The sequence below is a fragment of the Diplotaxodon limnothrissa genome, linkage group LG14, assembly GCF_057381915.1.
Source record: "Diplotaxodon limnothrissa isolate DT_005_m linkage group LG14, D_limnothrissa_male_GT1.1, whole genome shotgun sequence".
NCBI classification, from domain to species: Eukaryota; Metazoa; Chordata; class Actinopteri; order Cichliformes; family Cichlidae; genus Diplotaxodon; species Diplotaxodon limnothrissa.
In genome coordinates this window covers 6214385-6330098 of record NC_140609.1, presented here as the reverse complement: position 1 = coordinate 6330098, position 115714 = coordinate 6214385, and the positions used below count along the sequence as shown (strand labels likewise).

The following is a 115714-nucleotide window of genomic DNA, read 5'->3' as shown; positions in this document are numbered from 1 at the left end:
ATATCAAATACAATAAATATTAAAAATATTAATTAACATGAAAAAAGCATAAGCATTAAAAAAAAGTTCCTAAAGAAAAAAAGAGTCCTGATACCAAAGCCCCAAAACATATTCCATACTGTTTTATTGAATCCTGTTGGACTGTAACCAACTCCTCCTGTGATTCCAGAAAGCCAGTGTGGAAAAAGCAGACAATCCACACTTTCTATATCATCTTCACAGAATACTCAGGTGGTCATATCCAAGTAAAACCAACTAAAGCCTGAATGATTATTTTGTTGGTAAATTCATTTACAATTTTGAATTTCTCTTCTTTCCCTTTGGGAGGAAGAGGAAGTGAAATATGCTTACTCCTTGTTACATGAACCTCCTCAGCCTCAAATTCCTTCAAAATAAAAGAAGATTAGACTTTCTGCAACTGAATGCTTCTAAAAACCTTTTGTACATTTATCATCACAAAAGTCAATTGCTGCTATGCAGAGCTGTCTGAGTCCAGGAGAAGTCTCAGAGTACACAATGTCTTCTTTATCCATCCATCTTGAAGGCAGTGGGATAAGTTTTTATCTCATCTCAGAAGGATGGTTTGTCCAGTTTAACCTATGCAGCATTCTCTTTTCCAATGTCTCAAAGTGATTTAAGATATAGATAATGCAATTTTAATTTAGTAAACAAATTTTGTTATACAAAGAAAATAAATGTGGTTAAAAATGTTGATGCATTTGGTATAAATGCAACTGAATTTGGAGTTTATGGATTGCGTGTTCAAGCTTCTTTCCAAATCCAAAGTAGTGCAAAGTTTTCATTTGAAAAAGATGTCTGACATCATCAAATGCACTACAAAAATATAAGAATACAATATATCCATGCTCTTGAATTAAATAGGCTTCCATCAGTACAATCTGACATCAGTCCAGTGTTATTACAACTGACCATCTGTTCTAAAATAGCTGTGAGCTGGTATGTCCCTGTATATTTCTTTGAAGCCATCATCAGGATCACTGAATTCAGATCCTCAGTTTTCAGCTCTGATTCACATAATCTTTGAAAGAGTCCTGAGTATACAGGATAACATCCTGAATCCAAAAGAGTAATCTGTGGAGCATAAACTGTAATAAAAAGTAACTACTTATTTGTTAGTACTTCAGAAAACTATTTGCCAACAGACTTGTGATTGACTTACATTGGATGTCTCAATCACTGATATCTAAATTAATAAAACATGACGAACTCTTCATACCTGATAAAAAAGAAGCCATCAAACTTTTGCCCTTTTGCAAACTAAAAAAAGAGCCTCTCTTAAAAAGCCCTGAAATTTAATGACCCAAACAAAACTGTAATGTTTACCATGAATTTTAACAAAGAAAAATAAAATAAAATACAACACTTGTTCAAGTCAACCAGTTCACTAGCTGGTAACCCATCATTTTAAGCAGAGTTGTAATGCACTGCCTCACTGTCACACATGGAATGCAGGAGTTCACCAGCCCTCAGTCCGTCGATGTATCTGTGAAGACTCTGAAGGAAGACTCGTTTAGCAGCTCACCTCTCTTATTCAGTCTGTGGCCACAACCTCTTCCTTTCTTCCTTTCAATTCAATTCCATTTTATTTGTACAACACCAAAACAACAGTCATCTCAAGGTGCTTGCCATTCCCTTTTTTGTTTTTTGTTTTTATATCACCTTACCTGCACCAACTTTCTCCACACTGTGGAGGGAAAAAAAACAATAATTACTTTAAAGAACTTCAGCATCTCACATGTGATACAACAAGTCCCAAAAGAGCTGGGACAGTGTATGAAATCTGAATAAAAGCAGAATATAATGCTTTACACATCTCATGATCCCATATCTTATTCACAAACATTGAAAACATATCAAATGTTAAAACTGATAAAATGGAAAATTTAAAGAAACACAAATAATTCATTTTGATTTTAATGGCTTATTTATTGTGAGGGTCCCAGGGGGCTGGAGTCTGTCACACCTACTGCAAGGTGAGAGGCGGGGTACACCCCGGACAGGCTGCCTGTCTGTCACAGGGCTAACACAGAGAGACATACAACCTTTCATGGGTAATTTAGAATTACCACTTAACTCAACCCCAATAACTGTATGTCTTTGGACTGAGGATAGGCTCCAGATACCCTGCAACCCTGATAAGGATAAATGTAAGAGAATGGGTGGACGGAATTTGATGGCAGTAACTCTATGGTGTAGAGCTGTGTATTGAGTGTATCAAACCCAAATGCAGAAATCAGGATTCGGGAGTGAACTGATAAGGCTGGGACATAAAGGAAAAAAAAATAAAAAAAATCAGGAATGATGACACCACAGGCTTTAAACCATACACAAGCACAGGAGACAAACAACGCCTAACATACAACATGAAGTACCTAAACATGGAATTACAAAGAGGAAAGGAACACAACCTAATAACCCAGAACAGAGCCCAGAGAAGTAAAACTAAGGCCTCAAACTAGAAACACTACACAATTATCAGTAAACTAACACAAGGAGCAAGTGCCACAATACCGAAATGAGATTAGGTCTGATACAAGAACACAACAGAGGCAGGAACACATAACAAACTAAATGGATACAAAATAGACTAAAAACCCAGAAGGGAACTAGATCAGAAAAACAACTTTCCCCCCCATTAAACCTGTCCTGCCTCGCAGCTTTTGTAATCCGAATTATTAGCTGACTCCCATGTTGTGCCAAACATATTTCGCTTTTCCAAGATGAGCGCCATAAAATCTCTATATGCTCCTCCATTTTGTGTGTTTCTGTATTCGTTTATGTATTCATTTCTATTAGTGTTATTTCAGTTATTACAGTGTAATATGACCATTTCTAAGCTAACAGGCAGGAGAAAAAAAAAGCAAGTGGGAGAAAATAGGAGAAAATATCAAAGATAAAAGGATAGAGCACAAATAGAAAAGCACCACCTGCTGCACCTGTAGTCCCAGAACTGCCTGGAAGGTGGCAACTCCATAAACACTAATGCACCTCTAATCTATCAGAGATGCAGGCTTTTGAACTTCCCTGATAACAAGTCTGGGAACTTGTTTTTTCCAAAAAGAATTTCTCTGTCATGGTCAATGGGAACACTAGCCAGGGAGCGTTCAGGTTGCCTCGGTGGCCACGCCCTTGGGTTGGGCCATCAGTATCGCACCTGTTTTCCATCCCTGGCAATTACTCCAAAACTATTTCACTTACCGTGGATGGCTGCTCCACGCCAGTCCTTTATTCACTCTTAGTTAACTTGGCTCTCTTAACCTCTGTGTTTATTCAAGTATTGAATATTGACTCTGATTGTAACCCACAGCATTCTTAATCTGGTTTAGTTTTAACTCTCTGTTTTCCTGCACACAAGTAATTGTTCCCTTTCTGTTGCAGCTTCCCACAGTCCCCATCACGGATTCTCAGGGCATTTCAGTTCCCGGTTTCCTCGACTTGAGTTATATTCTCGTTCCCCTGGTTGTTCCTGATCATTTATGTTAAAGAAATAAATCTGTACATAGTTCCTGTGAATTTTGTATCAAGTCTGCCTTTAGGTCCCTACTGAGTGTGAACCTTGGTTCATGACTTTCTCATTTTGATTCATCTGACCACAGAACATCTTTTTTCCTTTAGCTTCAGTCCATTTTTCATAAGCTTTGGTTAACACAGTGGTTCCCAAACTTTTTTTGCTAGGCCCCCCTTTGTTTTACAAGACAAATGTTGCCCTCCCATCCCCGCCATCCTCCAACCACACACACCCATATTTTGTTCCATTGCGGTTTATTTCACACCTCAAACATTTAGTAAACAATTAAGGAAATAAAAGTAATCTGCAATAAATTACAGGTAGTAATAAAATAAACGACTAACTCCTTTACGATACGTCCACACCTACACGGGTATTTTTGAAAACGCAGCTGTTTCGTCCACACATAAACGGCGTTCAAGTCACCGAAAACTGAGATTTTTTAAAACTCCTTTTTTGCGTTTACGTGTGGACGAGGAATACAGAGTTCGTCACGCAACGTCAAAGGTATGTGCCTAATTTCACGTCACGCTGTGTGCCACGTTATTGTTTACATGAGATGAATTGCAGAATCGCAGATAGAGACAAAATACTGTTAATCTGACTATCTTCAGTTTTTACACGCTGACATATACACACACACAGTTACTGTCCCTCCATTTAGAAAGGCAGAGGCGTCACGGTGTGATTATTTTACGTGTAGTTGTTTTTTTCCTGTGTAATAATATTCAACATTGCTATCAATACATTTTTCAAAAAATGCCTCTCTGTGCAAAATGGGTTCAAAAACATAAACAGCTGTAGGATACTGTTTGTCCGCGATTTGAACCGGGGGAACAAATCGTGGCAGGATGAGCCTGATATTATTTTTATCCCGCTGTAACTTTACTGTATAAAGGGCTAACATCTCCGAAATGTCAGGAGTAGTTAGTCATTACAATAAGTGTTTGTGAACTAAAACTCAAGAATGTGGGATACTGTTTGTCCGTGATTTGGAGAGCCCAGCGCTGCTCCCGACAAAGGGAAAACCAATTATGCAGGGGAGACCAACCTCGGCACTTGTGCAGGTGAAACCAAAGGGAAAATATGCTTCACCATATTTTCTAGTCTTTGGCTTAGAATGAAGTTGGTTTGGAAATATATTCAGCAATGCGATGCTTCATCTCCTGCTTTGCGTTTGTGTGGGCGCCCTGTGCTAGCAGTTTCCAAGTGTTTTGGGTTTTATTTTCCCCTTTTCATATTTCATATTTCCCCCCCTTGCAATGGCTCCGCTTCCCTCTAGGGGGCGGGCCCCACACTTTGGGAAGCTCTGGGTTAACAGAAGTTCATATTTAGATTCTTCTTTGTGTGACAGAGCTTCAACCTGCATTTGTGGATGTGACCTGTATTCACAGACACTCACTTGTAGAGGCGTTCGTGAGCTTTGCATTGATTTCCATGACAGAATCCCTGTTTTTAAAGCATGGCCCAATTCTGATTGGATATTCTGCCTTGTCTATCGTCTGTTGCCTTTCATTTGCCAGGTGGCATATTATTTGATTAACTATCAAATTTAATGCTTCAATGCAACTATTTAAAAAAGAAATTGACCTTGTCCCTTAGACACATTCTCTGAACCTTTTGATGATATTATGTACAGGAAACTATGACATATTTAAAGTTTGCAATTTTATGGAACATTATTCTGAAATTGTCAAACAATTCTTAGACACTTCTGGGAAGCTCTGCCCCTCTGAGATGCTCTTTTTATACCCAGTCATGTTACTGACTCCAAAAATGTTTCTCCCGCTTTTTTTCAGTACTGCAGACTTTTCCAGACTTTTCTTGCCCAGCACCAACATTTTTTTCTGATATGTTGCTGTCATCAAATTCAATAGTCTAGTATTTTTCTCCGTAAATTTTGTCACTTTAGTCTTTTTACATGTTTTCCATTTTCTTTTAAATTCCAAATCATCGATTCTGTTTATTTATCTATATTAATAACTATTTTCTGTAGAATAAATATCATTTTCTCTAATATATGTTATTTATATTATTTTCTTTACATTTTACACACAACTTTGCAACTTTTTTAAAATTGGGGTTGAACATGCTTTATATGTCAGTTGATCCCAAACAGCAAGCACATGCTCCTCAGGTGTGATTTAGCTGGAATTCTGTATCACTCACCTGAGTGCAGGTAGCGCCGCTTCACATACAACAGCAGGATCACAACAGAGCCCACAACGAGGTACAAAATCCAGTTTGTTGGCTCTGAAACAGAACACACATCAGGCTCTGCTCCTCCCAGCTGCTAGCTCCTAGTACTATACTATACTCATAACTTTTGCACTGTCCACTTCCTGCTGTGACAAAACAAATTTCCCACGTGTGGGACTAATAAAGGTTATCTTATCTTATCTTATCTTATACTGACACTCACCTTCCACAATCAGGGTGAAACTTTTTGTTATGGGCACTTTCAGGGACTGATGGGAGACGCTGCATGTGAACTTTTTCCCAGAGTCCCTGAGCGCAGCCTGGAGGTAGAAGACACCTGACAGCAAGAAGGTCATGTCCCCATTTACTTTGTGGCTGAACAGAACACTATGGTTTAGTGGCTTGGGATGTGGAGTGCCTGGATCCTCCTCGTACCAAATTATCTCCACATCCCGAGGGTAGTAGCCATTTGCCTCACACTTAACCATCAAGTCCTTGCCCTCCTGCAATAACAGGGTGGTTGCAACATTGAGGGAGACATGGGGAGACTCTGAGGAAAGGAGAGAGAAAAATAAATAATAATAGTAATTTCAATACCTAACAGCAGACATTTATTATAGTAACTGGGCTGTTTTATTTAATTCACTCGTTTTAATTTAATATTCTTTCAGGTCAAAACTGGTGACATTTAAAAGTTGAGATTTGGTCTGAGTTCCAGAATTCTAGGAAGTCAAATTTGGTAAGATGCATTTCAGGTTACACACTTAACAGAATAATTTTTTAAAAAAAAGTTTCTGACCACACTTAGTGGAGTGTAGTGGAGTAACAATCCAACAAATGGATTTAACAGTTCATTAAAACTGAGATTCTTAAAAGGGTGCTGTATATTGACAACATATAAAAAGTACCATATAAAGATTTCAAATATCATGTCACATTTGACCTCTTACATTTCCTTCAAGGTCAATAGATTGATCTGAAGGTCAAAGTAATAAAATGCTATAAAGAGCTATTTAAAAATAGGTTTCTTACTCTCATTGTTTGTACTGACAACATATACAGTACCAGTCAAAGGTTTGGACACAGCTTCTTATGGCAAGCACAACAGTCAATCATTACTTTAACAACTGAAGATCAGTCAGTCTGGAAAACTGCTAAAATTTTGAATGTATCCCCAAGTGCAGTCCCAAAAACCATCAAGCACTACGATGAAACTGGCTCACATGAGGACTGCCCCACAAAAGGAAGACGAAGAGTCACCTCTGCTGCTAAGGATAAATTCATCTGAGTCACCAGCCTCAGAAATCACAAGCTAACAGCACCTCAGATTAGAGCCCAGATAAATGCCACACAGATTTTCCAGTAGCAGACATCTCTACATGAACTGTTCAGTGAAGACTGTGAGAATGAGGCCTTTGTGGTCAAATAGCTGCTAAGAAAGCACCACTAAGGAAAAGCAGGCGAGGAGGTGTGATGGTGTGGGGGTGCTTTGCTGGTGACATGTTGGGGATTTATTCAAAATGGAAGGCACACTGAACCAGCATGGCTCCCACAGCATCCTGTAGCAACATGCCATCCCATCCGGTTTTCTATTAGTTGGACCATCATTTATTTTTCAACAGGACAATGACACCAAACACACCTCCAGGCTGTGTAAGGGCTATTTGACTGAGAAGGAGAGTGAGGAGTGCTGTGCCTGATGGCCTGGCCTCCACAGTCACCTGACCTAAACCCAACTGAGCTGGGTTGGGATGAGATGGACCACAGAGTGAAGGCAAAAGGGCCAAGGAGTGCTCAGCATCTCTGGAAATTCCTTCAAGACTGTTGGAAAACCATTTCAGGTGACTGCCTCATGAAGCTTATGGAGAGAATGCCATGAGTGTGCAAAGCAGTAAGCAAAGCAAAGGGTGGCTATTTTAAAGAATCTAAAGTATATAAAATGTTTTGAGTTATTTCACGCTTTTTTGTTTACTGCATAATTCTATATGTGTTCATTCATAATTTTGATTCCTTCAGTGAGAATCTACAATGTAAATAGTCATGAAAATAAACAAAAACCATTAAATGAGAAGGTGTGTCCAAACTTTTGACTGGTAGTATAGACATTTAGGGAATGATCCAATCCTATGTACCTTCAATCTGCAGATATATATCCACCTTGGTGAACAGTGGATACACGGACACTGAACAAATGTAGGTCCCTTCACTGATCATTGTGGTGGAGGCGAGGGTGTAAGAGGCATCTCCAGCCGCAAGGGCACGTAGTCCGACACCGCTCCCCTCAGTCTGTCCTGTGTGCCTGTTGTAACTGAAGAGCTTGGTCCTCTCACCAGGGCGGTGCCTATGCCACTCTACAGTGACCTTTGCACCCTTGTGGTCAACATCAAACTGGCAGTGGAGCTTTTGCTGGGACTTCAGGCGTGCTTTAACTGAGGGAGTCTGTGTTTTGATGACCATGGCGACTGTGGAAAAAGTGTGACAAACAACACAAGTGTCCTTTACTCAAACAGGTGACAACCACTTCCTGTATCTATGACATGACAATTATTTGGCCATCCACCATTCCAAGTCAATATAACTATAACTGTCTCTCTATTTCTACTCTAATCTCCAAGATACAAACACAGTTTCTTTTCAGCACTCTGTCCTTGAACTTCTGCCACTGCAACAGGCAGGCAATTAACAAACCCCTAGGAGATGGTCTGTATGGCTCAAAAGAAAAAAACTGAATCCTCATATGTGAGTTTACCTGCGGTGGTGAGTACCTCTTTGTCAGCGATGACAGACCAGTTGTGGTAGTCTGGCTGCCCTGGGGGAGGCTGGTCAGAGGGGTGTCTAAGGGTGCCAGCGACTGTGAAGCGGCCCCTGCTGTGTCTGAGGATGCAGGTAAACCAGTGGTTGTACTCCCGGGCACCGAGGACAGGCCAGCGGACGTAACCGCCCTCTGTGCTGTATCTGTGCAGCTCACACTTCAGCTGCTCTGCCTCCACCCCCTCCACATACTGCAGCAGATCCAACTTTGATCCTAGAAGACAATAAAATAAACACTAACACACTGTAGTTGTTTTTTCAGCCTTCTCCTCATGCAGGCTGCAGTAACTCACTGATGACCAGGAAAGTGATGGCGTTTGGGTTAACAGGAGCATCTCCTTTCTGACCAAACTGAAGTATAGCCTCTCTGGGGATGACCCGAGTCTCAGTGTGGTTGTCCTTGTTCAAATATAAACGCTCATCAATGAAGTAACAAGGCAGCCACTGGATCTGATGGACACTCCACACACCTGAATGACACGAATACATCAGTCAGACAGCATAGCCGTTGGAATTCATGCGGTAGACTAGAATATCTATAGTCACTGTTGACCTAACACGCACAAACTGACCTAAGCTAATCTGTGACAACGTGTTGCACTATAACTCACCTGCACTTAGATACAAATAAACAAAAATCCTCAAGATTAAAACCCTCATTCTTCTCCACTGTCGAACTCCTTGTTGTCCGATGTCCACACAAAGTTTCTCTTGACACTTTCACTTTCATTTCAAAGGAAAAAGAAAAAAGGAGTGCGATTTCTGGCGTGATGAGCAGCTCGAAAACATAACCTTTAAAAAAACATTAATCATAATCAAAAAAGTTAATAAAATCGAGAATATATGCTAGGAAGTTGCAAATAAATAAATAAATAAATCAGGATACAATGTCCTAGTTCTTTTTACAGCGTTCCTGTTTTAATGTTAGACGTAACATTATTGTAGCTGCAGCCTATCCCAGCCGCCACGTGGCCAGAGGTCTGTCTGGTAGGTGCATATTTTACTTTATCCATTACCACACAAACGGACTCTAAACTGTGAGCGGTACCCGGTGTACTTGGAGTCACGGGGCAAATGTACTCCATATTTGATTCGAACTCAGGATTGCTGTAATGTGACTATGTGAACCACCGCACCACATAGTTTAATAAATAGTTCACAGGAGTTCATGAGGAGTCAACAGCTTGCAACAGGTGCTTTTGCTTTTGACTTTATATAAAACTCGTAGTATTGACTTTGCCCTGAGATGTCGCTGTGAGGGCATGACGACAGCAGCCTTACTAGTCTTTCCGGCACCAGAGCTGATGGACGAGAGTCATGTCACTTCCTGTTAATCTCGTTTCACTATTTAGTTCGCCTGAAAGTCCTCAAATAATAGCTGTGAATGTAGCGAAAGCACTCAAATAATTATTTCTCCATGCCCGATTTTAGGTCTAATAATCTACATCATACGTTATTTAGATATTGGGAGCGTAGTTAAACCACAACAAAACCTATCATGCATATGAGAACACGCTGCTTGTGGTGGTCGAAGGTTTTTGGTTTTTTTTTTGTTTTTTTTCGTACTTTAATTAAATTTATGCACATATTACAATCTCTCGTTGGGAGACAACATTAGTGCAACAACATCTTGAAAAGGTTGAATAAGAAACCAAACGAAATAGGAAAAAAAAAAAGTGGTGGTCGAAGGTGATCACTGTCAGGAAGTTACTGTCAGACGTTTTCCGCGGCTGTGTGTTTCATGCCTGAAAGTAAAGTAGTCGATGCATTATGCGGCTCTTGGTGCTGTTTGTATTACACCGAAATGTTGGAAACCATAAAAATGTGAAAATGAAGCTACATCTATTAACTATTAAGGAAAATATTTAAAAACAAAACAAAAAACAATAACCAAAATTGTTTACCCAACAAAAATGACATTCTGGGGCTGAATAGAGCTCTATTCATTCTGCCATATGCTTAGAGCGCCCTCTATGAAACCGGAAATCCACAGAGTGGGAGTTCTTGATCATGAATACTCTCTGGTTGCACACGCTGACGCTAACAGCGGAAGCGCTTTATACGAAGTTTGTGTCACTCTGATAGAAACCTTTGCTGGGAGGTAGTATCGTGTTTGCTCTCTACTTCATTATACTCTGATGTAAAGTATTAGAGCTGTGGTACAGCTTATAGTTGGAACTAAAATTAGCAAACTAGCTTCTCAGCATCCAGGTCCACTCTGCAGCTTTGGCACTAATAATGAACAAAGGTAACCGTTACACTCCTCACGTTCCCATACAGAAAACACGAGTCACAATTTCTGTTTTGCTACAGTTAATGTTGCATGTGCAGAGATTTTTCGCCATAATCAACCCCCACAAAATTAAACAGTATCAGCTTTAGCAGTTTAAGAGGTAATGCTGTTCTCTAACCGCTCTGCTGTATGTGTGTGAGAATGACAGAGCAGCGACATTTTTTTCTATATATATTTATATAGCTTGTATTCATTCTGTGTGGAACTGAAAAATAGACACCAATACCTTATTCTACAGAGTGTGGATGTTCATATACAAGATCACGATTTAAAATAATGAGATATAAGTAACCTCTCTGAGCTCAGGCTTCAGACCATGTTCCTTCCACTGTCAACTTAAGATGAACCAGAGTTGAACTTCAGCTTATCTCCAGTCAAAAGCCATTTTCAAAGTGGCATTTTTTGGTCTTAAGATCAACTGTGTTGTTTTTTGCGCAGCTTTGCCATTTTAGGCTAATTTAAGGAGCCGAGAGGACAGTTAAAAATTTTGAAAAAAATCCATTTCCTCTGGCAAATTTGAGTTTTGATGCCTTTTCTCTTGTTCTTTCAGACTCGACAGTGCTTCAGGGAGCGTTCCTCCTGGCTGATAAGCTGTGTTCCCCCTCATCTCTGTCCACCATTCAGAAAGCAGACTGGAGCCGGGTGGGACATGTGATCCTGGAAGCACTCAAAGAAATCTGCAGACAGGATGAAGTCAGTGACTGTCCCAACCCAGCAGCTGAGAGCTGGAAAAAGAGGATGGTTTGTGTTGTGTGGCTGAAGCTGCTGTGCAGAGAGGCTGAGGAGAACGTTGAGTTTGCTTGGAGGGAGAACCCTTTCTTCTCTCTCCAAAACAGCCTCCCTGAGGTCAGCCGTGTCGTCCTGCTGGAGCTGGTGAAGTCAGCAGCAGCTGCGGGTGTTTTTGCCAGTTTCCTCCTGCATCTTCCTCACGCTCAAATCTGTGCTGAGCTGGAAAGGCTGGTGGAACATGTGAGGAGCGATCCCATAGGGGAAGACGATGTCCGACTCCTTCTGGAGGTTTGGTGGGAGCTGTGGAAAGGCAGAGTGGAAGAGGAGGTTGGAGAAGAAGAGAGCATAGAGAAGATGTTTGCCAGCCAGCTTGCTCGCCTCTCCTCTGAGTCCTCCAGTCTGTCCCCTCAGGCTGCAAAGAGGTTAAAGTTAGACACGCCAAATTCAGCAGATATTCTGCACATTCTTCTTTACGCACTCAAAGACATGAAAGGTCACATATCCTCACCTGACCTCTGCTTTCAGGCCTTATCCATTTCCCTCGATGCTCTTTACACAACTTTCCTGATAGACCAAAACGTGGCGCTTCCAGCTAAAGAGAAGTTGGACTGTTTGTGTAAAATCCTCCGAGCCAGGGAGGAGAACATGGAGAAGCTGAGTCCTGAAATGATTCAGGAAGCTCTGAAAGACTTGCGTGCTTCTCACACACCTTCTCAGTTTAATCTGCGGCAGATGAAGCTGAGTGAAGCCCTGAGGATTATCACAGAGCTTGCACAGTTTTGGCAAAGCGGTGTTCTCAGTCAGTGTGACCACTCCAGCCCTAGTTACTCTGCTTTCCAGCTAGAACAAAGCATCCAGAGGGTCCTGGCTTCTCTAGAGGAAGCACCCGGAGCTGGTAGTGACGACTTTGAAGGAGAGAATGATACACTCAGAGGTGTGCTGAAGTCACTGTCCCTCCCTGCCGCAGAGAGCAGCCCTGAAGTGAGCGCAGAGGTTGCTGCTGTCATCATCACCCATCACCTGGAAGACTGTGAGGACTTTGCAGCGTTGTTTGCCAGCGAGCCATTATGGGCAGAACGTGCGGATCGCTGGCTCGACTGCCTGGAAAAAAACCAGGGGGCATTCCGGCAGCACAGCACCCTCATGAGCCTCGCCTCCACCCTAATGAGCAGACTCCATAGTGAGAGCGCTAATGTGAGGCAGTGTCACAAACTGCTGAAAATCACTTCAGGTATTTTCTCCACACTCACATTAGAAGACCAGAACAAAGCGTTGGCTGCCATGCTGAGATTATCCAGCAGGGGGTTCTTTGAGTGCTCTGTACCTGCTGCTCTAGCTGATGGGTTTGAACAGGAGCTCAACATGGCCTTCAACTGCATCATTCAGGGGGCGGGCGGAGCTTCAGTGGGAGCTTCACAGGGCAATCTGACTACGGCAGCCTCTCTAGTTGCAAGAGTGGCCTTTCAGAACCCCAAAGCCACTTTGAGGTCCTGCTGTCATTCGGCTGTTTTCAACAAAGGAGCTTTCTCTCTAATGGCTAAGATCCTGGAACAGCTGCCAGGACTCAGAGAGCAGAGGGGAAGAAGAGATGGAGGGAGGAAAAATGTGGTGTGCAGTTTACTTTGCAAGTGTTTACAGGACATGATCCAGACCAAGTCACTGTTAGCAACTGAAAAAGAACAGTTCCTCAAGTTTCTGGGTCTGCTCATGGAGCCCGTCACTTCAGCTGAGGGAGAAGGAAAGAGGGAAAGCGTTCTGTCACCTCAGGAAGTCGTGAAAACCTTTGTCCTGCCTAACCTCTCAGCTACAGGTGAATATCACATGTTTATGTTTACCACAACCTACATTAGCTATTTTATTAGCATTTTACAGTTGTGATCAAAAGTTTAGATCCACTCGTCATGGATATGAATGTCATGGTAAACGTGGTGCTTCCATCACGTCTGGGCTTTTAACATTTCCAGGGTGGAATGATTGTACAGCATACATGTGTGATGACTTTGAAAAAACCCAAACAAGAATTGGATTCACAGGTTTTAATTTATTTTCACTGATCCTGACAGGGTCAAAATTCTAAATGTTAAATGAAAAGGTTAAGTGTACCGTAGCATGTTGCATCTTCATCAGACACTTTTAGTAGTTACCAATAAGCATCTGGCATAATTCTTGGCAGAATTGATAGGTTATTCAAAATTATTGGTTTCCAGGCATAGACCACTAGAGTTGAGGTCTGGGCTTTAGGAAGGGAATTCCAGAAGGTTACGGTAACGTCAGCCTTCTTTATCCACGTTTCAACCATCTGACTGTTGATTTGAGCCACAGAGCATGATGCTACCACGACCATGCTTGACAGCAGGTACAGCATTCTTAGGTTTGAAAGCCTCTGCAGCTGCAAGTGTCAGTTAAGTGTGAAGATGTCGATTTTGGAACAGGGGCTTCTATATCGGCACCTTCTTGGTCCATGGCGATGTAAAAAAAAAAAAAAACAACTCTTCACTGTGGACAGTGATGCTGCTGTTCCAGAAGTTTCCAGTTAAAGGCAGGCTTGATGGTCCCTGGGTTGTCCCTGAACCACTTTCATCTTATCTGAGATTGACTGTTTGTCTTTTCCAGAAATTGGAACAGCGGTTCAATTACAGTGTACTTGTTCTTACATACAGTTGTTTGAACTGGTGATCACAGAGTCTAGCTGCTGAAAGCTGGCTCCATTAAGTATCTGGAATGACCTTCCTAAAGTTCTGAACTGAACCCTGTTTAAAAGTTGTGCACTATGACCAACCAATTTAAATGAAATGTGTTTAAATTAAATACCAATTCTGCCAATAAGAGTGTTTAAATAGCAGCCAGAGTTAAGGCAGATGACTACTAAAAGCATCTGGTTAAAGTGTGGTTAAAGGCACATTTAATCAAATATTAGTAAGGTGCATGTATATATGAGAGCCTGTATGTTAAATCTTGGCCCTGTGTGCATCAAAGAAAATCTAAAATAAATTCAAACTTGCATTCAGACATGCACCCTATTTTTTTCTTTTTTTAAAGTCATTACAGATGGATGCTATACAAGCATTCCAGCCTAGAAAAGAAACAGGTTAAGGAAATCATGAAAAGTCACCCAAATCAACCTGACATGAGTGGATGGAAACCTCTGACCACAGCTGTAGATTCATTTTAAGTTACATTTGGCTAATCTACCTATAACCCAAGGCTGTCACATAAATGCATTGGGATGTAAAGTAAATTATTTGTCACTGATAGTTATTCTGTGGTTCTGCCAGCTCACTGTTCTGTGGATGCAGAGCTGAGTATCCAGCTTCTTCAGACTGCTTTGTCTGTGGACGTGCAGGAAGCAGCCACCACTCCTCACTGGGTGTTCGACTGCTCTCCTTTCCCCCTCCTCTACATGCTGGCCCAGCTACACAACCAGACTCTCAGGTTTGTATCATAAGTAAAGCTTTCCACTTTTTTATTTCTGAGCTGTTAAACCTTTATAGCGTTTAACATCATTTGATTTCAACTTAAACCCACCTGATCCCTCCTAGATGTTGGGAGCAACCACCAGACCACCACATCTGGTCCATGGATATGAAGGAGCTGCTGTTGTCAGTGCTGACCACTCTGGGGCAGGTGGTGGGTGCGGAGGTGGCAGCGGCCCCCAGCAGCTGGTCCCGAGCGCTGTTCTGGCTCCACAACAAGATGGAAGAGCTGGACTGGACGGTTCAGTTCCTGCTGAACCCTGTGTGGGGGGAGCACTTTAAAAATGAAGTGCCCTCCTCTCTACTTGCTGTGTGTGATCTACCTGAACAGGTATGTCCTACTGCGGAACCCGCCTACTCTTGAATTTCTTTGAAGAACAGTGTCAAGTATCAACATCCAATCTGTGAAAATGCAAACCCAGGTCTGGGTAAAACATAAATAAAACAGAATGAATTTATTTGCAAACATCTTAAACCCTCATTTTATTCAAAGTACAACACTCAACGTGTCAAATGTTTAAACTGAGAAAATGTACCTTTTTTTAAAAAAAAAAAAAAAAAGAAGAAGAAGAAAAAAAATCTCCTTTTCAATTTGGAGGCAGAACTTTAAGACAAGGCCTTAAAAGACTGGAAAAGTCAGTGTTACTAAAACAAGTGGCTGATAACTAATTGGGTTAACTGGAAGCAAGTCAGTAACAATACAGAGTACAAAGAGCATCTTTGAGAGGCAGTGTTTCTCAGAAGTAAAAGATGGGCAGAGATATACCAGTCTGCAAAGAAATGTAATCGCAAAGATTTTGAGTATCTCATCATCTCTGGTACATAACTTCAAAAAAGTTCAAAGCATCTGGAGAAATCTCTGTGGCAGAGGACAGGCCCTCAGAAAGCAATGGATTAAAAAAAAAACAGCCATGATTCCATCATAGAAATCAGGAACGCTTCCAGAAATCACTGTTTGTGAATATGATCCAGAAACACTGCCGTCTTCTCTGAGGCAAAGCTCATAAATGGATCGATAGATCCAAACTGTTCTGTGATCAGATAAATCAAAACTCGAAAGCCCTGAAAGGTCAAATTAACTGAAACTTTTTTTTAAAAAACAGAAAATAGAAAAACGCGTAAAAGCACACAAACCACAACTGAAGTGTTAATCAGGACACAATAATGTGATGGACCGGCTAGAGAAGTGACCAGAACCAAAACATGCACACGATCACACTGAGACATGCTTAAAAGAAGAGGACTCGTCAGAGAAGACGATGCAGGATAACACAAGATTCATATAAAACTGTAGATACTGTACATGTTTGCTATTAGCTGTTAAACAGCCATCTGTTATTATGTCCACAAAAACACTTCCATTTTTTTAATGATTTTTCTATTTGCTGGTGTTCTTTGACCTCTGCGGGCCACCGTAATGTACAAGTTTTAGGCTTTCAATCAGCAGATGCTGCTCAGCCTGTAGACCTTTAAGCCATTTTTGTAGCAGGCTGTAAACCAAATTTTTAATGCTGTAAATTTGGGCATTTTAACATTGAAATCTGGCTCACAGGCTCACTTTTTGAGAAAAAAAATATGTGATACTGTTATTTGTGTGGTTTCTCTAGAGCTGATTGTTTTTGCTCTCAGTTTGCATTGAACACTATGTCTGTCCTGTAGGAATGGTTGGGTGTGGACCTTCCCTCGTACGGTTTGGGCACAGGTCTTTTAGCCTGGATGGAGTGTTGCTCCATATCTGACTCTCTGCAGAGCACCATGCTGTCCTGTCTCACTCTGGACCAGCACAAACCTGACCACGTCAGCATGTTCAGCAAAGGCCTGCTAGTGGCTCTGACTCAGATGCTGCCCTGGTGCTCCGTCTCCCAGTGGAGCAGGCTGCTGAGAGGCCTCCGTGAGCTGATCACATCCAGCCGCCTTCACGTGCCTTTCTCTCTGGAGTACGTGGACTTTCTGCCCCTACTGGACCTGAGGAAGTTTTCATGTGAACTCCGCCTGTCAGTCCTCCTGCTTCGAGTCCTGCAGCTACTCTGCGGCTCCAGCTGCTCTGACTGGCTGTCGGCGAATGGCTGGGCACACGTAGGCAGGTTATACGCCCACGCTGTGAGGGACATGATGAATTCACTACGAGCCAAACTGCCTCTTCCTTCATCTGGTGCTTTTACTGCTTCTGCTTCAACTCCTCCTAAAACGCCAGCAACCACAGACTCAAATCCAACTCTCATATGTCCAAAGTCCAAAGAAGCCAGAGACACTCCTCTGATATCAAAGGATTCACAGAAGGAGACTGCTCCAAGCCAGGAAGTTCTTTTTGTTCTGAGCCAGCTCTTCTGCCATGTTCAGCACGTCCAGGTACGACTTCTTTACACCATTCTGTCTCTGATTGGCTAATTTTTTCCTCTTATAACCAAGCAGCATGTTTGCTCAAATTTAGTAATGCACTTGGATCAGCATGTGTTATATGCCATTGTATTTGACTGCTACAAAGTTCTCTCGGTGTGTTCTTTTCCTGAGTCAGGACTACAGGCTCACTGGTGAAATGTGTCTTCCCTTCAGGTGATGATGCCAGGAGGCCAATGTGAGCCTCTGTTCCTCTCTAGTCTGGAGATCCTCAGTCAGTACGAGGCCATTATGGCCGCCTTCCCAAACAGCTGCACCCCACTGGAGTGCGACAACACCCGCCACTTCTTCTCTACCATCTCAGACAACTTGGAGAACCTGGAGATGAAGGCTGTGCTGCAGCAGAAAATTGCTCAGCTCGTGTCCTCAGCAGCATTATGCACACACTGATCTATCTGCTGTTTCCCACTGAGCACTTTGAGTTTGCAAAAACTCAATCCTGAATATGCCTGCTGATTAACAACAGTGTAATGTTAAGGTCATGTTTAATATGAGCACCTCTCTAATAATCCGCTAATGATGTCAGTGTATGTACAAGTTATCCCTGTGAGCCAGAAGCTCAGGCTGGAGACGACTCTAAATAGTTTTCTTTATTTTTTTATTCTTGGCTCTATGTGATGTCATAGAAAAGATATTTTTAATATAATGAGACACGGACCTGCTGTATGTGAGGGCAGGACACAAAACTACTCATGTAGGGTGCAAGAATGAAAGCATGGAGATGGAAATAAGGAGGAAATCTGTCACACTGAACTCAAGTTAAGAAGTAACAAGCTTGAACTCTCTGTGAATTAAAAACCAAACTTAAAATCATATTTTGCAACACGTTGAGCAGTTATTCTTATTTGCATTAACATTGTAGACAGCATGAAAACGTAAGCTAAATGTGTGTACTGTACACCAGGGGCACTCAGTCATCATCAGTGTGTTATTATTTCATCCTATATTCATTAAAGTGACTTTAATTTATACAAACAGATTCTGTGTAGTTGGGTAACATTGTTGAGGCTCTAACATATAAAAGCTGAACAGACAAAAGGAAAACAGCACTGCTGACAGACTATGTGATAGAGTCACAGTTAAACAACTCTCTCCTGTTAAATCTGACTTAAGTTTATTATGAAAATAATAAACTTATTTTTTCATTAACTGTAGCAATAATCTGAGGGTTTTGTGTTGTTTTTTTTTTTTGAAAATCATGGAGTCTTCAGTCTTTGCGGGCCGGCCCCTTCCTCTGCCTCAGGTACAGTCTGTTGGCTTTCCTCAACAGAAGTATAAACCAGTAGATCTGTGGAGCCAGGAGCACTAGGTTACCCACGTTGCATTGCAGTGGCAGGTGAAAGACCACTCTGTGCAGAGGAATCCCAAATTGCCGGCCATACATCCAATACATGAAGGGGAAGAGCAGGATCCGACATGTGAAGAAGCTGAGCAAGACAATGATGCCGTTGATCCTGTGGAGTCTGGTGTTGTCGAGACCCAGCTGGATATGAAACACAGAAAGATGGTGAGGGGACTTCCCTAATACATCCATGTGTGTAACACAAAACACTTTTATGCAAACATGATAAGAATTTATGCCATTTGTCGTACTACAACACAATCTTTTGTACATGACCATTATAAACCCTGCACACGGTCCCACAATAAAAACACAGGACCAGGTAGGTTCATCATTAAAAACTGCATTTTGTATTTAAATAAATTATCTTTCTCTAACAGTAAATTTGCTTGATGATCTGAAATTGTTAGTGTGACAGATTTTCACACCCATATGTTTTGGCTAGTCTCTGGTGTCTTTGTACAGTCTGCCACTCTGGTCCTGTCAGCTGTGGGAGACTCCTCGATCTATGGATCGGGAGCTTAGGTCCTGTTCCTGTGCTGCCAAGATCGAAGCCTCTGTGCTGTCCTTTAAGCAGACCTTTTCTTGCCACTAGTGGGATTTCTTGATGTCAGCCTTCCTCTAAAGGTAAATCCCATGCATTACCTGGATGAGAATCTTTCCAATGGAGACAAAAGGAGTGCTGAACTCTGTGATGAACAGGCAGCCGATGAAGAAGTCCCCCAGTCCTCTTCTGAAGAACTGCAAATCAAACATTTAGTGGCAAGTCAGCCTGAACACACAAAGCGGAAGAGACTCCTCAGTGTTCTCACCAGAGTGATGGGCATGAAAATGAGAAGCAAGGCCATATGATGAAGAACCAACATGGAGTCCTTGATGAGAAAAGCCTTCACTGTCTGAAGAGAGTGGCCGCTGTATGAGCTGGAATGACCTTTGAGCTTCTGAGTATGGTAGTGGCTCAGATACATGGCATAGATGTCAAAGACCATGTAGGGCACTCCAAACAATACAAACGCGTTCACCAGCCAGTGACTGTGAAGAGAGACAGGAAACACTTTCACTGAACTAACAAACTGACAATCTAATGATAACTCATGTCTTCATGTGCAACAAACTATGAAACACTAACCTGTCAGCCATGACGTCCCTGCAGGATGTCATGACTGTGACTCCAGCTGCAGTAGCCAGAGAAGCATGTATGGCAGAAACCAGCCTAAAGTAAGCAAAGCAACGGTTTGGGTAGACAGAACTGCACTGGAATACATGCACGTTTATTTGTTGTCTGGCTTTTTAATAGTCCCCACTGCACACGCAATGAATATTCAAACCCTCACAGGCGTGTAATGTGGTGCCTTCGGCACATATCCTACAAACACATAACCAAATTATTATGTCAAATTCTAAAATCTAAGTCAAGCTTATATTTAACGGGAATCAGAGGATTCCTTACGTCAAAAACGCCTCTATGGTTTGTTATATATGTGCCGAATTTAGCTGCTCTTTCCTGTTAGTAATGTGACAAAGGAAGCAAATCTCCGCAGTGTGTGTAACGAGACAGATAAACAACACAACATTAAACTGGCGTTTGTGTTAACGTAGTCTGATGAGGTGACCCGTGTGGATGCTGACCTCTCACTGACACAAACCACGTCAGCGTCGCTCCACTGTGTGAAAGTGGATTTAAGGACTTTTCTGGAGCTGCAGAAAAGTCCAGGGAACACCAGAGCGCCACAGACCAGAGCAGAAAGCATTATGTTAGCCGGCCTCCTCCTGGTCCCCGTAACCGTTTTAACACAGTCTACATACCAACACCTGCCGTAGGGACACCATCGTATTTCAGTAAGCTAACGGCAACTAGCTTCTCTGATGGTTTGTTGAACTTCCGTCAACCTTTATTTAGAGGGCTATGATTGGCTGTAGGAGAAGAGCTTTAAACCAATAGAAATCCTTGACTTTAAACTACCTTTGAATTTCTCAGTCTACTTTATTCGAATCTGTTTCAATACGTTTCTTCTCTTCTTTGGTGATTGAAATATGTATAATATTTAAAAGCTAATGATATTTAAAATTATTAAAAAATACTACCCATCTGTACTTGTATTATTATTTTTATAATGTCCTTTTCACATTTTTCATTGAAAAAGAAATGCACGTGGGAAGGTAATGGTGATTCAGTACTACAGGATTATATTATGTATTTATTTTTTAAAGAGAAAGTTTTAGGAAATTCTATGTTTTAATAAAATTATAAGAAAATGTCGTAATGACAGTGACTTACCAATAACAGGACATGTCAGTCCAGTCTAAGATAAGTCTTCGTTTAACAATATTATGGATTCATGTCCATTTAGATTAAATTACTCATTGAAAAATTACAAATGAAATAAAACACAGGGGCTTAAACAGTTTCCAGTATGCAGTCTGCGATACCAACATATAGTAGAACCAGCGTGTCATATATTTACAGGCAGCAAGCAGGAAAGTGTGCTTGGTTCTCACAGAGCAGGAATGCAAGGCGGCTCCAGCCTTTCTCCAGAGGCATTATAACAGAGAGAGACATGGTACTGAAAGGACCCTGGACTGGAACCTACAGTACAGAAGAATCCTGTACCAGCAAAGATGCTGACAGAAATATAACTTCCAAGGGAAGAAAAGCTTATTTAAAACCATATTTTAATGAAAAGTCAGCAAAATTCTGAGTATTAATTTAACAGATTTGACAGAAGATTCAGTTAATGATCTTCTTGATTTCCTCTTGCCAATTAAAATGAAAGCATGTAGCTAATGAAAGCTACATACTTCAAATTAAGTGCCCAATAAGTGCCCAGAGAACTGCTGCAACAATGGTTTGGAGTTTCTTTGTGACCTCGGGGCAGCAGTCTTTGACCTAAAGCTTAGAAATAGTGCAAACTGGCAACTTGCTAATCTCCTACATCAAGCATTATTTCCAGTTGTGTTGATTATGTTTGACCGCGTGGCCGCAGAGCCTTCAGTTTTCAGGCCCCTCTTCTGTGGAACCAGCTTCCAGTTTGGATTCAGGAGACAGACACTATCTCTACTTTTAAGATTAGGCTTAAAACTTTCCTTTTTGCTAAAGCATATAGTTTGGGCTGGATCAGGTGACTCTGAATCCTCCCTTAGTTATGCTGCAATAGGCATAGGCTGCTGGGGGATTCCCATGATGCATTGAGTATTTCTTCTTCAGTCATCTATCTCACTCACTATGTTTTAATAGTTGTACAAAGTTTTAAAACTTTTTAGTAATCTCTGGCTCTCATCCATAGCATGTCTTCTATTCTGTGTTCCTCCTCTCACCCCAACCGTTCACGGCAGATGGCCGCCCCTCCCTGAGCCTGGTTCTCCCAGAGGTTTCTTTCTGTTGAAAGGGAGTTTTTCCTTTCCACTTTCGCCAAAGTGTTTGCTCATACCCCTTATGATTGTTGGGTTTTTCTCTGTATGTATTATAAAGCGCCTTGAAGTGACTGTTATTGTGATTTGGCACTGTATAGATAAACTAGACTAAACTCTCAGCAGTTGGAGGATACTCAACTGCAGAACCAGACTGTGACTGTGACCTATAATACAATGCCATTTTTGAAATCAAATGTATTTCTTTAGAATATTGCAGCACTTTCACAGGAACGCCTCACAGTTGCCTGTTTAAATAAATACACTTGAGTGTTTAATTTGACTGTTGGATTTGTACTTCAGTGCTAGTTGTACTTTATCATACATGTGAACTTTATGAGACCATCTTCTTCTTTCAGCGTCATTTTAAGGGTTGACACAGCAGATCGTCTGATTCCATCTCACTATATCCTGGCATCCTCCTCTGTCACACCAACCCTCTGCATGTCCTCCTTCACTACACACTCTACTGCCCTAGTCGCCTGTCTCAACTTCTCTCTGAACTCTGTGTGCTACATTCTTCCTATTATTAGACCACATTAAACTTTGCAAAGGCTCACAGTTTGGAATTTCATTGACAGGCTTCCTGACAGTGTCGATGCAGCTGTCTGCTTGGCTTCAGCTCTGCTTTTTGCAGTTGGTGAATTGGATTTCTCAATGTGTTTGCCCTATCAGTTGTTTCACAAAGTAGAATTAGATAAGTTATAACAGAACAGTATGGAAATCTATCAATCTGAATGGTTACTTTCAGGTAGAAGATACACGGTTCCACATTTTACATTTAAAAGATATAGATTCACTTAATGCTGCAGTGTGCAGGTCACACGATCAGTGATTTGTTGTGCTTTTATGTACTGCAGGTAAAATAAGTATTGAACATGCTTACCGAATGTATTTAATACTCCATACAAAAGCCTTTGGTTTCTCCATACAGTAGGCATCTTGAAGCTGGCATCACCAACAGTCACATGCATTTCTAAATGTGATTCTGTCTTCAAATCCTGTAGGTTCCTGGATTTCTGATTCTCATCATTTTCACTCTGTCTGAAATCTGGTGTGGGGAGCACCTAGTTGTGGATGTTTTTTCCACTTCTAGATTATGGCCACAACACTGCTCACCGGAACCTTCAGTAGTTTAGAAATACTTCTGGAACCGATGCCATCTGTATGTTTTGCAAGAATAATGTGGTGAAGGTCTTGAAGGAGCTCGCTGGTTTTACCCATCATGAGATGGTGCTTGTGTGACACCGTTTTGTAATGGATCAGCTGGGACTGAACTAGCTGATATTAATTTCCACTAAGTGGCAGCGTTGCTTTCTAATTACTGATAGATTTCAGCAGCTGTCATGACTTTCTGCACTTCCCTTTCTTCCCATGCTCAGTCCTTTTTCCCTGTTCCCATTTCTCATTACTACACATAATTTATGGACATCTACGGTTTGTTTTCTCTGCATGTGTGGATTGGATGGGTTGTTACCAACATCTGGTGAGAATTTCATGCCAGTAGCACCTTTAGAAATATATTTACTTAGAAAACGTATTTTACCCGTTGAATGTGCTGGTTATAAAGGTTGTACTGGTAGTGACTAGAACAAATGTTCTCTTTGGGAACAACAAACATTATTGTAGCTATCTCTGTCTTAACTATAAGACCAGATTCAGGCAGCTGCAGACTCTCTAGCAGAGACCAAAAAAATACAAAGACAGAAAGTAAAAGCACTGTTGCGCTCACTTTTATTCATGTGTATATATATATATATATATATATATATATATATATATATATATATATATATATATATATATATATATATATATATATATATATATGCATATATGCATATATGCATATATATATATATATATATATATATATATATATATATATATATATATATATATGCATATATATATATATATATATATATATATATATATATATATATATATATGCATATATATATATTTATATAGTCATGTGTTTGACTGCCACAGTTAAAAAGTATGACTCATCACATTATCACCTGTAAGCATAAATAATGACTTTTTTTTCTCTCTTGAAACCTGGTAAATAAACCAACTGAAAACAGTTACGGGTCATTTTCAGCACCATTGAATAGTACATTCTCTATATTGCATCAGGATATAAAAATATACAGATATAGTGTTTTTTAAAACATTCTTTCCATGTTGTTCAATGGCATGAAACAAGAGAGGAAGAAAAGACCCCATACTGACAATGAGGATTATTACCGTTATCATCTGTATTATTAATCTGTAGCCGACCCTTAGCGGACCGTGCGCTCATCCGTTCACAGCACTTTAAAAACATCAGTAGCAGCCACACGTGGGAGAAACAAATAAAATAAAACACGAGTTAGAGGCAGACTTCTTCTCTGGAACATTTCACGCTCACAGTGCCACCGACCCTCCCAACCACTTTTAGAGAACAAAAGAAAAACAGGAGAGTGATGGAGATGCTAATAGGGACCTGGGAGTGCTGGAGGGTTGTGGGAGGGAAAACCAAGCAGGCCGGTGGGCTGCAAGCTTCTCGTATCCATGACCAGTCCAGTTATAGACACGGTCTAAACACTGTACATCCACAGTCCAGGATGGTAACGATGCTAGGGGCCTCTATTAACCCCTACCCCACCCCAAAAACTATCAATGGAAAACCCTCAACATGAATTCAAAGCAGAAAAACGTGAAGAAAGAAAGCAAGAAGAAAAATAATAAACTGGGTCGTCTCAGTTTTAATGGTTTGAGGCAAACAAGAAGATCACAAAGAGAAGACGAAGAAGAAGGAAAGGCGTGGTCAGGACCAGAGTTCAGTTTGCAGTGCATAGAGAGGGGCTTCTGAGATGGAGACTGAGTCACCTGGTTGGTTCACTCAGATGGGATTATTGCCCTCTGTCAACCTCACACACACACACACACACACACACACACACACACACACACACACACACACACACACACACACACAGTAAACGCACGTCCACCCGCAACCAGCAACATGTGGGAGTACAAACGGAGAGCAGAATTAAAAAAGCCAGTGGTTTCCAGCCTGTCCCCCCATCCAGCAGTTTCTGTGGAGTGATGTGTATGTGTGTGTGTGTGTGTGTTTGTGTGAGCCATGTAATGTATGTCCAAGTAAAATTTCCAAACAGGCCAGGCTCCAACAGCACTTTCATGTGTTGCGTGTCCATCCGTCCAGTGTCTGTCTGTGAGTCAGAGTGGTGCTGTGGCCTGCCCTCCTCTACGACGCTTCACATCCGCGAGGAGCAAGCCAGCTCGTAGAACAAGACGTAGGCGTCGCTGCTGCGCACTTGGCTGGAGGACATTGGCGTTACTCTGAAAGTATATAAATAAAATAAAATTAAACTTAAGCCTTTGAACACTTGATTATAATGTATCATTTATATATTTTATTCAAGCAAAAATTATCTCATGATCCTCTGAGTGAGCTATAGGGTGTCTTTATAGATATTAACTGTAGACATAATCACAGTCTGTTTGAGCAGTTAGTATGCAGTAGGATGCCATATAGTGTAACTCCTATCTTACTCTAATAGAAATTACAACATGATAAATGGGATAAAAAGTCAAACTGAAAGTTAGTGCACGAAGGGAATGAAGCTGTCAGGCACTATAGTTGCTACTTCAGTCACACACTGCTGTCTAAAACAACCTGCCCAGACTTTGAATGTAATGACTAATTGAGTTAGCTGAAAGCTCCACCTGAGCCTCATATGTGTGTGAGTACATTTAGTAGAGCACCGCATTAAAAGCAGAATGTCTGAATTTGGTGATTTTGAGATGAGATGTCAAGTCTGAGGGAGCCCACGTGCTAACATGGTTTCCAAATGGATTAATTCTGTTGGCTAGTGCTGATGCCAGGAGGATGTGTAACAAATGATGTATGCCTTCCAGGAACGACTTTGATGCTTGATTAATAGGAGAGCATTAAATCAACGCTGCAGCCTGACATACGCCTTCCCTTAAACATCTGTTTGGTTGTGTGAGTGTAGAATACAGTACGAAGCATCTGTTAAATGTAACACAGTTGTAATTGTTTCTAGCTTGCTCATTATGCTGATGCAGCAATGTGGAACAGTGTCGAAATCTACAAGCGTTCTTGTTTTCTGAGCTTGAAATCATCAGTGTGCACTCAGTCGGCTGTCTTCTGTTATAGTAAAAGTTACTTTTGTTCAAGATTTATCAGCTCCAACGTGAGTAGCTCAGTTTCCGATGTAATGTTAGAACAAAGTAGAGATGGACCGATCCGATATTACGTATCGGTCCGATACTGACCTAAATTACTGGATCGGATATCGGAGAAAAATAAAAAATGTAATCCGATCCATTAAATATCACGAAAGCACCTCACAAAACTTGCAACACGCTGTAACTCACCTCAGAACGTTAGCACGTCGGAGCAGTATGCATCACGTGATAGAGCGGCTGTGGCATGCGGGACCTGTCGGTGGTCTGGATAGCATTTGGAGCTTCGCTAGCAACCCCGCATTTCATCTCCGACAAAGTTATCCCCGAGAGAAGTAAAGCACGTGTGTAAGTCCATCTCTGAATGTAAAGCATTCCTGCGTTAAGCTTAACGAGCGACTGCCTCTCGCTCTCCGGCTGCTACTTCAATCATGAAACTGCTTAATAATCAGCTGATCGGCTTTTCTGTCGCGAGTCCGTGTCTCTTGTTTGCTTTTGGCCCACTTTGCACCAGACAGAGGAAACCAGCGGCTGAACAACAGCAGCACGTTTAAGCTTGATCAGCTGTTGTTAGAATTTATTTATTATTACTTTCTACTCCAGGATCTTTTTCTATGTAGCTGACGGCTGGTAACTGTGCAGGGGCGGATCTAGCAAAGTTTAGCCAGGGGGGCCGATAGGGCATTAACAGGGAAAAGAGGGCACAAAGACATACTTTTCTTTCTTATTCTCATTTAAAATGTCGAGCTTTTAATTATTTAATATTTATCTGAATCTTACACCCAAAGTTTTAATCTGATGTAAAATGTATAGAAGTCCATTATTGTATATAGTAACTGTTAAGTCTAATATACCCTAGTAAGCTATAGTACTTTTTCCTTTGGGAAGGTACCATCTGTGCAGTCTGCAATTTTGTTGAAGAAAGATGTTGAATCTATTTAATATTTCTTGAAAAATAATTGATTTCTGTGTATTTTTTTTCACACTGCATCAAATTAAGGTTGATTACGTCGATTAAGCATCATGAGGTGGAGCGTGAGGGGTGGTTCCCTATTTTTTATTTATTTATTTTTGTTGTTGCTGGGAGTTGGAACCCTATTAGTTAGGTTGCTTAATATTTATGCTAAGTACTCTTTAAAATACCAGAATAGGGAGGATGGTGTAGGTTTAAGTTTATTAGATTGATCAGTATTGCTGAACTATGAAATTTTTTTTTTTTCATACAGGTATAACAGAATAGCTTTAGTGTAGTTGTTGTTTTAAACTTGAGTATGAACTTATACAAAATGCAGCAAGATATTTAAAAAACAGTTTTGTTGATTAAAAAACACTATATCGGATTCATATCGGTATCGGCAGATATCCAAATTTATGATATCGGTATCGGTATCGGACATAAAAAAGTGGTATCGTGCCATCTCTAGAACAAAGCAGACACACACGGGTAGAAAAGAAAAACAACACTAACGATTCACTGCCTCTTTATGGTGGCTTCACAGGGTTAATCTTACTTTGCAGTAATGCATATGTATATATACTGTATGCATGCTAGTGTATGAGGAGGTAAAGGAAACAAATTCACTTAGTCAATCTAATTTGCTTTGTTTCCATGCTGGAGTAACTTTCAGAATCATCATCAATTCATTTATCTTTCATGAAGCTATCAAATGGTTTCAGTGCCAGCGTGCATGCTGTACACTCCCAAACACACACACAGAACAGCGTGAGCTATGTGTAGTCATCAGCTATGTGTAGTACAACCCCCCAAGAGTGACGGAGAACCAGCATCAGACCTGACAACAGTGTTGAGTAAGAGGAAGCGTGGAAGGGTATGAATGAGTGCAGCGCAGCAGGAAACAGCCTGGAGTGACCAACGGGATGCTAAGCAGAGCAGATAGCACCCGCAACTCTTACTATCACTCCTCAACTCTGTTATCTTAGCCAGGGGGTGTTTGTGTGCTTGTGAGAGCAATAACAGCCTGTAAAATTATCATTATCAACGAGCTGACTTCTCCACACAGCTCCTATGATCTTCTACACGAACAGTGAACTGTCATAGTAACACTAAGTGTATGTGTGTGTCTGTGTGAGATTTGTGGCGAACCTACCTGGAGTCATTGAACGTGTACCATTCTCCCGAGCTGGGATTGCGACAGTAGGCTGTGTAGTGGCCGCCCATAGTGGTGCCTGAGTGGTTGGACACTGCGTACAGGTTGTACACTGCATTTACTGCAAGGCGACAAAACACATGTTTAAAGGGACAGTTCACCCAAAAATCAAATCTAGATATTGTCTCAATAGCCTGTAGTGATTGCTCACCACAATGGGCCATGACTTGAATATGGGGCCATCTAGTTCCATTATACTCCATTAAAGTATAATGGAACTAGAAAAAAATCTGAATGGAGAATAGTTTCATGTAGAAACCATTAGTTTAATGTTGTAGATCTGGGGCATTGGCTTGAACTGCTGCCTCACAGCACAAAGGCAGAAACTAGCTCACACCTAAACACTGAATAAACTTCTCTGTGAGCCAGAGAGAAAAGTTCTACATTTAGTGTAAACATAGCGTTCTGTGGCAGTCCACTCGTGGAGAGTACAAGCTCATTACTTACTGCTGTTTTCAGAGGCAAACTCCCGCAGGTCAAGATCCTTCATGGGGAAGTTAACAAATGTGGACAGTTTGCTGGTTCTTCGTGCCTCAGAGAAGCGCTTCAGGTCTTTAGAGGAAAGGGAGTCAAGGAACAGATGCTCTGCATACAGTAAACTGTACATCAAGCCAACATTCAACATGACTACTCGGAACGGCTTCACTCCACTGAGGCTTTAGAATGACACATCCATCACCTCAGTGACTTGACAAATTCATAACAGCCAATTAGCAGCTCGTTAAAACATCTGATCATGTGCACTGTCAGCGCTCACTCACTTAATTATACTGTTGGGCTTACACACATGACAACTTCCTGCCTCCATGGCAGAGCTGTCTGCTGCTAACTGTTCACAGCACTTTTCTATTGCAGCTATTGTCATAGCTGCAACAGAATAGCTAAGGGTCAGCTAATTACTAGAAAAACACTTTTTGCAATTCAGTAGAACAGAATACAAAGCAGTAAGTCATAAAATCTCAATAAAGCATTCAGCTACCCCACATGCCTCAGCACAGCATCACAGCAGGTGATGAATAAAGCAAAGGATACGCAGCACTAAAATCTTGGGGAATTTCTGTATTGTGAACTTTTTAGTGCATCTCCTCCTGGCTTTACATCTGTAGCACGTCTTTGAGAAGAAACAGAATAAGATCAGTCAGTGTTTAAGAACAGGAATCATAGAGGAACCACCACACAAGATAAAAAGCACAAGTTACTCACTCAGTCTAAACTATCTCTGACCATCTATGTGCAGCTTACATTTGTACTGAGCATAAAACAAACTGCAGTTTATAGATAGTTTCCCTTTTAGATGCTGTGTAAGTTCTGTGGGAGGGATTTTTTAATTTGAATTACTTTATAAGCATTTTACAGTTTGTTGTTGAACAGGAAAATTCCAAACCAGTTTTCCTAAATTTGCTGCTTCTGCAGTTACTTTGCTCTGCCTTTGTAGGGCAGTGTAACTCCTCTAATTACATGTATATGAAGAGTTTCTGAAGAAATACAGTTTTTTCTTATTTTTATATTTGTCCTGTCACACTGCTGGATGCTCACATTAAACATGACCAACAACACCTTTACATTTGTAAAAACAGTTCTACTGTCATTTATGATTCATTCAGATGTAAACATATTGTTGTGCACTTTGTGCGTCAAAGTATGAATTTGTTTTGAGAATTGTGTTTTTTACTTGTATTTATGTTGTATGGTCTACCTTACAATATAAAGTGCCTTGAGGCAACTGTTGCTGTGATTTGGCACTGTAAAAATAAAATTGAACTGAATTCTAGGTTTGCAGTTTGGTTTTGGAAATCCTACAATTGCAAGTTCAGGAGGAAGTCTTATGGCTTCTTTTAATGGCTTAAAGCCAGGCGAGGGGCAGCCAATAATATAGAAGTGAAAGGGTGGACGTAAAAGGACAGGAACTAAAGCAGCTTGTTTCAAACAGAGGATCAACTCAACTGAGTTAGGGGCAGCAACGAGCCCTGTATATGTTAATAGGGATTATTTTAAATTGTGAATCATGCAATTCTGTCATCGTCTAAGAATAAAAAAGGAGCTGAAATTAGCTTAATTATAAAGTAAACAATATAAACTCTTATACGCACAAATAAAACAAATTTCATGTTCTGTGTTAGCTGTGCTAACTCAACACTGGATAGGAAAAGTATGAAGTCAAAGTGGTGATTATCATAAGCTCTTTTTGTCAGTGCAAGCAGTGAACACCTACCGGCTTTTCATCCCCATCAAGGACGTCTTCTTTGGTGAAGAGTCGCATGCAGTCCATCAGACTCACCTCACCATAGCCCTTCTGAGCACAGATGCATTCACATTACATTCACACACACGAAGCAAAAACAAATAGAGACAGGAAAGAAATGAAGAAGCTCATATTAGGAGCTGTGGACACAGGAAGTGTTTCAATATTTAGTGCAAATCATCATAAAACACACACACACACACCCACACTCATACACTGATTGTGCTGACATTTGTGTCTGCTGCCCTTCTGGTACGCGTTACGTAAGAAGGACAAACACAGGTCCCTGTCTGGACCTGTGAGTCTGTGGTCTAACCTTGGCGATAGGCAGAGAGAGATCCCAGAAGGGGTCGAAGACAGTGGAGCAGAAACCACAGTGGCTGCAGGTCAATGAGCTCTTCAGCTGTCCCACAAACAGGTCTGGAGAAGCACAGATCAAAGAGTACATCAAAGAAACAGATGAGAAAGTTTATCTTCCTTTTCATTTCCATTTAACCACGTTCTGTTTATGTCTTGTATGTGCAAGGTGAATTTTCACATTGGTGACAAATAAAACTGAGCTGCAGCCCATTTACTCACCTACTATCTTACTGTCCTCTCGCTCCAGGTATTTACTCCACATCTTCTTCCCTTTCTCCTCATCTCTGAGGGGGGAGTATGAGTTAGAAGTTAGAAAGTGTAAGCCTTACATGAAGTGTAAGGCTTACACTTCATGTACATATGTAATGCCTGAGCCCCCAGCAGGCAGCTGATAGTTAGGAAGATGGCTAAGATGGGGGAAATCATACTGAGCTGTTGTGACACTGTAAAAGGGTTTCAAAAATAACAAAAAGCAACAAGAGAACCTGGCCTAATTTATCTTAACTACCAAGGTGTCCAAGAACCATTTTAGGGGATTAAAAAGATGCTTTACAGAAACACTTCCTCCTGTGAAACACTTTTTCATGCTGTGTGCAGATATTTTCCTGCAGTTTTAACAGTGCAGCAGAGAGGATGTGTTTTTAGGGCAATACTGGAAGTTGCTGGAATTAACTCTGACCCTTAAACAAACCGTGGTTAGATAACTGTTAATTATATCAATGAAAAACTGGAGCATTAAGTGCTTGTGGCCCCCAGAGAGGAAACAAATCAGCATGGGAGGTGAAACTATTGCACATGGCCTTGAATTAAAGATTAATGATGAGGCCTCAGTGATTAGTGCTGTCTTGGTTTGGGGCTTGTATTCATACTGTACGCTGCACATAACCTATTCAGAGATTTGGCCCTGATGTTTTTGAATTACTAAGCTAATGTGATTCAGGCTGGTTACGTATGAGTAAAAACTCTAATAAAATACAATAAACAGTTGTACTGTTCATCTGTGAAACTTCCAAACACATCCTCATCTCCAGCTAACAAAGTCCACTTTTAAAAACAAAACAAAACAGTGTTAGTGTGACTCAGTGCAGGTACACGCGCACGTGTCGGTCTGATTACTCACGGCAGGTGGTCGAAGTCCTCCACAGTGCCTCTCGGCCTCACAGTGACCCTGTTGACCTCGTTGTGCAGGCCGTCCAGGAGGAAGCGCAGGAACTCCTGAGCATCCTGTTGGCTGTGATACACCAAAACAGTTAGGGCTATGAAAATCAAAATCAGGTCACAAAAAAACAGAAAATAAAAAATAAAATGATTACAAAGCTTACTTGTATCCCACAAATCTGGGAGCATATCTCTGGATCTGTGTTTTAAATTCGGACGGGCTGACAGCCTCACTGCTGGATGATGTCCACATGGTCTGTAGCAGCTTGGCAAATTCTACCAACACAGCAGCAGCTAAGGTTATTCACACATGCTGGGACGTAAAATGCTTGTGTCACAGTGGAATGAAATGAAGGTAGGACTCTTTTTCATGCAAACTCTTAAAAGACCAAGAAAACCACTCTTGTTTTTACCTCTTCTAACATGCTTTCAGGTGAAATGTGCAAATCTTACAGAGATGCGGGGGGTAGGGGGGAATGAGTGTGCTGCTGGTGGACCGCTGTGAGGAGAGTTTGTTTTGGACTCTAAGGGGCCTGTGTGACATGTCTCTCACCTTCCATGAGGGCTGTGTTGGTGCGGCTGTTGTTGTTAAGGTCTCTGCGGTGGGAGTTGTGCAGGCAGTAGTCTCGCAGGCTTTGTGTGTTGCTAAGACACTGCAGGATACTGTTCATGAAACACTGTCAGGACAAAGCAGAGAAAACGGTTTGATTCCAGATGCTATAATCAAATCAGTTTATGCTTTTACTTAATTAATACTGTTAAGTTAAACGTATTACTATTCAAGTCCTAATTAATAAGATTTAAGACCAAACTTGACATGGACATCAAAAGCAACAAACACACTGTTGTCAGTTCAAAATGAACAATAAGGTCAAATTAATACAGGAAAAACTGTATTAAAAACTGTGACCCTGAATCCTCCCTTAGTTATGCTGCAATAGACGTAGGCTGCTGGGGATTCCCATGATGCATTGAGTTTTTCCTTTCCAGTCACCTTTCTCACTCACTATGTGTTGATAGACCTCTCTGCATTGAATCATATCTGTTATTAACCTCTGTCTCTCTTCCATAGCATGTCTTTCATCCTTTCTTCCTTCTCTTACCCCAACAGATGGCCCCGCCCTTCCCTGAGCCTGGTTCTGCCAGAGGTTTCTTCCTGTTAAAAGGGAGTTTTTCCTTCCCACTGTCGCCAAAGTGCTTGCTCATAGGGGGTCATATGATTGTTGGGTTTTTCTCTGTATCTATGAAGCGCCTTGAGGCGACTTTTGTTGTGATTTGGCGCTATATAAATAAAATTGAATTGAATTGAAAAACTGTCTGAATGTATTTGTTAATATAAACAGACAACCACCTTGTTCACCCAAATGTCAAACTCCTGAAAGCCTGACCAATTTATCTGATATTATTGGCTGAAACCAGCAATATGCTACTGCTGGCATGTTGTTTGGAACGCCACACTCACACCAAACAGCTGATCTGACCACAGTCGGGCAGAATGTACACGAGTAAATAAATAACTACACATAACAAATTTAGGGAAATCCTTTTGCCATGTCTAAATGGAAAAGAAATACTGGCATATATATTGGAATATGGCATTTTAAAATCACCAAATATTAGCACTAGTTTCAAAAATCCTTTACCTACCTTTGACAGGCAATGTTGTTTGTTCCAGAAACATCTACAAACTTTAATCATCAGGACTCAACTTTGCTATTATATCAAGCAGCAACTTCTTGCTTACTAAATGGCTGAAAATTAAGCCAATATGGACACATGCTAAGAGTTGCAGTTGTTTTATTGGTCAACAGATGCTGGTCTCAAACAGTAAGTCAATCCCCATAGACTATAATGTAACAATGTCCAACTCTGCAGCATTGAAAATGGCACAGGAAATGGATTTAGCTGTGACAGATCATTTCTACTTCATAACAGCTGTACAGGGGGTGAATGTTTTGGAGGCTAAGGCCAACCTTCATACAAAGTCTTTGGGTTAAACCCGCAGCATCCCATGACCACAAACCAACAGGAGAGCTGCCCTTCTTCTAAAGATTTATTTTTGCCATTTATCCTTTAGTAGATAAGATACAGGACAGACAAGAAAGCAGAAAGGGAGCATGGGGGAATGACACACAAGCAATGTGGCAGGTATATTGTTGGTATATTGGTTACCAGCTCAACCAGATGAACTGAGATCTAAACTGAACTTAAGATGGCTGAAAACTTTTAAAGGTGTTTTAATAAAAGATAATTCACAATTAAGACATTCTAGGCCTTTCTGAAGATGTGCAGACACCCTGCATCATGTCTAACAGTGATTTCTAATGTTGTTCCAATATGTTACCAAAATATATTTCTGAGCGCAATTTGCAGTGTTAAAAGATGACAAAACAGTAGCTTAACAGCTTGAACGAATACTTCAACATTTTGAGTGATGTGCTTATTTGCCTAGAGTTAGATGAAAAAAACAGCTAGCATGTATAAAGATAACAACATCTCCATATAGGCACTCAAAGCTCACTGAAGAATATGCTGTCTTGTTTGACTTCGGTGTGCTCAAAGAGTAAGAATAAAAAGTTGGGACTTTACAGAATGTGATTTGTGCACTAATTCCTCGGGTGAGCACATCATAGCTGGGTATCTGCTAACCTCACTGTAATTACAAATACTTGTTTTTACTTTAACTGTTCTAAGTCTTAGTGAAAAGCCAAGCAACTCAGATTTACTCCTCAGACTTGAGCATCATCAAGTTCATAGAACAAAGGCAATCAAGTGTTTTCGCCAGAACTCTGTTCACATCATTTTGAAAAAAGGTGGTGTACAGTCATGTAATAAAAGCTAAATCTACATATTATGTAAGAGAAGGATTTTTCAATGTAAATGTGAAGTCATTTGTCCTTGATGAATGTTTAAAGAAGCAGAGAAGCAGCAGTGTAACTCCTGGGTACAAAGAAGTATCACAGCACTGTCTCATGTCACGTGTTCATGTGACACATGTGCAGCTTGGTAAGAACAAGCCAGTCAGAGAGGGAGGGAATGAGATCTCTCTGGTCCATAGTTCAGAGCTCTCTGATTAGGTTACTCTATACAAGCACACAACACAGTGCACAGTTTATTTTAGGAGTCGTCCTTATGCTTGTTGCCTGGCAGACCGAACAGATCGCAACACACTGTGCTTACAGTGACACTCACTGGATTTTTGGAAAGCTATTGCAAATCAGTTGAGAACAAGAGCAACACTACTCAAGATGTTAGTCTCACAACAGATGTAATTACATGTATAGCATGTGGCTGCTGTACTTACAGTGTTTCCTAAATTCTTCAGTCCCACCAGGCCTTGGGCGCTCTTTGAATTCTGAAAATATAAATAAATAAATATCAAATTTAAAAACAAAACAAAACACCATTTTCAGATCATATGTACAGTCTTTTGATCAGACCAGTGAGGGCTGGTGACTCCCAACCACCACTGACAGTACTAAAATGTTTCATTTTATTCCTGAAGCAAAAACACTTGAAGAGCACTCCATGTAGCGGTTTGAATGAATGAACTGAAGCATTCAGCTTTTTCTGGTAGTGTTTAGCCTTCAGGAATCTCCAAACAGAAGATTCCCATTCCCAGCATCAACGTTATCTCTCGTGTCACTGTCCATGCTGCATAAGAAATACTAGTCAGTTAAATTAATAATTTGTAGTGCATTAAAGTACAACACCAGTTAACTATTGGTCACAGCCAGCTGTTTTCAGAAATAACACTACTCAACCAAATCTAACAAAGTCCTTCTAGCTTAGTGTGGAGCTTTGTCTGCACTGAGTTAGAATGGAATGGAACAGTTTACAGTGCAAAGGCCTTAATAGTGACTAACAGGAAAGTCTTAGTGTGTGTCAGACTTTAAAAATGAAAGCCCACAGTTATACACCGGATGTTTTCAGGATGACTTATGTTAAATTTTCATAACCAAAGTGTCCGGTTCCTTCTTGGAATACCAATGTTATTTAAAACATGCTGAATTCTCAAAAATAAAAGCCTCCACTGGTTGGTGGTTGTGAAATGTTAGATTTTTAAAATAGTCCAAGGAATTTGTCAGTATCCTTTGGTGTGTCCTTTTTGCACTAGACACCATTATCACATGCTGTAACTGTATGAGTTTCAAAATAAAAGTTACCATTTATGTATAGGCATTTAGCAATACTTTACAGAGTATTAGAATTTTAAAGATAAAACCAGGTAAGTAAAGCCCAAAAGGTTTATTCTGTTCATCTGGACGTAGCATTTTCAATGGGTATCGTCGTTTCTGTCACTTGGAAGAGTGATGAAATGTTTCTCCCATTGAAAAGGCTAAGTCCAGATGAACTGAATCAACCTTTTGGGATTTACTTACCTGGATGATTGAGCATGCATCAAGACACTTTCTTTGAAAACTTCTCTAATTGCTGGAATTGTTTATTTATGCAATCTTGAGTCAGCATCTTATCTTCAGCTTCTCTCAGCTAGCTGATTTTGCTAAAGATTTTTAGCCGCGAGTAGCAGACAAAGGCCAACAACAACAACAATAATCCAGGTGCACTCTCTTCAGAACCTGTGTGGTCTAGACATGCAATGTCTTAACTAATGTGTTACCGAATGCTGGACAGGTGTGTATGTGTGTGGATTTTAACCTTTAAGGACAGAAGGACTGAAGCCCTGCTAATCTGACATCTTGTGGGTGCACTATTATGCATGTGTCACGGACCCGGCTCTGGGGACTTGGGGTCCGTGGGCAGTGGGGGACTATGACTGTTGTTGTTGTTGTTGTTATTATTATTAGGTGTGTTGTCTGCACTGCCCCTGTGCACATCTGTGTGTAGGCAGGTATGTGTGTGTATTGCCTATCTGCTGTGGCCAAGTTACAGGCACCTTCAGCCCTGGGGGCGTGGCCTAACTTGAGGGCTGGCCACACCCGAAGTCCTGGCCGCACACCTGCTCCTCATCTGGGCTCGTCGGGGGAGCTATTTAGATGAGCGATGGAGCTTCCACCGATGCGGGATTATTGCGTTGGACTACACGTCAGTCTTCTAGCATAGTCAAGTTTGAGTGTATGCCTGCTGGGACAAGTGTGTAACGGCTGCCTCTATTGTTTTCCCCTCAGGAGGAGTGTGGGACAAGAAGGAGCAGTGAGCACGGGGAGTGCAGGGACACTGGAGCAGAGAGCACTACACGGGGACTTTAGGGAAGAAGACACTACACGGGAGTCTGGGAAACTGGGGATTCATTGTTGTTTACTTCACCACCTTGTAAATAAACACTGTTGCACTGAAGAGTCCGGCGTTTGGGTCCTATTTCCCCATCTCCCCACAGTCTGCCAGCCAGACCGTGACAGCATGGTGGATTTTTGAAACATTTCAGCAATTTTTAAATATGATGTAAGAATGCAATTAACAGTTTGAAATGGAACTTAAGTTTGAACACATAAGATTTAATACCATCTGTTACACCGTGCTGAATGCTGACTGTTTCCAGTACTTTTCTTGCTTTTAGATGAGTTAAAATGGCATTTAGATTTATTAGTAAATGTAAAAAAAAAAATTAAAAAAAAATCAATCAATGAGGAACCACACACACATATACACACCCACAGAATGTGATTCTTTTTTTACTGAATCCAATGGGTGAAAATCCTTACATAACTGAATATGTATCCATTAATCTGGCAGTCTTTCTGCTGAATAAGCCGGGATTGTGAGCTACTTCGCCACTGCCAACAGTGCTGATGTGTTTGAGGCTGAATTTGCACTTTAATGATATCCTCATGAATCTAGAGACCTGACCTTGCGCTGTGTCCCTCTAAGAATGCCATATAGGAGGCATTTCCTGGTGAGCATTATCTGTAGACAGAAGCTTGTTTTTGTGATTTCACAGCTGCTTCCTCTCTGGGTAATCACTCCCAGATGGCTGAGATCTGATCAACAACAGCAAAGTCACTGTACCTCACCGAGTTTAATTCATACTGTAACTTTCACTGTTCTTTAGGCAGGAAACTATGAAACAGACACATTTAAGCTCAGTGAAACACAGCAGATGGCACGGCATATTATCATGTTTTCAGAATCTTAAAATGGTCTGAAATGCTTTAAAGAACTTATGTCATCACTCGCTGCAGTTCAATTTCATTACATAAGATTAGTGGTTATATAATAGTGTAACCAGAGGAAGAACAAACAAAGAAGACGGGGGTGGATAAGGAATGCACTGGTGCCCTTGGCTAAAAGGCAGAAGCATTTTTACAAAGACGCGTAGGACTGAATTCACTGTGCATAATGCTCCATCAACCAGAGTGCTGCTGTACTAATCGTGTTTATAGTCACTGTGAAAACACACTCACTAAAAACGTGTGGGTAAACTTGTGTTTTTAGGCACTGAGAGTGTCGGCAGACTGACATCAGTCACCTGAGCTCACTGTTTTGTTCGGCTCATTTTAAAAATTTATATGGCACATTTGAATACAACAGCAACCTGCTGTACAGAATTACAAAATAACTAGTACCGAATAACTCTCATACTGTATTAAAAGACAGTGAATACAAATGTGTTTTAGGTTTGAAAAGACTAACAGTAGGAGGCTGTCTGATGTGTAGGGGTAGATTATGCCACAGTTTAGGCGAGGGGTCTGCAACCTGTGGCACTTTTGTCCTTATACTGCGGCACCGGGTGGTTTGGAAAAATAAATTAGAAGTATTTAGCTGAAGTGTATTTTATTTGTGTTTAGTTCTTTTTTTAACTTGTAGTTCTAAACTGGAAGATTATTGTGATATTGAAATATAAAAATAAAATTATATTTTCTTATTTTTCATTGCTCAAAATAAGCGGCACACTCGCGGAAGCTGGTGTACCCACCGAAACGCCAGCATTTATTGAGACTTTCAACTCCAGGTAGGCCAATTATGGATCTTCGGATCCACATTATGTCAGCAGCTATTCTCCACCGTGAACTATGTTAAAAACAAACACCGCTCACGCCTCACAGATGACAGCTTAGAGTCCTGCGTAAAGATGAAAGTCACTTCGTACAGCCCCGATTTGCAGACACTGTGTGCAGAGGTTCAGGAGCAGAAGTTCCATTGTAAACATACCACGGCAGACCCGCTGCTTTTCAACATTTCTTTATTGACCACTTTTCACACAGGGTTGCTGTACGCATACAGCCGGCTGTAGCTTTTCAGCTCACAGCCCGACAACACAACAGCAGAGAGAGCACAGACTTTAAGGCGGCGAGGTGTGATTGCGGGTGCCGCTCAGGTGCGTCCGACTCCCATGCAGCGGCACTGCAGACCACGCCCCGCCACACACATTAACCATTTAAAATACATATTTAGGCAGAATTTTGCAAATATCAATTTTTTTTAGCAGCATAGTGCTTTTTTTCCAATTATTTTTTAAAAGTCAGGTCAAGGCTCCAAAAGCCCAAAGGTGATATGAGGGTGGCGGCTCACAACAGTTTTTGTTTGCTACATGGATCATTTTAGTTCAGCTGGCTGTCTTTCCCTTTGTTATATTTCTTTAAGAGTTCAAAATGTGTTAATTACATAAATAAAATGTAATTTTCTCTGTAGCACTTCATGGATTTCATAAGCAACACACCTTAGTTGCTCTGTGGATTCTTTTAAAAAGCAGTTAAAAACTTTTCTGTTCAAACAAGCCTTTTGTTGATCTACGTATTTTATATTCTTTACATTATTTACATTTGATCTTTTACATTGTGTATAATGTCTATTGATTGAATTGTTTACAGCGCTTTGTGAATGCCTGTCTGTTAAAAGCGCTTAATAAATAAACTTTACTTACTTACTTTAGTTGTTCACACAAAGCATAAAGGTAAAAAAAATATATATATACAGTGTTATCTTCATTTTAGATGTCAAAAAGTATTTGCGGCTCCCAGTGTTTTCTTTTGTGTGGAAACTTTGGGTGTTAAAGGTTGCTGACCCCTGGTTTAGGGGCTACGACCCCAAATGCTCATTTGCCTCTGTGAACCAGCCTACCCTTGGTCTGGCTAAAAGTAAAAGATCTTTTGATCTAAGAGATCTAGAGGGCACAAAAAAGCTGCAAGAGGTCAGATAAATACCCAGGAGCCTGTCTATTCAGGGCTTTGATGGCTGTGGGTATGTACTCATGTGCTGGCTGTTACCCTCACCTGTGGTAAATGAGAGTGCTATGTAACAGGACCACAATGAAAATCAGCCAAATTGCATAGAAGGCAAGCTCACCAAACCGTTTAGTGATTAAATCAAAAGCAGCATGGGAAGGAGAGTTAGCTTTCACTGATTTGGTCCAGGACACGTCAAACTGCAGGTAAAGGTGCCGTTTACAGTTTGTTACTTTAGATGTTCTCCTATTTCAGTTGCTGAAGTGTTCAAATTCCTCTCTGGGTCTGAACACAAACTAGATGATGCCTGAGAGGCCAGAGACCGCTCATCACTCACACACACTCAATCCCGTGTTCAACTTCACCCTGGAATTGACCTGACAACCAATATATGAGTCACCACACATCACGTACCTAATGACCTTCCTGAACCCAGTGACCATTCATAATGGTATCAACACTTCCTACGGTCGCACGTGAACAGGCTTAACAGTCAAACTGTCAGGGTTTAACTGGCAACAGACTTACATCATTACTACCAGAGCAGGACGTTTTCTGAGAGGCTCTGGAAGGAAAAGTATGTATGAAGTCACAGTTGGAACTTTTTCATTTCAGGTACAGGTGGGACTGGCTATCAAATACACCCTCACTTCATAAGGAGAAACCTATCAGAAGAAAGCTAGAGGTGAGGCTGCACCAAGGCTCAGTACATACAATAAGTAGGGCTTATTCTGAACTGTGAATGAGGCAAAGCTACAGTGTTAAGAGTCCAAGAACAGACCTAAGGAGATGGAATTGAGCAGAGGCTATGCTTGTAAAATTATTATGGTGTTAACTTACACATTCAGCAGCTCCATTACAGTAACATTATGATTCAGATGGTGTCAATGTTCTACCTTCTTCACAGATTCAAGTCCATTATTGCCCGTCCTTTTGCTTTTCATTCTTTTTAGTGCTGTTTTTTTTTTCAATAAACTCCTGAGAAATAGATTTGTTCATCAGCAAAAAGCAAAAAGTGTGAAGCAGGTTCATCAGATCTTTTTTTCCCCAGAAACAGCTGCTCGTTGGCACTGGAAACAAGTTTAATGAGACCACTGAGACCGAATAGGGAATCCAGAAATCTAAACAATGGCTACATTATTTTGGTCTTAAATCTCCATGGGTTCATTATAATGAGCTGTAAACACACTCTGCACACTTTGAGTCACTGTTGATAGGGGGGGAAATAACTGATAGTGCATATTAAACTGATGTTAAGAATACTGTAGCTGCTGATGGAATTTTTTGCTGTTTCAGCTGCGCACAGAAGAGCTTCGCTTGCAATGCATGCTGGGAGAAAGAATGCTGAATGTGACAACAGAAATCAAAGTGACTACTCCCACCCTGAGCTCTGCTGCCGGCCTTCTGTAGCTTCACATGATTGGAAGTGTGTTCTGTTTGTTCACGAGTAACGTGCGCCTCCAGCTCATCTTGTTATGATGCTTTTATAGGAGAAACTCTCTGCTCTTATATAAATAACCCCTGCCATCTGCCTCTGATTCACCAATAACACAGTCATACAGGATGGGGGAGGGGAATATCTGCAGTTTAATTAACTACAGCTTACCTAAATCCCCCTTTCTGTAAATTCCTCTGTAGTGACTGGAACATTTTATTAGCCACGGCCATATAACATAAATACACAGACACATGCACACACTTCCTGCTGTGATTTCGCCACTATCTCAGCGATGACAGGATGGAGGACAAATCCTCTGTGCTTGCTGCAAATTTTATTTCATAACACACACACACACACACACACACACACACACAACTGGAATGTGGACATTGCTGAGTAATGCCACGGTCACTACCAAAAATAGCTGCCTTGCTTTTAGTAATGGCTGCTTGTCCACTCACAATTGACTGATGCTTTGGCCAGCCCAGTGCAACTCATAACAGTGAAATAACATCTTGGCTTTGTCACCGTGGCAACACTGTTTTTATTTTTATTTATTTTTTTGCAGAATAGAAAACTAGAGGACACTGTGACATCACTGTGACAGGACTGAGCATAGAGAGATCTCGCTCTCAGAGAGAGAGTGAGGTGTGTGTATGTGTGTTTCTGGGAGAAATGGCTTTGAATAACTTGGAGCAGATGTGACTTTTGACAAGTTTTAGAAGCTGAAAACACAAGTTATTTAGTCTTGGTAGTCAGCATTTCAATCCTGTCATCCCATAATAACAAAAATAATTAATATGTGTTTTCGATGAAAATATTACATGAAACATAAAATATCAGAAAGAGGCAGGAACCATGTAAAAAAGGCTGGGAGGTTAAGTCATATAGTAAAAAGTGACAATACAGGGGAAAAACCCAGACTGTTTTGAAATGACATTTTGGAAGAAAATTCCTGTCACGGCTGCACAGCAGTCGTGTGGTGTATTGAAAAAAGGATCCAAAATGCAGGTACCGGCTGGGGTGCGAGTGAGTGTTTATTTACAGCGGTGAGAAGGTGACAAAACAGGAAGAGCAGAGCGGGGAGTAAACAAACCTAAACTGGGAAAACTAAAGAACAAAACTTAAACCAAACACTCACGGGAGGAGGAGCGAAATGCACAAAGAGAGATGGCAGAGAGACGCAGAATGAATACCAGGTAACAGAATAATGCAGACTGACATGGAACTAAACAGACGACGCGACAGAGAGCACAGGAAAACACAGGGCTTAAATACACGGGGAGTAATCAGGGAATGGGCCACAGGAGGGAGACACAGCTGGGAGCAATAAGGCTAACGAGACAGGGGAGAGGTAAAACTGAACACACTGACATGAGACATGAACTTTCAGAATAAAACAGGAAACTAACAGACACAGAGAATCAGACAGGACACTGAACATGACAGGCAGACTCATGAGCAGACACAATAACACCATGGACAGACAGAGGGAACACAGAGAAGTGGGAGCAGGCAGGCAAAGAACAGAAACCTAACAAATGGCAAAATCACAACAGAATACACACTCGGAATGAACAAAAGCATAAGGAAACACAAAACACTGAGTCCTCAGACTCAGGACCATGACAGTACCCCCCCCCTCAAGGGCTGGCACCAGACAGCCCAACAGAAACACAAAAACGGACCAAAACCAAAAAAAAACCCCACGAACCAAAAAACAGAAAACGACCCGACCAGGGCGGGCGGTGGGGGTCCAGGACGGAGGGACACAGTCCGAAAAGGCCCAGACGGACAAGGTCAGGGGGCCGACCCGGAGGCCAAAACAGTTCAGTTCCGGGGGCCGACCGTGTGAAAGGCAGCGGCAGTGGGGCAGGTCCGGAGGCCGGCCACGCAGTAGGCAGTGGTGTGGAAACAGTTCTGGGGGCCGACCGTGCAGACGGCAACAGCGGCGTGGAAACAGCTCTGGGGGCCGACCGTGCGGACGGCAACAGCGGCGTGGAAACAAGTCCGGAGGCCGGCCACGTGGAAGGTAGTGGCGGCGTTCAGGAGGGCGTTCAGGAGGGCGTCCACGGTGGCGGAGATGCCCAACAAGCGGCCTGGCAGATGACCGACGATGTGGAGGTGGTAGTAGGGGACCTGAAGGCTGCGTGGCCCCTGCAGCCCCAGGCGAAGCGGAGGCTGGACCAGACGAGGCGGAGGCTGGACCAGACGAAGCTGATGAGGACACGGAGGCTGGACCAGACGAGGATGAAGACACGGAGGCTGGACCAGACGAGGATGAAGACACGGAGGCTGGACCAGACGAGGATGAAGCAGTGGCTGGACCAGACGAGGATGAAGCAGTGGCTGGACCAGACGAGGATGAAGCAGAGGCTGGACCGGATGAAGCCAAAGCAGACGCTGGACCAGGCGACGAGGATGAAGACAAAGCAGATGCTGAAACCGGACCAGGCGAGGCCGAAGACTCTGAGGCCGCAGCAGGCGAGGGTGATGAGACTGCAGCTGGTGATGAGACTGCAGCTGGTGGCTGGACGGGCTCCTCGGGCCCCCCAGCAAAAACAGTCTCAGACCCAGTGGGCACTGGAGCCCCTGGCACACACAGAACAGAACCAGCAGGCACACGGGCCTCTGGCAGGGACGCAACAGAACCAGCAGGCACACGGGCCTCTGGCAGAGACAGAACAGAACCAGCAGGTGCGGAGACCTCTGGCAGGGACAGAACAGAACCAGCAGGCACACGGGCCTCTGGCAAACACATGGCAGACTGCAGCTGCACAGAGCATTGAGTCTGCTCAGGCATCGACGGCTGGGTGCGGTCCTCAGCAGGCTTCTTGACCGCCAGGGGTCCAGAGTCTGCTGGGGGCTGAGACCCAGCCTCTGGGGAGGCCCTGGGGCGAGTAACAGTCTCTAAATTAGCCAGTTTCTGAGAAACTAGAGTGGTTTTAATGCGTTTGTCTCTCCGCTCAAAATGGGTGCTAGGAACGGGGTTCAAAATGGGTGGCACAGACACAGCGTCCAGTATGGAGGGAGCGGGTGACCGGGCTAATGGAATAGATGCAGGCTGGGCTAATGAACTGGCTAAAGGCTGATGTACAGGTTGAAGTGAGACTGGAGTTGGTGGTGGAGTGGATGAAACACAGTCAGTTACTTGTGAGAGGTTAGTTACCACGAAGGTAGGTAAACACCGTGTACTGTCTTTACCCTCCCCATGAACAGCCCCAGAAAACACAGTCCCAGAAGCACCAGCGTCCTTAAAACTCACCACAGCTGGTTGCACAGGAGTCCCTGAATCCGGCTGTGGGGTGAAGCGCCGGTGGCGCGAATGTTTCCTCCCCACCGCTGACGGCTCCGACAGGCAGGGAAAATCCTCTGGGGGGTCGGGCCGTGAAACCTCCGGTGGGTGAATCTGAGACGGATGCTTTGTGGTGGTCATAGTCCATTGTTGCTGGGCAGAATCCGCTACTTCCCGAGCTTGCACCGCTTCCCGGGCTTTATGCAGCTCAGCGATTAAGTCTGTAAATCCCCGGACCTGGTGGAGATAAGGATTTCCGGCCAGGATAGCCTCAACGGCATTTATCCCCACAACCTTCGCTCGTGCATTGGAGGTGTGGGTTACCCAGTCCACCAGGCGTAGGGCACGTGTGAGGTCGCTCTCCCCGGCCAAGACCGCTGGATCCATCTTGTGGTCGCGTCGTACTGTCAGGGCTCTGTGTGCGGGCAGGCAGAGATGAGGATCCAAATGCAGGACTCGAACACAGAATTGAAACTCAAAAAACCCTCAGATTTATGCCTGTGTGTCCTTGGTCTCAGTGTTCCATCCTCACTCCATGTTTGTTTTTCTGCCAGCAATAAAGCTGAGGTTTTTTGAGTTTCAATTCTGTGTTTGAGTCCTGCATTTGGATCCTCATCTCTGCCTGCCCGCACACAGAGCCCTGACAATTCCTTCCATATGTAATAAAATAAAGTTGTTTAATAAATATAATAAAATACTGTATGGTAGTTAGCCAATTTCTTAAATTATTTGCTATTTCCACTTCAATTAAATGCTTTTCCTTAATTTATTCTTGTGATTATTCACAAGAATAATGGGGGGTTTTTTTGTTTTAGTTTTTTTTAACCCACTGGACCGCCATAGATTCTAACTCGTGTTCTTTTAAAGGCTTTGTTTAGTGCATTATGGAACAGTAAAGCTGTCCACTAAAAGCCACACTGATGACATCATTTTGGATGAGTTAGAAGCTCTCCAGAGGGCAGAGCAAAGCAGCTTTTACGAACTGTTGAGGAAAATCTCCCAAATCACACTGGATTGGGGGGTTGCAGGGTTCTCTGCTCTCTCCATTATTCAAAAGGAAAATTGAAAAATATCAGTGAACAAGCGTGGAGCACTGACCTCTTTGCATTATACTGTGATTCTGCAATATACTGTGCAGAAAAGACTTAATATTTTTCTTTCATCCTACAACCTGACTTCAGACTCAGTGTAAAATACAGTTAGAATGTTAGTGACTAAACAGTGTATGAAACAGGACCCTTTAAACATTTGTGTGTAACAGTGCAGGAATCATACCAGACCACTTTAATGACAGCTACACCCGTTCTGCTAATTCTGCTAATTCAGCGATTCTTCTCTGTGAGCACTGTACAGAAGCACAGGCTGTGAGTGTGGGATTACACTCATGGAAGGCTCTACCAGTTGCATTTACACTGTTTAACTAGCAGAAAACCGACGAGGGGGCCAAATGCACAGATGTATGCATTCAATTAACAAAGCAGCTAAATGCTCAGTTAGGTGCTCATCCTATAAACATATCATAACATACAGTGTTAAGAGAACTGTGACATTACCTGGAGTCTACAATACTAATTCAGTCGAAAATAGAGAAGAATTTTCTGACTCTCTTGCTTCCTCCCTCCCCTTTACTCGTGGACTGGACCCCAAGACACATGAACTCCTCCGCTTGGGTGGGCAAAAGTTCACAGGCTTTGTTATGTTACAGATGTTATGTTCATCTTTTAGGTACAGTTTATGGACAAACTATGCAGCCTATTTTGTAAACAGAAGTGAGCACAGTGGATTAGGAAGAGCAGTGTCTGGACCAGAAAAGAACGGGCTTGTTTGATGTTAAACTCTTCAAAATAAATTCCAAATATTTTACTTTTTTACAAAATGCAGGTGTTGAGTCAAATATAAGTGATATTTTCACACATAATTTTCTCTTTTCTAACGCTTTCTAACGCTACAACACACACACACACACACACACACACACACACACACACACACACACACACACACACGTGCTGTAGGAGTAACTACTTATGACAGTGAAACAAGCCTGAACATGCAAATCCCCTAGATCTGCATACCTCCATAATCATAATTTAAATAGGTATATTCATCTCACACATCACTCACCCTCAGTACTCTTGGATTTTTTGTTTCTTGCTTGCCCAGTTTGGAGCTAGTGACCTCGGGAGAACAGGTCAATGACATATATTGTGGAGGTAAACACAGACGACACGAGAGCTCTCGATTAACACTGCTGGTTTATTACTCATCACCACACAACTGAATACTTTTCCCTCCAAAACACAGCAACAACACTTCCTGAGAACTGGGTGTGAGTGGAGCCCTCCAGTGGTCCGCCACACATGCCCCCCCCCCGAACACCCAGTAGGGTCATCCCCTAGTCCAGAACCCTTGCTTTAATTAAACGTCCAGAACGGCTGAACCGTGGAGGTGGAGAGCTGGCGGAGGGGAAACGAGCCTGAGGGCCAGGCTGGCATGGGCGGTCAGGAAAAGCTGAAGATAGCTCGAGCCCTGCCAGGTGGGCGCGCTCCCAGAGGAAGCAGGGTTGTCCAGTCCAGTGGAAGGCGGGCGGCCACGGCGGGGGGCCTGAGCCGGCACCACCTGATCATCCAGAAGCACATATGCTGGTTTAAGTCTGTCAATAGAAACAGCCTCCTGCCGACCCCCAAAATCCAAAAGGAAATGCTTCTGGCTCGGTTGAATAACCCTAAAGGGGCCGTCATACAGTGGACGCAGCGGAGGCCTATGAGCGTCATGCCTAACAAACACAAACTGCGAAGAGTCCAACGACCTCGGAACAAAGGTGTCGGGCACACAATGGTGCACTGGGCCAGGAAGAGAAAACGAGTCTCTTGGGGGACGGAGAGAGAGCACAGAGGGAGCGAAGCACGGGGTGGGCTCTCGGGCAAGAATTCCCCGGGGACCCGGAGGGGCTGACCGAGGAAACCCCGAGGCCTTCTTTAACCGCACAGCGCAACCCCAGTAAAACCCATGGAAGGCGGTCAACCCAGTTGCCATCTGTGAGAGAAGCACGGAACGCGGCCTTAAGCGACCGGTGGAAACGTTCGCACATCCCGTTGGCCTGCGGGTGGTACGCAGTGGTCCGGTGGACCTTGACCCCCAGGCCGTCAGCCATGGCAGACCAAAGCTCGGAAACGAACTGGGGGCCTCTGTCTGAGGTGATGTCGGCGGGGGGACCGAAACGCGAAACCCACGTTGACAAAAATGCCCTGGCCACTGCTGCTGCTGTAGTGGATGCCAGAGGCACTGCCTTGGGCCAGCAGGTTGTGCGGTCCACTACAGTCAAAAGGTGCGTGAAACCTTGTGACTGCGGCAGAGGACCAACCAGATCCACATGTACATGATCAAAACGCCTCCCTGGAACGCGGAAAGATTCGAGGGGCGCCTGTGTGTGCCTATGGATCTTAGCACGTTGGCATGGGATGCACGCGGCAGCCCAGTCTTTCACCGATTTATGAAGGCCCGGCCTTCGTAAACCTAGAGCTGACCAGCTTGACCGAGGCCCGGACGCCTGGATGAGAGAGGGCGTGTGCGGAGTCAAAAACGCGACGACGCCACGAAAGGGGAACTACAGGGCGTGGACGGCTGGTGGAAACGTCACAAAACAGGCTAGGCCCGCCGTTCCACACAGGTCTGTCCTCCAGTACAAGGCCCGTTTGCGCAGACCGAAGGGCTTGGACGTCCGGGTCGGCCTGTTGGTCAGCGGCCAAAGCCTCAAAGTCTATGCCAACATAAACGGGAGAAACCAGCACGCGGGATAGACAGTCAGTTGGACTTACCAGCCGCGTGCTCAATGTCAGTTGTGAACTCGGAAATGGCAGCCAACTGGCGCTGCTGGCGCCCGCTCCATGGATCAGAGACCTTGGACATCGCGAATGTCAAGGGTTTATGATCGACGTACGCGGTGAAGCTCCGACCCTCGAGAAAAAAACGAAAATGCCACGTCGCGAGGTGCAGGGCCAGCAACTCCCTGTCAAAAACGCTATATTTGCGCTCACTGTCCCTAAGCGTGCGACTAAAAAAAGCGAGCAGTTGCCAGATACCGGAGACCCGCTGTTCTAACACAGGTCGCCACGTCCGACGCGTCGGAGGTCAACGCAATCTCCGCCGACGGAAACGGGTGAGCCAGCAGGGCGGCATTAGCCAGCAGGGCGGCATTAGCCAGCAGGGCGGCATTAGCCAGCAGGGCGGCATTAACCAGCGCGGTCTTCGCCCCAGAAAATGCCTGGATGCGTTCAGGGAGCCAATCAATCTGGTCCTTAGCTGTTTTACCCTTCAAGGCAGCATAGAGAGGCTGCAGCAGGTGCGCAGCTCTGGGGAGAAAGCGGTTGTAGAAATTGACCATCCCCAAGAACTCCTGCAGCGCTTTAACGGACGCGGGACGCGGAAAAGCCGAGACGGCCCGGACCTTGTCTGGCAACGGAACCACACCGTCAGCGGAAATGCGGTGGCCCAAGAAATCCAGAACCGGCAAGCCGAACTGGCACTTGGAGGGGTTGACGATCAGGCCGTGTGCCGCCAAGCGCTGGAAAACCTGATGCAGATGGTACGCGTGCTGACTCTCAGAACAGCTGGCCACCAATATATCGTCAAGGTACACGAAGACGAAAGGCAGCCCGCGCTAGACAGAGTCCATCAACCGCTAAAAAGTCTGGGCGGCGCCTTTCAGGCCGAACAGCATGCGCAAAAGTTCAAACAGGTCGAAAGGGGTAATAACGGCAGTTTTGGGGACGTCTTCGGCGCGCACGGGAACCTGGTAATACCCCCGCACCAAGTCAATTTTAGAAAAAATTGAGGTGCCGGCGAGGTGGGCGGAAAAATCCTGGATGTGGGGAATGGGGTAACGGTCGTTCTCCATGACATTATTCAAACGGCGAAAATCCCCACACGGTCGCCACCGACCGTCTGACTTGGGCGAAGAGGAAGATGTGGACGAAGAGGAATCCCCCGTCGTCCGGTCCGAGAAAGGATAGCATGTGCTCCATCAGTTCGAGAGTTGTACCGCCACCCAGGCCTGAGAGGGAGAGGAGCTTCTCGGCTCGCTCTGCGTCGGAGAGGGCATAGCGCCGAAGAAGCAGCTCCTTAAGGGCGGCGTACTTCCCTCGGGTGGGTGGGTCCCGGAGGAGAGTCAACGCACGACGGGTGGCTAGCGGGTCAAGAGAGGCCACCACATGGTGATATTTCGTGTCGTCAGCCGAGATGCCACGAAGGGCGAACTGAGCCTCCACGTGCACGAACCACAATGGGGGATCGTGAAGCCAAAAGTCCGGCAGCTCGAGCGCTACAGCAAACGTAGCTGCAGCCGGAGGCAGAGGGCTGACGGCAGCTGATGCATCCAGAGCGGAGTCGGTGCCACCATCGGACTGCAGCATGTTTGAGTCAGGGGTCACCAATGTGGAGGTAAACACAGACGACACGAGAGCTCTCGATTAACACTGCTGGTTTATTACTCATCACCACACAACTGAATATTTTTCCCTCCAAAACACAGCAACAGCACTTCCTGAGAACTGGGTGTGAGTGGAGCCCTCCAGTGGTCCCCCACAATATTTACATATATTTAGACGTCTCTCACTTTAAAAAAAAATCTGAATACTTTTAAGCAACATATCCTAAATTCACTGCATTAATCTGGTGTATTTGATAAAAACATTAAGGTGGTGTAAAAATGACACACCTGCAAGTACAAGAACAGGGAATATCATCACAAAACCAAAGTGTGCTGCGAAGACTAAAAAGATGAAAATAAAGAAAGCAGAAGACCGGAGATAAAAAAAAGAGCAGGCACAGGAAAGAATATGAATCCACTCCTCATATTCCCTGTTGTTCCATGTGAGCACACTGTGCACAACAGAGGCAGCCCAGAGGGATAAATTTGTATAAATGCTCTATTCATAAATGTCAGAAGAAGCTCAGGCAAGCAGGGGAGCTGAAATCTTACTCCTCTTATGTTAAAAAGCACCAGGAACAGGGAGGCCACTTTAAAAAGCATTCCAGAGGCCAGGTTGGACTGCTCCCTAGAGATGGGAATAAGAGACACAGGAAATGAGCATTTTGGCACAAGCCCAGCTCGGTGCAGGTAAAATCTGTCCATCAACTATGCTCAATTAATTCAAAGATGTTTGGACTGCTGGGTAGAGGAGGGTGGCTTGGGAGCAAAATGGGTCAAAACAAGGTGAGGAGGATGGAAAGGATAAGTAATCCCAGATTCTGGCTCTGCTTCCCAGAATGACTTCATAGGAAGACAGAAAGTGACCAACAGAAAGAGAGATTTTTACTCCTCTGACAGGCATTCAAGAAAAAATATATCAAAGACCACATGATAAATGTAAGACATGGTCAGTATATGTGTTTTAACAATGATGATGTTACTCCCTATTAAGAGAGGGTTTGCATAATGATGATATTTTTCTACCCTGCATATCTTGAAGAGAGTGAAACTGGGTCACCTTCTTACATTACATAAATTTATACAAAAATATCAATTATACCCTGGTAATATCAGGGAATAACTATTTGGAAATTCTTTATAGATAAAAATAACTACTCTTATTGTCTCCTGTCTATAATCACCCAGCAAATGAAATGCTTTTCACAGTCAGGTGTTTCACTACATGGAAGCATGTATGTTACAACACTGTATACGCTGCGGGAAAAGTTACAACAATATGAACACTACAGCAAAATCTTTGATTTGTGTGTAGATATGTGTATGTAAATTCTGTGTGTCCCTTGCAAAGGTTATAGCCAGAGCTAAAAGAGTGTTATTATGTACTCATTTTAATCACTTGTGGGGGATTCATTATTCACATAAACATTCCTTTTTATCTACAGATACAGATTATCTTAGCTGAGGCTTGCTTTGTCACATGTAGAAGAACAGAGGAAATGAACTGTGGGCTGGCAGTGAAAAAGTCAACTCAATAACATCTTTATGATCCACAGTATCTCCCAATGTCTCTAACTCACAGTAGGATAAAACTAAAACAAGTGGGGACAGAAAACACTTTTAAAATGTTTGAACTAAAAGTAAGAATGATGAGCATGAACAAGCCATAACTCCTGCCCATCTTAATTAAACTGACTACAGTCTATAATCCATAATAATTCAAGGTAATCAAAACATGAGTTTAATCAAATCAAAAACAAGTTTAATCTTCATAACTACTTTAAGCATTTGGGTCTACAGTGTACAGCTCAGTTATTGAGGTTGTGTTTGCCACAATCACCCATGACCAACATGTGTTGCTGGGTGGATGACTGTTACTGTGTTAGCACGGAGCCAGAACAGAGACGATGCTCTGTTCTTTGTGAAGACAGAAGAGCTGCTGCTCAAGCTGTCGAGCTGGTGCTGACTAAGAGTGGTGATTACCTGCCATTAAAATCTTTATGGAAAACAAAGCAGCAAGTCATGATCTCAGAGTTTCATTTAACCAACCAACATCACTGTTAGCAACTGAAGTCATAGAATTACACTAACACTTATCTGAAAAGACAGATTCGTGATCAAATTTTACACATGATGGTTTTCAAAGTGGCTGGATATTATTTTCTGTCAACAAACAACTTTTGAAGTTGGAACTCAGTGAGAATGAGTTGGTAAGCTGTGGTAGAAAGCAACCTTTAATCTACCAGCTGGTTCACCCTGAGCCTGCAGTGTACAAACACGTGCATCATCACAGATGACAACACACATTACCCACTGTAAGCTCACCATCAGAAGGATACGACATGTTCAATGGGCAAGCGGTGGTCTGCAGAGATGGAGGAGGTGCTGAGCCAGAGCTGAAGGAGAGGGGCAGGACGGGAAGAGCAGGTGGGACGCTGACAGCGGAACAGACAACAGCAACGAGCGCAGCAGAGCACCGGGCTGGGCCAGCTGTAAAGTGTATTCTAATGTGATTTGTCATTACATAACAGAAGCTGGCACACAGCAGAGCCACTCCACGCTGCAGCCCAAGAACATGCACACAGACACACACCAGCAGCAGCAGCAAGCCTCACAGCACTTAAGGTCATTCCTCTTCTGTTTGTATCAGGGCAGTTAGCAAGTCGACTTAGTGGATTTGTTTAGTTCTTCACTTGGCATAAAACACACTGTGTTTTTGGCTGCACTCATCCAAATTACAGAGAACACTTTTCAACTATAAAAACAACAATACACAAAGAAAACTGACAAGGGCACTCAGTGAGCAAACAACACAGCCAGCGATCACATGACTGGCTGAGGAGTAAACATCAATAGATATTTAGAGTAGAAAGTACCACACACTTTTTTCCTCAACAGACGGAACTGACTGTCAGAATTTTCCTCACACCTACATTTATGTGTACATGTGATAGAGCCCATACAGAAACAGCAAGAGGCAACCTCCTCCTCCTATACTTTGTGTTGCATACATACAGGTCAGCCAGAATGATTTATTCCTGCATCTAACTCCACTGTAACACTACAATGGGATTCATACGAGCAGTATAGTAGGAGCAGCTGTAGTGTATGAGGGGGATTAAATGCTGGTTATATAACCAGTGACCTGCCAGTGCAGCCCTACTGATCCTGGCCCAGCAGAGTACAGCTCGGCTTAAGAGAGCGGCTTACCTCTGCAAATGATTCATTCAGCGTTAAACTCGCTTCATCTTTCACAACATGCATAACACCGGGAGTGAAGTAAGATCTGTGGCCTATTTTAACGAGAAATCCTCCCACAGGAATCATTAGCCCTCCAACACATCCCAGCACTTACACAGATAATAAAACATGATGATAAAATACACTTGCAAATTAATGAGAATTTCATACATTCAGTATAATATGAAACTTTACACGAATATATTGTATATTTTACTTTCTGAAGTTTGTTACAGTGGAGTCCCACAGTAGATACATATCAAATACCACATATTATTATTATACTCACATTATATAAACCACTGACAAATATACAATCTTAGCTGGAACCTTTGAAGCTCTACAAATGGAGCATTATAAATATAACGGTTAAATTGTCAGATTTTTGAATGGAGTTTGGTGTGATGCACTCCCGGCGGAGCTCAGAGCTCACAGCAGGCACTCTCGCTGTCTCTTACCTTGGCTTGGTTGATGATAAGCCCCACGAACGTTGACACCAGCACCGACCCGGACATGCTGCCTTTTCTTCGCATCTCCTGCTTTAGGAACGGGAAAGCAGCGGCGGGCGGCTCCTCGGGAACCGTCACCGTGTAGGACTGTCGCATGCTCGGCATGCTGGCGGAGGAATGAAACCGATCACCGGTACGAGTTACTCAGACAACGGCGTAGGTCTCCGAGTGCTCCCGCTGACTGGATGATGAGCTTTCTATCTCAGGGAAGCCAATCACACGTTTCACCAGCTTTCTCTGCTTGTAGTCATTCATTCATCGATATAGACGACCTGTGGCTTCTCCTTCCACGCCGTGCTACTACAGACTGCAATGAACACGCTAAAAGCGACAAACACGTGGTAAAGCCAAGTGTTATAAGAGCAACTGGCCGCTGTGTCGTTCTACGCAGGTGAGGGTCCATTCGGCGGTGTGGGTCTGTAAATGCAAATAAATGCACATTGTGTTCCCATTCCGTTTTACCGGACTGCAGGCCCGCCCCCTTTGGGCTCGGGTGAAGAAAAAAAAAATCGGCCCACAACAAACGTCAGCGGCCGCCTCCAACCGTGCTGGCTACGTCAGTCCAGCCTTCTCCGCGCTGCTGCTACAGTCTGAAGGACTAAACGCTGTGCTCCAAGGAGACTACGCATCTCCATTTCGATCACGACACAAAAGTCACCCATAAGGGCAACTACTGTATAAAAATCAGTGTAATAGTATGGTAATAGCTAAAGTGAGGAAGAAACATCGGCTGTAAGGGAAAGACAGCATACACTCTTAATGTGATGGCAGGGACAAGTAGTTCTAAAATTAGGATGTGCAGTCCTAAAAAAAAAACGGTTGTTAATGACGTTTCCGGTGAATCACCAGCAAAGACATAGACACATTAGTGTTAGTTCTGGTCTGTCTTAATGAGAGGGTGTACTAGAATGACAGCCTAGATCTATCAGCAGTACCCAAGCAAGCACAGAGTGCCGCTCAGCAGTCTGCTAAATATCCCATACAGTCCGCATGTAGCAGATTAACAACAACTAATGTCCAAATGGTACACTGTATTAGTAACAGAAGTTACAAAATGAACACCATATAACATTCTCTGACCTGAAACTATGAATTAATCCTGTAAACCCATCAATGAAGTGTTTAATTAGGTCACAGATCACAGGAATAACTCCTGTTGGCTATTCCAGGTTTACTTAGACAAAAGTAACAAGGGTTATAGTGAGTAATAACTAGTTGATCAATGATGACATTCATCAAAATACCAAAGATTACTAATAAGATAACAAAACTCATGGTAAAAATTCAAGTCTAAGGTTCAAAGTTGAGGAACGCAAAAGTAAGATAAATACAGACTAACCCTCTTAGTGTCAGAGTACACTCATGGACTTTCGTGGAGTTCACAGAAAAAGTGTTAAAGAAAAACAAGTGTTTCCATGATGGCAGTCAGGTGGCACACAAAGGTGGAATTATTGTGAGTAAGGAGGACTTAATGTTCTGTCTCATCCTTTTTTCTAAGTGAATGATGGTCACATTTTACACTTCAGGCAACCCCAAATAGACCTGCCGTAGAAATACTGAGAGCTACAAGTTACAGTAATGCTTGTGATCACACAGGTCTGTTGACTATAAGCACCTGTGACTATAAGGTTTTGATGACAGCTCACCCAACACCCGGAATTATATTCATGATAAAAAGAAATTTCCCAATGAATGTAGTTAATAAAACAACCAAATGTCCTGTACCTGCCCTTCCACGTATGGGCAGTATAATTCAACAATGCATCAAACAGGCGAATTGCTGACAAAAGTAACATAAGTACAAGCTGATTTTAGCTGATCCGGTGTGTGAAGTGGAGGAAGTGCAACATGTACCCAACAACAATATCATAACCCAGACTCAAGTGTGTGTACACAACAAATAACCAAAGAGCACAGTCCATCTGCAGACTAAACACTTGTGTGTGTCTGTGTGTGTGTGTGTGTGAGAGAGAGAAAGAGTCTAAATCCCTGAAGAAGAAACCTGCAATGTGAGAAGGGTCTGTATTCTGATATGTGATGCAAAAAGCTACATAATCTAAAATTGGGACAAATGAGTCTGAGCAGTGTTTTCTGGGAGAAGTCAGTGTACAGTTACCTTGGGAGGACTGTTCTATTACTTAGGCACATCAGGCTGATTATCTCCTCGCTCAAATGTTTAAATTTAATCTAGGAACAACATATTTCATACTTTTTATTGCTGTTCGTGCGCCGTTATTCATTCTATAGTCACGCGTCGTACAGAGCATACTTTGACTTACTAGCACCGATTCAGATTCAGAACTAAAGGAAGAATGCAGGCGATCCTTCAATATAAAGCAGCTACCAAGTTACAGCTCTGCCCATTAATCCATCTTTCTGTCATAGTCAGATTGTCTCCAGGTTCATGTGGTATCAAATAGAATCCATAAACTGTATATAAAAAGTTGACAGAGGCATCTGTCTGGATTTTGAAGCCAGAAGTAACCAAGCTCTAGTTATCAGCTCAGTCTTGCTAGCTTGGTTAAGAATCTGCATGTATTATTGAGAACAGATGCCAAAGTCAGACACAAATATCTGCAAATTATATATATCATATATAAGCAGATAATAGTTTATTTATTAGATATTTAATACTGTGCCTACATTGCCAGGGATAGAGATGGAAATTAGTTTTTAGATAAATGTAAAAAAAGGCATCTTCTCTTTTCTGGGATGTTTTTTTACATGGTTCCTCACAAATACAACATAAAACTCACATTAAACTAAGAAAATATCTAAAGTTCCACAACTGGTTCAGGTGAGAAAATTGATCTTTATGGTTTTCTAAGCTAATTCCCTCTGATAAGAAAGACTGTGAAATATGGCGGAGAGCCAGCACTAAGTAATATATGAATCTTGACTTGAGTATATTCTGTCACACTATCAGATAACTAACAAATTAAGTCAACAATTAAACACTGATTCCCATTGTTCCTATAGTGGCTTGACGTAACCTCAGCATCAGATGGTGGTTGAGGAGGGAAAGCTGACCTACAAAGCAAAGCTCTTGATTTAGCGGTCTATATTCATCAATCTTTTGAGTTTACTTGTGAGATAACAATTCTAAGCTCTTGGTGAAACTCGCCAGAGAAAGTCAGGGCTCAGCCAGTTGCTATGAGTGACTATTTAGTTGGAAGAAAGATCAGAACGTCTATCAGACACAAATGACCAGACAGTATATGCTGACATCTGCATAGCACTTTAGAAGTGGTAGTCAACCAGCTGCCACAGCTAGAAAACAAAACAGATGATTTACATCTGAACCATCTCTGTGTGTTAACCTCAAGGTCCAAACAATAACAGGCCATCTTGGATTTAAAGATCCGAGTAGTGATACTCAAAAACCACTGCAGGTTTAGTACTGGGGCAGTGAACAGTAGTTTTAGAGTCCTGCTATAATGATTGCTCTGACAGATATGGCACACCCACAAACCTACCAATCAGGCAGAACTACAATAGCAGCTTGTAAACCTGAGCTACTTAAAAGGCTGGCCCTTCTCTGCCAAAGAACAAGGAAAAGCTCCATCTTGTACCAGACTGTTTATTTTCTCTTAAATCAAACCATAAGCTGTCTGGCTAAGGTGTCAAACCGAGAGTCAGACTGTCTAAACATACTGTTGACCCAACAAAAAGTCTAGACACAAAGCACAAATGGATCTGCTGAGTTTAGTCTCAAGGATGCCACAGTGCCCTGTTGTAGCTGTTTGTCTCCACAAGCAAACATGGAAAAGTGTCAGTGAAGGGCCATTAGTGTCTTTTCAAAGAGCTGGCTTTAAAAAGCAGTAAGAAACTTAAAAAGTACTACCACTTTGAACAATAGACTGAAAGTGGTCTGAATCTGTGTTGTTGATGGGAGAACAACAATACACACAACTGTGGCAACAAAATGTGTCAACATTTAAATGATAATAATACTGTTCTCTGTTGAATATGTCTGACTAACCCAAGAGTGTGTTTAGAGCTTGGTGGCTTATTTGTATCAGATCTCACTTATAATAATGTTGAGTGAGCACTTTTAGCATAGCTTTGTGATAATGCTAATAAGTTTAACTGTTAAGATAGCCAAAATACAAAAGCTTGTGCGATGTGGATTGTGTCATGGGTGCTAGCTATGCCATTCAAAACCTCGCACTACACGATGCACACACGATTAAGGCAAAACACAGGCCGATCCCCAAAACGGTTGCGCAACTGAAAAATCGGCTCTAAATGGGCCAAAAATCGCACAGTGTATGGCCAGCTTTTGGAGGCTAGCTCCAAACAAACATGGTAAATGGTAAATGGCCTGTATTTGTATAGCGCTTTTACTAGTCCCTAAGGACCCCAAAGCGCTTTACACGTCCAGTCATCCACCCATTCACACACACATTCACACACTGATCATAGTGTGCAGCTTGGCAGTGTATACAGCACTATAATGACCAGACCTAATTCTTTTGAAAACCTTACATCTTTCCCAGGTCTCCACTTCATCAAACATTGCCTAGACACAGAGCTGGATGAGGCCAGCACAAACAGCGGCCTATTCGACGAAGATGATGGATCCATGGGGTCAGGAAAGCCAGAAGCAGGGGAGCTGGAGAGGTACCTTTCGTGTCCATTCACTGGAGGTGTGGATCTATTGCATGGCTTTCCTCACATCAAGAAGCTGTCGATCAAAGTCAATACAGCTCTTCCTGCATCTGGAGCTTGTGAAGGATTCTTAGTCATGCAGGACTCCTGTTCACTGCTAAACAGTTACAGCTTCACAGAAAGAACCTTGAGAGCAAACTGCTGCTTAAGCTTAACCATCACCTCACTGAGTTAAGAAATGGCACATTTTTGCTAAATATGCAGAAATAAATGCACACCCATACAACTTATGGTAAACTGAGCTGCCTTGTATGAACATATGTTGAAGATGCCTCGTTCTAATGTTTTCTCTGAGGCTGCTGTGCCATTTGGAGCAAAAATGAATATAACGTTTACAGCATATCTTGTCACTGGAAATTGTTTGCACTGTTTATATATTTATATTATTTACTGTAGGTATTGGTGAAAAAAGCTTTATGTTGTGAAAAACTGAAATCTGGAAATTAGAATTGTTGTGCCTTATTTTGTTGATGTTTTTACATATATTCCTTTTGAAAATGGTAAAATTTGTATATTTATTTATATTTGTTTGTCTGGTAACATTTATTTAATAAATAAATCGGATATTTCAAACAGTTACTCACTACTTGAGTAGTCTTTTCGCCAAGTACTTTTTTTACTCTTACTTGAGTAACTTTTTTGACGACTACTTTTCACTTTTACTTGAGTAATAATTTTTTAAAGTAATGCTACTCGTACTTGAGTACAACTTTTGGATACTCGACCCACCAGAAGGATACATGATCTATTAAGCCTCAGCATTTGAAAGCTCTCTTAATCACAATGCATTCTTACCTGCATTGTCATGGCCATGCACATATGCACCACACAGTGATTACACTTCATTGCCTGCCTATTTGTCAAAGTTCTATTTAAGCATATCTACTTTCACAAGAGTCACAAGATTTTCAGAAAATTTGACCTCTGACCTTGACGTCAGGTCACCCAAACTAGAACTCGTCCCAGATTTTTACTAGATGCCACTATAGTATCAGTGTGAAAATCCGAGGTACCCAAGAAAAAAGACAAGTGGTCACATTCTACATAAAGAGGCTGAAAAAAGGAGATTAAAAAAAATGAAGGGAAATAAACAAAGTTGGCTGCATTAAAATCAGTAAGAAACAATGAGTCTGGGCTGGTGGACATACACTATTTTCATACACCAAACAAGTGCAAGCAACAGGAACTGTGCACTGTACTGCAAAGCAAGTTCAGCATACCCAGGTTATCTTTCTGTTATCAGGCTTCACTTACTGTAACATCGGCAGTCAGGCTAAGGGGTTACATCACTGTACTGACTTAGCAAGTTGATAACCATGGGTTTTCTTAATGTCGCTATGCGTACCTTCACACAAAATAGGTGGCAATGCCAGTCTCTGGCCATCAAAAACATTACAGCAATTGTTGTGAAACTGTTTGCAGGAAAGAGGGAAAAAAATCTTAATCATACTTAAGCATGTGGACCAGAGTACTCGGGGATGGATCCCAGGAAAATATTTGCTGAGATCACTGATCAAGTGCAAGTCAGTATACTTATTTTACAACTAGATTTCTTTTTGAAACCAGAGAACTCACCATTTGCTGGCCACTGGGAAGAATATAAGCTTAAGGCATTCAACATAAGCTTAACCTTCCAGACTGGGAAGCTACTTCCATCTTTTATATATAATCTATTGGTCTAATCAGTACATCCATTGTTTTCCCAAAGACATGTCTAAAGCACTACACAGCTTCGTAAGTCAAAATCCACTGGGGCTGCTTTCTGCACGCTCTGCTGTCAGTGTTGACACCAAGCCCCTGGGAAGATGGTGATTATATGTGCTTGAGTTCATTAGCAATATGCACAGGCCAGCTGGTGACCTCCAGTTAAAGTCCTGCACTTTTCAGACCTTGCGTGTTAAAAAGGTGTTGATTACCTAAGGGGTTAAAATGAATAACCCTAGCAAAGAACAAGGAATTCTTTATAACCAGTATTTCACCTTTGCTTTAATAAAGCCTGACTTTTTTTGTCTCTATAGTTAACCCAGCAGCACCATGATCCCAAGTGTTCTTTGGGAACACTCTTTTGAAATGACTTGGTTATCTTAGGTCATGTTTGTGAATAAAGACTTGCATGAGCTATGTTTACCCCTGATGTCAGCAGGCAGCAGTTAGTTTCCACTGTTAAAACTCCATAGTCCAGAGTGCCGTAATACTGTAAAGTGTACTATTATGTCTTCTCTTTTCATTGTTCTCAATGGCAGTTAGTTTTAAAGAGCCAGTGCACGTATAGCCCACGCTGGTTATTTTAAGTAATTTGGCAGATAAGACCTCTCCTCAAGGCCGTGTGGGTATACACACACACACACACACACACACACACACTCCCAGTACTGCAGCACCCACTATCAACCTGAGCTAAGATCTGTGTGGATGTGCAGGGTCTTGGTGATATGAAACTGTTAATATATTAAGTTATTGTTTAAAAAAAAGTGCTAAAAAGTGTTAACCATACCCGGTGAGCCCTAAAACACATTCACTTCTCAGTAACACGCATGGGAGTTACATACAGCTGACTGGACATTACAGGGTTTAGACATTGCCTGGTTTAGAATGGGCCTTTGGGGCCTCTACAGTAAAGGCTGTGCTAGCTTACTTGACAGAAATAAAAATGTCAAGTAAGCTAGCACAGAGTGCATAAAAATGCACTCTGGTATTAGTTCTGTCACCCTACTGTCAGGCTCAGCCAGCAAACCAGCTGATAGTTGAGAAGATATCCTTCTGCTTTTCATATATGCAAATGAACATGATGAGCAGAAGAACTAAATGAATAAAGAATGTCACATTCTGGAGCATATCTGATGCAATAAAGATGACAGATTTATTCTATCTGAAAGCCACTTTCAAACAGACTTCTCACAAATTCTCCCTAATTCCCACTTTTCCTCCTTCCATCCATGGAAGCAGTTACTGAGACTAATCCAAAGGAAAAGTGGATCAGTCATACTTTGGGATCCACGCAGTGGAAACCTGAGTCATTATTCTTGATGCTGAGAGGACCCGTCTGCTCTTTGAGAGACTGCTGGGCTTAGAAAGAGCTGTCAGATAACCATCAAACTACTTTTGTACAGTACAATAAGAGAGTTAAAAGAATAAGGAGCATTGTAACTGTGTCCTAGCGGAGAGTTGTAACAGTAAAAACCACAGGAGAGTGTAAGGTGTGCAAGAATACTGTAAACCCAGACTTCAAGTGCACTGAAATTAATGTGAACAACAGTGCCCCCAACTGGTAGGAAACAGTGCTACTAGTAGCACCAGAGCATTGTGGGTCTTTACCATGTGCAGACTAATAAAAGGAAAGCTTTGTGGTGATGACTGCAGCTTTCGTAGTACTCAGCCTTCCTTGGCTCCTGCCAAAGATCCTGCCAAGGATCCTCTGTAAAGGAATGCTTCTCCAGTTAAAGCACAACAAGAACATGGGACTTGTTCTTACCGTAGAGTCCCTCGTTGGGGAATGGGACAGCTGGTTACTGCTTGGGTCCCATGCTGAAGAGCTGAATGCTCTGCTCCTGCTGAAGGCCTCCTGGGTGGAGCTCCGTGACAGGGTCTCCTGAGTAGTGCTTCGGGACAGGCCTGAGTAGCCGGGTCGGGAGCTACTGCCGTAAAACTCAGCCACATCACTGGTCCGACTGCGGTAGCTCCGCAGGGCACTGGTGGATGAAGAAGGGGTTGAGGAGGAAGCATCATTGAGGCTCAGAGAGGCCAGGTCCCTGCTCAGGTCACTCTGGGATACAGATTTTCGTCGACTGAGCGAGATGCTGGAGGCCACCGGAGAAGAGGAGAGGTAGCTGGACTGGGCTGGGGATGAAGCGTAGGAGCTGTAGCCAGTGTAGGCTGACCCCCCACTTAGCCCTGACCCTCCATAGCTCTTGAGTGGGGTTCTGCTGAGGCTCTCACTCCGGCGGTTGCTGCTGCTGCCAAGGATGTCAGTGCGAGGGATGGTTCGACCCCGGTCACGCTCAGGGTCCGAGGAGGTGCTGTAGTTGTGGCTGCGGACGGCGGCGCTGCTCAGATAGGTAGAGGATAAGTAACCTGAGGAGGAGGATGAAGAGGAGGAGGAGGTGTGGGACTTGTAGGAGGACAGCCTGTCCCGCTCGCTGTAGGAGCTAAGGCCTGGGGTTAGGGAGGAGCTGTAGGAGCTGTAGTGGCTGGTGTAAGAGGGGCCAGTGTATCGCTTTGCGGTGGAGGAGACACGGGACATACTGCTGCTGCTGCTGGTTTCTCAGCCAGGGAGAGGGATAGCCTCTGGAAGACAGCATCGACTGCACACACAGCAAAGACACAAGAGCCCTGTATTAGTTCATCAGCAACAATCCAATCAATACCACAGCAACAACGTAGGCAGTGGGCAGGCCATCATTTACCCTCGCTCCATTGAGCGTTAATTGTGTTTTAAAGAGACAAAATGATTCAAGGCTGTGCATGACTGAGTTTAAATGGCAGAATATGAAAACAAACGCTGATTCATTCACTCATCCTGACTCACTGTCCTGCCATTTAGAGAATGACATCAGTATTTTGTCATGTCTAAACGAATTTACCATAAATCCCATTTCCTTTGCATTGCTGCAGTCCATTTCCTGAGCATGCGCTAGTGTTTTTTCCACACTTACTGGATTCCAGTTGGCACACTAAGAATCATCAGGACCACCTCAGACTGAACGTTTCTTATTTCACTATCGGCAAAGGACAAAGTTTAGTTTCTGAGTGCTACATAATGCAATAGTAAAAGAATTAAACTCAAATGTATGGGCATTAACTCAACTCTGTTAGCCCTCAAAATAATGGAGCAATTTCTAAAGGTCCTAATGGTATCATAAAAGCATACTGTGGCAGAGTAGTACATCACTCCACATGCAACACTGTCTTCCATATTTAAACGGACACATCTTAAACTCCACACATACTAGATATTATATGTGTTTTTGATTAAGTGTGTGTAGGTGTGTAGGCTGTTGCTCCAGACAGATGGAAAATTGCTGCAATATAGCAGCTGTCCTCAGTGTGTTTACATCAAGCTTATACTCACACTCTCAGGCTGTTGGATCAAATGATACCTTTCTACACATTCAATTAGCCAACTGCACTGGATGTGCTCTTCAAGCTGGCCACCTAAAGCACAGATACTTTGCACCTGTAAGCCATTTTGCAACCCAGCTCTTTGACTTATATCGTTTGTCACTGAAGCCCGCTTCATTCTGTTCTGGGTGTTGTTGCTGCTCTCCATAACTGCACATAGAAAAAATAAAAAATTTATGATGGTTTTGACTAAAATGTGATCAACATGACCTGTTTATATTTATTCCCAGCTCCATATTTTTATCCTTAGACTCTTAGAGTAGCATCATGGTTATAAGAAAATAATCCTCAGCACTCTTTCCGTTTCAACCTTCTCCTGATTGGCTTGTCTTCCCAAACAGGTCAAATGCATATCTGCTACCTCTGACATCATACAAAGTCAAGAGTAGAACATATCATGCTGTAGAACAAACAGCATGATATGAAATCCAGGGGAAAACCACGGTGATACAATTAACACCAGCAGGCATGCTTGCTGACACACAGTTTAGGATATCAAATGCTAAATCCCTCTCATCAACATAGAACCCTCCTCTTAACTTAGCGCTAAAAAAAATCATGGAGATTTGAGGAAATATGGAACATAATCTCGCTTGCGTAGACCCAGCAGTGCTCCTCCTGCATGCCCTGGTCTCCCCTCTCGCCCTCTCTCACAGCTATAACAGGAGAGTCTAGCTTAATTCTGGAAGTAAAGCCATGTGGGCAGGACAGTGTGTTCCTGTGGCTGAGGCAGAGAGAGGCTCTTGTTCACACGCACAGCAGTGTCTAAATAAATAAAAGTATCTGGTGATGCTGATCCATGTTGAGTTCATTTAGGGAGGCTCCTATTTCCTTAATCTGCCTGTCTCCCCTCTTCTCTCCCCCTCCTCGGCACCTACCTCTACTGAGTGTAATTTCCTTTCCTTCGGGGTCTCTGTTGATCCCTTTTTGCTGTTCTCTTCCTCTCTCTCTCTCTCTCTCTCTCTCTCTGTCTCTATGAACACAGCTTTATCTATAATTCAGCATATGGATCTGGAGCAGGCAGACAGGCACCATTTGGAGAGAGACCAACTCACGGCACTGGCCAAGACACACAGAGGGAGGCCAGGCGGCTGTGGCCACTCAGTGCAGTTCTGCTAAGCCAGCAGGACTAGCAGCAAAGAGAAGCTGGCCTCGCTTTCGCTCTCGCTTTGTAGACGGTTTGTTTCAATCATTTGACAGTGCTGGTATGTGGAGGGTTATTTTAGTTTGGGCAGAGTAACATAGATGGCAACAGCAAAATGTGGATTCTGTGTCTGATATCAGCCAACAGTTTTCAGACAGGATAAAACCTGAATCTGGACTTACTTATCATAATTACCAAGTTGGTGATTATGGTGGGAAGTACAGCTGGAAGTTAAGTGAAGAAAATCATTGGCAAAAGGGCTCATGAGACAAACCATCCAAAAACACGCACCTCTTACTGTATTTCATGTCATTTGCAAACAGCATGTTTTTAATTATTCTTTTTTTTTTTTTTATTCTATGCTGGGGGAATACATTATCTTTGTGCAACTTGTTAAGCTGGACCTTGCTAGCATCAGTTATGAAGCACTATAAGTATATTTCTCATGTATTCAGCTGGTAATGCAGAAAATGTATAAATGTTTTTATACTTGGTTCTAATCTGCTGCTGAGTCTGTTTTACACGGCTGGAATGGCAACTACTACACCACAGAACACGCACCAGGAATACCTGTTCAACCAACCAAATTAATTTAACTTTAATCTGCTGACAAACGCCTGCTTTATCAGGCTGTGGGACAGTAAGTTTTAAATGTTTATTTCACTGCCCTGTGCACTATCACTAGATTAACTATCTTCTGCAGCATTCATTTCCTGTCTTGCAGTGGTGTTATCATCTTTATAGAGTTTTATCATCACCTGATAACCTCTGATTGGAATAGGTGACACTCGTAGGGATCATTTTATGAAGAAGAGTCTGATGTATGAAACGCCCCTTTTTGTGTGAGCACATACAGAGCCTGAAACAGAAAGCCATGCTTAACAAAGCTGATAACCACCATCATGACACCTGTTAACTACTGGAGTAGTTGCCAAGCCATCTGACATAAGGAAAGCCTTAAAGCCATGTTGAAGGTCCTCGATCGTATATCCCTCTAATCACTACTAACAAAATATTTACACTTAACTGAATGAAATGATACCCCCACTAACATGTGTATCCGAGTCCTCTTTCAGATGACATCCTGCTTTATTTTGAAGGATTAGTTTCTCATGTGGCTTTGTGTATTTTTACTTCCCTCCTTTGCTGTTTTCCCAGCCTCATTATTATCTTAACTGAGTTCACCTGTGCCATATTCGCCTTCTCACTAGTGTGACTATTTATTATATTTTGTTTGTGTCTTTAACAGGTAGACGTTATATCTCTTGCTCCCGAGTGTTTCCTGGTTTCTTTTCCTGCTGGCTCTATGCATTTGATGAATTGTTTGGACTTTTGTTAGCTATAGGGTTTCCTGCCACACTAGGCTTTGCAAAAGTGCCAGGCAAAAAGTTCTTATTTTTATCCAAAATCGCTGACCCTGTACCGCATATTAACGTGACTTAAAAGGCCTAGGCCCTGTATGACATGAGTTCAGCGTACCCTGGGTATCTTACCGTTATCTGGATCCAATTACCCTAACATTGGTAATCAGGATAAGTGGTTACATGAAGCAGAGTATCAAGTCTAACCACTGACTTAAATTGTTTTTATGTATTGCAACCTAATCAGTAATATATGAATATTATTTAAAAACTAGTTCAGCCATTTTCAGTAATTTATATGTAGTATTCTGATTAGAGCAGGGCGATATGGCCAAAAATATTTATCACGATATATATTTGAAAATTTGCGATAACGATATAACCGACGATATAATTGATGCGAGACAAAATACAACTCCACAACATTACTAGCGCAAAAAGACAACCTTCCATTTATTTTCACTTAAACAAGAAGCTGGTTTTTATGTACATTAAAGCTTTATAAAAATGTAACAGTGCAAATGCAAATTCCTTGCTGAAAGTTTAACCAAAAGGCATTTCCAGTAGAAATGGGCTGACATATCCTGAGCATAACCATGTATAATATCCACTGAAGTTAAAAAGAGGTGCTTTGCAACATTAAACTGCAGTGTGCAGTATGTATTTTTCGGACCATAAGGTGCACGGGATTATAAGGCACATTAAGCGAAACAAAGCAGTCAGATAAATCAAACTTTATTAAACTCATTCTTCTTGCTTCCTCCACTTCTGTACCATTGATTCATTAATGTTGAATTCTCTGGCAGCTGCTCTATTCCCATGTTGTTGCAGTCTATTAATGACTAACCTCATATTGTGGATGGATTATCTCAGTTGTTCTCCTGACTGAAGTTTGGTCCGTTTACAACATCCTGCCATGCGATTGCATTTGTCTCTAACCATGAAGAACCTTCACGTTAACTTTTATAAGTGGAAAAGTGTTAGTGTTCGTCCTCCAGCTTCACTGTTTATGTTATGCTAACATAGCTGTGTCGCTAGCGATCACGTAGCACATCATTATATACCAGCTAGCCCAACTTCAGTAACCCTACAAACGTCACTGCTGTTTAGTTTCCTGTCTTCATTTATGTTGGAAGTGATAGCAGAACTGTACGTTTGATTTTTTTCAGAAATCTCTCAGTCAGAACATGCTATATCATGCTTAGGTAACTAGCGAAACTAGCGAGCTAACTTCCGCTAGCTTCCTGCTAACGTCTAACTCCGTTAAATGTAATAACTTTAGTTTTCATGGATGCCTGGAAGTTAAACTTCATAGTTACACCTGGTAAAGCAGCAATGCTGATCGTTTTATTAAAGATGAAAGAATTTAGACAGTTTTTAACTCTAAGTGATGCTGCAGTGTTGTTTGACCTGAAGAATACGGAGTTTAGGACCCAGATTACTCCCAGATTTAAGAGCATCTTAGTCCGACAAATATGACAATAACAACGGCCGCTTGCATGTTCTGCAAAAAAATGTGCTTTGTCGTGTATCTGACGGACAAACACCAAACCAGTTCCACATCACGGAAGTTGCACCATTTTTACAAACCAATTCTGGTTCATCTGTTTCACTCAACAATCGGCCATGTGCGTATGAAAACAAAGGCACTGCGCATGCGCGTTTTACTCCCATTCTATCGCGATATTTCATTTTCCTATCGTTGCCTAACATTATACCGGTATTACCGTGAACGGTATAATATGGCCCAGCCCTAATTCTGATTCTATTCTCTTTTTAACACTGTTTATCCCCCCCCAAAATGTGTCTGTGCTTATGTCAGTTATTTGCATTACAAGCATTTGAGTGGACAATTTGTTGCCTAAAAACAAACCAAACAAGATTTTCACAGCTCAGACCAGACTTTGATGATAGCAACGCCATTTTTCATGGAAAAAAATCCACTGGCATCAGCTAAAGCTGGTAAGTCCACCGCATCTTTATCAGCACAGTAGTTCACACATTACTATGCGTAAACAGAAGTAATAAAAATGTGAGGGAAAATTAAATTAATGCATAGAAATTGTAAATGTAAAACAACAATGAGCACAGCTCTTTTTTTTTAACTAATTCATACCATCAGACAGTTCCAAACTGCAGGAATTTTTCACACCTCTTATAACCCTTTAAGGAAATCCCCCTCTTCTTCCTGTCTCCACACTTAACTCTCACGTCTTAGTTTTTAGAGCATTTATTTTGATGTCTTTTTTTTCATCTCATATTACAGAGCAGGTACTCCATCACAAGAGGAACCTTTGAGTGACATATGTAAATGGCCTGTATTTTATATAGCGCTTTACTAGTCCCTAAGGACCCCAAAGCACTTTACACATCCAGTCATCCACCCATTCACACACTGGTGATGGCAAGCTACATTGTAACCACAGCCACCCTGGGGCGCACTGACAGAGGCGAGGCTGCCGGACACTGGCGCCACCGGGCCCTCTGACCACCACCAGTAGGCAACGGGTGAAGTGTCTTGCCCAAAGACACAACGACCGAGACTGTCGGTCTCGTCGAGACTGTTGCTCGAACCGGCAACCTTCCGATTACAAGGCGAACTCCCAACTCTTGAGCCACGATCGCCCACATATGTATACTGTGACTGGTACAGTAGTAAGCTTACTTTGGTCCGACATCGGTAACCGGCATATACAAAAAAATCCATGTAAACATAAGCTATGTAAGCAACAGTTAGTTGCTAATAAGTGAAATTTTTGCTGACATTTTTTCTCAGTTTGCTATGGCAGACATCCACAAAGCAAAGCAATTTGGATTACTCCAAATTGCTTTGCTTTGTGGTTGCTTTTTTCTGATGTGTTTCCGTTCCTAACCCGAAACACATCAGAAAAAAGTCAAAGACTTTTCTAACTTAGTTGTCATAAGAAAAAACAATGACACACACAAATATAGCTTATTGATGTAGTTACTGTTTTACCACCCTCAACCTGGTTCTCACTAAAAATGATCCTGGCGACTAATTTCTTAGTCAACTAAACGAGCTGGGGGAAAAAAGGTGATTAACAGACTAGTCTAAAAGCAAGAAATGCTCGCATATTAAGTTCATTTTTAAGATTGTTAATTGGACAATGTTAAAAAGTGTAGTATGCCTACTGAAAATAGCGATGATTAGTTGCCTATCAACTACTCACGCACATTCCTAGTCCTTACATCATGCTACTGTTTGTGCTGGTGAAGTGGCTCCATGGTTTGGTGGTTGGCACATTTGCCTTACATGTGAAAGATCTCCATTTCAATTCTGGGAAGAAACACAAACCCAGTCATAAAACAGCATTCTCCAAATAACAGTACCAAATTATTACCAAATGAATAGAAAGGATATGTCAAGAATATCCCTCTGGCATTAAAGCTGTGTCAAACAAACATGCAAATCCATCCACTGTGACCCCCTTTCGAGATAAGGGAGCAACTGAAAGCACCCAGCAATGTTCTTATTCATAATGTGAATGCAAACAGGAAGTTACTCCTCATCCTCCTGGCAGAAAGATCTATGGCGTCAAACTGAAAATCCTATGACCACTATGTCACTAAGATTCCTCTGGCTGTCTTCCACAGCATGTCTTTTATCCTGTCTTCCTTCTCTCACCCCAACCGGTCGCAGCAGATGGCCGCCCCTCCCTGAGCCTGGTTCTGCCGGAGGTTTCTTCCTGTTAAAAGGGAGTTTTTCCTTCCCACTGTTGCCAAAGTGCTTGCTCATAGGGGGTCATATGATTGTTGGGTTTTTCTCTGTATCTATGAAGCGCCTTGAGGCGACTTATGTTGTGATTTGGCGCTATATAAATAAAATTGAATTGAATTGAATTGAAGATTCAAATTTGTCTGAGATTTTCAGTAGATGCACTTATGGCATGAATTTGAAAATCCTAAAGTTGCCTTCTTCTTGAGTTGTCATATTTTCAAATGTAGGTGTCCTGGGTAGGGGTAAAAACATATAGGTAATGTAAAAAGTTATTTAGTTCTCATGTAAGCTCCCCCGTGGGCAGTTATACTGAGGGATTTTCCAGAATTCTTAAAGCACCTTAAAATAAATATTTCACATGTGTTTCTGTGGTTTTACCAGTGTTGTGTGGGGCTGTGAAGTTTCCTGTATGATGGCTCCCTTTCTACCTTGAACTGAACCTCTGCGTACCCATCAAATGCACGCACCTCTCTGTAATCCTGCAGCTGTGTCGCAGCCAAAGACAAAGGGCAACTGAGTGAAACAAGTTTGGGCTCGCCTTGTGGGCGAGCCACTAAAAGTGGAGTGCGAACAACAAGTCGCATCATACATCATGGACACTGTGGATTGATAAGAAAATTACAGATCCCACTTCTGAAGCGATGTCTCCACGGAAACAACAACACACGCAGAGTCACGAGCAAAAACACACACAAATGCACTCTGGCTACTTCTGCATTTTTGGCCTCCCCTGAGGCTGTGATAACCAGCAGTTACCATAGCTACTGGGCAACAAGCTGCATTTGTTTGCTTGCTACCAACGCATAAAGGACTTAAAAGTAACAGCAGGGCATATTCCATGACCAATTTACACTAAGTATCAGAGCTCTGCATTCTTTTCCTCCCTTTTAGAGCCACCAAGGAAGTGAAAACCCTCTGATTAACAAGTCTCTGTGCAACTGGAAAGTCAGAACGTGGTGAGATAGAATCTAATATGGGAGGCCAGAGGAAAACAACATTGTACTACTGTGAAAGACTTGGCTGTTCTGGTTGGCTTCTACTAAATCTGTATTAACAAAGCTGTCAACAGAGTAGCACAAGTGACTGCATGAGTGCAGTGCAAGAAAGGATTTCAGCAGGTGACTGCTGGCATCGTGCTGGCAAAGAACTGAAGGAGATGAGGTTTCAGAAAACCAAGCTCAGAAGCTTCCTTTCACTAGAGGTAATTGAAAGATGAAAAAAATCAAATCAACTTTAAACCCCCCCCCCCCCCCCCCCCCCCAAACTAACAACACTGATAGACAACGCCATAATTCTCCCTGGGGAAACACAGAGTGTCTGTGGCCTCTTAGTAAAACATGAGGTTAAAGGACCACTACAGTCAGAAGAAGACCTCAACAACAAAAGCCTGATCTTTTTTTTCTGAACTACTTTATATTTAGTGTCCTGGCTCTGTTCTGGGATCTCCCTGCCTTTCCATGTGTGTACATGGAATGCATGAGGAGGGAGGAGAGCAACAACAGAACTTCCGGCAAAGATCAGAGCACACATCAGCGAGAAGCAACATGACACAGTATGAAAGTAGGAGCTGGGGTGAATCTGGCTTTCACTATTAAAGTTACTTTATTAGTAGCTGTGCTGACCAGAGCTGAACAACAACAAGCTCTGCACTTCCTCTGAGGTCAACAGAACATTGAACATTCAACTCCTCGGTTCTGATGAAGAAGCCACTGCATACATATTTACTGTATACATGTTCATCTTTAAACATCTACAGAAAAATAGGGCCCACATGTGACCGTGTGTTCAAAAATCTAATGAGTGGTAAAGTCTCCCTTTCTCACTGATCTCTGCTCCTACTGATAGTTATTTTAGAGACCTGCATAAAGCTTTGACCAAAAAAGGCCCTGTCATCACTATTGTTTAATCCACTGGTCACAAGGGATGGGTATCGTTTAGGTTTTATCCGATACCAGTACCAAACCGGTACTTTTGAAACGGTGCCGGTGCTTAAACGGTGCTCGAACCGGTGCTTAAAGAATGAAGAACACACACTTTGTACAAAAACCTCTCATGTTTAGCTGTTTTTTTGTAAAAAGATAACAATGTTAGCCTTTTCTGCAGCTATAGGGCATATATGGTATCACTCTTGGCAGGAAGCAGTGCTTAAACAATGGGAAAACAAACTTTGTCCAAAAACCTCTCATGTTTAGCTGTTTTCCACTTTTTCTTTGGTCATTTTAGCTTTTTTGGCCAGGGTGAAGGGAGTATCTGCCATCAAACAAGAAGACAGCGTCATGTAACTACGATGGTGTTTGCTAGTTCACCTTACATGCATTAATGTAATAACGTGGTTAGCCTACTCAACGTAAATTACACACGAACAACATGAAGCTACTCTCGCAGAGAAGAACGGCTGTTGCTGCCATCATCATCCGTCAGCATTTCTGCTACACTGGCAGGGCTAGGGGCCAGGACTCTCCTCTTCGGGTTTTTGGGGGATGTTGCTAACTCCGGGACCGATAACAGGCACCACACCCGCAGTAGATGTGCTCGGTGTGAGGTCTCGCAGCAAGCTATCAAATACGGTACATTTCTCAGCTTTTAAAAAAATGCTATGCGTCACCAGGTGTTTCATCAGATTCGAGGAGTTACCTCCTTTGCACAGTATCACCTTAAAGCACTTGTTGCAGGCTGCTGAGTTTTCATCTTTTGCTGTGAAGTACAGCCAGACTTTTGACCGCTTCGCCTTGGGCATTTTTAATCTGTAGCTCTGCTCTAAAAGAACATACGTACCAGGGCCCGCCTACTACGCTTGCAAAGGTAAAATGATTGGCTAGAATCCAAAGTGTATGACATCTCAGTAAAAAAAAAAGCACCGAAATAAAGCGAAATGTGCGCTGCTTTTCGGTCTGGTTACTACCGTTTATGTCAGAACCAGGCTCGCTCTCAAGCTACTGAGTATTAGACTTAAAATCTCCAGCTGAAAAGCATGAGGCAAAAACACATGGGCCTTATTTTGAATACTCTCTAACTTACATGTCATAATCTTTGACGTGTTTATGTCTCTAAGAACCAGGCTCCCTGTCTTGAGTCTTGATTGGTGAGTTTTGGCAAAAACAAGGTATCAAATATATATTTTCTGACTTTTCACCTCTAACCACCACAATTTCTCTTTGAGTTCAGATGACTGTTTCACCGTACTTCCCTTAAGATATTTAAAAGATATCACGTTAATAAGAATAAGATGAAAGGATGGATGGGCTGCCATAAAAACATAAAGCCTCTGGAAATGGCTGTTGTTATTATGAAGGCGCACAAAAAACAAAACAAAACAAAAAAAAAAAACAAAGAGAGAAATAGGACTAAAATGTGCTCATGCTGTCATTCTAAAAGAGTCAGTGAGTAAGATCTCCTCCCACACCCACTGTCCTCTCAGGCTGTGCCCCTGGACTGGTGGAGGGAAGAAGCAATCTGAAGCTTCCGCTATCCACCAGTGTTGTTGATGGTGCAGGACGTTAAAGGCACCGTGCCTTGGAGTGGTACTGCATGAATGTAACATCAGTACAGACACTCGGGCTGATCTGGAGTGGGAGTGTGTCTGTGTACTGTACTGTAGTAAATGGCAGGCTGAGTCAGTGCATTTCTGAGGAGAAATCTATGTGTAAATTCTATGTGAAACTCACTGCTGGTTCAGGCCCTGTTTCCACAGACAGAAAACATTTTCCCAATTAGGATCCAACTGTATATTGTAGGGTAGACCCTACAATAATACATTCAGAGAAAAAAACCCAACAATCATATGACCCCCTAGGAGCAAGCACTTTGGTGACAGTGGGAAGGAAAAACTCCCTTTTAACAAGAAGAAACTTCTGTTAAAAGGCTCAGTGAGGGGCGGCCAGAAACCAAACCAGATTATTATGACTACTGCCAATCCCACACCTCCCACTTCCATGTGCTATTACTGATGTCCTCATAGTCTGAATGGCAATCAGTTCTTCAGCCTGACATCTTGGTCACTGCCTCATTTGCATCTGGAAGGGGATTCGTTTTGTTTAACTCAAACCAATCAAATATTTGTTTTACACTTATTTTCCAATTGTTGATAGCCAAGTCATAGTCTGAGGGAGATGTACCTATTATTAATTCCATCAACAAGACAATGGTAACTATAACAGTTAATAACTTGCAAATACATCAGAAGAAGGCATAAAGTACAATGTGTTAACTTATCTAAAAAAAAGTTGGGGGAAAAAAACAAAACAAAAAAACCCTCTTACTTTAGATTTACAAACATTTACAAAGAAAAGATTATCTCCCAAAATGATTTTGTTCATTCCTGGCATAAATGTTAATCATCTGCAGTTCATGGAGTAAAGTCTTCAGGATGCCGGACAATTAGGAACAGCAGCTTCCATTGTCCCACTTTGTTTCATTTAGAGCAGCTCACTGCACAGGTTAGCTCATTGGGCGGAGGTGGCCTCCTTGAGTGCTCTATATGCTCAGTTGGAAATTCAGCAAAATTAGGCTTTTTTGTCGCTCTCTATCTTCTGAAATTGAGGATCGAAACTTAACCAAACCAAGGAGTTGAAAGACACCAAACTACCCTACAGAATTGATGGTAACTGAATAGATTTTCCATCTGAAAACTCACTGCTAACATCAAGCTGTTCATAACCACAGTTCATTCGCTGCTGCAAATGAACAAGCTATTTGACATTTAGAAAGGAAAGAACAGACATACTGACTTTTGTCAGACCACCTTTACCACATTTACAAGTAAAATATGTGAACTTAGTAAACTGAAAGCTATTTGGCCCTCACAGCAGTACACTGCAGTGTTGCCATCACCTCAGTATAAACCGACCAGCAGTAGCAGCACAATTCAGCACATGCCAGCAGAAAACATTCAGAAAATAGTCAAAGGAGCTTGCAAAGAAAAGCGTCTGGACTTCTTTAAGTTGCTTGAAGACGTTTCACCTCTCTTCCAAGAAGCTTCTTCAGTTCTAAGGTCAAATGGCGGAGAGTCCCGGATTTAAACCCAGTGGGAGTATCCCCCCAAAGAGGGACAAAAGGACCCCTGATGATCCTCTAATCACCTGAGCCAAGGTGTGAAAATGGGTGTGGGTCCCAATTAGCCAGGGTTTCGGGTGAGCTCATTGTGAAACCTGGCCCCACCTTATCATGCGATTTCCTGAGGTCAGATGGCCCTCTTTCAGCTACTTGGTTTGGTTAAGTTTCGATCCTCAATTTCAGAAGATAGACAGCGACAAAAAAGCCTAATTTTGCTGAATTTCCAAGTCAATAGTGAGCATATAGAACACTCAAGGAGGCCACCTCTCTCCAATGTTGCAACAACATTGTCATCCCCTATATAGCCAGTGTATCAGAAAAACTCAGGAGAGTTTTCTCCAAGCATCTCCGCCATTTTACCTTAGAACTGAAGAAACTTCTCGGATGAGAGGTGAAACGTCTTCAAGCAACTTAAAGAAGTCCAGACACTTTTCTTTGCAAGCTCCTTTGACTACGATGACCTGGATGACTGAGAACCTTCACAGACATTCAGAAAATAATTTGGTTCTCAAAGGGAAAGATGTTAAGAATCAACAAGAGGAATGTGAGTGACTGTCTCTGAGCTGTGCTGGTTGCTATATATACCCTGAAATGTGAGTAGATAAGAACATGCTGATGCCATTGAAGGCCATACTGACAACCCTACCCTACCTCTCTGTGCCTGTAACAACTGGCTGCCAAGCATATTAAAAGAGGCTCAAGTACTCCTCCATTCCAACAGGCCATAGCTGCACCTTTGCCAGCTGTCCCTAACTAGTCGTTAGATACCAGTCACTTTTGTTTTGACCTCAGCCACATCTTGTGTGTACGGCAGTGCAGTACTGTGTACATGCAGCATTTAAAGCGCTGCACAAAGTAGAAAAGGAAATGAACTGGAGGAATGCACAGTGCTGGCACAAAGATGATACACTGCATAAACCATGAAATTAAAGTAGCAACTAAAAACACTGGGTTCCTAAAAATGCTATGAAAGAAAAAAAATTAACATCTACAATTTTGCTTGTTCCCGGGGCCCTCCAACTGGGCCCGTGGAAACTATAAGAGCTCTGAATTTAACATCTCAGTCACCTTTCATTCTCCATCCTTGAACATACATGAAACACCCCAAAACAGGGCACAGCCCCAAAGCCCTGCATTCAAAGGCTTCAACTGAGGAGCCAGAGTTTCACAGTATCTGCTACCGAGCCTATGCAATATGAAAATCTGAAGAAGAGCAGACCAATTAGCATTCATCACTACTACCATCTGTGGATGACTCACATTGCGGCCATACACACAGCAGTGACCTCAAAGAGGATGGGATCTGGGCTACAGTGATTAATGCTCCAGTCTGTGCAGCTGATTGCTGTAATTCTTCATTCATTAAGCAAATTGAAATAATAATAGTGGCCAAATAATAATTGGCCAAACAAACACCTATCATGCTCTGACAGCCCGCTGCCTGAGTGACGCTAAGTGACTCACTGGACAAGCTCAAGCGTAACTAGTTAAAACTCCCAGCTCAGAGTTCAAACAGAATAAAGCACCAGCACTGTCAGAGCCTTGGATTACTTTAGATTTGAAAGTATTTTATCCAGTAATTCATGCTGCTGATAAACACTTTATAGACTGGCCCAATTCAAGCAAAAACCAACATACTGCTAAGTCTCCTGTGCTGATCCAGCTCCTTTTGACGCTGATGTTTCACTGAAACAGAAACTGACACATAAAAATATGTATGACTGATAATTCAGTCAGACTGATATATAACACTATTCAATTACTAAAGATCTATTGTGAACTGGTGTTCTGCAGGGATCAATTCTCAGTCCACTTATTTTTAGCACTGATCTGTTTTATGGCAAAACACTATAAAGTACAAGCAATTAAAAGCTGACAGTTGTGTTTTTTTATGCATAAAGACATCCTGTTGATTGGCTGTGCCACATAAACAGAAGGTTAGAATACCAGGTTGGTGAGGCTTCTGGGCTCACAGCCAGAACTGTGCACCTAAGATGCTCATGTTAGAATATCCCTTCTCAATGGCTTCATACAGAGTCAATAGTATAGACTTTCTGAAACTAAGCTTTTAAAGCAGTCTGAAGCCTGACATTACTTAGACATACACTGACCTTATTATTTTATGACTTTAGGTCATGAACATCTACCAGTGTAATAGTAAATGAATGACAGAGAATAATGAAAATGACAGTATGTCCCCTAAAGGCAGATAGAGTGTACATTTCTCCAGGGTTAACTTTTCTTTACTGTTTCGCTCTAACTTTTGGGATGGATTTTACTCCTGACACAACTGAAATCCACTGTGAAGTTAGCAAGGTCAGTTTTTGCCATTAAGATAACAAAATCAACCAGAAATAAGGTTGCAGATCAACTGCAACATGGGGCTGTTTTTCCATAGACTTTTGTATAACCAGACCAGTGGAATTGCCCCCTGCTGCCATTAGAAGAAAAAAAAGCACTTTCATATTGGCTTCATTTTTTTTTAGATTCAAACCTTTGTCAAAGTCCTTCAAAAAGCAAGTCTTGCTACTCAGTGGCTATTTGCATTCAAATTAGGGACATTCACGGTATACCGGCATAATGTTAGGCAATGATAAGAAAATGAAATATCGCAATAGAATATGGGTAAAACCTTTGTTTTCATACGCACATGGCGGAAAGACGATGGCGGCGATGGAGAATGAGAAGGGCAAAAGCGGATCGTTGAATGAAACAGATGAACCTGAATTGGTTTGAAAAAATGGTGCAACTTCAGTGATGTGGAACTGGTTTGGTTTTTGTCTGTCAGATACCCACCAAAGCACATTTTTACGTATGTTTTTTTGTTTTGTTTTTTGTAGAACATGCAAGTGGGCCGTCGTTATTACAGTATTTTTCAGACTTTAAGGTACTCTTAAAGCCTTTAATTTTCATGGCGCTCAAAAATCTATTAAAAAATGTTTTAGTACCACTTTGGTAAGCTATGAAGCTGCACCGCTTGATGGATTGTCGGAGTATTACGGCTACCGTAGTCAGGAGCCTCGCAGAGTAATACGTACTGTGCTTCAACATAACATTACCGTATTGTGTGTGTATAAGGACCCCAAAATGGCACCTGTTAAGAGACATGCGTATGAAGCGCATTTTAAACTCAAGGCTATCAGTTGCGCAGTAGAACATGGGAATAGAGCAGCTGCGAGAGAATTCAGCATTAATGAATCAATGGTACAGAAGTGGAGGAAGCAAGAAGAATGAGCTGAGTAAAGTTTGACTGTTTTGTTTCGCTTAATGTGCCTTATAATCCTGCGCACTTTATGGTCCGAAAAATACGTATTTGACTTATTTATTTGGCTCACTGCAGTTTCATGTTGCAAAGCACCTCTTCTAAACTTTTGTGGATATTATACATGATTATGCTCAGGATATGTCAGCCCATTTCCACTGAAAATGCCTTTTGGTTAAATTGTCAGCAAGGAATTTGCCTTTGCACTGTTAAATTTTTATATAGCTGCTTGTTTAAGTGAAGATGAATTGATGGGCGGTGTTTTCACTAATAAAGTTGTGGAGTTGTGAAGTATTTTGTCTGGCATCTGTTATGTCGTCAGTTATATATAATTTTCAAATATATGTCGTGATAAATATTTTTGGCCATATTGCCCTGCCTTAATTCAAATTACCAGAAAACTGCTTAAAGTTTGGTATAAAATCTGGGTTTTAAAAGAATCAGCAACCACCACTTTTGCCTTCACTGAATTCTCCCATAGGATTCAGTGAGTCTCTCACTCTCTAATAATGCCTTCAACACAGTTAATGTTAGTCCGCTTTAAAAATCATCTGAAAAAACTGTTGTTTTCTATGGCTTTGTCTTGGTTTTATACCATCCTTTGTTCTTCTAAAATCTGAAAAGAAATCCATACACATGTCTATAAAGTGTTGCCCTATAGAAACATATGAACATGTTACCAGCATTGTATCACATAAAAGCTACACTGTACAGCAGTTTTGTCTAATGTAGTGGAAATGTGTTGAATATTGGAAGGCTGTTCTATGATACTGGCATCAGAGCCTTTTAGCTGTCCCTTTAATGGCACAGTGTGCATTAGGGGTGGGTGATAGAAACTATATACGATAGAAACAATATAAATTTGGCCAACGATAGAGATTTTGACTATACCGCAGAGCTGTACGTTTTAATTAGTTTCAAAAATCTCTCACTCAGAACCTGAAGGAGGACGGAGTTTTGGACCCAGATTACTCCGCAAAGCTCCTTACTACGGCAGCCATAATGCTCTGACAATCCATCAAGCAGTGGGGCTTACCAAAGTTGTACTAAAACATTTTTTAACAGATTTCTGCACGCCCAAATCGGTTTGAGGTCAGTAAGCACAACCAGAATTCATACATAAGGCACACTCTCGATTTTTGAGAAAATTAAAGGATTTTAAGTGTGCCTTATAGTGTGGAAAATACATTATACAGAAAAAAAAGAATATATCGCGATATATATCGTTACCGCACATGCTTCAAATTCTATCGCAATATGAATTTTAGGCCACATCGCCCAGCCCTAGTGTGCATGTTATAATAGTGTTGTAAGCTGAGAATAAATTGATTTGCAAGATCAATGTTCTAGTTTAGACATTTGTGTGTGTCACTGAATGAGCAGATTAAACACACCACGTAACTTATTTTTATAACTTTCCCTTACTTTCTGTCGGTAAATCTGCTGTGATGCATGTAAACCTTGCAATCGCTGACATGATAGCAGGACTGATATAGCAGCTGGGACAGAGTTGTGTGTCCAAAGGCATCTGTGTGAAGTAATTACCTGCCGTATTTGTAGCGGTGTGTGTCAGTCCCTGCAGACTGTGATGGCTCTGGGGCAGCTCATCCTACTGTTGCTCCCCTATAGTCTATGCACATGCACACGCTCCTGTGGAAACACACAGGCACACAGGATTAAAACCACCCTGACGCCAGAAAGAAGCATCTTATGAACGCATCTGCCTCTCAAGACAAGTTGCTGCACTTTCACACAAGCTGTTCGAGCGTGACGTGAGCGTGCAAGCAGTCAACACATGTTCCGGATTTCATGTCTTACCATTAAAGATTGATGGCTTTCTCCCAGTTGGACTATCAAATCCAGAAAGGTTGCTCATTATGAAGCCCAGCTAAGCTAAGACTGTCTAACTGTATATTTCTGGTGAGTGCGCTGCCAGAAGCTCTTCTACTCATGCGAGCAAACTCCAGAAGTTTCTGAAAGGTTATCCCCTATCCTCCTAGACGAGCCTTGTTCTACAGCTGAGCGAGCAGCCCGCACTGTATATGCCAACTTTTCAAGCAGATACCTAAGAGAAGAAAAGGACGAAGAGCAGCAGGTTTAAGAGGCTCACCCTTGATGTTCTGAGAGGCCAGGCCAACAGACAGAAGGCAACCGGGTGCCAGTTTAGTTTGGGACTCTGTGGGTAACGGAGTGCGAGGGAGCAGCGTGAGCACAGCACTGCAGAATGCCACCGATCGAGTTACAGAGTCAGTAAATATAGCAGCCGCCTATGACCTCCATGGGTCACTCAACACTCACTGGCATTCCACTTTGCTCTTAAAGGACTCCATGGGAATCTCTGAGCTTCTCAGTAACAGTAACTACATTTTATTTGTGTGTGTGTGTGTGTGTGTGTGTGTGTGTGTGTGTGTGTGTGTGTGTGTGTGTGTAGCAAGCTGTACACAGCCCCAGTAAATAGATGGTTCTTAAATAGTACCTAATAGAGGGAGACTGCTCAATATTGTTGATGGAGGCTGACAGCCACTCACTCTGGCCACATGTTTATATGACACTGGTATCCAGATAACAAAAAGCTAATACGTGAGCAGCAGAGAGGACCAGATGAAGTGGAGTATGTTGTACTGTGTTGACGTACGTTTGCAGGACAATGGAAAAAGACAGACGCGGCTCTGTGGTGGATGGGCTCTGTGAGGGGTGTAGCGTTACATGACACTGACACTGAGATGAGATGGCGCTGGTACCGGTGTTGCCAGGCTCGCTGCACTGCGGTGTGGGACTTAACGTGGCTCCTGAAGGGACCGATTTGATGCAAAATATGATGTACGCGCATTTTAAATGCCGCTCGTTAATAGTGGGGGATGACGTTATTCCGCGCGTGATTAGATAACCAGTCAGACCCCGGGAGCGTTGCTCGGTAATGGAATGGGAGGCTTGCGGTGCTGTCCGTGAAGGGGGTGGTGGGGTGTTTAGGGGCAATAGACAGACCGAAAACTTGTCATCCCTAGAGGAGGCGACGCACAAACTTAATACAGCGCGTATTAACTAACCTGGATACTGATTTCGTCTTTATATAAGCACGTGACCACGACGTATTGGTCAGTTAATTAGCTGTCTTGCTAGCTTACTATAGTCAACAGTAACGGTGCAGTGTAGCCAAGACAGTAGCACTGTGTCAGAGTACCGCGTCAAACTGTACTGTGTAAGCATATTAATGCAGCAAGCACGCAAATTTCACGTGTCATAACACGGTACTTCCAAACCTACTAGGGTAGTATTCTTCGCACACGTATATCCAAAAGAAAAATTAAGACTTCATTTGACGAACTTTTAGAGTTTGTTCGGGGTTATCAGCCTTGCAGCATAGCTTCGGGCAATGAGCATCCTTGTTCTAAAACTTGAAAATATGCTAAAAAAAAGACAGCAGTTACACTACCACAACTGATACCGAATATTTAACCGCCACGCTGTTACTTCTAAAATGCGCTAGATTGTTTTTAGTGCCGTTTATATGTTAATTTCCCCTCACAAAGCAAACTTAACATTCTCTGAGTTCGATGGGAGTTCGGTTTGTGCTTCTGTCCATACGAAAGAACAGCACCTATCAGGGTTATGGTGGTGTCAGGTAACTGCATACACTCACCCCGCAATTGGAGAACATCCCGATCCAAACGGGCAGGGAAGCGCCACTCAAAAGTACCTCTGTGGTCGCTTTTAGAGCATCACTATTAACATTAGACTGGAAGCTTGCCCTGCAGGCGATTTAATCAAGAGTACGCTGGTATTCAGCCATATCCTCCTTCCAGTGCAGTTGTAGAGTTTCAGCAACCAAGTAACGGTTCTTTTCGCTTTAACGGTGACGTCAGTCGGTCAACGAAGCTTTTTTCTGATTGGTTCATACCTCTATTTGAGCGTCACTAGCTAACCGAGTGAACCGCCTCCTACACCGTCGTCATGGCAATGAACGTAAACATCAGAGATTTCTTTCATTGAAAAAATGCCATGTTCAAGCGCGTCGAAGAGAGCTGGCGATACCCGTGATTTAATCAAAAATTAAATGCTATTCTGGTAGCTTTCCAGTAGGTATTATTAGTATTACAAATAATAGTGAAAAATAGTATCTTTAATTAGAACAGCTTGCGGGGAAAAAAGTCAAAGCCTACACAACAAGTTCATTATCCTAATGCAACTGAAGCCGTTAGTATCAACTGAGCATTGTGTCAATACCACAAGCAATCTGAGTTTTGTTGCTGAGCATGTCCATCCCTTTATGACCACAGTGTACCATCTTCTGATGCTTGCTTCCAGCATGATAATGCCCCGTGTCACAAAGCTTCCAGCATCTATGCCATGAAGGATTAATGCAGTTCTGAAGGCAAAAGAGGGTCCAACCTGGTACTACTGTGTTCAATTAGTGTAAAGAAAAACACATAAATGGCACCAGATAATTATTCATATGCTTGGTTTCTGGTATTCTGTATTGCTTTCAAAAAATTATTTGGTATTATTTCTTATTTAATATCATCCCCGCTGGCTCAGCACATGTATAGACATCATATATTCTGATGCACTCTGGGTGTTTGCCTGAGTCCAGTCAGTGTGTCTTTTAAATGTACATCGATCGTTTTTAGACACTGATGAAGAATTAATTTAGTTTCGTTTATAAAACTCTGGACTTTAATCTTTTAAAATAGTGTTTTCTGTCCTCATTTCTGCATGTTCAAAACATGAACTTGAATCCTTCCAATCATCATTGTTATCTTATTAAGTACAACAGAAAACAAAACTGGGCAACACTTCCTGAAGATTGATTAGAAAACCAGCAACAACACAGTTTGAAACTTTAAAAACTTGCTTATATCTTACTGAGTTTTCAGACTAAGGGGGGAAAGCCCTTGAAAAAACCTCCACCCCCTTATTTTTCAGTCTTGTCTGGTTATTGTCCTAGAAAAAAAGAGACTGTTTCTGCTGACTGAGATCACATTTATACAGAGTTGTAATTGCCATCTTGTGCTGGATTTGTTTCCCCCTGTTGGTCAACAGTAATTTGCACTGATTAGAGGTTTTCAGAAAGGAACAACCTCTTTTTCTCTTTGACACACGCCTGACAAAGACATGCATCAAAACCCAGCCTTTGTATAAATGTCTAGAGAATCAAAGTATAGTAACTGTAGCCAGATAATGATAGATAATTCCACTTTAATATTTTTTCTCCTGGTCTGGCTCTTAAAAATGCTGGGATGTGCTCACACTTACTCTCTTTTCTGGTAATCAGGTCAAGTGTAAAAGATTCAGTGGTGGTATGGATTCATTAGTCATATTTTGGGAGTGAGAGAAAAAGATGGACTTAGAGTGAGTAATGCTCCTCTGGTTCATTCATTTTTTCGAATTGGTGGGGAATAAATGAACATGGTCTAAACCAGGCCTCAAGGCTGGTGTCATGCAGGTTTTAGCTGTGTCCTTGATCCAACATAGCTGATTTAAATGGCTAGATTACCTCCTCAACATATCTTGAAGTTCTCCAGAGGCCTGGTAATAAACTAGTCATTTGATTCAGGTGTATTGACCTATAGGGTGATATCTAAAACTTGCAGGACACCAGCCCTTGAGGCCTGGAGTTCCCCACTCCTGGTCTAAATAATAGCAAGGCATGTCCCCTGTGCCCCAAGAATGGTTACTGGGATCACCTATCAACGAGGATTTGCCAGTAGATGTTGTATAATATTGTTTGCTAAGTTGCTGCACTCTGGCAGCACATCAGGCTGGAGTATCTGAGTGTCTGCATCAAAGTGAGTGATAAAATCATACTGCGGTATAACCATGAAATCATATCATGAGATACAGTCAAAACCTTTGACATGTATCCAAAGCTGCTGCTGCTGTGAATGAAGAAACAGTGTCACACACTGAGGAGGGAAACTGCCATTTATTACCATTCAGTGATGCATTCTTCCCTGCATATACTAAAACAAGACAGATGACTCATTCTGATCCACTCAAGACTTCCTATAGGCTCCTACAAAACAAGTGGTTATGCTTTAAATACCACAGATAGTCCCAAGTTATCGTCAAGTGACTTGATGAGCTTAAATACTGAGTGGGTGGGAACAAACCAACAAAGAATCTGTGACACTATAATCAAAGCCCCAATCTGAGATCCAGGATCCACTTTTGAAGGCAGGTGATGACTCAAGCAGTGCACTTACTATTATGGCAAATGTCTATTTTGTTTTCACAGGTTCCCATTCAAACATGGATGCGCTGTAAATAAAGCTGCTGCATGTCTGACGTCACATGTTGATTTTTTAACTAAGCAAAGCAAATACAGATGCTTATTTTGTCCATTTCAGCAGGCAGGCCCAATAGCCATGTAACCGAATAACATTTCTGCATGAGTTAAACTATAAATTAAACTATAAACATAAATTACCCAACTCCAAAAAAGTGGACATACTCCTTTAAATATCACATTTGTGTTAATGTACAGAAAGAGGTGAAAATGTTAATAATGATAGCAGCAAATAGAAACACGAGTGCTGTGGAGTGTCTCCAGCTCTGTTATAGAGGTTTCCCAGTAGAACAGCTGAGTGATTAATGGAAGGTGACTATAGGAAGCCTCACTGTACGATTCTTTGGGGCCAATACCAAATAATGAGGTTTATGGTCCAGTTAGGCTGAGTAGTGCAATAACTGCAGCAAAAAACAGTGTGACCAAAGAAAACAAGGACTGCACTCATGACACATCAGAGAGTTTTAAGCTGGGATTTTGTTCCCCCTTAAAGGCCTCGAAAAGCTATTTTGTAAACCAGATTCAGATTAGGAATGATGGGGTCCCACATGAAGATAATTTTTTGTCACTGTTAGAAATATGGCCATTAATTTTTTAGTTATATAGACAGTATAGCAAATGGGTGAAGCTCACAGGTCTGAAAAGTGAAGCCAACAAGGAATCCTTCTGAACCTGGATTCCTTTCACTCATCTGCCCTGTGGTTCCACTGAGGTTGTATAAGTGTATGGGAAAACTACTGTTGACTCCCTCGCCCTGTAACCTCTTTAAAAGCTTTACTGATGAATTTATTGGCTCAATAACCAGTTTAATTTCATTTGGGCGTAGCATTCAGTCCATTTTGTGCATCTCAGTGGTTATCAGAATCAGAGAGGAGGATTATGCTCATTATCTGATCAGTTGTAAGTTGTTAGCTAGTGAGTGTGCATGGTCAATCCTCCAGGTAAAGACATCCCAGAAAGTTGATTCTGTTCATCTGGACGTAGCGTTTTCACTGGGAGAAACGTTTCGTCACTCATCCAAGTGACTTCTTCGGTCTGCAGGTTTCCCCCACCTTATTTACATGAAAAAGGAACAACCATTTCTGAATAGAGGAGGGGGCCTGAGGGTACATTTTTCACCATGTTACAGTGCTGTGATTGTTGCCATTCCTCAACTCTCTGTTGGCACGGTAGGTAGCTGTCCCTCTGTGATCATTGGTCATGACAATTTGCATATTAATGATCATAGCTGAGCTCGTGGGCCATTGTTGGTCAGTGGTGCTATCTTCATAATTATGCAAACCAACTGTTTATAAGGTTGAGGAAACCCACAGTTATCTGACATAGTAGAAGTCACGTGGATGAGTGATAAAATGTTCCTCCTACTTAAACCTCAACACCCAGTTGAACAGAATCAACCTTCTGGCAATGAGTGTGCAGAGTCAGAGTCAGAGCCACCCCTCACTTGTCACAAATACACAATATTCAAAACACCAACATGGCAACAGAGAAAACACTCATCTTAAGGCTTCCTAACAGGATTTTACTAACCAGTGGCTGATGTCATGGTGGCTAGCTTCATCTTTTATACCATCTGTAATTTGGATCATTCAGAATTTCAATCAGAATGTGATGTGTAACAATTTAATGGAACCCCACATAGTACATTTAATGAGGAAAAAATGTGTAAATTCATACTCTTTATTCCATGCTTACTGATTTCCAAATGGACTTCTCATAACAGAGGACAACAAGCGGTGAGTTTAAACAATTTTATGTTGTTTACGGATACATTTAATACTGGATATTTTGTAGTTTTTTATTGCAGTTACTGTGCTTTTGACACCAAAATCCATCTTTCAGATTAACAGGTGTAAGGAAACCCTTTCCTCGTTATTTTGAGAACCCAAGTGGATTCACACCGTCAAGGCCCAATTATTGCCATCTTGGCTACATAGGGGAAAGGCAGGGACAACTGAAAAAATTCAACCATAGGAGGACATGTCATCAGCCCAGATGACAATGTCATGGCTAGTTAGTTTTTTTCATGGCATTGTAGGTAAGACCACCTTACATATGCTGTGGTGTTTTTATGTGTTAAAATGGTATATTCTCTGTTAAAGAGTTTAGTATTATATGCGGCCAGATGATCAACATTATTCAATAAAGAACAAAACACTGTAGGGAACAGATTAGGAACCCAAGAGCACAGTAAAACCCTGAGAGTATGGATTTACACATTATGATCTCATCTTTGATCAGTGCTTTATTAGTTGTGAATCCCTGTTACAGAGAGGTACTGAAAATCAGTGATTACTTTTCACTGATTTTAAGGGCTATAAACTGGCTTAGACACTATGTTCAGTAAGCTGGGTTCCCAGTAAATGACATTAAGAAAAAAATGTTCAACAATAAATTTACATCAACATTTAAAATCTGAGCACTTTTTACTCTTGGACTTTGGCAGCTTTGCATAATCTATCTTATGCAATTCTTCAGTGCAGCACCAAAGTTCATATCTCTCTCTCTCTCTCTCTCAATTGTATATTCTCTGTTAAAGAGTTTATACACACACACACACACACACACACACACACACACACACACACACACACACACACATATATGAGTGTATCTATGTACAGTGGGGCTAAAAAGTATTTAGTCAGCCACCGATTGTGCAAGTTCCCCCACTTAAAATGATGACAGAGGTCAGTAATTTGCACCAGAGGTACACTTCAACTGTGAGAGACAGAATGTGGAAAAAAAATCCATGAATCCACATGGTAGGATTTGTAAAGAATTTATTCGTAAATCAGGGTGGAAAATAAGTATTTGGTCAATAACAAAAATACAACTCAATACTTTGTAACATAACCTTTGTTGGCAATAACAGAGGTCAAACGTTTACTATAGGTCTTTACCAGGTTTGCACACACAGTAGCTGGTATTTTGGCCCATTCCTCCATGAAGATCTTCTCGAGAGCAGTGATGTTTTGGGGCTGTCGCCGAGCAACACGGACTTTCAACTCCCGCCACAGATTTTCTATGGGGTTGAGGTCTGGAGACTGGCTAGGCCACTCCAGGACTTTCAAATGCTTCTTACGGAGCCACTCCTTTGTTGCCCGGGCGGTGTGTTTTGGATCATTGTCATGTTGGAAGACCCAGCCTCGTTTCATCTTCAAAGTTCTCACTGATGGAAGGAGGTTTTGGCTCAAAATCTCACGATACATGGCCCCATTCATTCTGTCCTTAACACGGATCAGTCGTCCTGTCCCCTTGGCAGAAAAACAGCCCCATAGCATGATGTTTCCACCCCCATGCTTCACAGTAGGTATGGTGTTCTTGGGATGCAACTCAGTATTCTTCTTCCTCCAAACACGACGAGTTGAGTTTATACCAAAAAGTTCTACTTTGGTTTCATCTGACCACATGACATTCTCCCAATCCTCTGCTGTATCATCCATGTGCTCTCTGGCAAACTTCAGACGGGCCTGGACATGCACTGGCTTCAGCAGCGGAACACGTCTGGCACTGCGGGATTTGATTCCCTGCCGTTGTAGTGTGTTACTGATGGTGACCTTTGTTACTTTGGTCCCAGCTCTCTGCAGGTCATTCACCAGGTCCCTCCGTGTGGTTCTGGGATCTTTGCTCACCGTTCTCATGATCATTTTGACCCCACGGGATGAGATCTTGCGTGGAGCCCCAGATCGAGGGAGATTATCAGTGGTCTTGTATGTCTTCCATTTTCTGATGATTGCTCCCACAGTTGATTTTTTCACACCAAGCTGCTTGCCTATTGTAGATTCACTCTTCCCAGTCTGGTGCAGGTCTACAATACTTTTCCTGGTGTCCTTCGAAAGCTCTTTGGTCTTGGCCATGGCGGAGTTTGGAGTCTGACTGTTTGAGGCTGTGGACAGGTGTCTTTTATACAGATGATGAGTTCAAACAGGTGCCATTCATACAGGTAACGAGTGGGGGACAGAAAAGCGTCTTACAAAAGACGTTACAGGTCTGTGAGAGCCAGAGATTTTCCTTGTTTGAGGTGACCAAATACTTATTTTCCACCCTGATTCTTTACAAATCCTACCATGTGAATTCATGGATTTTTTTTTCACATTCTGTCTCTCACAGTTGAAGTGTACCTCTGGTGCAAATTACTGACCTCTGTCATCATTTTAAGTGGGGGAACTTGCACAATCGGTGGCTGACTAAATACTTTTTTGCCCCACTGTATCTATGTGTGTGTGTGACAGCAATGAAGAAAAAAAACCCATAATAGGTCCCCTTTAATATAATACAAAATTCCTTTAAGTGCAGTATTCCTTCAATCTGAGCAAGCAAAGTGATACTTTCTTCAAAAACACGTAAATTCAATACATAAATCACATGCTTACCATTACGTCACCAACCCTGCAACAATTATATATGACACACTTTCAAATAGTCACACACTGATCAGCACAGTCGAGCTCGATATTCCAGGCCAGACTTGGATGTTGGTGTCTTGGTGTGTGCTGGTTTCTATGGCTGTGGTTCATGCTACACTAACATTTATTCAGCACTAGTGTGATAATAAAATGGGCAGGGGAGGGGGTGCCTTATTCAAGTATACCAGTGGTATTACAAAATGAACTTATAGTTGGAAGGGAAAAGAAGGGTTTACATATTTGTTATAGACAGGGTAAAAAAAAAAGAAAAGATCAAAACGCATTGAGATGAGTCTTCTATAAGCAGTGGATGAGCCGGCGCTACAGACATTCATTCCCAAACAGCCACTAACTGTGAATATTTCATTTTGTGGCTGTAAATATAGCAGTAACACTGTCAGGAATCCAGCACTCTGCTAGGTTGCTTGCTATAGGAAAAATCAATGGCACCAAACATCTCACATCTACACTCTTCTAATACAAGATGAATGCTGCATATTAAAATCAATATAACTGTATATATATTCCACATTACTATAATACTACCAGCATCATGAGCTATCTTTGGTGAAATTATATCTGTGCAGAATGGACTATAATGTAGAATACACTATATTTTGGCAGATGAAGCACTAACATTGGAATATATCAGTATTTCACTGTATAGCGTTCACTTCAAAGTAGAACTATTGGCTTAATATCAGTATGAGCCCTTCTGACTGATATACGGGCATTTGCTGATGTTAGTGGCCAATACTTACACATTGTGTACTTCATACTTGTGTTGGCTAACTGTTCAAAAATAGTGTATCAAGGAGGTTGTTTTGTGTTTGTTTGTTTTTTTATTAAGATTTCTTTGTTTTCCAGACAGATGTGGAAATAAATATCTTCCTCCCCTCACCCTTAACCTGGCACGGTAGGTAGCTGCCTCTCTGTGATTTGCTTCTGCCAGATGTCTTTTCCTTCCTACCCACTGCCAAGTGCTTGCTTACAGAGGATTATGAGATCACTGAGGTTTTCCCTCTAATACAGTTGGGTCTTTACTTCATAACATAAAGCTTCTTAAAGCAGGTATTGTTGCTAACTGGTTATATACAAAATAAATTGATTAGACTACATATCAAAAGAAGAAGTCAGCTATCGGCCAAACAGTCATTTTAAACACTGGTATAAATACCCAGTGGGTGCACTTAAATGCCTTCAAGTGAGATCAGCATCTGTTAAACAATGGTTGCTGATTATATATTCTTAAAAATCCAAATAAACTGTAAATAAATTATCCTGATTATGCATTTAAAGTTACATAAAAGTCATTCTTTGGGTGAAAAAAAAGCATGGAGCAGTGACAACATTGAATGCTGTGTCCTAAATGCAAAATTATAATTTCAAACTAATATCATCATGTAGGCCTACACAAAAGGGGGCCTGCTGAAGCAACGTTGCACCGTGGCCTGAATGTAATCAATAATATCTCAAATGCAGATGCTATGATGTCCTGATGACTCTTACCTTATGTCTTTTGTGTACTCTGGTCTGTGTGTGTGTCATTTCTTCCTGCACTGGCAGAACACACATCCAACCAAAAATACAGTGAAGCTTGTAGAAGGCAGCACATATAACATGACACAGCAACAGCTGCTCTGTGTGGGCAGCCGTGAGAGTGCACAGAGCACTATCAATGATAGGAAACGCAGTAGCATCAGTTCTTAATCTCTGACAAAGGAAAACATGGACTGGCAGAGAGTGTGCACTGTTGCTCCTGAAGCCATTTTGTTGCTAGGTGGTGTGCTTTATCTTTTCTCTCTGTTTTGCCTCGTGTTGCTTCATGTGGATGTTTGAGCTTCACTGTAGGGATGTTAAACAGAGCTAATCATCATCCAGTATAGAAGTGCCAAATCTGCTTATTACATTAGTTTCACACAGTGACATTCACGTCACTATGGCCTTTTGACTGAATGTCAAAAGTCTATAGTGAATGCGATTCAACAACCTAACTTAAGAAATTTGCCACATTAAACAAGGCACAAAAAACCCCACCTGACAACAAAATGGAGCTTAATCACCAGTCCTTCAGTTTACAGTGCTTTTGGTGCGAGCCTTCCTCTGCTCTTCCTCGTGTTGTGCCTCAGGTAAAAGTGCAGATGAGAGCAGTTCTTTTCCACTTGGTGGTACTGCCTGACTACCAATCAGTGTAACTTTTGCGACAAGTGGGAAAGCGAGTGATTTTGGAGACTTGCCTACGCAGGTGCTATAGTACATGCCGTGCGCTAAGAGACAGAGCTGCAGTGAAGCTTTGCTGGTCCAGCAGCGGCCCTCCCCTCCGCTGAAACTGCGAGCTGACTGCGAGGTGCTCTTCTCAGCCCGTTCTCAAGTGTGACACGTTTGTGCACTCGCTCCAGTGGTTCCCCCTCAGAGAAAGCTCAATTAAATAAAGACAGGATCCGCTGCATTCCCAGTGCTCACTTATATTTCAGAGGCACTCAGCAGCCATCTGTAGTCTACTAGTCTAGTCTCCTTGATGGTGCTCATATTGCTTTCATAATTTCTGTGTACGCCCTCTCTCAGTGGGCCACTGCTACTGTTCTATTTTCCAATTATTTTGCTGTATCAGTTAACCAATCAGAAAAAAAAAAATTTTTCAATTCACTCTTGTCAGCCAGCAGGTCATCAGCTGTTCACTTGGTTTTGGGCACCACCAGTATTTCGTCACCATCTTGGATGCTGTAGGAGTGGAGAGCTCGCGTGTTGTACTTCATTTCCTCTGGACCGAAGGCACTGCCCTTGTCGATGTAGTAGAGCCTCATGCTGTTGGTAGACAGCTGGACCACTGTCGTGAGCTGCTTTTTCAGCTCAGCCACTGTCTGGTCCAAACGGATGCTCAGCTGGCACAAAGACAAACAATTTCTACGTTTGCGACTTTCAGAGTAACAGCAAGAGCACAGCAGGTTAAAGTTAGGAGCCGTCTGTAGGTTGACAGCTATACTGTTAAAGTGAACCAACACAACCCAGGTCATGAACTCAAGAAACTGCAGTTCACGCTGTTACGAACAGTGTCGGGAAGGTTACTTTTAAAATATATTCCACTACAGATTACAGAATACATGCCCCAAAATGTATTTTGTAACGTATTCTGTTATGTTAATCAACGAGTGTAACGTATTCTGAATACTTCGGATTACTTAATATATTATCATGCTTTTTACAACTACATGAATTGCTGTGTGATTTATTACTTTTACTGAAGGATACTCTTCATACCAATACCAACTAGATTTTTAAATCTTAATATAAAATGAAAAACAGTAGGGTGGACATTAGGTAAGGCTGCGCTTTTTGCAGCAATCTCGTATAGAAAACTATTCCGTGCATATATAAAACGGCTCCGAACCGTAGTAAAGGGACCTCTGGCTTGTAGTTGAAAAAAAGTTTTACTTTGTTGTCTGGGTCAACTTTGCTAGCGAGAGACAGAGAGATGTGTTCAAAGGCTGATCCAATGGAACTTATTGTTTCGGAGGAAAACACGAACACAGCGTACAGTCAAGCTTACTTACAACTGGGCTTGCCAGGCAGTCTTTTTGGCTGCAGTGGTTATTATTATATTTATATTCTTCCATCTCCCATTTCTGGTGGGTGACAACTTGTACTTTTTCTCCCTCCCTCAGACTCACAGACACATAACAGGTATGGCAGTCCATTCTCCCTGCAGCATGGACTACACTGCCCATTAGGCTACATTCTTTAGGGCTATGCCTGTAACACTCTGCCTATTGCCTTCTTATTAAATAATTTTTGTGAATAATTTTTAAAAAATATTTCTCCATGTCATTTTGCGGGCCGCAAATAGTAGTGACATGGGCCACGAGACTGATACACAGGCATTAGAGCCTCTTAATGCTGGCTTTGTTTAGGAAAAAAGAGGGAGCATAGCCTAATATATGAAACAGGAAAAGACCGCCGTGTAATCCATTTATTTCAACAAAGTAACTGTATTCTGAATACCACCCTTTTAAACGGTAACTGTAACGGAATACAGTTACTCATATTTTGCATTTTAAATACGTAACAGCAGTACATGTATTCCGTTACTCCCTAACACTGGTTACGAACCAGAACACAGATAGTATTATATTAATCAGCATGAACACAATGCTTTGACAATCTGCGCATAGACTAACTCTTTCATTTTTTTGTTTTAATAAAAGTAACTAAAAATCTACTTTTGACTGCTGCCTTATTCACAAGTGGCTAGCTCCACATATTTGATTTGCCAAATTTTTATGCCAGATGCTCATCCTGACACAACCCAAAGAGATTTGTGACATGAAGCAAAATAAACTAAAACAAATTGCACTAAAATGCTTTGCAGACCTGAAATATATAAGTATAAGTATATAATAAGCTGTGGGGTTGCCACTATCAGCAACTCCCTCTACATTACATGCAGCTGTGGGGTTTATTGGTAATATAAAAATACTGATTCAAGCACCTGTAAACTGTGACTGAAATGTCAGTGTTTGGGACAAAAATGCATATTTTTATATAAATTTCACTACGATTGTGTCTAATATATGTGCAATCTTTTGAAAATTTAGGATTTGCAAATAAATGTAAAACTATTTTTTTAAGGTTTTGTCGTTTTGAGTTTTTGTGGGCTTGAACAAACATGTGCACTGATTACATCATTGATAAAGTATACCCAAGCAAAATAAATCATCTCCAGGGTCCTTCACAGCAAAGGTATTTTAAAATGTTAAACTGGTGCTGATTGAACTATTAAAATTGTTTTATAGTACTAGTTTTTAACACCGAGTTTTGCAAACTCTGTGTTAAGAGATTTCATCTACTTCTAAATGTCAAGTGCTTAGGCACTAAGGGCAAAGTACAAAGGCACAAGTCATTTACTAAAGTGATTCACAGTGGTATGAGTAGTAGAGAAGGAAAAGAAAGCAATGGTTACATTTTATAATTTCCAAAAGGTATTTTTCATTCGAGGATTCTCCAGAACAGCAGATTATTAAATGCCACACTGACCTGTTCTATTTTTTCCTCACAGTGAACCTCCACCTGGGCACGGCAGCGAGGTCGGAGGTCAATCTCAGCAAGTGGTTCAAGCTTGCCATACTTGTTTACGAGGGAATGGTATCTGAGGAGGAGAGCAGGGTGTGTCGTCTGTTTTAACAGCACTTACTGTAGCACACATAAACCAACACTCATACCACTGCTCATACAGTGTAAACAAGGGTGTGGGTGTACCTATAAGGCAGCTCCTCTTCAGGGTAGTCTAAGTAGTAACGGATGAAGAACCTCTCTGCGTCCTCTCTCTCACTGTCACTCACAGCACTGCCATTTAGCAGTGATACTGAGGGAAGCCTGAAGAGGAGATATGACATATTGTGCAGGTATCTGTTTATTGACCTTCTGCAGGTCAGAGTACAGCTCAGATCTGTGGATTATTCAAGTTCTCATCAATGTCCTCTACTTGCTGTGAAGGATGTCATTTCTCTCTAATGTCACAGACTTACTGCGCTATCATGAGGCTGCGTCGCTCTGCATTGGTGTAGGCCTGCAGTAAGGGAATGCCCTGCAGGCGCACCTCCTCCAGCCTGGGGAAGAAGTTCAGCTTCTCTATATCTTCCCACTGGTTTAGACCTGACAGTGCACGTGCGCGCACCAGCACACACACAAACACAAACACACATAGATGTCATGTTTCAAGCTTGCACACCAAAAGGGGTGTGAAACTGCATATGTGATGAAAGTTGGACACTGTGCACGATTTTTATTTATTGAGGAAGCTGTGTGATAAATGCCATCAAGTGGAGTCAACTGAGTTGGGATCGGGGATGTAACGTTAAAATTAAGCCAGCTCACCAGACCTCTACAGTCTGGCTCTGTAGTAGCTACTCATGTCCACTTAAGACAGACAACCTGAGCCTACCTTACTTACAAGACATTATATATACAGTATAATATAACAGATGCAATATAATATCACACAAATAATCCTCCATCATATTACACAATATACATATAACATTATATCACTATATTTAAACATGATACTTCATGTTAGTTTTAAAATGGTCCTATTGTGCATTTCCCCATTTATATATCTACTATTACAATGATGGATATGCATATTTAACCTGGTCACAGTTTTAAATGGTGTGATCAGAGCATAAACAAATAGATCCTTTGAGCCAGACGCTCAAGCTCAGACTGCTGTAGCCTAAGCTTTTGTGCCTGACAGTTTTTCCTACCCTTAACTCTGCATGATGTCAATTACAAAGGAGTGTTCTACATTAGCTGATACTAGAACAGCTATATCTGCAGCTGAACCTTCAGAGGTCATGTATTGCAGGAAATCTAGTTGTCAGGTTTTGATAAGGAAGAACTCTGTGCATGTTCATCTATGCTCTCCTTTTTTTCCTCTTCTTTTTACCCGAAGAAGAATACGAGAGGGGTCATTAATAATTTTGGCTGCCTGTCTAAGGACCTGTTGGCTGAAAACCTGTGCAAGAGTTCTGACAGGCAGGCCAATAATTTTTGAGCACGCTCATGCAGTGTCCTGCAGTCTGCTCCTGTTCTGAAGGCTGAGGGAGTGGAACCAGCAGGTAATGGAGACGGTCATGATGCTTCTCAGGAATACATAGTTAAAAAGTCATCATGATGGGTGTGCTGACTCCAAAGGAGCTGTTTCCTAAGGAGGTATAGCCGTTGGTGACACCTCCTGAGAATCTCCTCTGTGTTAGCAGAGAATTTCAGGAGGTTGTCAAAGATGGTTCCCAAGTATTTGTACTCCTCAACTACCTCCACTGGCTTCCCATGGATGGTGGTGGTGACTGAAGCAGCCAGATCCCTCTGCCTACTGGAGAAGGTCACCACCATCTCTTTGGTTTTGCTCACGTTCAGTTAAAGTTTGGAGCTGTCACACCACTCTACAAAATCCTGAAGAGCGGGTCCGTGGTGTTGTGAGGGGCCTGACAGCAGTGACAGGAGAACTGTGTCATCAGCATATTTCACCAGGTGACAGTTGGGCTGTGTGGATCTGCAGTCATCGGTGTAGATGATGAAGAGCAAGGGGGAGAGCACACAGCCCTGGGGGGAGCCAGTGGAGGTGGAACGGAGACCAGAAAAAGAGCTGTCGACCCGAACTTTCTGAGTCCTGTTGGTCAAAAAGTCCAATATCCACAGGATTAGCTGATCATCCAGGTGAAATCGGGAGGAAAGTTTAGTGGCCAGGATATGAGGCTACAGAGTGTTGAACGCTGATGAAAAATCAGCAAACAGAAGTCTGGCGGAGGAGTCAGGGAGCTCCAGATGTTTGTGGATGGAGTCCAAGATGAAGACTTTTGCATCATCGATGCCTCTGCGTGCACGGTAAGCAAACTGAAGTGGGTCCATCAGGGGTTTTATGATCTTCTCCATGGCCTTCATTTTTTTTTACCCTGGTTCTGCCAGAGATCTATTCCTGTTAAAAGGGAATTTTTCCTCTCCACTGTCACCAAGTGCTTGCTCATAGGAAATTGAATTAGTGCAGGGGTTTTCTCTCATTGCTGGGTTTTTAGCTTACAATTAAAATCACCTTTAGGTGACTGTGATTGTGAACCAGTGCTATCTAAATAAAATTTAGAATAAACAAACAATAAAAAAGTACTATATATGCTGCCACTGCTGGTGTGCAGCAGCAGTGGCACTAGTAGGAGGAGGGGGGCTTGTTAAGTTTCTGTAGATAAAACAGGAAAAAAAGTTAATGGAGTCTGATTAGAATAGTGACAGTGCACAAATTAATAATGCTAAACTAGATTTCTCCTAGAGCATGGGAAATATATACGTGTTGATTCTTGGTACTCTCATGTGGTCTAGCTAACAATGCTAATTACCTTAGCACATATATGAGAATTTCCATTTTATTTCCATTATTTTCCATAATGTTATATAGTACCTGTGTGTCATGAACGTAGAAGTAATCCATTAAAAATACACAGGGGACCAGTTTGTGGAAGCCACAAACCCTATGAAACCCTTGGCCATCTCTCAGTGCGCTTCGTGATGTAGTAACCTGAAATGGTTTTCACTTCACCAGTGTGCCTTGTCAGGGTTCATTTGTAGAATTTCTTGCCTTCTTAATGTGGATGGGACTATCAGTTGTGCTGTGCAGAAATTACAAGCTAACAGTACCTCAGATTAGAGCAGGGGTGGGCAACTCCAGGCCTCAAGGGCCAGTGCAGGTTTTAGATGGGTCCTTGATCCAACACAGCTGATATAAATGGCTAAATTACCTCCTCAACATGTCTTGAAGTTTTCCAGAGGCTTGGTAATGAAGTCATCATGTGATTCAGGTGTGTTGACCTAGGGTGATATCTAAAACCTGCAGGACACCGGCCCTCGAGGCTTGGAATTGCCCACCTCTGGATTAGAGCCTAGAAAATGCCACACAGTTCCAGTAGCAGACACATCTCTACATTAACTGTTCAGAGGAGACTGTGCGAATCTGGCTTTTATGGTCAAATAGCTGCTAAGAAAGCACTACTTAGGAAAATCAATGAGCAGAAGAGATTTGTTTGGGCCAAGAAACAAAAGGAGTGAACATTAGACCAGTATAAATCAGTGATTTGGTCTGATGCGTCTAAATTTGAGATCTTTGGTTCCACCTGCCATGCCTTTGTGTGACGCAGATAAGGTGAATGGATGGTCTCTACATGCATGTCCCACCCTGAAGCATGTGATGAGGTAGAGATGTAATGGTGTGGGGATATTTTGCTGGTGACACTGTTGGGGATTTATTCAAAATTGAAGGCACACTGAACCCCCATGGCTACCACGGCATCCAGCAATGACATGCCATCCCATCCGGTTTGCATTTAGTTGGACCATCATTTATTTTTCAACAGGACAACGACCCCAAACACACCTTCAAGCTGTGTAACAGCTATTTGACCAAGACGGAGAGTGATGGTCGCATGTCTGTGAAGGTTCTCAGTCATCCAGGTCATCATAGTCTAAGAAGCTTGGAAAGAAAAGCGTCTGGACCTCTTTAGGTTTCTTGAAGACGTTTCACCTCTCATCCGAGAAGCTTCTTCAGTTCTAATTCAGTTCAATTTTATTTATATAGCGCCAAATCACAACAAGAGTTGCCTCAAGGTGCTTTATATTGTACAGTGGATCCTACAGTAATAGATACAGAGAAAAACCCAACAATCATATGACCCCCCCTATGAGCAAGCACTTTGGCGACAGTGGGAAGGAAAAACTCTCTTTTAAGAGGAAGAAACCTCTGGCAGAACCAGGCTCAGGGAGGGGTGGGGCCATCTGCTGTGACCGGTTGGGGCGAGAGAAGGAAAACAGGATAAAGACATGCTGTGGAAGAGAGACAGCATGTATTTATGGAATGAGTTCAAAGAGCAATTGGTGGAGAGTCCCAGATTTTAAGCCCTATGGGAGTATCCCCAAAAGAATCACAGAACCCCTATTGATCCTGATACTTAATCACACGAGCCAAGGTGCAAAAACAGGTGTGGGTCATAATCAGCCAAGGTTTCCGGTGAACCCATTGTGAAAGCTAGCCCATCCTATCATGTGATTTACTGAGGTCACAAGGTGCCAGATGTGAGTGGGTGTTAAGGCGTCTGGAAAGGGATCTCAAAACTGGACAATTGGTGTCAAAATCCACTTCCTCTGTTCAAAGATGGTCATTCACAGTGGACATAGCTTCTTTCACTCCTCTTTCAAACCATCTCTCTTCTCTGTCCAAGATAGGAACATTGGCATGCTTGAAAGAGTGACCTTTGTCCTTTGGATGCAGATGAATAGCTGAGTCTTGTCCCGTTGAGGTGGCTCTTCCGAGAGACAAGTTGCCTTCAACATAGAGTCCAGACGCTTTTCTTTCCGAGAAGATGCATCCAAACCTTTGACTGATAGCGTAAAACAGATGTAGGCACCTGTCATATTGACAGATGAGGTAGAAGTGAACTGACAGCTCACCTTAAAAACTCCGGAGTTTTTGAGGTGACTCAGGAGTAAGAACATACCATGAAATATTTAATTGCCTTCTATCAGTTTTTAATTTCTGATTTACTGCCAAGTATTGATATTATTTAAATATGTAAAATATTGTGTGTACAAAAATGTTTATATAACATATAAGCTAACTTGCATCTGAATTCATATTGTTGATCCCTCCTTTTTCTCTCCATAAAAAAACAACAACAACAAAACCTCATGAGCCTTTTTATAATAATAATAATAATAATGGATTGGATTTATATAGCGCTTTTCAAGGCACCCAAAGCTCTACAATACCACTATTCATTCACTCTCGCATTCACACACTGGTGGAGGCAAGCTACGGTTGTACTATGACACAAAGGAAGTTTTGGTTTTGCTGATGAAAAACCTGCTGCTTAAAATCCTGACAATCCTTGCTGCCTTGTCATTTCTTCTTTCAAGCCACTTCTAAAACACCCTAAATAATGGAAGCTGGACTTTTTGAATGCTACATTTTAAGAATTAAGGGATAAATATGACCCATAATGGCTTGTTCCTTGCCTCAGGTGTAGGAGATATAACTAATGGATGGACTGCAGTCAATATAAGCATGTCTTTGTTTTTGGGTTTTTTTTCCTCTGAAAAGAACTCTAAAAATAGACTCAGGACTGATAATCTCCAAATAGAAACAATTCCTGAGATAAAAGCTGACACATGGATAAATCTGTTTTAATAAACTACAAAGCCTGTAGGATTCAGTGCTATCTTTAGTCATGCTAATTTTATCAGTTGTTACCCAACTGACTGCTGCACACTAAGCTATGAACAGGAACATTTCAGCATTCCCTTCTGAAATGACCCTATCATAGCTAACCACTCACCAAGTATAAATAGTCTCATGTCTAAAACTAACACACAGAACAAGCTGGGAATGAAATGCACTTACCTGAGTTGTGCAGGTTGATGCTGCGTAGTTTGGGGAAGAGCCTTTGCAGGATATCCTTGCTGTCCTGGATGGAGGACAAGTTGTTGTTTGCCATAACCAGAGTGTCCAGACAGGGGAACATGGAGCCAAACTTGCGGACCTCGGCCCAGTCCTTGAGGCAGTTGTCGGTGATGTGAAGAAGGCGCAGGGTGGAGCAGGCCACGCTGGAGGAACTCACACTGCTGTACTCATTATGGCACAGAAACAACTCCTCCAGCCTGCACAACAACAAGGAGAGAGCATTCAGTCACAACCTTTTCAATAAAGACCTACATAAAGCCCTGCTCTACTCCAGAATTTCACAGATTACTACATGGCATATAGTTGTCTATACTGTGCTAAACTACACTACAGTGGAATTGATTATACTGTACTATAGTATGTTGTGTTCTATCGTATGTTGTACTATAGTGTGCAATATATATTCACGGGCCACTTCATTAGGTACACCTGTTCAACTCCTTGTTAGGACAATATTCTAATCAGCCAATCATATTGCAGCAACTCAGTGCAGTTAGGCATGTAGACATGGTCGGTACGGTGACGATTCACTTTGATTGTGTCATGGTTCTCAATAAATACCACATGAGCTAGTCTGAGTATTTCAGAAACTGGTGATCTAATGGGATTTTCCTGCACAACTATCTCAAAGAATGGTCTGAGAGAAAATATCCAAAGAGCTGCAGTTCTCTGTGAAATAATAGTCACTTATTACAACCAAGGTATACAGAAGAGCATCTCTTGAAGCAGAAGGCTGCAATTTGCACAGGTTCACCAAAATTAGACAACACAAAATTGGGAAAACATTGCCTGCTCTGAAGAGCCTTGATTTCTGCTGCAGCATTTGGATATTGATGGCTTCTGATGGCTGACTCCAGGAGGATAACATTCAATGTCACAAAGCTCACATCATCTCAAACTGGTTTCTAGAATATGAAAGTAAGTTTACTGTACTCATACCGCCTCTACAGTTACCAAATCTTAATCTAAGAAAGCACCTTTGGAATGTGGTGGAATGGGATATTCCCTGTGCAGCCAATGAATCTCAGTCCGTGCTGAATTCAAACCATGAAGGTGAGAGCAAACATGGCTGTAATCCAGAACTATCAGGGTGTACCTAATAAAGTGTCTTTTGATTGTATACTGTCTATGATGTACCATGTTGTCTACTAGTCATGGTCCTGGGTTGTTTGAGCTAGTGTTTGAGTTTTTGAATTCTGGTTCCTTTCATCTTAATTATGTGCTTCATTTATTTTTCATCAGCATATTTAGTTTTGTTCCTAGACCCTGGTTGCTTCAGAGTTTAGTTCTCTCTCGGTGTTCCTCTTGGCTCAAGTCTCCCATATTTCAAGTTCATGTCTGTGTTTTCCCCATGTAGCTATCTCACTTCCTACTTTGTTTTAATAGTTAGTTGCTCCTTGTACCTTACTTTTAGTTTCTCTTCCTTTGTCTTCCCTTCTGTCTCATCATGTCCTTTCAGCCTCGTTGTCCACAGCTGTCTCCAAACCCCCAATTCTCCTTCTGTTTATATAGATTTTACTGTCCTCTCATTAACCCTCTCCAGAGTGTCTGGTCAGCTCACCCCAGTGTTTTCCCAGGCTTTATATTTCAGTTGTTACAGTTTTCAGTTCCCTTTTTGAAAAACCGGCCAACAGTGTGAATGAACAGCTCGCCCTGTGTTGAATTCTGTCCATCTGAGATTCTGCACATCGTTCCTCATCTAGACAAATTAATTCAATACTGCACTTCAAATGTTGTTTATCATATGCACAAAACTATGTATTCATTGTACCTGGAAATTTTCTATTCTTCCATTATCACCTTTTACATTCCTACACAAAGAAAATAAAACTCAAAAAAGCTTATCTTATATTGAATCTTAGTTATGCATTGGTTATCTAGTACACTATTTGGAGGCAAAGATGAGAAAAAAATTTAATTAGTTTTTTCTTTTATGTCTTTTAGTTCTTTTATTGAGGTGCTCACACTTGCTGATGATCAATTAATATATATATATTTGATTAACAGCACATAGCATACTTACCCTCTTAATTCCTATGGAAGCAGTAAGGCGGTACTTTCTTCTATCTTGAAATAAACTAAAACATGGAAGCACGGCTCATGGAGTAAGTAAGAAAATATGTTTGTTATCATTTGGTTAAGCTGCCATCGTCAAATGCATTCAGTGATTTATCAGTGTTAGTTATGGATAAGGAAGGTGTTGTGCTAGTCATAGTGAGATGAAGTGAAATAAAGCAATGCTGTGTGTGCTTGGAGTTACACCCAGCTTAGGGTAGCTGTTCTTCTTACTCTGGTATTTCTCGAGTGAGCAGCAGCACAGTGTCCCAGGACACCTGAGTGTTGTTGAGGACAAGGCGCCGCACGCTGGAGAAGGCTTCAGCCCACCGTGGCTCAAGGGTCATTCCTGCCAGCGGGTTTGAGCTCAGGTTGAGGAACTCCAGGTTGGGGATGTTAGAAACAATTTTACTAATCTGAAAAAGGACAGTAGCATCTTTCTTAAATACACTTGGTGCTGTCGTCAACAGTATCACCACAGGTTAAAGCCTTAAAAGAGAAAAGTGATTTCCTAAAACAAAAAAATGTTACTGTCAGAAACCCAGGGACTGCACCTCATGCCAATCCTGCAGCTTGTTGTGAGACAGGTCCAGCTCCATGACATGAGCACAGAAGGCAGCAATCTCAGCCTGGTCTCCTGACTTGCTGATCCCACAGCTATTCAAAACCAGCACACTGGGCAGGTTCAGACGGTCTAAGAGGAAGGATTGAATTATTAAGAATTAATCAAACAGAAAAGTGTATGCTGATGCTCCAAACAAAAGAACGTGAAATTTTAAACATTTCCCAAAATAACCGCTAAGTATTGTGTTGTATCCTTGGATCATGTCCTTTCAGTTGTGGGTCGAGTTCAATCACACACAGTTTACCTTCGAGAGGGAAAAAAAACCCCATTCTTAGATAAAGATTTTCAAAACCAACAAACTTTATAAGCAGCTTTTATCAGCTCTGGTGACTATATACGTGCAGTTTTTATGTCCTGTAACCACTGACATTTTTCGTATTTTACAGAGTTTCAAAATAAAGGTCCAAACAAAGTGCCTTGTGGTTGCTGAATGTGAAGGCTTGCTTCAAGAAGGACTTTGGCTAGATTTATTCATGTTACATTATTATTTTAAAACTAGATGTCTAGTTAGGTGCTTGAATATTTTGTACAGTGAAAAATGCCTCGCTGTGGTAGTGAGTGCCACAATCCCAAAGTTTATTATACTCACTGACATTTCTTTGTTTATTAGTGAATCATTACCCTTATTTCACTTCATATGCTGAATTATTATTGTTTCTATGAAAATCATCAAATATCAGTCATTCTCCGGGAAAAAGTGAAAATCTTCCAGAGAATCCTTCTGTAAACAGAAAAATCCTTTGGATTTCTTGCTTTAGCTGGTGTGTAAACGGAGAAGTTCTAAGAATAACCCAGTTACCACAGAAATTCAATTTCAGGATCCCAGGAAAGTCCACAGTTAAGAAATATTCAAAAGGCCTGAGTCAGACATTTGGATTTCCCGAGATCCCACACTTCAGATCAAAAGCCAATCTACAGGGCTAGAAAATGCAGCTAACCCAAAGTGCATAAAATTATAGTTAATGTTTAACCGATGCTGGCTCCAAGAGCAATTCAATCCCAACACACTGTCAGATTCAAATGCACAACAAAAACACAAGTAAAACTTTTGCATGAGTATTAATAAGTGAAATTCTAGTATTTCACTGTTACTTTCCCTAATCGCCTGGACGCTAATCTGATACTTAGCACTAATTAGCAGATCTCTGCCTGTGTGTAGTGCATGTACAGTTTATAGTCGCAACTTGCTAATCAAACTTGCTAATATAAGCAGATAACCTCACTACCTCTTCTCATCCAAAAATGGTAACTTCCAGCTTAAATGTGGAGTCACTTTGCCTGCATCTATCTTTTATATATAGTTTGTAGCTCAGACATCGCCAAAATTCTTCTGAAGGAGTTATCAGAGTTTCTAGCTAAATTAACATGAAAACATAAAGGAAACGAGATGACAGCATTTTTAATACTAGGTCTATGAGTTCACTGTCGTGGTGATGACACTGAATAAAGTGCTCGTTATCGCTTGGAAGTGCTAAAATGTGACAAAGGGACCCGTTAGCCTTTTCAGTTGCCCAATAGTTCTCCTTGGCTCACCTTTCATAGGGGAACCTTGAGGACCTCCAGTGGACACTACTACCACCCCCATACCAGGCCCTCTGCGGTATGGGAAGTTCTCTGGGCTATACTTTTCACTGATCACCTCCACAAAGGTACGGCCATCGTTATCCTCTGGTGGCTCCATAGCTCCTTCCTGGTGCGCAGCCTCCCCTTCAGCTGCCCCACAAACAAAGCAAACACTCCCAGCGATTAGCTGCAAGCATATGCATATTTTAACCAGCCATTGCTACAACACACACTTATTTTTATTCACTGATTCATATACAAGTATTTCTGAATAACCACTACATCATTTGACCTATAAAACATGAAACATGTGTAACAGGGTCATAAATCACATTGTTATAATTACACAAAATGTGTTCTAAACCCCCAAACTGCTCCTTTTATACCTGACTTTTAGGACCTCCAAGCCTGTAGTTGTATTCATTAGAGCCCCTCCTCATTCTTTTCTTCTTCTTCTTTGGTGCAATACTATAAATACAGTGTACCCCTTTTGCCTCTCCCCTTTTTCTACAATTCCCCTGTGGGAGAGGTGGGTGTCATTTCTTTCCAACACCTTAAAACACACATAATTCATATTTAGCCACCCTGATGTTTATGATTGCGATGTTAGTTCAATTATTGTCATTATTAAGCCTGTTTTTGTAAGATGTTATAAGAGTGTAGTATGTGTGTATCATAAATGTGTTTTAGGCGCCATAAATGCTAGCAAGAATATATACTCCTTGCTAGCTTGGGAGTTGTGGTGGGTTGAGCTAACCCTCTTCCCCACTGTTTGTATTTGGTCTAGGAGCTGGAGTGGGCAAATTATTTACTTGGAGGTCTTTCTTTCTTTTACCTTTTTTATCAGGTATGTCGGATTTCATGTTGTTGTTTTATGTCAAATATGTTACGTGTAAATGCATATTTTATGTTTAATGTAAAAATAAATGCCAGCCCTTTTTCTACAATTCCCCTGTGGGAGAGGAGCTGGAGTGGGCAAATTATTTACTTGGAGGTCTTTCTTTCTTTTACCTTTTTTATCAGACACAACGCAGAATCACACCGGTTACACATGCACAAAGTAACATAGTGAAGTGTTCTTGTTTTGGTGCTGAATTTACAGGCACACAAAAATGAGGCAAAATTCTGATATTCCAGGAGCTGAAATCAGAAAATCTTTTACTTTGGTGTCATAAAAAAATGTATTACTCATCAAAAAATAAATAAATAAATCTATTAACTAGATAATTATTGCAGCTCTGGTCCAGACTGGCTTATACAATAAATTCCATGGATTTTTAGAAGGTGACTGGAAGCTGGACTTAAAGCTTAGTAATAGTGTGAAGAAGCTTTAATAACCTGAACAAGCTATCATAACTAACAGAAATCAAAAGATGCAGCTGCCTAGATTCATAATAATGTAATGTAACAATGTACACTGCAGCCACAGCGTTATCTCTACTGAAATGAAAACCTAAAACAGATCTTGGGTAATGTTACCATAAAAATCCACATAAACTGAAGAAAAAGTACAAATTAAATTGGTGGTAATATGGTAATTCACTCATACACACTCAGACATCTGAAAACCCTTTTTTAAATATTACATTTATACAAACTACCTATGCAGCAAAGCAATCACTGTGAGAAATGCACAATTCAATTCAATCAAAACACAGCGCCAAATCACAACAACAGTCGCCTCAAGGTCCTTTCTATTGTAAGGAAGACCCTTCACTAATACATACAGAGAAAAACCCAACAATCATATGACCCCCTATGAGCAAGCACTTTGGCGACAGTGGGAAGGAAAAATTCCCTTTTAACAGGAAGAAACCTCTGGCAGAACCAGGCTCAGGGAGGGGCGGCCATCTGCTGCGACTAGCTGGGGAGAGAGAAGGATGGCAGGATAAAAGACATGATGGGGAAGAGAGCCAGAGATTAATTCAATAGCTGACAACACCAGACTGAAGGTATTCAGTTATATTCAAGGAGCTTATATTTGAACTTAGTGCGCTGCACTTAGGTGGCAAGAAAACCAGCAAAGCCATCCGAGTTGCAAAAGACACAGCCAGAATAAACCAAACACACAGAGCCAGAACATGGAGGAGCAGTTAGAAACAGGAGGGAGATTAAATTAGCAGATGAAGACACCAGAATTCATAAATAAGGTGTGCTGGATTATAAGGGGCACTGTCGATTTTTCAGAAAATCAAAGGATTTTAAGAGCGACGTATTTTCCGAAAAACACGGTAATAAGAAATTCCACATCACTGAAGTTGCACAATTTTTACAAACCAATTCTGATTCATGTCTTTCATTCAATGATCCGCTTTCGCCCTTCTCATTCTCTGTCGCTGCCATGCTTTTTCTGCCATGTGTGTATGAAAACAACGGCACCGCGGATGAATGTTTTACCCATATTCTATCATGATATTTCATTTTCTTATCATTCCCTAACATCATACCGGTATTACCGTGAACGGTATGATATGGCCCAATCCTAAAATACACAATAAAAGACTGAGACATACACAAAGAACAAAAATACAAAAGAAAAGAAAAATCTAATTAACAACAGAGAACAAAACCAGTAACTGCAGAAAAGCAGTAAATGCCTACAGTCACATGATGTAAATGAAAGAACAATTGCCATTTTTAAATTTTTGCTAACCAGATTACCTCTGCAATTGCCTTGCAACTGAAGGTGGTTGCCCAGAGTTTTCAGGTTTTAAATGCTTGTGTAAAAAAGACCCAAACACCAGCTTTTCCTTGTTTCGCTGAGTTACCTGTAATATTTTTGCTTGTGTCACTGAGCAATTAATACAACAGTTAAAGATTAGACAAGAACTTTGACAGTTTGTTGGCTAATTTTCTCTCAACTAATTGTTTTAACTAACAGATATCAGATGTGATCAAATCATTAACCAAGCAATTACCATATCATATCTATAGCCACAGATTTATTAGTGGAGTGCAATGGATTCAAGCTCCAGACACAATAGAAGCTCAGCTGTCTTCTTGCTCTTGACTGACAAACACCAGTCCAATAACATCCTATCGAGAAATTCCACAAGCAGTTCTGCCACTCAGTGAAACTTCCTCACATCACATTTCAGCTATTTATCTTCAATTTTACTAGAACCACAACATAATCACGTTGAACATGACAGGCTCACAGCTGTTCACATCTCCTTAATGACACAAATGTATCCAGGCGGACAAACATCTACATTTCTTGAGTTACAAAATGACAATTAGATGACAGGACACAAGCAGGTTTCCTCCTCTCTTTATCAGCAGAGCACAGAGACATTGACCAGTTTAAATGTCCTTGGATTTGCCCAAAAAAGAGGAACAAGAAGGCAGACTATTTCTGCTGAACTTTTTTGAATTAGAAAAAAGACTGTTTCTGCTGAACGTTTAAAATTAGAAAAAGAAAAAGTAAAGAAGTGCTTTCTTGATCTCACTCAGCACTCAAGGCTTGGAGGGCAGAGCCTCACTGTGGAATCTGCACAAGGGAAGCATAAATTATGTAGTGGATTAGACAAAATAAAAAAATAAAAGGCTACTGTTACAATATCTTATTTGTCAAAAAAGGGCTGTAGTAAATTGCAGTAAAGGATGAAATCAATTTGTTACTGTCCAGATAATAAATCAAGACATTTGTTACAATGGTGTGGTTTGTTTTTACTGACCTAAGACAAATAAATACCACAGCAGATGTGTGTTTGAACCAGTGACCTGATTAGAGGAATTCAGAACCATACCTGAATTGTTAAAACAGACAGCGTCTTACCTGAAGCGATGTCTGCCTTAATCTGACCACGATTGCTGCTCGCCGTCTTCTTTTGCTTTTGTACCGATGGCCTGTCAAAGAAACCAAGAAAAGCCTTATTCATTTTCAGTCCACTGTATTATTCCATTTCCATACTGAAACTATGACAGCCTTTGGGACAGGCACTGTGACTTAATCAGCAGGTCTTACTCCAGAGTGGCTGGTGGGGCTGACGGATGACTGCAAAAAAATGCGGGTTCCTCTTTGGTCAGGGGGTGGGATTTGTTTCAGACTATCCAGAACAGGAAGGACTGGTAGGTCATTCACCACATAGAGAGCAAACAAGGCCAAAGGTCAATTTCTGCCTCGTCAGGCAGTATCAATAAAAGAGAAAGAGACGGGAGAACAGAAGCACTCCCAACCAGTACCACTGGATGTGAGTAGTGGTAGAAGCTGAGGTCTCTCTTAGTATTTACTTATGTAATAAAGTAGTTTTAATGTACTTGTACTTTGTAAAAAATATTTCTATATTAACCTGCTTTCTACATTAACCTGCTTTCTACTTGTACTTTACTGTATTCTGGGTGCAAATATTGTTCTTTGGAGGCCACACCATTTATTTTGTACCATCATCATTTTATTCCTGAACTCAATAAATAATCGGGGTAAAAGTCATAAATCTAAATATTTGCGATCTAAATAAATATTAATATTTAGATTTACAGTGTATTTTTGTAATACGGGTTTCAGAACATTTCTAAGCAAAGTCTTTTTTTAGTTCTTGGTTCCATCTCTGTCCATCCATTAAAAAAAGCCATTGTGTGTGATTGAACGTGAAGCTATTGAACATTCGGCGTAAACACTTTTGACAAAGCATTAATATTCACAGCGATCCAGACTTATTACAATCAATTTTCAATTCTCACAACATACATAACAACACTAAAAGTTGCTTCTTTAATATGGTATCATCTTATCTTCTTCAGATGGATTTAAGCCGATGTAATGAATGCGGATTATTGATTGGGCAAATGTGTTACATTAATCTTATTACACTACAAATAGGCCGAAAAGGCACTTACACTTCAAAATTGAGAGATATTCGAATAGAATTTGGCCTGTCCACCAATGCGTAAAGCTAGCCCAGTACAGAACACAACAACATCCCTTTCCGTTCTAGCACAAACTTAAAGAAATCAGCGAAACAGCTGCTGAACAATGAGCGCGAACTGTGTGCCGCTGACAGCCTGGGAGCAGACAGTGTCCAGTCCGGGCTCAACATCACAGTGACCCCCCCAGCAGCAGCTCGGTGGAGCCGGACATGGACCACAGAAGGCAGCGACACAAACACACACTGAACAATCGCCTGCACAGTGACAGCCTGCTCACACACCGAGCCAGGACCGCATAACTCACAATCTCCTGATTCTGCCTACCTTTAACGTCTACTTTGAAATCCCCCTTGTTGATGAAAACAAACCAGCTGTCAGTTTGCTCTCCCCTAACTACCGGAAGTGACGTAGCTCGATAGCTGAAAATACGTTTTTTTCCCCTGTTTAATTCAATAATTTTGGGGGGTGATAAAATATTTGCTTGACATCATTTGTATTTTTGAACGTTTTTTTCCGGGATGGGATTAAATGAGAAAAAAATACATGAAAAATAAAACCGGAGGTACCCAGTGTAGTGATCTATGATGTCACTGAGTTTTTACCAATGACTGTATTGGTTTTTACTGCTGCTGCTGCTGCTGATTGTTGGTGTCTTGTTTCCCGTGCAGATGATCTTGTGCAGATGCTGTCTTTTCCTATGATGTTACTATGATGGCAGACATGTTGTCACAGCAGGTGTAACTTAAATGGTGGCTACATTTAGCTCAGCTGAGCAGAGTTTCATGAAATAAGAAACCCATGTCAAACAGCAAAGTTCACTGATACTGTCTGAATGGGACAAGCAATAAATGTGATTATGAATGTGACTTTAGACCACCACTGAATGCTTTCTTGTATCCCTGCCACACACACAGTGTTGTGATCTCACTCAACTGCATTTTGTGCACACACAGATACATGGATCAGTTTAGGGGAGGCAAAAAGAAAAAGCAAGGCTAGGTCTGCTTTTTTAAACCACTACTTTTAGAGTTTATGGAGGCTGTTGCTTGTTAACTAATGTTAAGAAAATGTTACTGAATTTCCTGATTGAAACTGTTATACTGAACGCGACTGACAGAAATTCAAGGTTCAAGGTTCAAGGTTCTTTATTTGTAACATGCATAGTTATACAAGTATAACACACAGTGAAATGTAGCCTGACACGCTCCTCGACATGTGCAAAAATGGGGGGGGGGGGGGGGGGGGGGGGGGGGTGTAGAGGAAGAACATTATATATATATATATATATATATATATATATATATATATATATATATATATATATATATATATATATATATACACATATAGTATATACACTGGGTGAATGTGCAGTAGTAGCAGCAAGCAGGTGAATTCTGTACATTGATATGAATAGATATCTGACTATTTTACAGGATAGACAATATAAACATATTTAAAATTAAAGGAATTGAAATGTACATTGTGCCTTGGTTTAGTGTCTGGAAGAGTCCTGTCTCAGTCAATTATAGATGATGTGAGAGGGCGGGTGTGTGTGTTTAGGGCACGGATGGCTTGGGGATAGAAGCTCCTCTTAAGTCTCTCTGTCCTTGCCCGGAAGATGCGGAACCTTCTACCAGCTTGCAGAAGTTGGAACAGTTTGTTGCCAGGATGGGACGGGTCCTTCAGTATCTGCGCTGCTCTAGTCCGGCATCTCCTGGTGTAGGTGTCCTGAAGCGGGGGGAGAGCAATCCTGCAGCAGCGTTCTGCTGTACGGATCACTCTCTGGAGAGCTTTTTGGTCCTTCACACAGCTGTTCCCAAACCACGATGTCATGTTCTGTGTGAGGATGCTCTCCACAGCGCCTGTATAGAAAATCCTGAGGATCTTTGGAGAGACCCTGAACTTCCTCAGTTGTCGTAGGTGATACAGGCGCTTGCCTAGCCTTTTTGGTCTGGACCTGAATGTGGGCAGCCCATGTCAGGTCTGAGGAGATGTGGACACCAAGATACTTGAAGGACTGCACCCTCTCCACTGGAGCTCCATTGATGATAATGGGCTTGTAGTCTCTGTGCTGACCCCTTCTGAAGTCCACCACCAGCTCCTTGGTCTTGCTGACGTTCAGCTGGAGGTGGTTGTCCTGGCACCACGATGCCAGATTCTTCACTTCATCCATGTAGGCCGCCTCATCGTTGTTGGAGATGGCACCCAACACCACTGTGTCGTCAGCAAACTTCACAATGGTGTTGGACATGACATGTTTCAAAAGTAAACAAAGAAATCTTGCTGGGACATGTGAGCTATTATTAATTGAAATATATTTTATTTTCTTTTATTTATCAGTAGCTATCTCCCCAGTCAAAAGAAATAAAAGCACCTGGATATCAGAACAATTTCGACTCTCACATCTGGAACCAGGCAAACACAAAAAAAAGCACAGAAGAGTGAGGCGTGTCTACATGTCTACATGTCAAAATCTGAGAGCCTCAGTCATTGAGTATATGAGTACCTGATGCCTAATTTTTCTATTTTGCTTTTCATAAGTACAGATATTTGCATCATGAAATGGTGCAGGAAAGGTACAAACTGGGGCATAAAAATGATCATAATGCAGGGAAACTAATGATCACTTTTTCCACCTCCTTCTCTGTACAATTAAACACGTTTATGATTGCAAACAGATATGTAGTTCGATGCAGCCTCTGTATTATCACAGGGCAGTTACATCTTCTAGCCTTCGTTTATGAAGGCAGAAGCTCTTTGCAAATTAAGAATCTCTGAAATCCTTAAAATTAGAACTCACTGAATTTCCAAAGGTTTTGAAGTACTTTGTTTGGTGTTAATTTCTGATAACATTTTATGATTTCCTAAAAACCTCATCTGACTGGTTGTTGGCCCTCATCTAAAAAAACCCCCATTACATTAAAAAACAAATAATTTTCTAAAAAGCGTAGTGCAGTTTCTTTTTTTCTTTTTTTAAAAGACTGAGCAAGTTTAGCTGCGTAGCATTTAGTCATATTTAAGGTTCTACAAGAGAGAAAAGTATTCTAGTTCACACTGCATTTAGTTTCTCTACAAAATGATGGAAGACTGTCTCCTTCAGTTCTGAAATAAGTCCAAAATATCTTTGGTCCATAGATAAAAAGAATTAACAAAACTATACTAAATCATATTCACAGTGTTACTAACATAAAAGTAAAGCAGGGTGATAGAAGTCAAAGGAGCTTGCAAAGAAAAGCGTCTGGACTTCTTTAAGTTGCTTGAAGACGTTTCACCTCTCATCCGAGAAGCTTCTTCAGTTCTAAGGTCAAATGGTGGAGAGTCCCAGATATAAACCTAGTGGGAGTATCCCCCACAGAGGGACAATTGCCTGAGCCAAGGTGTGAAACTGGGTGTGGGTCACAATCAGCCAGAGTTTCGGGTGAGTTCATTGTGAAACCTGGCCCCACCTTATCATGCGAATTCCTGAGGTCAGATGGCCCAGGATGTGAGTGGGCGTTAAGGCGTCTGGGAAGGGATCTCAAAACTGGATTATACATGGCAGAGAGTTGGTGTCATAAACCACCGCCTCTGTTCAAAGATGGTCGCTCACAGTGGACATAGATGGCTTCTTTCACTCCTCTTTCAAACCATCTGTCCTCTCTGTCCAAAATGTGAACATTGGCACATTTTGGACAGGGGATATTGAATTCTATAAGATAAAGCCATAAATATGCGAGTCTGAGTCGTCTATCAAAAGTTAGAGCTATTTATATGAAGATGTACAAAAACGCTTTATTTCGTCAAAACAGTGCGTTTCTGGTGAAATCAAATCATTTGAATGGGGAACTCGCCCGAAACAAAGTATAAGTTTTCATTATGTGAATAACTTGAAAATCTTAGCTCAAACAGCTGCAAAACCTTTTTTCCCAGCACGGGGATATTGAATTCTATAAGATAAAACCATGAATACGTATATCTGAATCTTCTATCAAAAGTTACAGCTGTCTTTATGAAGACCATGAAAAAGGCTTTATTTCACCACGTTAGTGCGTTTCTCGCTATTACATGCATGTAAATGGGCACTACTAAATATGTGAGTCTGAGTCGTCTATCAAAAGTTACAGCTATTTATATGAAGTTGTACAAAAAGGCTTTATTTCGTCAAGACAGTGTGTTTCTCACTGTTACATGCATTTGAATGGGGAACTCGCCCGAAACAAAGTATAGGTTTTCATTATGTGAATAACTTGAAAATCTTAGCTCAAACAGCTGCAAAACCTGTTTTCCCAGCACGGGGATATTGAATTCTATAAGATCAAGCCATGAATATGTGTGTCTGAGTCGTCTATCAAAAGTTACAGCTAACTTCATGAAGATGTACAAAAACGCTTTATTTCGTCAAAACAGTGCGTTTCTGGTGAAATCAAATCATTTGAATGGGGAACTCGCCCGAAACAAAGTACAAGTTTTCATTATGTGAATAACTTGAAAATCTTAGCTCAAACAGCTGCAAAACCTTTTTTCCCAGCACGGGGATATTGAATTCTATAAGATAAAACCATGAATACGTATATCTGAATCTTCTATCAAAAGTTACAGCTGTCTTTATGAAGACCATGAAAAAGGCTTTATTTCACCACGTTAGTGCGTTTCTCGCTATTACATGCATGTAAATGGGCACTACTAAATATGTGAGTCTGAGTCGTCTATCAAAAGTTACAGCTATTTATATGAAGTTGTACAAAAACGCTTTATTTCGTCAAAACAGTGTGTTTCTCACTGTTACATGCATTTGAATGGGGAACTCGCCCGAAACAAAGTATAGGTTTTCATTATGTGAATAACTTGAAAATCTTAGCTCAAACAGCTGCAAAACCTGTTTTCCCAGCACGGGGATATTGAATTCTATAAGATCAAGCCATGAATATGTGTGTCTGAGTCGTCTATCAAAAGTTACAGCTAACTTCATGAAGTTGTACAAAAGCGCTTTATTTCGTCAAGACAGTGCGTTTCTGACTATTACACATATTTGAATGGGAACTCGCACGAAACAAAGTATAGGTTTTCATTATGTGAATAACTTGGAAATCTTAGCTCAAACAGCTGCAAAACCTGTTTGCCCAGCACGGGGATATTGAATTCTATAAGATAAAGCCATAAATATGTGAGTCTAAGTCTTCTATCAAAAGTTACAGCTATTTATATGAAGTTGTACAAAAACGCTTTATTTCGCCAAGACAGTGCGTTTCTGACGATTACATGCATTTGAATGGGGAACTCGCACGAAACAAAGTATAGGTTTTCATTATGTGAATAACTTGAAAATCTTAGCTCAAACAGCTGCAAAACCTGTTTGCCCAGCACGGGGATATTAAATTCTATAAGATAAAGCCATGAATACGTATATCTGAATCTTCTATCAAAAGTTACACCGATTTATATGAAGTTGTGCAAAAACGCTTTATTTCGCCAAGACAGTGCGTTTCTGACTATTACATGCATTTGAATGGCGTTCTCGAACGAAACAAAGTATAGGTTTTCATTATGTAACTTGAAAATCTTAGCTCACACAGCTGCAAAACCTTTTTGCCCAGCACGGGGATATTGAATTCTATAAGATAAAGCCATAAATATGTATTTCTGAGTCTTCTATCAAAAGTTACAGCTGTCTTTATGAAGACCATGAAAAAGGCTTTATTTCACCACGTTAGTGCGTTTCTCGCTATTACATGCATTTGAATGGAGTTCTCGCCCGACACAAAGTTTGTGAATAACTTGAAAATCTTAGCTCAAATAGCTGCAAAACCTGTTTGCATAGCACGGGGATATTGAATTCTATAAGATAAAGCCACGAATACGTATATCTGAATCTTCTATCAAACGTTACACCGATTTATATGAAGTTGTGCAAAAACGCTTTATTTCGCCAAGACAGTGCGTTTCTGACGATTACATGCATTTGAATGGCGTTCTCGCCCAACACAAAGTATAGGTTTTCATTATGTGTATAACTTGAAAATCTTAGCTCAAATAGCTGCAAAACCTGTTTGCCCAGCACGGGGATATTGAATTCTATAAGATAAAGCCATGAATACGTATATCTGAATCTTCTATCAAAAGTTACACCGATTTATATGAAGTTGTGCAAAAACGCTTTATTTCGCCAAGACAGTGCGTTTCTGACGATTACATGCATTTGAATGGGGAACTCGCACG

General features: G+C 41.7%; 5 protein-coding genes across 13 annotated transcripts; 1 reads left to right on the top strand and 4 right to left on the bottom strand.

Moving 5' to 3' along the window:
- Positions 1-5690: 5690 nt before the first annotated feature.
- Positions 5691-9199, bottom strand: LOC146618281 (tapasin-related protein-like). Its single transcript, XM_085371482.1, has 6 exons — positions 9151-9199; positions 8833-9009; positions 8478-8753; positions 7861-8190; positions 5952-6278; positions 5691-5782 (listed from the first exon to the last, which is right to left on the bottom strand). The coding sequence occupies exons 1-6, from the start codon at positions 9197-9199 to the stop codon at positions 5691-5693; spliced, it is 1251 nt and encodes a 416-aa protein (XP_085227608.1).
- A 1434-nt stretch (positions 9200-10633) lies between these two features.
- Positions 10634-18172, top strand: gemin4 (gem (nuclear organelle) associated protein 4). Its single transcript, XM_085370706.1, has 6 exons — positions 10634-10787; positions 11383-13371; positions 14837-14993; positions 15101-15365; positions 16694-17383; positions 17588-18172. Exons 1-6 carry the CDS (start codon positions 10778-10780, stop codon positions 17819-17821), a joined length of 3345 nt encoding a protein of 1114 aa, XP_085226832.1. The 5' UTR covers positions 10634-10777; the 3' UTR covers positions 17822-18172.
- LOC146618279 (ceramide synthase-like) lies at positions 17948-20619 on the bottom strand. Its single transcript, XM_085370708.1, has 5 exons — positions 20403-20619; positions 19903-19986; positions 19586-19805; positions 19419-19514; positions 17948-18914 (listed from the first exon to the last, which is right to left on the bottom strand). Exons 1-5 carry the CDS (start codon positions 20522-20524, stop codon positions 18639-18641), a joined length of 798 nt encoding a protein of 265 aa, XP_085226834.1. The 5' UTR covers positions 20525-20619; the 3' UTR covers positions 17948-18638.
- A 3520-nt stretch (positions 20620-24139) lies between these two features.
- On the bottom strand, positions 24140-82543 carry LOC146618278 (ubiquitin carboxyl-terminal hydrolase 2-like). Of its 5 annotated transcripts, XM_085370729.1 has the most exons (15): positions 80535-80933; positions 80262-80366; positions 69874-69961; positions 62513-63341; positions 35638-35688; positions 32887-33010; positions 32498-32609; positions 32296-32406; positions 31395-31459; positions 31132-31235; positions 30786-30866; positions 29606-29684; positions 29021-29125; positions 28514-28634; positions 24140-25535 (listed from the first exon to the last, which is right to left on the bottom strand). In XM_085370729.1, exons 4-15 carry the CDS (start codon positions 63278-63280, stop codon positions 25451-25453), a joined length of 1806 nt encoding a protein of 601 aa, XP_085226855.1. In that variant the 5' UTR covers positions 63281-63341; positions 69874-69961; positions 80262-80366; positions 80535-80933; the 3' UTR covers positions 24140-25450. The 5 variants fall into 5 exon arrangements, with proteins under 5 accessions (XP_085226855.1, XP_085226857.1, XP_085226853.1 ...); XM_085370731.1 differs by lacking the exons at positions 69874-69961; positions 80535-80933 and adding an exon at positions 82357-82543; XM_085370727.1 differs by lacking the exon at positions 69874-69961.
- Positions 82544-89171: 6628 nt separating this feature from the next.
- LOC146618277 (tubulin-specific chaperone cofactor E-like protein) lies at positions 89172-109900 on the bottom strand. 5 transcript variants are annotated; one of them, XM_085370007.1, is made up of 10 exons: positions 109841-109900; positions 108426-108496; positions 104618-104834; positions 103014-103153; positions 102694-102875; positions 100345-100601; positions 94934-95060; positions 94665-94781; positions 94443-94554; positions 89172-92293 (listed from the first exon to the last, which is right to left on the bottom strand). In XM_085370007.1, the coding sequence occupies exons 3-10, from the start codon at positions 104763-104765 to the stop codon at positions 92087-92089; spliced, it is 1290 nt and encodes a 429-aa protein (XP_085226133.1). In that variant the 5' UTR covers positions 104766-104834; positions 108426-108496; positions 109841-109900; the 3' UTR covers positions 89172-92086. The 5 variants fall into 5 exon arrangements, with proteins under 5 accessions (XP_085226133.1, XP_085226134.1, XP_085226131.1 ...); XM_085370008.1 differs by lacking the exon at positions 109841-109900 and adding an exon at positions 108615-108682 and having other exon boundaries at positions 104618-104797; XM_085370005.1 differs by lacking the exon at positions 109841-109900 and adding an exon at positions 108615-108672.
- Positions 109901-115714: the final 5814 nt, after the last annotated feature.

Excerpts from the sequence above, each read along its gene's own strand:
- LOC146618281 (XM_085371482.1), bottom strand. The coding sequence starts at position 9,199 with ATGAGGGTTTTAATCTTGAGGATTTTTGTTTATTTGTATCTAAGTGCA. Across the intron at positions 6,279-7,860 it reads TATATATCTGCAGATTGAAG|AGTCTCCCCATGTCTCCCTC; the intron begins GTACATAGGATT and ends TCCTTTCCTCAG. Across the intron at positions 5,783-5,951 it reads TTTCACCCTGATTGTGGAAG|AGCCAACAAACTGGATTTTG; the intron begins GTGAGTGTCAGT and ends GTTCTGTTTCAG.
- gemin4 (XM_085370706.1), top strand. Across the intron at positions 14,994-15,100 it reads CTACACAACCAGACTCTCAG|ATGTTGGGAGCAACCACCAG; the intron begins GTTTGTATCATA and ends GATCCCTCCTAG. Across the intron at positions 15,366-16,693 it reads TGTGTGATCTACCTGAACAG|GAATGGTTGGGTGTGGACCT; the intron begins GTATGTCCTACT and ends TCTGTCCTGTAG.
- LOC146618279 (XM_085370708.1), bottom strand. The coding sequence starts at position 20,524 with ATGCTTTCTGCTCTGGTCTGTGGCGCTCTGGTGTTCCCTGGACTTTTC. Across the intron at positions 19,987-20,402 it reads GTGGTTTGTGTCAGTGAGAG|GCTGGTTTCTGCCATACATG; the intron begins GTCAGCATCCAC and ends TGCTTACTTTAG. Across the intron at positions 18,915-19,418 it reads TTGGAAAGATTCTCATCCAG|CTGGGTCTCGACAACACCAG; the intron begins GTAATGCATGGG and ends TTTCATATCCAG.
- LOC146618278 (XM_085370731.1), bottom strand. The coding sequence starts at position 63,280 with ATGTCCCGTGTCTCCTCCACCGCAAAGCGATACACTGGCCCCTCTTAC. Across the intron at positions 33,011-35,637 it reads TGAAGAATTTAGGAAACACT|TGTTTCATGAACAGTATCCT; the intron begins GTAAGTACAGCA and ends TTGTCCTGACAG. Across the intron at positions 30,867-31,131 it reads TCTCTCTGCCTATCGCCAAG|AAGGGCTATGGTGAGGTGAG; the intron begins GTTAGACCACAG and ends ATCTGTGCTCAG.
- LOC146618277 (XM_085370003.1), bottom strand. The coding sequence starts at position 108,528 with ATGAATAAGGCTTTTCTTGGTTTCTTTGACAGGCCATCGGTACAAAAG. Across the intron at positions 103,154-104,617 it reads TCAAGGTTCCCCTATGAAAG|ACCGTCTGAACCTGCCCAGT; the intron begins GTGAGCCAAGGA and ends CCTTCCTCTTAG. Across the intron at positions 92,294-94,442 it reads GTGAGGAAAAAATAGAACAG|CTGAGCATCCGTTTGGACCA; the intron begins GTCAGTGTGGCA and ends TCTTTGTGCCAG.